This window comes from Diabrotica undecimpunctata, chromosome 2 (assembly GCF_040954645.1).
Source record: "Diabrotica undecimpunctata isolate CICGRU chromosome 2, icDiaUnde3, whole genome shotgun sequence".
Lineage (NCBI taxonomy): Eukaryota > Metazoa > Arthropoda > Insecta > Coleoptera > Chrysomelidae > Diabrotica > Diabrotica undecimpunctata.
The window spans coordinates 16,973,245-17,117,423 of NC_092804.1; the positions used below are offsets into that span (position 1 = coordinate 16,973,245).

The 144,179-nt window shown below is 33.0% G+C and overlaps 4 protein-coding genes across 5 annotated transcripts; 2 read left to right on the forward strand and 2 right to left on the reverse strand.

The window, feature by feature from the left end:
* Nucleotides 1–5,466: 5,466 nt before the first annotated feature.
* On the reverse strand, nucleotides 5,467–25,323 carry Vps15 (vacuolar protein sorting 15). Of its 2 annotated transcripts, none has more exons than XM_072522390.1 (17): nucleotides 25,130–25,323; nucleotides 24,469–25,077; nucleotides 21,499–22,057; nucleotides 21,004–21,221; nucleotides 20,577–20,794; nucleotides 20,269–20,417; nucleotides 18,869–19,137; nucleotides 18,598–18,787; nucleotides 16,729–16,952; nucleotides 13,997–14,160; nucleotides 13,451–13,526; nucleotides 12,489–12,662; nucleotides 10,541–10,714; nucleotides 9,723–10,030; nucleotides 8,814–8,971; nucleotides 8,280–8,469; nucleotides 5,467–5,972 (listed from the first exon to the last, which is right to left on the reverse strand). In XM_072522390.1, the coding sequence occupies exons 1-17, from the start codon at nucleotides 25,219–25,221 to the stop codon at nucleotides 5,782–5,784; spliced, it is 3,963 nt and encodes a 1,320-aa protein (XP_072378491.1). In that variant the 5' UTR covers nucleotides 25,222–25,323; the 3' UTR covers nucleotides 5,467–5,781. The 2 variants fall into 2 exon arrangements, with proteins under 2 accessions (XP_072378491.1, XP_072378490.1); XM_072522389.1 differs by having other exon boundaries at nucleotides 5,471–5,972; nucleotides 13,997–14,223.
* Nucleotides 25,324–25,442: 119 nt separating this feature from the next.
* On the forward strand, nucleotides 25,443–36,173 carry Nprl3 (GATOR complex protein Nprl3). The gene is made up of 9 exons (XM_072522391.1): nucleotides 25,443–26,071; nucleotides 26,200–26,412; nucleotides 26,465–26,576; nucleotides 29,656–29,830; nucleotides 29,926–30,073; nucleotides 30,488–30,686; nucleotides 31,473–31,625; nucleotides 33,695–33,797; nucleotides 34,608–36,173. Exons 1-9 carry the CDS (start codon nucleotides 25,663–25,665, stop codon nucleotides 34,818–34,820), a joined length of 1,725 nt encoding a protein of 574 aa, XP_072378492.1. The 5' UTR covers nucleotides 25,443–25,662; the 3' UTR covers nucleotides 34,821–36,173.
* A 3,716-nt stretch (nucleotides 36,174–39,889) lies between these two features.
* yellow-c (L-dopachrome tautomerase yellow-c) lies at nucleotides 39,890–57,114 on the reverse strand. The gene is made up of 6 exons (XM_072522392.1): nucleotides 56,789–57,114; nucleotides 47,673–48,012; nucleotides 47,181–47,410; nucleotides 46,032–46,146; nucleotides 45,660–45,851; nucleotides 39,890–40,143 (listed from the first exon to the last, which is right to left on the reverse strand). Exons 1-6 carry the CDS (start codon nucleotides 57,001–57,003, stop codon nucleotides 40,000–40,002), a joined length of 1,236 nt encoding a protein of 411 aa, XP_072378493.1. The 5' UTR covers nucleotides 57,004–57,114; the 3' UTR covers nucleotides 39,890–39,999.
* Nucleotides 57,115–95,207: 38,093 nt separating this feature from the next.
* Nucleotides 95,208–141,633, forward strand: LOC140433622 (uncharacterized). Its single transcript, XM_072521604.1, has 13 exons — nucleotides 95,208–95,358; nucleotides 103,271–103,425; nucleotides 104,393–104,742; nucleotides 107,245–107,423; nucleotides 111,938–112,126; nucleotides 114,958–115,307; nucleotides 116,318–116,592; nucleotides 117,020–117,278; nucleotides 131,960–132,164; nucleotides 135,740–135,928; nucleotides 137,865–138,214; nucleotides 139,015–139,289; nucleotides 141,349–141,633. The coding sequence occupies exons 1-13, from the start codon at nucleotides 95,208–95,210 to the stop codon at nucleotides 141,563–141,565; spliced, it is 3,144 nt and encodes a 1,047-aa protein (XP_072377705.1). The 3' UTR covers nucleotides 141,566–141,633.
* Nucleotides 141,634–144,179: the final 2,546 nt, after the last annotated feature.

The window sequence follows — 144,179 nt, forward strand, 5'->3', positions numbered from 1 at the left end:
TGTTGCTGTGTGAACTTCAATGTCGCTTTAGCACCAGAGCTCTGGAAATACCAGGTTCAAACAAACGGTCTTTCGATTGTTGTGGAGATCTTATATCTAGCACATCTGCCGAAGTTCCAAGATCTCTCTTTTAAAGTGTAATTCTTCTTTGGCCTTGCTTATTTTCTTTCTATCCTTTTTACGGATGATGATGTGAAAGAACAAACAAGAAATAATCATTAAGGAGATACAGCGACGAGAAGAAAACCACATTAGTATCGCTTGTACAGATTAGAAATTTTCATACTTTGTAAACATCCTGAAAAAACAGAGTTTAATAAATGCTGAGGATTACAGTGAAAAGCGACACGAGGTAGAAGCGTAAAAAGGTAGGATTCATCTTTCATAGAATACAAAATTCTTTTTTTCTGATTTTATACATAAGAACAGATCAATCACTTTTTTACTATTTCTCACGAGAAAGGTTGGTTTGGTATATCTAGGTACTTAAATTCCATTCGATATAAGTTCAAACATTAGAAACTAGTTTAGGTTTTTCATAACAAATCTCCAGGCTGCTGACTATTTTTTCAATACCATCAAGGATAAAATACAAATATATCGAAACAGCTATCGGATGCAATCAGTTATATGATAGGAAATAAGGTTTAATTACTGCAGTATTAAAATCTTTCGTTGCACCACATTAGCCACAAGAATTACATCATATCTAAACACAACAATACTTATTTAGAAATCAACACAAAAAAAATATATCTAGCATTTATAAAATAAGAATTAGACCAATAATGATACATTCGAACCACAATCAAAAACATGAAGAACCTAGCAAATACGATGATATATTGAAAGATATATCTTAGGCTACTATGGAAGCAAACAAAATTTTAAAGACGTATTTTATTATTCGATGTACTCATCCCTTAGTTGGATATGTTTATTATAACGAACTTGCAACTTTTCATACATATTCAGATCCTCAGATACTTATTCGTTTTGGACTAATTCGACGGTCTGACAAAATTGTCATGAAGCTGCAATTATAGAACAAGGTGTCAGGCAAAGATGTCTATTCTCTTTACAACTATTTAATATATACAGGGGACATATGAGAAGAGAGCTTGAGGAATCAGAAAAGCTCAGAGGATACAGAGCAAAGACAAAGCCCTTTCTGCTAACAACCAAAACGATTTGATTCATCTCATATGGATTGTAGACAAAAACATATTAAAGACAAAAATCATGATAGTAGATATGCATCCCAACAATCATCTACACATAACCAAGATTGACCAGGTTATCACTGTAAACTCATACCACAATACTTTCATCTAGTCTCATGTATCACATGCACCGAGACACTACAAGAGAAAAAAACGCAGATTTAATCTAGCCAAAAATGACCAAAATATGAAAATTTTCTCCTAAATTTCAAAAACCCTAAAAGTGAGTTTGGTCGACTACTATCTCCAATACTGAAATAGTCAAGTCAAATTTATTGATCACATGCGACATTATACAAAGTACATGTATAAGACAAGTCAAAGTTACAGAAATATATCTTAAAAGTATATAAATTAATAAACACGATAAAACATACTTAAAAGTTATTTTTAGAATATGGCTCTAGCTCACAAATGTATTGATGTACACACCTCCGAAAGTTTGGCTGATGTAAATTCATTCGTATATCTATTCGTAATTTGTTAAAGAAACTTATGGCTGCATAATGTGTGCTACTTCCCAACAAAACAGAACGATGTTGTGGAAGCATAAAGTGATTGTCTCTGAATCTTGTTGAATAAACATGGTTAAATTGAAATTTATTAAATTCATAAATTTTGCTATGTAAATACATTATACACGAAAATAAATACAGACCAGGAATTGTAAGAATATTGTTTTGTCTAAAGATGCCTCTACAAGAATCTCTAAATTTCATTTTATACATTATCCTAATAGCTCTTTTCTGAAGTACGAATATCTGCTCTAATTCAGAGGTACAACCCCAGACTTCAATGCCATATTTGGCTATTGAGTAAAAATGGGCAAAGTATCCTGTTTTTAATACTGATGTATGAAAGAGACGTGAAAGAATTCTCAATGCATAACATGCGCTACTTAATCTGGATTTCAAATTAGAAATGTGGTTTGACCATTTACAATTACTGTCTAGAAGTACCCCCAGCAACTTCGTGCAGTCTGTTTTATCTATTGCTGTTTCTATAGTGGCTTGATGGTTTAATAAATTATTTGACGTGAAAATCATATACTTTGATTTCTCTTTATTCAAAACTAATTTATTGGACTGTTGATGGTGGATAGTATCTGTGTGGTTTTATTTTGCAAATTTTGATCAGACGTTCCTGTGACTAGAATGTTAGTATCATCCGCATAACTGATGATGTTAACCCCAGTCAGTGAATTAGTTAACAAAGCCATATCATTAATAAATACTATAAAAAGTAGAGGTCCCAATACATTACCCTGAGGGATACCATAATGGATATCCAATGTGTTTGATTCGTTTACAAGTTCATTAGATGTTATCTTTACTTTTTGTCTTCTATTCTCTAGGTAGGAAGTAAACCATTTTAGAACTACACCACGAATACCAATACCCTCAAGTTTTATTAGCAACAAATTATGATCCAAAGTGTCTTTGGATGGTGCTTTGGTGTCATAGTGTCTTTGGTCATCCAAAATATTGATGCGATCTTGGACATTGCGAGAATTGGAAAGAAGAAAGTTGCTCAAGAAGACTTAACTGATATGTGCTGTTGAAGAAAAAAGTTACGTCCGTTTTACAGCTTGCAATTATACATTATACCAAAGAATATAGACGCTTATAGAAGAATTATTCACTGTTATTTTTGAATGTTAGCAAAAGGTGGGACATAGATAAAGAAAAATGAGTCGAGTGGAACGCACGTGTTGCACGTGGTACCACTAAGGAGCGGTTTGCTTCTAAAATATGAAAGAGTGGGGCAATAAATGCAACTTTAGATATTTTTATATGTAGATGCCGCGTGGTCGTAGAATAGGATTAAATTTTTGCGTTTTATAAAATTGTTTAAAGAAAATAATATTATTTTAACTTTTAATAAATTATTCTTTTTAGAAAAATTATTATGATTCAAATTTTTAATTGAAATATGTACAAATCTTAAGTATAAATCAGTTTAAGACTATATTGTAATAATTTCACTAATATTCATTCATTGTGAAAATTATGTTTTAGATACTACTAGTTGTTATTTTAAAACAAGATTAAATAGTACCCATACAGAGTAAAAACTTTCACATATAGGTACTATTCATTAAAATGTACTGTTAAAGTTTATTTTGTTATTTCAAAAATAAATCAGGAATGCTTTTTGTTGTTATTGAAAAATTATGGATGAAATGGAAGTTTGGAAGTTTTGGCGAAATGGAAAATTTCATAATTTATTAAAAAGTTTCATTGAATACTTTTTTTTAATTGAAATTTTTTAAAAATGTTTCGTTAATTTCTGGGCAGAAAAACAGTATAATAAAAAGGTATGTGACTGTTTTTCGTTGTGTTGGAACAAACCAATTTTTAATTCAAAGTTATACAATTAAAAAAATAAATACTTTGAATATTGTAAATATCATACATTTTTAAGTTTTAAAATTAAAAATTTAACAATTTAATATATTGAAAATAAAGATTTTATTGTGAAAAAACAAAAAAAAAGACAGTTTGCAAATCAATTGCATCGAAATTTGTTTAGTCGTAGATGCAAAGTTACCCGTTCGTACTCCTTTCCCACTTCCCCCTAACTACATATTTCATTATGAAATTTTCATGATAGTTTAAGCCGACGGCCACGGCACCACGCTGTGAGTTTATGCAGCCACCCTCTTAAACCGTAACCAAATCGCCCATTTGAATTGCTCTTCTATAAGCGTCTATATTCTTTGATTATACCTACAAGACGCAAGAAAGTTGTCTAAAGGCATGCGCAGTATGTCGTCAGCTGACGACTATTTCCTGCAACTTCTTGACATTGCGCGATAATCGGTTTGCTGCCATATTCTCTGCAAGTTTTCTTACAACTCTAAGGGAATATGTAGGAAGTTTGATTTTTCCACAATGTCAAAATCGCTATAATAATACTTAAGGTTGCTGCTACTGCCTTTTTCCTTTTATATTTGACTATTTTTAATAGTCTTCGCATTTTGAACAGTTTATAAGCTTTAAGGGTAAACATTTCAACATTCAAGCTGTAAAATCGCACATAAAGACTTTGCAATAGACTTGCATGAAAGTTAGTCATGCAAGAAATTGCAACAAGTTTTCTTGCGAGCTGTAAAGCGATCTTTACGAATTCCATTTATCGATTATATAGCATATAATTGAATTTTAACAGAGCTAAAGATCAGTAAGAGGCTGGGCAAAGTCCAACTACAACAATTAAAATATTTTGGACATGTTCTGAGATAAGGCGCAGACAATACGGAGAGACGGAAAGGTCATCATTCAAGGAAAGGTAGAAGACCAAAGACGCATGAATATGAACCGCCCAAAACATCACGACGACCACTATAAAGATAGTGAATCTATACATGACACTATAATTGGATATTCATAAAAAATTTAATAACTACGAAAGGAATTTTTTCGAAAATTATACTTATAATATAATAAATATACTTAAATCCTACTAAATATAGGATTTAATTGAGAATAAAACAATTTTACTTTTACCTATCATTCAGGCGCAATATTTTTGGCGAAGATAATAAAACTGCTATCAAAATTGCTCTCGTTATTGTAATTTATAAGTAAAAGTGCTTTTCTAGTTTTCTCCGAAGCGGTAGTAAAAACTAGCGATTTCATAATTTTCTACCACACAACTAAAACTTTATAACTGAATCCGAATCAGAAACAAGTTTTTCTATATCTGTTGTAGTTTTGGCTGCACTAATTTCTGGATATACAAAATTAAAAGACGGATAAAAGAAAAGCTGATGTTCATCCACGAATTTCCTGTTCGGCGTCAAACTCTTATGACATGTCAAATTGGATTTACGTACAGGATTTTGGTTGTAGGTTGCCGATTCTGTTGTTTATCTTTTGTGGGGATGAAATTATACACTGCAATTTTTTTACCGATTTATTAACAATACAAACACTATACACTTGGTTAAATGAATTACTTTGCTCTTGTATATTACGAAACATGTGTTTGTGTATCAGAAAGAGAACTAAAACTTTTTGTGTGCAAGAGAAAAACTGCTGAGAGCTATGTTCTTCTATTCATTGAGTTACTTTCTGAGACTGAGGAAGACGAAGTGATTTTTTGAGGAAGAGAAAGTGATTTTGGTGGAGAAACGGAAGCTATCTGAATGTCAAAGAGGTGTAGCCTTTGACAACATAAGGTATTCGGACATCGGGGAATTTACATGATTTGCGTTAATTTCATTTAAAATAATACAAATTTATAAAATTATAGTTGGTTTTCCAACAACCCATTTTTTATATATTTTTTTTTCGATCCAATTGGGCATTATTTAGGAATAACAATACACAATATTTTGATACTTTATTAAAGAAAACAAATAAACAATATATGTTATGTATATAGGAAACTTTAAACTAATTCTATCAATTTATCACATGCTGCACGTATCATCTTAAAAATATATCCATACTGACTAAAACCCAAAACATTTATTCGTTGAAAGACTGAGTAACGAAAGTGAATTCTGGGACCTAGATCAAAATATTTCCTAAAATATTGTTTAAAATAACTTTTATTTCCATACTTTGATCACTCCGTCCTTGGACGAAGTGACAAGGAAACATTGAGACGCTTTACACATAGCAATATCAGAAATACAATCTCTGTGGCCTGTCGCCGGAGGTTCTGGTCCAGGTCTTGGAATTTCTTCGCCCCTGTCTAACTTTCTTATGGTACCTGCCTCTTCATATATCACAAGCGTACCTAAAAGTATTGAAAAGTAAAAAAACAACGAACATATTACCATAGAAATCTTATAAAACTATAAAATGTCAATTTACTTCTGCTGGCACCTCTTTATTTCATTAAAAACGTTTTCTTGCCACATTTTATCTATACTACGTTTGAAAATTATCAACAGCACAGTTCTTAAGACACAGCTGATAATGCCCACGCAATGGCATAAACCAGCGAAGAAGAATTTCAAAATTTCCTTGTCTCAAATGGTACAGTAGTTTTATTAAATCAATAATGTGGATACCTACATAATCTGCTCACCTATAAAATATTAATAATTAACATCTTTTGATACCTTAGGTATATGGGATGAGTGAATGTTCCCCTTAGAGGGAGTGTGAGCCGTATGGCTAAATCTGGACAATAATAATAATAAGAAAAGATCGCCAAGTACAGAGATCTAGAAATACAAATTAGGAGACAACGGAGAATGGGAAGTACCCAGACAGTACCTATTATTCTATCTACTACTGATGCTATTCCCAAAAACCTCTTAGAGAACATAAAACAGCTAGGTCTAAAGAACATCTCTATAAGGCCAGGTAGAAAGCTGTACTCCTCGCGACGTCCAGATGTGTACGAAAATTTTTGGGAGATATTCCAGCATACCAAGTTACCTATGGCTCGATAACACGGAAAGAGTACCACCAGAGCTCAATCCTTTTAATACCCTAGGTATCTGGGATGAGTGAATGTTCCCCTTAGAGGGAGTGTAAGCCGTATGGCTAAATCTGGACAATAATAATAAAGAAAAGATCGCCAAGTACAGAGATCTAGAAATATAAATTAAGAGACAATGGAGAATGGAAAGTACCCAGACAGTACCTATTATTCTATCTACTACTGGTGGTATTCCCAAAAACCTCTTAGAGAACATAAAACAGCTAGGTCAAAAGAACATCTCTATAAGGCCATGTAGAAAGCTGTACTTCTCGCGACGTCAAGATGTGTACGAAAATTTTTGGGAGATATTCCAGCATACCAAGTTACCTAGGGCTCGATAACACGGAAAGCGTCCCACCAGAGCTCAATCCTTTTGATACACTAGGTATCTGGGATGAGTGAATGTTCCCCTTAGAGGGAGTGTAAGCCGTATGGCTAAATCTGGACAATAATAATAAAGAAAAGATCGCCAAGTACAGAGATCTAGAAATATAAATTAGGAGACAATGGAGAATGGAAAGTACCCAGACAGTACCTATTATTCTATCTACTACTGGTGTTATTCCCAAAAGCCTTTTAGAGAACATAAAACAGCTAGGTCTAAAGAACATCTCTATAAGGCCATGTAGAAAGCTGTACTTCTCGCGACGTCCAGATGTGTACGAAAATTTTTGGGAGATATTCCAGCATAACAAGTTACCTAGGGCTCGATAACACGGAAAGAGTCCCACCAGAGCTCAATCCTTTTGATACCCTAGGTATCTGGGATGAGTTAATGTTTCTCTTAGAGGGAGTGTGAGCCCTATGGGTAAATCTGGAACATTAATAATCACCCAAGTTTCTTAAAAAGGATAAAAATTTCCAATCGACATAAAATGTCTCATTGTAAATTATTCCAGTTAAGATTTACATTTCGTCTACCTAGAGCTTGAAAAACAAAGTGCAGAATTGTTAGTTTCTTGTCGGGATTACTGGATTACCGTAGAAGATCAACCAAAACAGAAGATGAATCTTGTGATTTTTCTAGTGACATTATTGTGTGTGAATCTATCTTTTGAGTTTACTCCTGCTAGTTTAAAAACAGAGTATAGCTATTCCTTTTCCTTCAATATTATATCGTCTAGAATCATATTGTTTACATTCTCTATATTTTCTTCAGTTTTTATCTGTCCTTCACGTAAATCATGTTTAAAAGTTAACACAAAAGTAGAGACTCTTGAAACACATTAACCAAACATTTTGGATGCATCTTTGCACAAATATAATCTGTATTATATACAAGGTGTCCCAAATTGGTATGTTTCGCAGGATATACCCAAAAATTGGGGAGATTTTCAATAATCGCCCTGTAGAAGTCATGACATCTTAACGATTTTTATTTATCTCCTATAGTTTTCGGTATACACTGCAAAACATACCAATTTGGGACACCCTGTAAAATATTTTCCTAGTTTCTTTCTGTTTCAATCTCCTTCATTATGTTTACCGCATTTTGTAAACAACAGGTTACGAAAACAATGTAAAATTACAAAACATCCACTTTCAAAGCCTAAACTCAAAGCATCTTATATTATTAATTTATTGAAAAATGAACGACTGATAATTACTTACCATCAATGAGTCTGCTTCTATAGCTTAAGGCTGTACCTGCTGGATCACTTGCACCAGGTATGGCCAAATATGATTCAGATGGGCTCTCTAAATTCCAAAACCTCAGTCTTTGATCGGTACCACCAGCTAACAGGAAAGGTGATCTGTCGATACAACCGCCTAACATTGCGCAAACGCTGTTAACGGTACCCTAAAACATTAAATATAAACCACATTAAGTTCTGTATAAAAAACAAATTCAAAAAAATGCACGAAGAATACTATTCTGTTTATACAGAATCTGCTAAAAGCTAGGCCAATGAGAACGTATTATTCCCTAGCGACGCTACTTAAATCAAAATTGCTCTCAAAGACAGATAAAATAAAGGTATATAAAATTGTAATTCGCCCCATAATAAAGTATGGAAGTGGGACGTGGACACTAAACCAGCGCGAAACAATAAAATTATTAGTCTTAGAACGGAAGATCCTCAGGACAATCTTTGGGCCTTGTAGAGAAATGATTATTTATATATTATCGGATAAGCTACTTACTTGTTTTGATAAAGGTGGAGATGTGCTTCCCCACAATACTTTCTGTCTAAAACTAGTTTCAATATTCCACATGGAGATTTCATTGTTGCCCTGTATACTAGACATAACCCATGAATGTTCCGTCGGATGGGACAGTACTTTTTTAATCCTAACAGAACCTAAAACAAAAACGGTTAAGCTTTTTTGTTTAAGTTTCTAATAAATAATAATTATTAAGCGTCAGAAATAACGATCCAGAAAAATGAAAAGGAAAGAAATACATAAGTCGCTGACTCATTTTTCTCTTAATGTTATTTATCTATTATCTGTTTATAGAATATCTATTGTGTCTCTTACTATATATTAATTTTTTAATCATGGACAAGGAGTACCACAAGGGGCGAGAATTACAAATAACATTTTGGTAAAGTAGCTGCTGTTTTCATGGGAGTTTTCCATTTACAAATATCTTTTGTTTGAGTCAGAATGGCGATTTTACAAAGAAATATTTATCAAATTAAAGCGATCTAATGTTACTTCACTTTAGTAATTTAAATGCCATTAGAAGAGTGTTCAGTATATTTTAATTTTGTAGTGCGCCTGAATTTGTATTATGGCAACGCCGCCACAGTTCATGTGTATGGCAGGTGCTCTAAGGTACCTCTCAGTCGTTCACTGTCATTACAAGAACATTGTACAAAACAATAAAAGTAAAGTAACAATCGATTCCATTTCTTCTCAAGAATCCCTTAATCATAATCTGTGACAAGAATCACCAGCATATACACAAGTTTACAAACAACGAGAGTATTTTAAAGCCTATAATATGATATAATATCTAATGCTTTAAATATCTAATACAGTATTAAACTTTTACACTTTAAATCGATAACAATAATAAAACGGATAAAAACATTTAAATAAAAGTACCTGAAGGATGATCGAATGTCATGATCGGCAACTGGAACCTCAAGTCCCATGCTGCATGTGTGCCATTGCTAGTTCCAAGCATCAACCAACTTTGATGATAGTCCAAACAAAAAGTAGTGATCACGCCGCTTTTCAGTCCATTATCCAACTTGAAAGCATTACCGGGTGCTCTCAAATCCCATCCGATTAAGGAGCCGTACAGTGTAGCATACACTAAAACACTCTGAGATCCGGAATCCAAACACTGAACGTCTACCGCATACCCGTCATCATCGGCATTTAATTGCCGCGACTGAACTGCTGTCATTCTATAGAATATAAGAAATGTTTACAAAACAAGTCATATATAAAAAAAACAGAATATAATAAAGTAACAATACGGAGTTTATGAACTTTCGTGTATCTTATATAAATCGTGACAACAAACCGAAGAATTTAAAACAGAATCCACGAAGATTTAATTACATTAAAAACGCCCCGATTGTCTCAATAAAAAGATGATATAGGGATCAATATAGGGACACTGTTGGTTTCATTAATTATTATTAATCTTCGTCCCACCTCTCTACCAAAAATCACGTTAGTATCGACGATATTAATATAACATCTCGGCATAGAGGTGACAGTAATTATAAAGCTGGAGTAAACTGTTCCTGTCCGTTTGTAGTAATTTGAGTTTAAATTTAAATAATTTTTTTTGGAACATATAGCATATTATTCTATATAGTTAACCTATTGTTTACGCTTTAAATCATATCGTACAATTCTGTTCCACGTGATGTGAATTTTATTATTGTAGATATCGAAAATGTTCTTACTTGTTACCAGCTGAATCTACTCTTAAAATGTTAATAGATCCGTCTTGACATATTACTCCTAAGGACTGACCACTCTCACATACTGCCATCCCATTAATATTGGATCCTAGTTTGTAGTGCTGCTTGGATCTATTGGCGATATTTTTTCCCTCCATTTTTGCGCAGTCCCATAACCTGTTAATAAATAATGGTAACTGATTATAGACAAAATACAATTTATAATATGCACTACTTATATTTACAAGTTGGTTGATATAATACCAACGCAACCAACGAACCAAAATGTAAGGTTATTATAATAATACTAATATCTATTTGTAAACTGATCTGTTCATAGAGGAGTAAGAGTATCGATGCATTACATTACATGAAGACTATCGATAGTTTCCCAGCTTTAGACGTTAGCTGATGAGCTAGGTTGGGTTACTGTTCTGCTTCTAATGGAGACTTATTTGAACATTTTTTTAAAAAAATACATTTATTTAGAATAAAATATGTTTATTTAGAATATTTTTTATTTTTGTAGAATTTTTACTTTATTTTCGAAAGTATGACATTGTTTTTTCAAATGACAAAGATTTTTATGTTTTACTTTAAATTCTTCTAATAAAGACTGACATAAATGTTTAGTGATTCAAAGCAAACGATATCTGCATAATTTCAAATTTTAATATTTAATTATTGCAAAAAAAAACTACACGTGGGATCCAGAGCGTCCTTGTGAAAGTACGGTATTATTACCGTTAAACCAGCAAGCTTCGATAATCCTTTAGTGACAAGAGTGTATGCGACGTCTCAAATCATAGTAGAAATTATTCTTGATCAATAATTTAATTCTGGATTAAAAAATTACTACCAATTAAACTGTTTTTACCTACATTTGCTTTACTGCCTTCGATCAGTTTTTACTTTATGCGAAATTAAAAAAAAATGTTAATGTTCGACGTCATACGTATAATTGTGACTCAAGTCAACTAGCTCATAAGCTAACGTCTAAAGGTGGGAAACTGTCGATAGTCCTAATGTAATGCAATGTAAATTATAAGTTTCTGTCGATAATTTCCCACCTCTACTAGTTTCACAAATAAAACAAAAATCATGGTGGTAAGCAAGAACAAGATTAAGGAAGACAGTGTTCATGCTAAAGGAAAACTTTTAGGCAGGGTGTACAGATATCAGTACTTAGGTTGCGAACTAAATGAAGAATGAGATAGCGCTACGGCGTATTGAGATAGCTAGAAGTGCTTTTAATAAGATGAAAGCAATATTATGCAATGCAAAACTCAACATCGAAATTAGAACTAGAGCATTGAGATGCTACGTGTTCTCTGTCCTGCTGTATGGAGTTGAGGCCTGGACAATTACAGAGGCGACAGAGAAAAAACTCATTAACTTTGAAATGTGGTGTTATCGAAGAATGTGGAAAATATCTTGGACACAACACATAACAAATGCGGAAACGCTACGAAGAATGAAAAAAGATAAAGAAATATTCAACACTCTAAAGAAAAAAAATGAGGTACTTTGGTCACATACTAAGAAACGAGAAATACGAATTGATGCGGCTGGTCATACAAGGGAAGGTGGAAGGCAAAAGAGGACCGAAGGGAGAAGACGCACGTCCTGACTGAATCTGAGACAATTGAGTGGGAAAACGTCAATAGAACTTTTCAGAACGGCTGCAGATAGAGTCAAATGGGCCATGATGATCGCCAATGTCCTTAGAGATGGGGCACGTTAAGAAGAAGACTAGTTTCACCTTTTTATTTCACAATGTATTATGTTTACCATCTTTTGCGTTATTTCCGGTTCTTAACGCCCTCATCACTGTATATCTATGTAAATATTGTAAAATAGTTTTAGTAAACGTAAAAATTATAGTAAAAAAAGCAAAAAACGAAATAAGGTTGATGATTATATATAACTGTTACAAAATTATCATAATTACCTTACTGAACCATCCGAAGAAGAGCTTGCAAAGTATGGTGTATCGGGTAGTACGCAGAGTTTGTTCACGGCACCCTTGTGTTCATGTAAGTGAGCTACCAAAACGCCCCTTAGTCTCCAACCGGGAGGAGGCAATTGTGGACGCCAGGTTGCTTGTTCAGCCCACTCCTTGTTCCTTAAAAAGATTAAAATTTGCATAATATATAAAATATTGGTTAAAGGCAATAAAAGTATGTTTGAGGTTTCGAAACGTTGACTAAATATCGACTGTTGAAAAAAATAATCTGCATACTTTAATTTTTGTCACAGTTCTTTCTATTTCTGTCCACTGCGTGTCAGTCGGTTTCTATTATCTGTGCACTAACTTAAACATTATTCGTTGTTTCATTTTTCCTTGCTGGGTTGGTGGGTTATTGACTGCATACTATTTTTAACACTGCTCTTAAACATTTCTAGCGAATGGTCTCCAGTCTCTATCGGCGAAGTAAAACACCGCCAGCGATCGGCGAACTACTTCGCCGACTGGCCTTATCGCTGTCCAGACGAAAAATTTCCCCCTGATGGTGTAAATGATACTCTGATGGCGTAGCTAGTACCTCACTGGCTGACTGCCAGACCCCGACTGACTTCACAGTCTCATGCATCGATGATCTTTTCTCGGTAAAATGTAAATAAACACTTATGATTCTGCTAGCGACACTTTGCAATGCAAATAAATGATTGTATTTTGTTCAATCTAATCGACGATTTTGAGACGCAATTCTAAAATGTTTCTCTTTTGAAGAATCGTAAGACACCAAATAAAACTTATACAGGACAAAAAATGCTACAACAAAATCCAGTTTATTTTGTTAAATCCTTGACATTCTCTTGGCGTTTTATGAATGTAAATAAAAGAAATACATTACCACCAAAAAATTACATAAAAACAATACAGTGACTTCAAAGGATAACCACACTTACCTCAAAGCTTCAAAATAATGATCTTGTTGTCTAGCTTTCAGGTTAGCCAATTCTATATAACAATTGGATTTTCGATCTAAAATAAAATAGAAAAATAAAAATAAATATATGAATATTGACATAATATTCAGAACAAAACAAAAAAAGATGAAATTATACTATCTTCCTTTTGAGGAACAGTGAAATAGATAAATTTCCTATATCTACAAACCATGACCATTTAGCGACATGGTATTCACGAGCCATGTAGGGTCAAGATTTTTTCCGGGTTTAATATAGTCAATAGTCGGGGGTTGCTGCCCACGCTGCTTTCTGTATAGCTATTGTGAATTCTTTTGTTGCATCCTCTATTTCTTGTAGCGTTTGTAATGGAATTTGCAAATTGATTTGTGCATCTAAGTGTTCCCTAAATTCTACCCAATTTGTTTATGGTTATATACAAATATATAAGTTATATTTTTATTAGTTTCACATTTATAATATATTATCATATTCAAGATTCACAATTGAAAACATCAAAAATTAAAAATGGTTTCAGATACTCACATTGAATATAAGACCTTTCATGTAAACTAACATTCGACGACGGATCAGTACTATTAAAATGATTGTTGCTATCTGGCGGTGGAGAAGAAGGTCTGCTGGAAGTGGACCTGGATGGAGGTCCACCGGAATTCGTACTCTCCGATTGTCTTGTCAATACTTCTGAGCTATAATTCCAGTCTGAGTTAATGTTAGTGTCTATCGATCCTGAGGTGTTAGTTCTGTGTAGTCTAGGGTAAAGGAAAGTTAGTGATTAAAAAAAATTGTTATTGTGTTGTATTATTTTTGATCTAGCATAAGTATAAAATCGGTCGCAAATTAGAAAAGCGGATTGCAGATTTATCAAACACATGTTTTTCGACACACTAGAGCTTACACAATCTTTTTCATAACATTTAGTAAGATCCACAAGGAAACTAAGTTCCTGTAGCTGGCTGTATACCATGTATCGCAAAAATTTATTTAAAAACCCTTTCCTTTAGCACACTGGTGATGGAATCAAAATTCCATCAACAGTGTGCTAAAAGTATATAACCACTTTAATTAAAGAAAACATGAAATTTAAAATTTTTACCAAGGTTAATACAATGTTTGCCATGTTATCAATTCCAATTGTAACTTAAACATCAATATTTATATAAGCATCCTCCAGGGGATCAGCCAAAATAATCGACGTAATGCGAATGTAACGCATTTCTTCTCAGATAAGGCCTGGGTTTATGTTTCTGGCTAGGTTAACTCACAGAATAAGAGGAAATGGACTCGTAATCGTACTTTACAAATAACTAAACCGCCAATTCATGTATTTACAGTTTTTCATCATTAGAGACGATCAAAATCCTTTACTGTTATATTGTTTACTTCAAACATCGTACTAATTAAAAAATTTATTTAAAAATACCTTATAAAAGGTATATAATTAAAACACCCAAACGGGCTACACCACAGAACGTTTTCGGAATCAATATTCCATCATCAGTGTGCCCTAAAAGTATATAACCACTTTAATTAAAGAAAACATGAAATTTAAAATTTTGACCAAGGTTAATACAAAATGTGGTTAATACTTACTAAATGTACATGTTTTGAGCCACTGAATATTTCGGTAAAAACCCGTCACATCTTTTTAATTTGAATTTAAGTTACATTATTTGATCTTATATGTGGAAACTACCGTGGAATCACGCTGCTGAATGCAGCATACAAAATAATGTCCAATGTCATTTATGAAAGACTTAAACCACACGCTGAAAAAATAGTTGGCAAATACCAAAGTGGCTTCTGTAGACAGAAGTCAACAATAGACCAGATATTTGTTCTGCGACAGATCCTCGAAAAAACAAGTGAATATAACATCGACACCCATCATCTCTTCATAGACTTTGAAAGCGCATATGACAATATAAACCGAGAATTCTTAATAAAAGCAATGAAAGAATTTAATATACCAACACAACTAATAGAACTGATAAAAGAATCTCTAAAAGTAGAAAGTAGAATCCGGATACAAAATGAATTAACGGAAACAATAGATGTGAAAAAGGGACTACGCCAGGGAGACGCTCTATCATGCATCTTGTTCAACATCGTGCTCGAGAAAATACTGAGGGACACAACAGTCAATACACGAGGAACAATCATTAATAAAAGCGTGCAAATACTAGCATTTGCAGATGATGTTGACATAATCGCAAGATCAAGAAGAGAAATGATAGAGGCATACAACCAAATAGAACGAGCTGCACAAAATAGTGGTCTTAAAATCAATCAGACCAAAACAAAATATATGCAGGTAAGAAAAAACGCAGAAATAAGGCAGCCACAAAATATAACAATAGGAGAATACAACATAGAGTAGGTAAAAAACTTTATATACTTGGGATCCCTAGTTCCGGATATTATAACATTCATCAAAATAGGACGGCTGCGTTGGATAGGACATGTAGAAAGAATGGAAGAAGGCGAAATACCAAACAAAATATTCAAACAGATGCCAGTAGGAAAAAGAACAAGAGGAAGACCGAAACTGAGATACTTAGAACAAATAGAAAATGATATAACAACCTTAAAAATAAAAAACTGAAAAAAAAAGCACGAAACAGATCGGAATGGAGTATCATCATCAACCCTGATGATGATATTTGATCTTATATGCTATGATGTTTAAGTTACAATTGGAATTGATAACATTATAGTGTCTACCGGCACTTTGTCTGATTGGTTACGGTTACCATTACCTCTTATTCTGTGAATTAACCTAGCCAGAAACATTAACCCATTTCTTATCTGAGAAAAAAAAACGCATTACATTCGCATTGTGCAGATTATTTTGGAGTTTTGATTAAAATTCTAACAGCCTTGGATGATTCCCTGGAAGATGCTCACATAAACATTGAAGAATTCTACTTTTTGAGATCGGGATTCTTCGCAGATTACTAAAAATTTCATTAACCATTTACCGAGAAAGATATTGATAAGATCATGTATAGAGACAACTTTTAAATACTGTCAAAAAAAAAGAAGAGGGTCATATTTGGGCTACTTGTTAAGAGGTTCATGATATAGCATCCCAAAACTCATACTCTAACGTAAACTAAGGTGACAAGAGTATCAAAGCCAAATAAATAGAATGATTATAAATAATAATGCAAATAAAATAATTTAAAATTAAATATTAGCACTTTTGTTATTTTTTAGCATGTTTACATACTACATTAATTATTATTCTAACATACCTGTTGGCCATGTAATCGCCTTTTTGTGCATCTCCCAAATTATAAATATGACTCTTAACTGAACTGTTGATCGAGCTAGTTTCAAGTCTTCCTTCGGCAGGTTTATTTTGTCGCCCGTCAAGGTGTAACTTATATTTGTTGATCTTTTTCAGGTGATGGGACATTTTCAAGAAATACTCCTCCATCGTTTCGTTTAATCCGTTAGCTTCCAATCTTCTGAATAACTGCAAAAAAAAAGAAAAAAATACGATTATTGGAAAAATCAAAACGTTAACAAATCGACAGCAGGAAAAAATATTGAAATGAAAGTTATCCAGTTGTTAATCTTTCGTCGAGTTACTCCTGTTTAAATAATGCACATTCTTCGTTTTCTAGAACCGGAGATATCGCAAATTTTTCAGCACGCAACAATCTGTAGTTCCGATCTCAAAATCTGGAGGGACTCCAAGCTTCTTCCCCCACTACTCACCCTAAGCAGAATCAGCGCAAGAACATTCACTTTGAATGAGTACTACTTATTTCAAATTACATAGATTGCATTCTTATCAATTGCATTATAAAATATAGGTATTCAGTGACAATCTGCAAAACGTTCAACTGTTAATATTTATAAACAAAAAAATGTATTTTTTTAACCAATTTTTGTCTACGTAATTAGAAAGATGTACGATAAAAAATTACAAAGTTATTCTATTTGTTTATTAGCAAAAAACATCACATTTTTACCGGCTTATTTAAAAAAAATTTGCATCTTTCACTTCTCTTTGTAGTTTTAATATTCAATAATCCATTGCTCTTTATTAAATAACTGTAGTATTTTCTTTACCGCCCACTCCATCCGCGAATTAAAATCCCACTGTCAGAAATGTTGGCGCGCGAACCCCCGCGTCAATCCCTGCGCCAATCACCACGCCAACCTCCACCCACACCACGTCACCATCGACGGTATAAAGGGCCTGTTCTCTGTTCGGCTCGCGGCGATAAGAATACGGCAGAGGTCAGAAGGTCCTCCCTGTCGTAAGAGGCGACTAATGGGTAGGAAATGAGAGGTGGAGAGCCGTCGCTTGAGGTGTAGGGTTTGTAGAAACGCACACGAACGCTTAGGTGTTACGGTCACCGGTCTACACTCCTAGTATCCGAGATGAGACTCTCGTGGGACCACTCTACTCTCATTCCAAGAGAACCAGGCGAGGTTGAAAGAGCTGGGCCCATAGACACCTCTCTTGGCCTTGCGTCAAGCGTGGTGTTGGTGTCCCGGCACGTACCCGCCAGGAGATTCAAGAGTGGTAGAGGAGAGATCCTCGGCGGCGACCTGTCTACGTGCGAGGTAGAAATTTCTCCAGTGGCTTCGTTAACGGTCGTATGCCGAAAGGCCAGGTAGACCAGGGTCCTGCCAATTTTATAATTGGAGGGCACAAAGCCTTAGCAATGTCCTCTGTTCCCAGTGGCAGTAGAGCATTTATTAGTGATCAGTGTAGTAGTGTCTGGAGGCTTGGAGACTGAGACCTCGAAAGCCCTGAAGAAGACTTCAGAGAGGATGTCGAAAGCTCGGCGCAATGATAATGAACGAGGTTCAACCCGCAAGACTGTTGAGTTTAATATTAAACTAACCGCGGAAATATTTCGAAACATATATATATATATATATATATATATATATATATATATATATATATATATATATATATATATATATATATATATATATATATATATATATATGTATTATAAAGTTTTATTGCATAAAGTATATTCGTAAAGTAGTTTTAACTGTGGGTAGAAGCATATATGTATATATATATATATATATATATATATATATATATATATATATATATATATATATATATACAACGATCAAATACTTACATTTTTTAAACTCGGTTGATAATCCCTATGAAAATCTGTAGTCGGAACCTTACCCGTATTGACACATTCTCTCAAAGATCGCCTCTCCTTTAGTAAATCAAATATTGAGTCTATTTCATTATAACTAACCACACTATCGTAAACGTTTCTTGGTATAGGACTAACGAGAGATTCCAAAAGTAATTCCGGCCTAAAACACACATAAATATATAAAATTTCAACTATAATATAAAAAAAACAAAATGGAACTGAAAATAAATAATATACTCACTTATCAATTTGGATCAGAGGATACTTCATATAAATCTTCAACTTCGGCATCATTTTGCATTGTACATCCAATATCGTCAAACTTTTAGCAGCTGTAGATATAAAACCTGCCACGGCTTGTCTCACCCACAAACTCGGGTGTACCAAAAAATACGAGCATTCCGTCACTAACTCACAAAGAGAAGGCTTGGTAATGAGACCTAGTTCTGTTAAAGACGACATTGCATTTATGCTTTTTGCTGTCACGAATTCGGAGGAATCAGTCAAGCCCTGAAAGATAGAGATAAAATGAACAAATGATTCAAAATAAAGTTTTATCCCACATTCCCATGGTATAATAAACGACAACCACATTCCACTCTCATAGCCACACTCAGTATTGGCATATACACCGTGCGAGGAACACTTCAGTTTATGTAACCATCCAACCCATGTGCAATTCGACGCATTCAAACCACGAGATCCCGCAGCCCCAGCGCCCTGGAGAGAGGAAAGAAGTATTCGTCATCAAATGTAGCGCATAATCATATATTACATACGCACACAATATTTAAATAATTAATAAATTTGCATTTAATTTATTTCGTCATAAAATATAACGCCAGCACCTAAATAAACATTAGACTGATTAGTTGCTCCAATACATCAGGACAATCACCAATTTGAGTGAACTTGATCTTATTAAAAAGTTGAAAATGTTAGAGATAGTCTCTTTTGGGATTCCAAAGGAATTATTTTAACTCTCTGCTAAAGGGTCACACAATTGATAGGAAATATTGGATAAGTTGGATACAATTTATATCGAAATGTCAAAAATGTCAAACTGGGACTTATCTTGTTTCTCAAGTGTTATTCACCTAATTTATTGTGATCATTTATTTATAATAAAAAATAATTGATAAAGATCCAAATTGCCAACTAGTTGGTGCGTTTCGATCCAGTTCAGTCTTCTCACAAATCTTCCTGATGAAAGGTAAACTTTGAAACACGTGTAGAAGAATGGTGAGAGATTCGAATTGAATCGAAACGCAACCGTCTATAATTATTTTGAATAAGTTCCTTTTATAAGTTAAAAAATTGATAAATTTCTTCACATTTCAAAGGACGGTTAAAAATCACTTATCCAGAAAGGTATTTTATTTAATAGATGAATCTTGTAATTCTTATATATTTCAAATTTCAATATTTATGTTATTAGTCTTATATTTGTTTTTTTTTTTGTATTATTTTTGAAATGGTTATTTTTGTATTAAGTAATAACACGGTGGATTCGTCAATAAGAGCGGTACCTTCTGATAATAAAGTATGTATTGACTATCGATTGATCCCCAGTAGGTCCTCTGGTAAATGTAACAATATTTAAAAAATAAATATGTTAAATATATGGGCTAAAACACTTACCTGAAGTAAAAGTGGAGCGAGAATTCCCGAACAATGCCATCCAATGTAGGCAGCCACACCGACAATACATTCGAAAAATGTACCTCTTAATTCTTTATCCTCCTTGTCGTTTAAAAATGTTATCATATGGGAAAAAAGCACATCATTAGCTGAAATTATAAAAGGAGATACATAAGCTGTAAAGCAAATGAAAGAGTGGATCTGAAAATAGTAATTAAAATGTAAAACATTGGCACAAAACAATAGCAATATCGTTAAAGGTTAAAATACAGAATATACATTTTATAAATAAGTATGAAATAACTTACCTTTAGTTTTCCCGAAGAATACACATAATTTGGTGATGCCGCTGTCCATTAATGTTTGCTTTACGATAGACTGTGTATCTGTTAAGAGAGCGCTGACGGTCTGTGAGATCATTTCATGTAATGCTTGTAACTCCAATTCGTAATTGAAAGTATGTTCATCCTTTTGTTTGTTGGTACTGTTGTTGTCATACCAATCATTTTGTATTTGTTCCAAGTATCTATAAATATTTTAAAAGCTAGTAAAAGTAAATGTATTATTAAAATAATATTACGCAGAAACTTATGCAATTTTGTAAAGGTCATCCACAATCTGTTGTTGTGTTAAAAAACACTGTATATGTGAACTAATAGTTCAAAAACGTTACAAAATTAAATGAACATTTAGTGATTAGTGTTTACGTGAAAAATGGCTTTTCAACTAACTTACCTTAGTGATATTTCAGCTAGAGTAGCAATATTTTTAGCATAGGCAGCTCGAACACAAGTATTTGGGTCGGTAGCTAAGGGAGCAAGCTCTGGAAGAATGTATTCTGGAAATATGTTGGCGTCAGATCGGGAGATCTTCGTTACTAAGTCCAAGCATTTGGTTATTGTGTTTATGGCTGAAATTTTAACTCGCGTGGAGCTATCATGCGCCAAGTACATCTACAAAGTAAATACTATTACATTTTGATCAATTCTTTTAAGAAACATCTTTCATTACGAATTAATTTAAGCAGAAACCTTAAAACTTCCAGATTTTCTGTCTAAAAGTTTGTGTTCTAGCCAAGAATGGACTAGCTTCAGATTATATTGGCCCTCCATCAACTTGAGGTAGGAGGAACACAAATTAGAAGACAGAAAAACTGAAACAAATGTTTACTGAACATTTGCTAATATTTAAATTACATGAATATATTAATAGTATAAAGATAAGACTTACTATATAAGGAAGTATTCTATCTAACACAGTTTCATCACTAGCATGAGAAGCCAGATCCAGCAAAATTTCCAAGCTGTAAAGTTTAGATGAACATGTGTGAAGTCCTCTAATACAAGATGTTACCAAAGACGTAATAATAACTAAACCTTCACACTCGCCTTTATCCACTTTTTCTCCATCAGATTTTTCACTCTCATTATCTTTAGATTTAGTCATAGGTCCCAGAAAAGTAAAAATATCATTGATATCATGCTTCAGGCGCATTATTTTATCATCGGCGGATAATATGGGATTTGAAGAAAATATAAGCATGTAAGATTGTAAAAATGAGAAGAAGTATTCTGGGAACAAAGTACCGCGGTATTCGGCCAAGTAGTCATCAGCCCTTTTCCTCTTTGTTGGATCTTTTTCTATCATACTTGAGATGAGGGATCTCAAGTTTGGATCATCTAGTTTGTTGAGGTGTTTTTCTGGAGAATACTTCCCAGAGCAATAGGCTAATAGTTGGGAGTATTCAAATGGAACATGAAGTTCATTCCACAGTTCCAACAAAGCACATCTAAAAAAACATAAAGTTATATTAGAAACTATATATTTGCAATGACTGAAAAAAAATCCGCCACCCCAAAATGTTTAAAAAAATCACTTAAATATTCATTAATTCTATCTAGCAAGGATGGTGCATTAATCAACCACTTATTGGTAATATGAAATACAAATACTTATGTTACCATATGAATTGTAACTTTTTTTTAGTTTTTTTTTATTTCCTTTAACATGATTTATAACAGGGTTTGTGGCGTAGGCGCTACAACTTTGAGTTATATAGAAGTTTTGGGGAACCTGACGTTGTAAAATGTATTAAATTAGCACGCCTTCGATGTATAGGACATGTAATTAGGCGAGATGAAGATGAAACGATCAGAAAAATTTTCGACTGAAGAGGACCAGTGGGAAGATGAGCCAGAGGAAGACCAAAACTTGGGTATCAAGATAACATAGAGAATGATCTAAAATCCATCGGAGTTAAAGCACGGAGAAGAGTTACCAGAGACAGGGGCGAATGAAAGATTGTTCTGAAGAAGGCTTTGGCTCATAACGAGCTGTAATGCCACTGATGATGATGATGATTTCCTTTAACATACAACCGATATGCCACTGGCAGTATCTGTGTTTTGGCTATAGCGTCTTGTACACTATTGAATTGCCTTATTAAAGGCGTAACAAAATTGCTGTAGTTAAAATTTATCTGCTTGAATAGAAAAATTTAACCCTTAAGTACTGGATCGATTTACTTTTACATGTATTTTCTATATATTGTGTATGTTGAAAGTATTTGTTTATCGATTTATTGTTTATTTTTATATGTAGCCAACCAGATGTTAAATTTTAGTACATTTTTTGTATTTTTTTATGCATTCAACCCTATATGTTGAAGCTAACACTTTACCTTTTAATTTTTTTGTTTTGATTCAACAATTTGTTGAATTTTGTTGAATTTTGTTCAACAAGTTCTCTGGGTTAAATATTAGATTTAAATATTTGCTTTGTTATATTTCGACCAGAAGGAAAGACCGGGCTATATCAGTCTTATAGGTAAGTGAGTGGACTATTTCTACTGAATATATTTTGCATTTATTTATATAGTGTGTTGACAATATTTAACCAATAATTAAACTTCCATATATTTTATATATTTGGCCTTCAGAATATATTTGTTGTTTCTTATGTCTTTAACATCTAAGGTTTCTTAGCTTTCCCCTTTTATTTACAAGAAGTTAAGTGGCGACCTTTTTCTATCTCTATCTACTTTTCTATGATAACTTTCCATACATTTCTCTCTGTCTATTTCTCTATCGATATATCCTATCTTATCTTATCTTTAATAATTTCTTCTGTTATACAACATAACAATTCCAAAAGCTAGTTTTGAACCCACAATGCGCTCTCCACCAACCATCTGGCTGCCATTCATAGTACATATATCCATTGGTGACCTTTCTAACAACATTCAAAAAAAGGTTACACATAGTATAGTATAATAACAAAAATATTTTTTTTAATGTCTTTTAATATTGTACTGTTTGTTACAATATTAAACATATGAATGTTAAATAATACAAAGTGTGAACATCAGATTGATCAGGTATCCTCTTCATTCAGGGCTCTAACCAACCTAACTGGATTTACAAATAACAAATTAGACAGATACACCTTTGAAGCTTATTTTTGTCTTAAGTATTAACATCCTTCCAAATGATTCAGTTTATTTTATGATATTGTAGAGACAGATATAAGAATGAAGTTTGATTTTGAGAAAGCAGTGTCCAATATACAATAATTGATAAGGGACAACAACAAAGTTCTGATTCCCTTAGTTTTAGTCTATGAAGTAGCAAAAGACTCAGTAGGTAAAACCGGATTAACTTTGGTAATATTTTTGCTTCAATTGCAGTACTTTATAAAAAAAGTTTAAAAGTTTACTTTATTTTGAAATAAAGTAAACTTTATTTCAAAACTTTGTGAATTGTGAATGTGATCTGTAAGTTACCTCTCAAATAAGAAAACTACCATGAGCAGTAGGTGTAGATCTTTGTATTCTAGCTTCAAATTCAGTCAGTAGTAGTGATGTAAAATTCAGGAGAACAAAAAGAATTAAGAATATTCCTGACAATGAGAATTTTTTGAGAATGACCTACCAAAAGCACCAAACAAACACAAAATCAAGATTTTATTGAATACTAACTAAAACAAAATATAATAATTTATGTTCCATCTATGGGGACAAATAAAAAAACAAAATATTGTCTATTATACTTTCTCAAAACAATAAAAAATTAAACTAATTTAATAAACACAATTAATTTAAAGAAAGGATTAATTTGAGTCAGAAAAAATGTCGAGATCACTATAATTATATGTATATTATTTATTGTTTTAAAAAATATTTCAAAAATAAAACAAACTTACCCTGCAGAGAAAATATCCATAGCAGGAGTTAAATCTCCAGAGTCACAGTTTGCTTCAGCAATCAATGAGCTGCTCTCTGTAATTGTGGTACTTGTGCTGGAGAATCTTTCAGGGGCCAAATAGCAAACTCTTCTTCGTGAGGTGTCAAAGAAATAAGAATAATCTGCTGGGTTATCAACTGGAACAAATGTAGGCTTGAAGGAAGCAAAATCAACTAACAGTACCCAGTTCCAGGATGTGACTGTAATATTTTCAAGTTTAATATCTCCATGACAAACTCCTACTTTATGACATTGATGCAAGGCATACAATATCTGAAAAGTTATCCAACGTTTTTCAATATTTGTTAAAAATGGTCTTGTACTAATTCTGTCATACAAACTATACTTAATATATTCTCTCATAATGATTCCTGCTTTCTCGGTTAAAATAATTTTCTGATAAGGAATACAGTTAACAGCTGAACTTAATTTCTTCCTTACATCCTCAAGGTGATCCTTATAGGGCGAAAGGGGTAAAGATGGATCATGAATTACAAAAACTTTAACTACAATTAAACCTTCTTGAGATTCCGCCCTCGCTACTTTTAGAAATCTGGTGCTTCCCAAACTACAAAAACAAAACACAGTTAAAAGTATCACAAACAAAATCTATTATTTACCTTGTATCAAATTTTAAGTTCGGGATATCTGTCAAATATCGTTCCACGGGGAAAATTTGGGATGGGGCTATGCCCACAAGTTGATTTCCCATAATTAAAATTTATTTGTATAATTATAATAATAAAAATTAAACATTAAAATATTGATATAGATATTAAAATGATTGTTGTTATTAGCAAGCATGTCATCAACTGTCATATAAAATAAATAAATTGTCAATGTCAATACAATTCTAGGCATCTTTAGGAAAGTGTTAAATTAAATAAAATATAAACATTAATTATTAAACAACCGTCCTAATATTTGTTAATAAATTGAAGTTAAATGTGATCCAAATTTATTGCTCCTATTTATAAGCTCCTATAGATAAATTTTTTGTGTAATGAAAACATCTGACTCTGACAGTTCTAAACAGAAGACATCTGTTTAATGTTTTTCTAGGTTATATCACATACTTTCTAATTTCCTAATTTGTCACAATAAAATTAATTTTAAGAGATGCTAATTATTACTGTTTAATTAATTTGTCATAATGGAAGTAAGCCCTTTATGTATAATTTTGGTAAAATCAGACAGTAAAGGTGACAGACTACTATTTAGGTATCCTTTTCAAACTCAACATAGCAGTGAACCCTCGGGGACTCGAAGAAAAAATCCTTATACTCTTCCTGTAGTAGATGATTTGCTACAGAGAAATAATCAGCCACATTCTAATATCAATAAAGAAAATTTAACAGGATTTACTGATGAGGTTCTTTCTTCCCTTTTTGCAGTTAAAACTGAATTGTGTAACAGAAAGTTTGAGCTCAAAGTAAATGATGTTAGATTTGTAAGTCATCCAACATTACTTCAACTTAGAAACAAACAGGAGAAAGAGGATGAGTCTGGTATGTTAGTTAATATTGTGTTTGCTTTGCAAGCTTTGGCAAGTCACTCTGTTGGTAAGTTTAAAATAAGCTCTTTGAACAAATGTTTTTATCTTGATTAGTTGATGTTTTTTTTTTTAAATATAGTTAAGCGAACCGAAATGATTTTACAATGTATTTATTAATGAATAGTTATATTTTAGTTAAATGTTATCATGACTTGAGTAAAAGAATGGGAATTGTTTTGAAGTATGAAGAAAAGAGATGTGGGTATGTATCTGAGCAGACTCAGTTAATGGCTACAGCTCATGATGATGGTTATACAAGTGGTCCAGGTAGTGCTTTTAAAATAATTTTGGAAAAGTGTTCCTTAGCTGGAAATATTAAGAAAATGTATGATGATCTATGTTCAACTGGTAAATATTTCCTTTTAATATCCGAGTAAATTTTTACCATTTTTTTTTCTAGGATTGGTTAGTTTGAGAATAAATAGATGGATACCTTTAAGTTTTTGTTTACCACAAAAAGTTCATCAGTGGCACATGAGGGGCAAAATTGTAGAGCCTGGTGACATTGACAGGTTTGTTTTGATTTTAAATGTTTTATTTAACAATTAACTTATTTAAATAATGCTTATTCGTAATGTACAAAAAAGAAGAAATTTTGAAATCCATAAACAAGAACCAGAGTTACAAGTTCACAACTCCTCCCTCCTACATCATTCCCTCAAGTTTCAAAGCCTACCAATTTTGAGGATCACATTTTGAAGCTTTGTGGATGATTCCGTTGAAAGGCAATCTTTTTCGAATTTGACACATTAAAACTTTAAAGTATGTTCCCTCAAATAACCCTAATTAGATGTCTTAATTGTTATAAATAAAGCTGCTGTGAATTATTAAAAAAAAGGAACTAACTTTGTACCTAATTACCCTAGGACAACTTTTTCTTTTTTTAAATATATAATATAATATATAATATAATATATTATATAATATAATATATTATATAATATAATATATTATGGTATAATATACCATCCAGAATGGTCTATGATGATAGGGTTAGCTTAAATACCAAGGACTCTGCCAATATGTTCGCAGAATATTTCTCATCTGTCTACTCAGATGAACAAAAAGATGCTTTACCTTTTTTTAATTTTGACAGTTCGATTTGTTTGAGTTCTATAATACTTACAGCAACTGAGGTCTATGATACTATTGCAAGTTGTATAAACCGATTATGTGCAGGGCCGGATGGAATCCCAGATTATTTTCTGAAAAAATGTATATGTGTACTTACAAAACCAATTTTGTTTATTTTTAACAGATCACTTGGTACTGGTAGCTTTCCCAGTGTCTGGAAGAAAAGTTTTTAAAGCCGATTTTTAAATCGAGTGCAAGGAACGATATATCAAACTATCGAGCTGTCTGTAATCAGTCAGAGCTGCCCAAGTTGCTTGATTGTTTGGTTAGTAAGAAACTGACATGGAGTTTTAGAAGCATTTTTAATCCTGAACAATTTGGCTTTATGAGAGGGAGGTCAACAGATGCAAACCTAGTTTTGTATGTCAATCATATATACAACAGCTTTGAAGAGGGATTCCAGGTTGACTCAATCTATACTGACTTTTCAAAAGCATTTGATCGGGTAAACCATGGGGTTCTTTTATAAAAACTAAGAGCTTTGGGTATTTTGGATCCCCTTCTTCAGTGGATTACAGAATTTATTAGTGGCCGTACGCAGGCAGTTAACTTGGGAAGTGACACTTCAATTGAAATAACAGTTCCATCGGGCGTGCCACAAGGCTCCTATTGTGGCCCTGTTTTGTTTTGTTTGTTTCTGGTTGATTTAGTACAACAAATCAAAAATTGTAGTGTTCTTATGTTTGCTGACGATGTAAAACTGTTTAGAAAAATTCAATCCTGGAATGATGCTGCTATATTACAGGAAGATCTTAAATCGTTTTATGATTGGTGCACTTTAAACAAAATGTCACTCAATATAAACAAATGTCATAAAATGACATTCTCAAGGCAAAGAAATCTAATTGAATTTGTTTACTACATAAATAACTTGCCATTAGCCTCGAAAAATGAAGTATTAGATTTGGGAATCTGGTTAGACACCAAACTGTCATTCTCAAGCCACATCAACAAAGTAACAAATAGAGTGATGAAAGTGCTGGGATTTATCCAACGCACATCAGTGGACCTGTCTTTGTTTACATTTAGAAAACTTTATTGTGGTCTCGTTAGACCCATTCTGGAGTTTGGATCAGTTGTATGGTCCCCATCATACCACTGTTACATTCAACAGATTGAAAGAGTCCAGAATAAATTTTTGAGGGTAGCAGCCTATAAGAGTGGATACAGGAGAGAGGAATACAACTATCAGTGGGTAAGAGATAGTCTTAACTTACCAACACTTGAGTCAAGGAGGACATTGTTAGATTTATGTTTCTTACACAAAGTTATCAATGCTTTTATAGATTGTCCTCAACTCTTATCGCTCGTTAGTCTTAAAGTTCCTAGTAGAAGCAACAGACAATCCGAAATCTTTTCAGTGCCATTTCACCACACTAATTATGGTATCAATGAACCAACTACACGATTGGTCCGGAGTGCTAATAGCCTACCAAGACAAATGGATATTTTTGACTCCAAAATTAGTTTGTTTAAAAAACAACTAAAAAGTATCTTACAATAAGTTTGTTGTACATCTGTATTATTCTTATATGTTTGTATTATTCTGAGGTGTTTGTTATTTTAATAATTTATTGTTGTTAAGGTGTAACTTTGTAAAACTTGTGATTGTTATTTTAATAATTTATTGTTTTTAAGATGTAACTTTGTAAAAATTGTAAGTAAATGGATGCCATATATAAATAAATAAATAAATTTGTGAAAAAATACAAGGTTTCCAAATTAAAAAAAAAAAAAATTTAAGGCAGTGGTTAAAAAGTTATTTTTATTGTTTATAGAATAAATTGATAGAATAAATCTTCTTCTTTCAAAAGTTACCCATAGGACCCAATTTGGGACAAACAAGTAAAACAACTTTTAAACTATTTGACAGATTACTTTGAAATTTTAATCATATTTTAAGCACCACAAGTCCCAACATTCCATGTAATATGAAGGTTCTAAGTTAATTTTTTTTAAAGTTATTATCATTTATAAAAAATCGAAATTTCTGACTTATTTTACAACTTTCTAAGCAACAAATAAGAATAGAAACATTTAAAAAACGCCATTTTGAAAAAAAACGTGAGTATTTACTGCTTTTTGACCCTAATTTGTTAATAATTAAGTCCAAAAAGGTGACTACAGGAAACATATAGGTTCTTGTTATAGAGGTCCATACTAGTCAAAACAACTGTTCTTTGCTTGGTGGGGTCAGTGTCATAAACAGGGTACTTTTTTTGCTTATTTCCCTGAACTATAGCTCCATCGCTGCCAAATGTACAACAGCATGGCTTAAGGAGTAAAGGTGGCTTTGCTCCAAAACTATAAAATGCCATTTTATGAATATGCATAATGAAAATAATGCATATGAGTCTATATTCATTGGTTGAAGTAAGGGGTATTTTAAATATAGGGTGTAGAAAAAATATTTTGTATTTGAGATTATAGTTTTTATTTTTTTTTATTTATTTGTAGGTGTTTAAATGCCTTAAGACCATATCACAGTTTATTGCTTCTTCATCCTCTGCACCAAATGAACGATTTCACATCTTTAGATGGGTCTCCTTCATTGGATAGAATGCTATCACAATATTCTCCTTTAAAAAATCTGCAAGCATTAGCATCTGATTCTGACCTGACACTAACACATGTAAGTCATTTAATACGGAATATAAATACATTAAATACTCCATTGCAAATGACTATATTGTCAGAAATAAATTACTGAAGAGTAAATTGTTGTAGGTTTTTGAACTGACCGCTCATTTAGTGTACTGGGCAAAGGCGACAGTAATATTTCCAGTATGTTCTACCAACAAATATATCATCTCTCCAAATGCCCCCATTCACATTCATTCGCCACTAGTTGATAAGTTTAGTGAAGCATTTCCAGGTAAGTTATAACATAAACCAAAGTGATACTGTGATTTAAACACAGTTCATTTAGTCTAGCAGGCGAATAATTTATCCTTTATCAAACTAGATATTTTAACGATTTTTCTAAAAAAAGTCTTTTGCATGGATAAATAAGTCGCTTTTTAATAAACTTAACTTTATTAACATCTTGAAAATACAATTTGTTAACAAAGTTCTCAATTAGAAATTTTCCATTTCCACTTCGGAAATTTCTCAGAAATTTTTCGGCAAAGTGGAAATCGAAATTTCCAAATTAAGCTAAAATTGTGATTAATTGCTAATAAAAATACTATATAACAAGTTAACTCGTTACAATATTGTAATTTGTGATAAACTGAACATATTTGTTTGATTTTATGAAATGTACTGACTCCACTTGTTCTTGTTTCAGGTTTAAACTTAATAAGAGTCATTAGCGAATTTTCATTACCGACCTCTTTAGGACAAAAATGCAATCCGCTGTGTCACCCTACGCAACAGTCTCAACTGGTACAGACAATTATTTGGATGTTGCAGCATCACCTTCTATTACAACTTCACACATACATTCAGTACATGCCCACTGATAACGGATTACTATTACATAAAACGTAAGTAAACCATATATGAACTCAATTAATTCAGCTACTCTCGTAATCTTGTTTTGTTAGTATTTACTGCTATATTAACAAACGGGATTGAACAACAGAGGATAACATTCATGCACATAAAGAAAGACATTTTTCAAAGATCATATCTTAGTCAAAAAGTTCAGAACTCGGATGGTCAGATGTGACGTTGTCCCTGTTTGTTAAAATATTGTCATGTCTTGAGAGTAAACGAGACTTATATTTGGTCGAGTCGTATTCGTATTCTTTAGACCTGATCCTCAGCAACTACTAGCTGTATACAGACGTCAAAGGCCAAATAATGCTCTAGGCAGCGTTTCCCAAACTTATTATTCTGTGGCCCGGTTATTTTTGTGCTTATCCTTTGTGACCCACTAATTTGTTTTGCATACCCTGGTGTGTGTGTGTGTGTACAAGAAAACATATTTAAATATTTATTATAGTTTTATATATTTTAATAAAGAATAATTGGCTCACACAAAAATGTAATAAAACAAAATAAAATCAAATACTGTTCAGCTTTTATAGCAGAAACTGAGACTTATATTTGGATTAAAGACAAATCATTCCATAAAAAGACATAGAATTTTTATAAAATCGCTGGAATCAGTATATTGCCCTCGAAGGAGATTGTATTGATGAATAAGGTCAAATTTTGCTTTAAAGTTGCTGTTTTTTAGTTAGATCCGGTATTTATTGTGTGTAGTGGTATTGCCAATGTCGTAGTAATAGTTTACGAATATATTAAAAGTTACTTTTTTGTTCTAGTGATAACCATAAGAAACATTTGACATCACCATCTCCTAGAAGTAGCACTGTAATGTCAAATTATCAAATAAATCACACGGAAAGAACTGAATCAGAAAGTGGAGCATCAACCATATCAGAGGCGCCGGAACTAATAACTAACAGGAATATTACGTAAGTTTATAGAATTTTAAACGGTCAGTAAGAACAAACCGCGATGTCTTACTCCGAGAGTGACCAAGAAGGGGAGGTATAGCTTTCTTATCGTCTACGAATGGAGCGATGGTTTTTAATTGAATTGAATTTATTTATTTTAATTTAATTTTAGTTTATTTTAATTTTATTTTAATTTTATTTTAATTTTATTTTATTTTAATTTTATTTTATTTTAATTTAATTTTATTTTATTTCAATTTTAGTTTATTTTATTGTAATTTTATATTATTTCATTTTGTTTTATTGTATTTTATTTTAATTTATTTTAAAATAATTGTATTTTAATTTATTTTATATGATTTCATTTTAGTTTTATTTTTATTTAATTTTATTAAGGAACGCGCATGGGACTGCGTTTACTACTCTACGTAGTGTGTGGTCGCGTCATCTGTCATTTCATTGCGTTTCATTACATTTCTCTTGTTTATATTTTTTGACACCTCTGCGCGATCCATTGCACCGATCAATTCATTCTGTCCGTAGCCTGCGATAAGAAAGCTATGCTTCCAATTTGTGTTAATTCGGGAAATTGACTTTTAAGCTTTTACAAAAGGTGTTCGAATATTCACGAATACAGTGACGCTATAACACAGTAATGCCATCTATTGGTGGATTGTAAAATCAAAATGGAAGCTTCCTATTCCGTTTGTATAAATCGGATATTATTTCATATGTTACAATATACAATATCTTCTTCTTCTTAAAATTCCGTCTTCCATCGAAAGTTGGATATCAACATGGCAATTTTCATTTTATTTATGGCATATCTAAAAAGTTGGATGGAACTCAAGTTAAACCATTCTCTCAGATTTCGCATCCAAGTGATTGGCCTTCCTTCTCTATCTCTTTTACCTTGAATTTTACTTTCCATAATCAACTGTAGCAGTCTGTATCCTTATCCTCTCATGACATGTCTAAAATATTCAATATACAATATCTTTTCCTTTTTAGTCTGGAGCTTGTTCAGACTACTCACATTACATCACAAGCTGTTTGTTTCCTGCCAAGACACTATTTTTACACAATGAATGCAGATCTGGATCGCTATTAAAAAGTATTTTTTCTGGCAGCCTTGGCCTATCACTACCGGATTGGTTGAATGAGAAGTGAATTTTTGGTGATTGATATTTGGAGTTATGTTCTCAGTTTCAATTTTAAATTCTTTTTAAATTTAAAATAAATATTAAAAAAGTTTGTTACCTTGGAATTGGATACAAAAAAACACTGTTCCACACAAACTTCAAACAATCTGGATTCGACCCATGGGAGACACAGAATGGAAGCTGCACAAAACTCGGGGAGGTCAAACATCGAATTGGGCTTCAGGTTATCCTGGATGATAACAATATGTATTCTTCAAAACTCAGCTGCTTAATTTTTACTTAAAACCATGTGGGCCTCTTACGGAATACCGCAACAAACCGGTGATTATCTCACTTCAAAAAGACTGCCACATAGCATTTGAGCCTAATCACTTGCTTTTTAATCAAAACTCATTGGAATTAAGTAAAAAATTTGCCGGTTTTTGAAATTATCTCCGAAACAGATCTTTTCTCGTTCAGACCCCAATTCGTTCTCTCTGCTTCTGCGACCTTCAGCTCCCCACCAACCTTTCGTGGTCAGCTCCCTCTGTCTCTCCCCATCTAGTTTCTAACTGCCAGCCAATCGAATCTTTTCCTAATTACGCTTTTCATTCGATAATCGACCTGCTTTTTAACCAAAACTCATTCGAATTAAGTAAAAATTTGCCGGTTTTTGAAACTATTAATTACGCTTTTCATTCTATAATCGACCTTAAAAGTCCTGGGCCTTCAGGTTTTTTGTGGGAATGTATTTAATTAAGACGCAAATAGGCACTACGCAGTTAATATTTTCTTTAGATGTCTCGCCTATACACCTGGGTCAACAAAACTTCAGATTATTATTACGTACCAGCCAGGGGCGTATCAAATGAATTTTTATACATTTTAAATATTCGATAGTTCTAAGGAAAAATTTACATGTTGAATTTTTGAATGGTGCTTTAGATTAGAGAATGTTAGTTTTACATCTACAGAAGAGGACAAACAGGACTACCAGGAGGAGTTACTTCTGGATTTTCCCGATGAAGAGAGAAGTTCTATTTTCAAAGTAAGTACCATTACATATATTGGTGGCTTCCCTGGTTTGGTCAACATGATTATTTCAGCTACTTTCCAGATCACCGCTATTGTTTATCACATTATTTCAGGATTTGTCCCATGATTTGGTCAAATCCTGATGCTCTCTTTGGATTTATGTTATTTTTTATTTCAGGTGTAACTTCTTTTGGAGTTACCGGTGATAATACTTCTGATATATTGTTATATACATTTCTAGAATAAGTAACTTACTAAATCATTTAGATTTGTTTGGAATATCAGCACAGAACATTTCTGTTTCAAATAGTACAGGTTTGTGCCTGTTGTCTCTTGTCCATTGTCCGTTTTCTTTTCTCAAAGGGGGTATCGATTTTATTGATCTTTTTATTTTTTTTTTGTAGTTTCCACAATGAGTATTCTATGTCGTCGCTTTTGATATAGGAGTCAAAATAATTTTATTTTATTTTATTTACTTTCCTTTTCGATTATTCACTGTTGTTATTTGGTATGGTTTCATCCTGGGGATTTCTAGACTGGTACCATCATTTCCCACCCTTCTTTACCTTTTGTTAGGTTTTTTCTTGTCTATTATGCAGCAATTTGTAGAATTTTTATCAATTTCTTAGCTTGTTTCTATTTTTTAGTTGTCTTTAATTCTATATTAATATTTAAATTCCCAATTTTCATTTTTATTTACAAAATGTGTAACATTTTTTTATGATTTTTTTTTCAGTCAGTATCAGTAACACAGCTGAGTGATCAGAGTTTACATATCTTTTCTGTCTTTATAAAATTGATTAATATGTGTAATTTATTGTAGATTCCTGCCACAAATACACCGGAGGACCTGAAACTATTTGCCCGCTTATGTAGAAAAGAATACTTTCAAGGCAACCACCACGTGGAAGAAATCATGTACCTGGAAAACCTACGAAGGAGTCAATTACTACAGTTGTTGGATAAATTTAGGGACGTGCTGATTACGTACGAAACGGAAGATCCTGCTATAGCAATGTTTTCATGCTCTTCATAGCACACGATGAAATTCTATTAATGATTGGATTTTGTCTGTGAGATGGTACTAAATTATTTGGCCAATTAAAAAATGAAGTAGGTGCCGTTTATGCTATTTTGAAATCCTTTTAACATTTCTTAGGTCGCATTGTACATTTTATTTAAGTACTGAAAACTATTCCAGAAAAAAAATTCTGGAAATTAAAAATTATTAATTTAAAATTTAAATTTAAATACAGAACTATCGAAAAAAATCATAATTAAGATAGCGTTGAAGTTACTTAAAAATACAGGATATTAGTACTTTAGTCACCATCAATTTTTCCTGAATGAAATGACATTTATGACTTGGCTTTATCAGTGTAATCTTTGGCTCAAGTGTTATATTTTCGACAAATTTTTTGAGAAATCTAAGTAAAATTTTTATTTAATACAACAAAAAGCAAACATTATGGGCTATTACATTGACGTAGATCTAAAAGTAAATGGCGAGTGGGACTATTCAATTGCAGAATGAATTTTTCTTTTGTCATTTTGTAACCCTTTTACAAAAATTGCCAATTTATGTAGTCTACACATTATATTCATACACTATCTAGCCATATTTAAGTAATTTGCTGAATATTTGACTAACATATTCTATTTTTGATAAAGTGGCACAATAACTATATATACTTAATACTTTTGTTGCGTTAAAAAAACATTCAGATACTTACCAAGTTATATCAGAACTAAGTTTTATGTGAATGTTTTATGTGTAATTTCAAATATACCACTTCTATAGGAATTTAGATAATTTATTTAATATAATTCTTGTGTTGGAGTGAGTAATTTTCCAACATACGAAATTTTTATTGCACACCTTTCTATACTTATGATTTTTTTCAATGGCTGGATAATATTGTTTATTGTTATTTTATCATTTATATTTTTCAAATAATTCCACTTTTCATCAATAAAATTACTCGTACTTGTCAGGAAGACAAATGTTCGAAGATAGAGTGGAGCCAGTCAAAAGTACACCCTATCGATGTAATTTCGACATTCCTTTAATCAAATATTTCTTGAAATGTATAGATATCTAAGCGGAATTGGGGCGAGAACGTTAATGTAGTTAGGCTCATCCATTTCTCGTGTAAATACATTTTATGAGAACTAGCGAGTATTGAGAACAGAGCACTATTGTGAATATATCTTTAATGATATCAATATATTTCAAGATTCTGGAATCGTGGTAATGTTTGGCTTTTAAGTCTTAGTTGTTTGTGATTATAGATTTATTTATTTATTTGTTGTAATTGCATTTTTATACATACCAAATATTAAAATATATATATCGATTTTTTTAAAATAAAACTTTTACAAAACACTTTTTGGCCTTTCTTTGCTATTTACACTTATTAATTACACGAATCGAATCGAATCAAATATCGAATCGAATTGAATCAACGAATCGAATAGAATTAAATATCGAATCCAATAAAATATTGAATGGATTTTCGAATAAAATCGAATCCGAATCAATTATCGAATCGAATCGATTATCAAATCGAATCGAATAAAGAAAATAAAATAGAATAAAATAAAATAAAAGAAAGTAAATTAAAACCATCGCTCCTGGTTCAGACAAAAAGAAAGCTATGCTTCCCTACCTCGGTCACTACCGGAGTGCCACGTCCCGTGTTTTTTATGTTACCGTCCCATGATACCACACATATCTAACGTGTGCAAAAATCCACAAACAGTAGAAGCTCATCATAACAATGAAAACGGAAAGTAAGAAAGATCCTAAATTTTGTCTACTGCGGTTAACAATTGAGGATAAAATAGAAGGAAAATGTTGGGTCGGATTAAAACAATTTTCCTGGCTGAGTACCGTTAGACATTGGACATTCGAGGAATTGATTCATGTAGCTACCTACCGACCTTCAAAAATTATGATGAAAGGCCTGTAGCCCACACTTGAAATAAAGTATGTTACACAAAGAAGATTGTGCTTGCTCTATATCCTCCTGAGACCTGATGTCCAATTAAATGGACATTTACGTTTTATATATTTTTTTTGAAAGAACTAAATTTACAGCGCCGAGTCCCACAGTCCATCGTAGTGTATATACAAGTGACCCTGACAACAGCGCGCCGTATTACTGTGACCACATTATAACTTAGTTAACCTGTTAATCTCAAGTGACAAAAATGGCGGGCAGTTATAGAAAAACAATTGATGGTAAGTAGCTAATTTTATTAGATTATTAACCTAAATGTTGCTTAGTCTAATAACTTAGGATATTATAAATGCATTCATGCGATGTAGTTGTCTTATCAAACCATTTTTAAATTGTTTTTTATCTAAAACGGGGATGTCCTTTTTTATGGACGTCAGGTCCTTAGGCATACATAAAATATTATATTAGACTTTTTTGTTTCAGCTGTGTTTGGTAATAAAAAATATTTAAGACCCGAAGTTGACATTGAAAGACTTCTTGAATGCCTGGAAAATTCAGATATAGACGTTTCAGATTCTGAAAACTCTGATGACGGCTTTGATCCAAATGAAGAATCGTATCAGCCTCAGCAATCAGATTCGGCCCAACATACAGATGATGAACAAGATACAGAAATGCCACCCGAAGATGAATTAGATAACGTGCCACTCAGTGAACGAAAAAAAAGGAGAACCGAAATACATGGAAAAAAATGAGTGTTTTTGTCCCTCAGCATATAGACTTTACTGGAATTGTCGATACAGTCTACGAGAGGCAAAATTGGAAAGTTGAAAACTATGTCGGTATGTATTTTGATGATTCAGATTTTGAGAATATTTGTAATTGTACAAATATTAAATTTTTGCAAGAAAAAGGAAAACCTTTGAACGTTACTCTAACGGAGGTGAAAAAATTTTTTGGAATATCTATTCTAATGTCCTGTCTGAATTATCCACAAATTAGAATGTTTTGGGCCAAGACAACAAAAGTCAACAGCATTGCACAAGCCATGACTCGTGATAGATATTTTCAAATCAGGAGCAACTTAAAAGTAGTTATTGACGCTGATGTGCCTCAAGATCAAAGAAATGCTGACAAATTATTTAAGATCCGGCCTTTAGTTGACAGAATACGAAGAGGTTGCTTGACACTTCCAAGATACAATGAGGTTGCTGTGGACGAACAAATGATACCTTTTACGGGCGTGTGTAACATGAAACAATTTGTTCGAGGTAAACCTAACCCAGAAGGATTAAAAAATTTTGTCTGTGCCACTCCCAAAGGATTAATATTAGACTTCGATATTTATCAAAGGAAAAATACATTTCTGCAGAATGATGATGATGTTAAGAAGTTAGGTGTTGGTCCATCCGCAGTTATTAAGTTATCAACAACGTTATTAGAAGGAACACATGTGTTCATCGATAGATATTTCACCACCTTACCTTTACTTGAGTACATGTTAAACAAAAATATTTTTTTAACTGGTACAATAATGAGATCCAGAATACCCAAAGCAGTTCATGTAACATCGGATAAGGTGATGACTCGATTGGGTCGTGGTTCATCTGAGCAGGATGTAAGAGCTGATGGAAAAATTAACATAGTCCAATGGTATGATATGAAATCAGTTATGCTAGCGTCAACTGCATTGCAAATAGAACCTTCAGATGAATGTAAGCGGTGGTCAAAAAAGGACTCCCGATATATTGAGGTACCTAGACCAAACATTGTTAAAAAGTATAATGAATGCATGGGGGGAATAGATTTAATTGACAGGATGATAAGTTATTATAGAATGGGAGCTAGAAGTAAAAAATGGACAGTCAAAACCATTTTTCACTTATTTGATCTTGCGATTGCCAATTCTTGGATTCTATACAGAGATGACCATAAGCAACTTGGTGATGCTAATAAAACCGTTATGAAGTTCCTGGAATTTAAAATAGCTGTTTCCGAGTTGCTCCTTAAAGACAACATTTCTGAAAATTCTGATTTTGGGAACACTTCAACATTAGTAACTAGAAACAGTTCCAATCCTAGACCATCACTTCAAACTTCTACTAAAAGAAAGATACAACACATTCCTGCAATGGCATCCGAGTTAAAAAATTCTGTTAGATGCAAGCTTCCAGGTTGCAAAGGTAAAACAAAAGTTTATTGTGAATCATGTGACATATTTTTATGTTTAACGGGAAATAACAATTACTTTAAACAGTTTCATTTATAATAATTTTGTATTGATGCGATCCTGATGTCCTTTTGAATGGACATAATTTTTTTCATATTTAACAACAAAATAAAAATTTAGAAAAATTTACATGTGTTTTTATAATCAACATCATACGAATTTTACTATTTAATAAAAAAAAAAACAAAAAGAATCAGCTCAGGTCTCAGGAGGATATAGTACTTAACTGTACATTATTAACAATCCATCGAAAAACTTTTAATTAGAGCAAACCTTGGACTACGCCTTTCTTCCTCTGGATGATTAGACAGTTTAAGCCTAAATTTATATTGGCTATGAGCACGTGTGTTTGGTTGTATAGTAACTTTCATCCACTTCCAGTCGGTGTCAAAATATGACAACATAGCACTACTGAATTAAGCACACTTCTCCAGTGTGCTTAATGGAAGCCTAACAGTGGCATTTATTACGCTACACTTTTAATCAATGTGCATCTTGTATTCTTACGTTTTAATCGATTTGTTTCGTACATTTTTTATACTCGCGCAGTTAGTGAATTTAGTGTATATCATGATTTTTACGTGATTTTTTAGTATTTAGTATTTTTTATTTTTTAGTAGTTTAATCATAGTTTATTAAAAATATATTGCACTTTTTTAGATGATGTTTAAATCTTCTGAATAACTAATCATAATTGTATAGTAGTTTTAATATTATTGAGTCCGGCCTTGATCCTACCGCCATATTGGTATGATCGTTAACCATACCTTTTGACACCGTTTTTAATATCATAGCTTTCCCATAGATTCTAACTTGATGCTATTGAGCTATGTACTATATTAATTATTAAATTTTCTAGTCAACTGGGACTGTTGACTGTTGTTCTATTCAACTGGTAAAGAAAACAATAAGTAACTAACTTGTAATGTACTTGTTTTATAAATAATTAATACAATTTAGGGATCCTACAAACTATGTATTTATAAAAATAATACAATCACTCATAATAATACTGGGTTGTGTTATGCTTCGCATGATGTACCTTTAATGGAACTGTCGATATTCATCTTCATAATTCTGTAGTTGATTTGGTTCGGATTAAGTTCTCTGTAGATAAACGCTGGCAGTCTGTCCGATAAGACCCAGAGGTTTCTTTCAGCATCAATCTAAAAGATAAATTTGGAGGTTATGGATATAAATATAATTAAAAAATATACTGAAAAATAACAGAGAAATAATTAAGTACTTAAATAATAAACAAAATGCTGAGGATATATTGCTGAAGAGATTCTGAACATCATGGAATACTGACAAAAGCACAGAACAACTAACAATTGTTTTCTGTTCTTTGACAAAAGGTTTAACCAAATAATATAGAAGCATATAGATGCGTCTGTATTCTTTGGTTTAAGGATAAGAATAAGAATGAATGGAACAAAATAAACAATAATATAAAAGAGTTAGCGGAAAAATCAAAGAATAATCAAAGATAATTTTTTAAGCCACAATTTTACAGAGATAAAATCACTATTATACATCAAAAACATGATTCGTTTAATATTCGTAAAAGAGTCAAGAGGTTTATTTTATGATATGATATTTGTTAAGAGCCATTTAATAATTATTCATTTTAGTATTGTTCTGAAGCTATTTTCTTGTGGCATTTTAAATTAATTACTATTTAACTGGGAATAAGCCACAATTAAAGGTTAAAATACGTTTATTGACGTTTCAATTTCCACTTCGGAAATCGTTCTCAAAATACAAACATTAGTAAATTAAACAAATTTTGTTTTTGTTACTTAGTGAAAAATTCTTCTATTAATTTAATTTTATCTGACTCATCTATATTGACAATTCAGACATACATTATACATTTTAAAGTAGACGACTTTAAAATGATATTGCCAATATTGTTGAGTTGCGTTCCTGGGACGACTTTACTTATAAGATAGTTCATTCGATTACATGAAATCAACTTTAACTTGAGAATATCCGTCAGAAAAGATCATAACATGTAATTCGTCTTTAAAAAGACAAATACATGCCATGATGACAGTAAAATTCTCCTGTTAGTGATTCCATAGTAAATTATGAGGGAAAAAACCAGGAAAAAAAACCTCATAATACTATCCCGACATGGTAAGTATTTGATCTTGCATTTATTTTACCTTCAATAAATACCAAATTCCGATTTGATATGTTTGTTATTTAAAAAATATAAATGATGTATTCTCTATATGTTACTGACTTCCCAATACTGGTATTTTCTTTTTAATAACTTCCTCTTTCAATATGGGTAACCAGATCCTACTACATTCTGCCGAGGAATTCGCGACACAATTGGTCTCATTTAGCATAATTAGAGCCGCTTCTTTGATTTTTCTCTTTTTACCATCCGTTTCTTTTAGGACTATATTTGAATCATTCCATTCTTTCAATATGGTTACCCATATTGAAAGAGGAAGTTATTAAAAAGAAAATACCAGTATTGGTAACTCAGTAACATATAGAGAATACATCATTTATATTTTTTAAATAACAAACATATAAAATCGGAATTTGGTATTTATTGAAGGTAAAATAAATGCAAGATCAAATACTTACCATGACGGGATAGTATTATGAGGTTTTTTTTCCTGGTTTTTTCCCTCATAATTTACTATGGAATCACTAACAGGAGAATTTTACTGTCATCATGGCATGTGTTTGTCTTTTTAAAGACGAATTACATGTTATGATCTTTTCTGACGGATATTCTCAAGTTAAAGTTGATTTCATGTAATCGAATGAACTATCTTATAAGTAAAGTCGTCCCAGGAACGCAACTCAACAATATTGGCAATATCATTTTAAAGTCGTCTACTTTAAAATGTATAATGTATGTCTGAATTGTCAATATAGATGAGTCAGATAAAATTAAATTAATAGAAGAATTTTTCACTAAGTAACAAAAACAAAATTTGTTTAATTTACTAATGTTTGTATTTTGAGAACGATTTCCGAAGTGGAAATTGAAACGTCAATAAACGTATTTTAACCTTTAATTGTGGCTTATTCCCAGTTAAATAGTAATTTATTCATTTTAGGTTAGATTTTATTTTATATGCATATATTATAATAATTAATATCTCAAGAAAGCGTTCAATGTGTTGAGTCTAACGAAATTTGATCGGTTTGATATTATAAACCCCATTCTTCCACGTAAGACGCCTCAGCATTTTTTAGTTAGGTTGATAATTATGGGCAATGTTTATATTGTTCACATCTATTGTTCATAATATACAGTTCGAAAAGATCACTCAAAGAATTCGCGGTGAACGATTAGGTACATTATATTTTATCACTGAGCCGCAATTTTATTATTTAATGTAGGGGAGAGGCGGGAACAGTGACACACAGGGAACAGTGACACATTTAAAATCCTAGTAGAAAATATGTTAGCAAGTTGGTGATATTGTGGAATTTTACAGTTGGTATAATAAGAATACTACTTGTCTTATAAAAAGTTGACAGAATCTGTTGTGTTTGGAGAAAATCGCATGTTTGTGTTTTGTTAGTGCAGAAGTATTTTGTCAAGGGTGTTTTTAGTTGTTTACTACGAGGAAACAAACCTGAATTATTGGATTGTGTTCTGGGTCGTAAAAAAGTCGTATAAAATGTAAGTAATAGCAATAAAATTTCTTTAAAATCTTTGTAGATTAACAAAAAATTTACAAATTTTTGTACAAAACAGCATTGTGGGTACAGTGACACGAATATTGATAGGGAACAGTGACACGATGTGTCACTGTACCCTTCTTGTGAATTTCATAAAATCTTGACAGCAAATGAGTGCTGGAAAATCATATTAGGGTCTAAGAAGCTTTTGTTAATTATGAATTTACATTACATATGGTACGTCAGAAGAAAACGGATAAGACAGTGGGTAGATTCAATGAAGATTCTATGAGGGAAGCAGTCAATCTAGTTATCAGTGGTATATCAATTCGTCAAGCTGCTAGAGAGAAAAACTTAAGCTTTAAAACCGTAAGCAGATACGTAAAGAAATATAGAGATGATCCCGAATGCCGAATGGCTCCTAACTATAAAATAAACCAAATATTTTCTTTGGAACTAGAGGAAGCTCTCGTTGATTATATCATAACGTGTTCAAAAATGTTTTACAGTTTAACAATTACCGATTGTCGCAAACTTTCATATGACTTAGCGAAAGCAAATAAATTAAAAATTCCAAAAAATTGGGAGGAGGAAAAAAAAGCTTCAGTCGACTGGTATAAAGGATTTCGCCATAGACATCGTACAATATCCTTAAGAACTCCAGAGGGATGTAGTCTAGCAAGAGCAGCAGGATTCAATAAAGAAAATGTAAACTTATTTTTTAATAAGTTGGAAATAGTTTTGCAGCGACATCCAAATTTTTCAAATGGATTCAGAATTTACAATTTAGACGAAACCGGAACTTTGACAGTTCAAAACAATTCGACAAAGGTGCTAGCCAAAAAAGGCACTAGACAAGTGTCTAAAATTCAAAGCAGTGAAAGAGGTACACTTGTTACCACATGCTGCATTGTAAGTGCAAATGGAAGTGCAATCCCACCCGTAATGGTATTTCCGAGAGTCCATTTTAAAAGCCATAAGTTGGCAGGAGCGCCATTTGGGACGTTAGGCTTGGCTACGAAAGCAGGATGGATGAACACAGAATGTTTTATTGAAGTTTTAAAACATTTCATTAAACATACTTGTAGTTCAAAAGCTAACCCTTCACTATTAATCATGGACAACCATGAGAGCCATATATCTCTTGAAGCTATCATTCTGTGCAAAGATAATGGGGTCACTGTTTTGACTGTGCCTCCTCATTGCACCCATCGGTTGCAACCATTAGATGTGGGTCTGCTAAAACCGTTTCATATATTTTACAACGATGCTTTAAGTTCGTGGGAAAAAGCTAATCCGGGCACACCTGTGACAATCTACCATGTAGCATCATTTGTGGGACTCGCTTACCCCAGATCTATGACACCTGTAAATATATCGGCAGCTTTTAAAAAAACTGGAATATTTCCCTTTGACCGTCACGTATTTAATGATGATGATTATTTCGCAAGCCAAGTTACAGAACGACCATTAGTTAATTCACCAAATATTGATCCAAAACCATCTACCTCGACAGGAGGTACCACAGATAACTCTATCAAGAACCAGGACGTAACTCCATTACAGAAATTGTCAGCTTCATCCACAAGTGGAAGAAAATTGACATTTGTAAGTCCATCAGCTATTCGTGAATATCCAAAAAAAAGTCTGACAATTTCGGTTAAAACTAGAAGAAAAAAAGGCAAGACTATGATTGCTACTGACACTCCAGAGAAAAACGAAATTGAAAGTAATAGAGCCAAAAAAGCGAAAACAGTTAAAAGAAGCATAATCTCAGAAGACATTAAAAACAATGATGATGTTATTGAGTCGGAAGACGAAGATGGTAAAACTTATAGTCTCCATAATTCTGACACGTCAGAGGGAAGTGAAATATTTTCAGATAGTGATGATGAAGACCTATGTGATTTGACATTAGATCCAGCCAAAATTTGCGACATTAAGATCAATGATTTCTTATTAGTGAGACTCAAATATGAAGCCCATTCCAATAAAGAAATCGAAAAATATTATATTGGGAAAGTTGTGGTGATAAACACCATTGGTACGATGGAAGTCAGTTTTTTACGTAAAAATTCAAAAAATGTCACATGCTTTGTGTTTCCATGTGTCACAGACATTGGTGTTATATTCAACAACCAGATTATAAAAATTTTGGACCATCCAAAAATTAGCAGGGGTCGACACTTTTTTCCTAATGTTAAAACGGACTTGATTTCATAGAAAACAACAAGCATTTATAATATTTTTCTATAGATCAATAATAAAGATACGTTTTTATTGTTTAATTAGTCCTAAATAATAATACTTACATATTACAGTTGAAAAATGTCTTTGTGTCAGTGTACCCTTCATACCAGGGAACACTGACACAATGCAAAGTTTCAGACTTTTTTTTAAATCTATTTGTTTTCTTAATTTATAGCAATGTAGTCATTCATGATGTATTTGCAACACAATAACACGTCCAAATTGATATTTGCAAGTAAAATCCTATTAATGGTCTAGCGATGACAGAAATTCAAATTTTTCTGTGTCACTGTACCCACCTCTCCCCTACGATGTTATTTAAGGGATCTTTGAAATAAACTTTTCGTTATTTGAGTGTTATAACTAACCTTGTATATTTTATTCTGAAACTAATTTTTTAGTTAATAGTAGTTTTTTGGTAACATTAGAGACTTTTATTTCAATCGAACCGTGTAAGTACTTGGTGTATAACGGGTAGTTTTACATCACGGTACCTGACAATATTGTTATTGTTAAATGTCAATACAGTTTATGTAAGTAGTATTTGTTTTGCTTGCATTTGCTTTAAATGTATATAAAAACTTGTTACATTTAAAGTTTTGTGTAATATTTCATAATAGAGACGATTTTTTACGAAATTGTCGAGAATAGATGAAGCTATCGTGGAAATACTGTGGACAGTAATAAGGACAACCATTAAAGGGAATGGAAGGACAATATTATGGGCATAAATGCAATAAGGCACAATAGATAGAACTTTTTTAATGCTTACCGCAATGTCGTTAGTGAAAATCAGTTTTTCGTGATCCTGTGCAATCAGTGCGAATGTGTTAACATCGAGTTTTTTTCTAGGATTCCAACAAGCGATAGCGTCCCTCTGTATTTGAGTCGTGAACAGGACATTTGCTTTAACGTCGAATTCCGAAGATGTAGATTGTCCTTGGTCATTCTTAAATCCTTCAAGCTAAAACAATAAAACATATTGTACTTAAAATACGTGACATTGAATAACAAATTTATCGTTTAGTGATAAAAAAACTATACATTGTGTCCATTTTACCTTTTTTTAAACTTTCTATTTACGAACTGAAAATGTAGACAAACTTTACCTAATATTTAGAGAAAACCATATAATGGTACTTACTTTGTACAATTCAAACGAGGATGGATCTGAAGCCAAGAGTTCATTTTGCAAAACTTCTGTGCTGACCGAAAATTCATTGCAACTGGCTAGAGCATGGAAGTAAGCTGTTCGGTAGCTGTAACAGAAGAAATGTATATTTCAAAAAGAGTAAAATATCTACAATTAAAAATCCATATATTTCTGCTGAATAATTTTTTCTAGTTCCAATAATTTTTTTAAATTATTCTAAATTACATTATGTCTGGTATAAATGTATGTCAAGAAGCGGATGGGGGCTATACCCATCCGATTCTATAAACCAAGAATTATCCGAGAAGTCATAGAAATTGAAAAAACGCCAAATTGTCTCAATAAAAGAGATGATGGCATCCGATTACTTTTGGCATGGAGACCACTCGTAAAGAAAATATCGTCCGCTCCACCTTCCAATCAAAATCCCGCCACCAGAAATGTTTGCGCCAAACCCCACCCAAACCACATCACCATCAACTGTGTAAAGGAATCTTCCGCTGTTCCCAGTAGCAGTGCAATGATTAGTAATCAGTGTAGTAGTGTCTGGGGGCTCGGTAGACAGACACAGGAAGCACTGAAGACGACATCAGAGAGGATGTCGAAAGCTCGGCGCAGTAATAATCGAAGTTCTCGGAAAGAACCTCGTTGAGAATTACTTGACGTTTCGGCACCCATTTTATAGCCATTATCAAGAGGGATACGGTTCTGTTCGAGTTCGGGGTCTCAATCTGCCTACTCCTTAGTGTCGAGTGACGACCGGTCTTACCCTGTGTAGCTGCTTTTATCCCCTCAGTATGAGTGGGAACGGTATGCGCCGAAACGGTCTGAGCGGGATGGGTTGGGGCGGGGGTCACTGAAGCAGTGGTCGCCATGTTGCCGGCAGTCCTTTAGCGTCATCGCACGTGTTTAAGTTGTTAGGTCGTTTTTCAATTTCGTAGGCTTCACGAATGATTCTCATTTTTAAATACTCTTCCATCTGCTTCTTAAAATCGAGAACCAAAAATATGTACTTCAAAGACACCTATTTATATAATTTATCAGCTTAGAAAAATGTGTCACCGTTCAGTAGTACGAACGAACGAACGTTATGTGAAGTTCATAACGAACTTCACAGAATATATTTTAAAACGTGCTTACCCAGTTGTTTCATTTATCGGTCCTAGAGCAAGGCCAAACACTCCATCAGTCCACTGGAAATTGACTCCACCAACGGTCAAATTTCCTTTAAGAGGATCAAAGTGGAAATAGTTGTGCTTAACTCTCCAAGATTTGTTATCGGCGAAAGAATACACGACTATTCCATAACCACCTAAGTCTGGTAGGTAGGCAAAAGCTTTGTCACAATGAGTTTTTGTTGCATCTACGATCTGAAAATAATATTTAACATGGGTAATTTTATTTAAACATTTTACATATTCCAATAATTATAAACGCACACAAAAATTCAAATGTGGAGTATGTGCTACGTCATACACTGGAAATAATTTCCCCAACTAGTCCCCACGAGGCAGTCAATTTTGATATATATGAAAGACAAGACTTAAAGCGCAAAATTAGAAAGCTTAAAGTAATTTATTAAAAAAGCTTAACAAGGATAGGGAAAATCTAATAAAATTAAGGTTTACTTACGATATTAGCGAAGAAAGAATCTGCCCCTTTAATATCACTATCCGGTAAATTATACCTCCTGATTAACCGGTCCGTATTTAGATCAAATATAGCGATAGAGGTAGGTATCACTTGCTTTCCATTTCCTAAAATGTCCGATAGTCCAGTTTCTATCAACCATAATCGATCACATTCATCAACTTTAAGTCTAAACACAGATACAATCTGGTTTTCGGCTGGCAATTCTCCTTCTTTTGGAAGCTGGTTAGCTTTCCAGTCAGGATAGGGGTGTAAAGCTGGTGATTTTTCTGTCGTGTTCAGGGGAATGTAGTTTAAGTTAGAGGCTACACCGTCTTTCCATCTAGAAGAAAAAATATTTAAAAATTATTACATTTCGTATAAAATTGATAACGGATAATTTTTATATTATGAATAGATTAAATGAAAATGCCTTCTCAATTGGCATTGAATATTTAAAATGTTTCATAATTGTTAATTTTAATTTTACAAATTTTATAAAGTCTGACAACACTTCAGAAAGGCCATTGATAACATGGCAAATGAGAAGAGTTATGTATTTGAGGAGTACATTTCTTTATACATAAAAGCGTAGTTTAATCGATAAACAAAATGTCTAACAAAGGCATTTATGTAAAGTTAAAATTAAAACTCAGATAAAGTTCACATAATATACTTATTTCCTACAACGAAACACCCGAACAAAGAATATTTCGTCAACTCATTGTTATCTTCAACAGAAGTGTACTACAATGGTATATTCTACCATGTAATTATTATCCTTAATATCAGTCAAGTTGGAGTCATGTAAAATCATTACATAAAAAAGGAAATCAGTTAGAATGTAGAAACTACCGTGGAATCACGCTGCTGAATGCAGCATACAAAATAATGTGCAAAATAATTTGCTGAAAAAATAGTTGGCAAATACCAAAGTGGCTTCTGTTGACAGAAGTCAACAATAGACCAGATATTTGTTCTGCGACAGATCCTCGAAAAAACAAGTGAATATAACATCGATACACATCATCTCTTCATAGATTTTGAAAGCGCATATAACAATATAAACCGAGAATTCTTAATAAAAGCAATGAAAGAATTTAATATACCAACACAACTAATAGAACTGATAAAAGAATATCTAAAAGTAGAAAGTAGAATCCGGATACAAAATGAATTAACGGAAACAATAGATGTGAAAAAGGGACTACGCCAGGGAGACGCTCTATCATGTATCTTGTTCAATATCATACTCGAGGAATAATCATTAATAAAAGCGTGCAAATACTAGCATTTGCAGATGATGTTGACATAATCGCAAGATCAAGAAGAGAAATGATAGAGGCATACAACCAAATAGAACGAGCTGCACAAAATAGTGGTCTTAAAATCAATCAGACCAAAACAAAATATATGCAGGTAAGTAAAAACGCAGAAATAAGGCAGCCACACAATATAACAATAGGAGAATACAACATAGAGGGGTTAAAAAACTTTATATACATGGGATCCCTAGTCTCGTCTGATAATAACGTTACGGAGGAACTGAAGAGGCGAATATTTATTGCAAATAAATGTTACCATGGCAACTATGTTATTAGTTTTATTAATGTTACCATGTTATTAGGCAACTAAGATCAGATAACGTCGCAAGAAAAACAAAATGCCAAATATATAAAACCCTAATAAGACCGGTACTCACATACGGCTCAGAAACCTGGACACTCACTAAAAGAGAGGAAACGTTGTTAGCCACCTTCGAAAGAAAAATCTTGCGACACATATATAAGGGCACAAAAGAAGGCGAAATACCAAACAAAATATTCAAACAGATGCCAGTAGGAAAAAGAACAAGAGGAAGACCGAAGCTGAGATACCTAGAACAAATAGAAAATGATATAACAACCTTAAAAATAAAAAACTGGAGAAAAAAGCACGAAACAGATCAGAATGAAGAAGAATCCTGGAACAGGCCAAGACCCAAAAAGGGTTGTCGAGCCAGTGATGATGATGATTTCTTGGCTGTTCTATTGAAGATATGTCTAATCTTTGGATCGTCTCGTCTTCTGTCTCGGCGATTAATGCGTCGTCTGCATAACATATTATTTGGATTTCTTTGTTCCCCATTCTGCAACCATGACCTTTACGTACTGCTTGTATTATTTCATCAATTATTATATTAACGAGCTTAACGAGCTAACTCTGCCTGGGGGTTAAAAGCGCGAGGACTGGGTAGATTGAGTAGCTCAGAAGCCGCGTTCATGCCCACAGCCGGTCCCAAGCCCGGATCAAGGTGGAGGGTTGATAGGCCAGGCTAGTATTCTACCCATTGTAAAAGAAAACAAGGCTCAAAGAACCGATATAAAGCCTCGGAACCAGTTTATCGAAAAAAGTGGTAAAACTTGTTCCTTTGGTATAGATGGTCATGTAGCTACAATGCCGAAATTCGGAAAAAGAAAAATAACAGATGAATCATTCTTCGCCACGACAATGCAAGCTCACACACATCAGCACACACAACGGAGTTTTTGATCAAAACATCGAATTAACGGGTCATCTGCCTTACAGTCTTGATTTGGTATCCAATGATTTCTTTGTACTCCCTCACATAAAAAATAAATTGCGTGGTCAATGATTTTCGACGCCCTAAAAAGCAGTTGAAGCGTCAAAACCCATGTTTTGGAGTAATCTCAATCTGAGTGAAAAAGTGCTTTTAAAATTGGTCCAAACGCATGCAAAAAAGTATTGATTTTCATGAAGAATATTTTGAAAAGCAATAAAGCCATTTCCGACCATAAATACTTGATTTTTCATCGTTAGGCCAGAAATATAAATAGCAACTTCTGGTAGCCTACTGAAACAAGCAAATCTGGAAAATAAAGAGAATAAAAATAGACGAGCAATATTTTAACAACTTATGTTTCATCAATAATATATTAAAGAAGCTCTACAATGGTTTAGGAACTCATGAAGATAACAGAAAAGTTGGTTTAATTACAATGAGGGACAAAGCAACTTTTGAGATAAATTGGAGATGATTTTTTAAACAATAGGGATCGTGTAATAGCTAATTTAAAAGATTATTCAATTTTCTACTTAACGATATAGAAATGAACATATTGTTTTCTTACACATAGCGGCCAAAATTTTTATAAATTAAATTAATTTACACCAGTAGCGCACCCAGGGGGGTTTTGGGGGTTAACCCCCCCCAGGACCCTATTCCGACACTGTTACTTACACATTTTAAGGACTCAAAATGGAGGTAACCTCATAAAAAAAAATTTGGTGACCAACCAAACCCCCCCCCCCCCCAGAGACAAATTCTAGGTGCGCTACTGATTTACACAACAAGAACTATGTATGTAATGTATTTAATACACAATACATTTTTATTACTGTCAACAAACAAAAAAAAGAAGAAGATATTACACGGCAAATTTTTATTTTGTGTTTTCTGTATTTTTAAAATTGAATAAAGTAATTTTGTTATTTATTTATTATTTATATTTTTAACAAATTATATTATTAATTACTATTTAACTGGGAATAAGCCACAATTAAAGGTTAAAATACGTTTATTGACGTTTCAATTTCCACTTCGGAAATCGTTCTCAAAATACAAACATTAGTAAATTAAACAAATTTTTATTTGTTATATAATTATAATTAAAAAATTATATTATATTATTCCAGTCAATTGAATGAATTATTATTTTTGCTTTTAACGCCACCTGTTGACGTATTAACAAAGCATACGTTGATTACCTGATCGACTCTAAAGTCAAACTCAAACGAAATATTAAATTATAAAAAAATATAAATAAATATCATTTGATAGTAAATTTAATTTAATTATAATATAAACTAAATAATATGTGTAAAAATAATTGTATTTATATGAATTTATTTTAAAACGAGAAGTGTGTTACAAATTTAAACATATGATTCAATTTTGTTATTATTAATCGAATGACATTTTATAACTTTTAAATTTTGACAATCGTTGTGAATTGAATGTTTCATTGACAAATATTCTTTTGATTTTTTAAGTACTTCTCATTTAATGCCCCACCTGCCTTTTTGCATCGAGGGCGACAATCTTCTTGAAAATTGAATAGGTATTATAACTTCTTTAATCTTGAAAGTATTTCTGAATTCGAGTTCAGTTTCAGAAATATTTTTCTCCCAGATTTTCTATATAATCATTTACATGCCACTCGTTTTCATAATTCGGTTTTAATTTCTAAGATAGATAATAATATTTTATATCATCAGAATATATGCAAGGAAATTTCTTTGAAATCGATTTTCCTAAGTAGAAATGTTACCTAACGGAATATTGATTGCGGTTTTTATTGTAAGAATTATTACGAGAATACAATAATTACTTTTGATTGAAGTAATGTATGGATATAATTATTATTCTTATTCTAATTTGTTTAGAACAAAGCAAGTATATAATATATTAGCTTACATAATTATTTCAAGAATATGTACATACAAGGTTTTCAGATTATTATATTATAATTAATTATACTGTTTTAAAACATGATTGATAAAATGATAAAAAGTGTTAATTCGGCGTTAATTCAATTGTTAGGAGAATTGTTCACCACATGAAATTGAAAATACGTATATCATATGCGAAATCACATATTATAACTTTAGCCAAACACAGCCATCTATAGCCCATCAACTTTTGTTGGTTGTACATATTATGTCAACATACTTCTTTCTTCTTCTTCTTCAGTCTTCAGTAATCCAACTTTGGACATAGGCCTCCCCCAAATCAATCCAGTATCTTCTATTTTGCACCACTTGCTTCCAGTTGTGTCCTCTGATCTTCTTAATATCATCAGCCATCTCATTCTCATTTGTGGTCTTCCTCTGCTTCTCTTTCCTAACCATGCTCACCATTGTTTTATTTCGTGATTCGATCTCTTATCCTTCAGTCGGGCATTGTGTCCTGCGAAGCTCCATTTCAATTTGGCAGCATGTTCTCCTTTGTCTTTTACTTTCGTTTTGCTTCTAATCCATTTGTTTGATTTTTTGTCTATAAGTCTCACCCCGAGCATTGATCTTTCCATCGCTCTTTGTGCTTTTACTATTTTATCCATATTGGACTTGGTGAGTGTCCACGTCTGTCAACATACATTAACATTTAATTAACTTTATCCATCCACCTTATATTCATGAACTTATAACTTATACTTCTTACATTTTTCAGGTACCAAATGTTGCTTTTTAACATAGAGGGCCTTTTCTACTTAAGTTATAAGTTAAGTATTATATGAACAGTACATTACAAAACTTATTCTATTTACACTCCATTTCACTCTGCAATAATATAATTTAAAGAACCCAACTTCACATATCTGCTTTCCATATTCCAGGTACCAAATGTTGAAAAAACATAAAGGGCCTTTTATAAAAATCTTTACTTCACCACCACTGAATTCAGATATCTGTATAGTTGGTTGCCTACCAGTACCCACAAAAATTTTTACCAAACTTTAGTTCACCTACATTATTAAGAATTTTTCAAATTTCCCAACGTAATTTTAGGATAAATTCATGCTTCAAACTACAACATATTGATGGTTGCTACTGTTATTATGAATATAATTTTAACATATTTAATTTTTTAAAAAATATTACTGGCTACTGTCATATTCAGACAAATACCTCAAGTTACATTGTCAACAAGTCCTCGTAGACACTTTGTCTCAGGACTAGCAACCTCCAGTGCAGTCTTACGTTGCCATGTTATCTATCCTATTGTAACTTAGACATCCTAGTATATAAAATCAAATAATGAAAATCAAATTTCATTTAACGTTTAAAAGGTTTTTACCCATGTATTTAGTAGCTCAAAACATGTACATCCAGTATGTGTTAACCACATTTTTGTATTAACCTTGGTCAAAATTTTAAATTTCATGTTTGCTTTAATTAAAGTGGTTATACTTTTCGGTTAGCACTGATGGTGGAATATTAATTCCGAAAACGTTCTGGGTGTTTTAATATATACCTTTTATGAAGGAATTTTTAAATAATTTTTTTTTCGGAATCCGGAAAAAACTAATAAATATTTTTGAAAAATTTAAACGCAGAATGAAAGATTACATTATTACTCAGGGCAGAAAGTCCCTGAAAACTTCTACAATGTTTATTTTAATATGTTATGTAACAGGGGTGAAAATAAAAGAGAAAATATAGTATAATTTTTAATTGAAAATATTGCATACACAAGAAACTTTTTATTTATTCTAAAAAATATTTCATTCTGCCTTTAAATTTTTCAAAAATGCTGTTTAGTTTTCTCAGGATTTGAAAAAAAAATGGATACATTTAAAACACATTGAATATTTTGACAGGCGACATTTTGCGCCTTTCCCCTTTAATACCTTACGATTACAACTATTATTACTTACCTTATATAATTACGATTAGAAAATTATTCAAATTTAAAATAAATAGGATCAACTTCGGAATCCGAGTCATCTTGAGGGTTAATAATTAGCGGTTATGTCTCTACGGTCGCATCAATTATGTTATCAAGATCCCACATTTTTTGTTCTTCTTCTATTACATGCTTTACTGCATCTTTCTAGTTTTGTTCTGTAATATGTTGTAAAGACTCGTATAATAATTCACGTACAGCTTGTATTTTATATAACGTATTTTTTCTAGCCACATAACTTTTCATTTGTGCCCAAATGAGTTCAATTGGATTTATTTCGCAGTGGTAGGGTGGAAGTCTAAGGACTGTAATGTTTCGCCTTTCCGCCATTTTGTCAACTACGTATTCCTTGAACTTAGATTTGTGTTGCCGGGCAATTTTTAGAAGTTCTGCTTTTACCATTCCATCTTCGTAAGGCAGATACTTATTCCGCAGCCAGTCAAGAATATCCTGTTTCTTCCACGCAGTCGTTGGAAGTCTTTCTACTAGTCGTGAATGATAAGGTGCATTATCTAATACTATAATTGAATTTGGTGGTATGTGTTGAATCATCTGCTCAAAACACTCTTCGAAAACATCAGCTGTCATCTCCTCGTGATAGTCTTTTGTGCTTTTGGACTGAAATTCCAACAAACCATGCTTAACAAATCGTTTTTCACTGCCAATGTGAGAAATTATTAATCTACTGCCTTTACCAGAAGGTGGGGAGATACCAGTAGACCAACCTTCCATAAAGGTTTGCTTGGAGCTTAATATATTTTTATCTGACCAAATTTTTTTTAGAGTATGACCTGAGTTTACCCACGTTTCATCCTGGTAGAAGACGGGCCTTCCTTCAGCCCGGAATTTTCGTATGGATCTTAGATAATTTCTCCAACATATTATCTCCTCCCGGTCAATCAAAAGTGATTTTCGTTCTGATTTCTCCCACCGGAAATTTAATTCTTTTAAAACTTGCCACAATTTAGTTCATCCGATATGAGGCAAATCCGGGTCGTCTCTAACTTCTTGTAAAATTTTGTTTAGGTTTGGTATTTCTTTTTTGAAAAAAAATCCATGAATTTTCCTTCGAATACAATTTTTGGCAAATTCATCAATTTCAATAGGCTTTTTCCCTCTCTTTAAGTGTTCGTTTATGTTTGGGTTAGCTATACCGTATTTTTTTCTTTCTGATAGGAACCTATATGTAGTTGACTCTCCTACGCCAGTCATGTTGGCACAACTTTCGACTATGTTGCGAACAGTGTTTGTAGGATTCTGAGAAACCAGAGCATCGTGAACATTCAGGACAATAGTCTTCTCTCTTGGTGAATAGACAGACTTACTGACTGTACGCAACAGTACCGGTGTAAAACTTGATGATGTTGATGATGAAGCCATCACAAACAATCCAACAAAACGAGACGAGCGAAAGGTACGTAGGTATATGGAATAAAAAATCACTCACGCACTGCATATAATTCGCAAAAGAAATATTCGAGACGCTAATTACTGCCGTAGACGCGGACACACCGACGAGCCGTAAATTACATGCGATCAAAAACGTACTAAACAAAAAAATTGTTTTCGTTCGTAATAACTTCACCCTTTTAAGTTAAGTTTCGAATATAAACTGAACAAACGAGGCACGTGGCCAAACCATACCCATTATATTATTAAAAATCTGGGGAATTCCATCCTTATTATCTTGCAACGAATAGTACCTTCGGATATGAATTTCAGGTTTTCTAGTAAAGTGATTAAACGCGAAGATTAGTATTGAAATATCCAAAGAGCTAAATTCCTAAATATATTAATATTAAAATATTATTAATAATATATATATAACAGTATTAAAAAATATTATATTATTATTTAATGAATAAACACCTCAGGAACGAATATGGTTTACGACCGTTTTATGAGTTTGAGGCACATTTCGTGCTCTCAACAATTTATGAACGGAGAATAGAAATCTGTCCAAATTTGAGGCATATATGGCAATGAGGCAATTCATAGAAGATCTGACCTCATTTGTAATTTCCAGAGATCTTTTTTCAAGGTTTTCAAGATTTGCCTCTATATCTGCGAATCTACCAGCTATTTAATCTACATTTTGTAATGTATTTCCTCATAAATTTAAAAAAGGCGATTTATTTCTTCCACGAAACTGCTCAAAACAATTGAAGGGGTACCCAATACTTAGTACCAGGAAGTACCCAATTTCTTAAAATTTAAACTAAAGGGCATTTTATTTAAACAAAAAACGTTTAGTCACTGAAAACTGTAAGAAATATACAAAAAATACTTCCTCTATTCATAAAATCATTGATAACTTTTATATTTGTTTCGCTTCAGCTATAATTCGAAGTATTACTAGAGTGACAGATTCCAGTACAAAAACATAATATACTTAATTAACATTTTTAATTATATTCAAACAATAAATTCTTATGCTAAATATGTTTTAGTTTTACAAATCGGGAAACCCACAAATGTTTTAACAGCTGAGTAGAAGTGAAAACGTCCATATCAGATGTTTCTACATTTAATAGTTTTTCTTCTTCAATTGATGTGTATTTATGAGATTTTTAGGAGGATACTACAAAATTGGAATGTCACTGACAAACAGTAACACACATTATTAATTGAATAATAAATAATAAAATATTACCTAGGCACAGTGACGAACAACTTGTCTTTCCACCTCGCAAGCCCCAGAGGCAGATTATTTTTCGGCTCATAAGCACGACTGGCCAAAGCTGCGTTCTTCGCTCCTTCGTTAGGCCACGCGAAAGTCACCTCGTTCCATTCGAAAACATCCTGAAGCTGCGAAAACACTCCCGATATACACAAAACGCTGATCAGAATTCCGCTTTTTAGAATCATTTGTGCGAATGTATGTAATATGTGTCGCGAATATTAGAAAGTGGTCTGTCTCGCGGTGAACCTGACCTGACTTCAGTGGTTTTGAATTAGCACTGTACAGAACTAAATGCTGCTAGTAAAAAAGCGATTATTTCAAGTTCTCCTTCCTTCCTCCCACTTGGTTGAGATCCATAAGCGTGTCCGTGGGGAGTGTAATTGGCAATTTAGTGATTTTATGTAACAGCCCTTTGCAATTATATTTTAATTGTATTACACTGTACACCGTTAAAAAAATAATGAAAAGACGGAAACGTCTTTTCGGAAAGTATCAAAAGGTATTTTTTAAATATCTGAATATATGTAACGAAAAGGTAAAATAATGACATACCTACATCAAAACTAATTTGAATGATCAAATGGCATGGATACTTATTAGCACTTATCAATCTGGAAAATACCAAATTATTTGTGGAAATAGGGATTTATAACTTTACTAAAACTAAAGAAATCAAGTACAAACCATCAAATCAATGTAATGATTATAGATTAATAAGTTTGATGAATGCTGTTTTGAAACTGTTTTCTTAAAATTATTCACACAAAATGGAAGCCAAAAAAATTTCGTTTCAATGTAGCTTTGCTACACGAAATGGGTTATTCAGTGACCAACATTTATTTTAGTATTGTGGTGATGGTAATGTTTGTGTAATACAAGGCAATAGAATTTTTTACAGCCATGTCAATGAAGTGTTGGTTGCTTTCCTTTGTGCTACTTGCCTTACTTCCTCTTCTACCATTTTTGCGTAACACGTGATACATCGTCTTATGTCTTCACGACCAATATCGCGGAGTTTGTGACTATTTTTCATAATGATTGGTGTGACAATAAAATCTCTTAATAGGCCCCGAATTACCTCTTCCTTGAATTTGGTAAGCGTCATGCTTTTATTGACAATGTTTTGATGCGCGACATAGGCATTTATAAGGGGCAGGCATGTTTTCGACGCTGAAGTACCTGAGGGTCTTAAAAGTACCCTTGTTTTGGACGCTGCCGGAAGGAAAATCGCAGGTACCAGATATTAGATATAATTAGGGTTTAATGATGGTCATTGAAATTTACTTAGTTACTAGTTATTAGTTTGTCAGAGAATAGTGAAAAGTGAACATGGAAATTTCAACGTTAGTAAGTAATCGTGGTAAAATTTTGCTCAAATGGAACAGTTTTACTTTTTCTCAAGATAAAGTACTAAAATCGGGAGAAACGTATTGGAGGTGCGTAAAACGGTCGTGTAAAGCGAAGATATTCACGAAAGGGCCAGAAAAGTTAGTGATCCGAAGTAATCTAGAACATAATCACGAGTGTGATATCAAGACGCTTAATAGAAATATTGTGCGTAGCAGTGCCAAAAGGAAGGCTAAGGATAATTTTACCGAATTAACGTCTGTTAAAGACGTTAATTTAATACGAAATCAAATATACAGTGAACGGCGAATGGCTCAACCAAAACTGCCCAAAAGTAAAGAAGAAACTATTGCTGCGGTAAATATTATGAATATCAAAACACTTAAAGACGAGAATTTTATATTTGCGGTTGAACTAAGTTCTAACATTATCATCTTCTCGTGTAACACTAACATGCGTTTTCTGTGCGGAAGTGAAACGATTTATATGGACGGTACCTTTAGTTACTGTGCTCAATATAAATGTATTTATCAATGGACATTATACATATACCATTGTGTTATTGTTTACTTCCCGACAAATCGGAACAAACCTATACAAACTATTTAATGTTTTGAAACGCAAATGTGAAGTAATTGGTCTAAAATTCAATCCAAAAATCATTTTCTCCGATTTTCAAATTGCTATCCATAATGCTGCGCGTTTTGAATTTCCAAATGTGCACATTAAAGGGTGCCGTTTTCATCTTATGCAAGCTTGGTATCGTAATATCGGTGGTTTTGGCTTAATTCGGGAATATAAATTGGCAGACAGTTAAATATCTAAATGGCTGAAATATATTTTTGGGCTGCCATTTTTACCTCCCTCAGAAGTCGAAGAATCTTTCATATATGATTTTATGGCTATTCAACCAAAGGATTCAAAAATTGAAAAGTTTTCCGACTACTTATTGGACAACTACATTGGCGACCACGCAACATTTCCGTCGGAGATGTGGGCTGCGATGAGTGAGAGTTTACAATTAACAACTAATGCTTGTGAATCGTTCCACTCGCGTTTTAATGATAATTTTTACCATGCTCATCCAAATATTTTCCATTTTATTGATGTTTTAAAAAATTTTCAAACTGAAACTTACATTAAAATTAATAGTGTCTGTAATAGTGAAAGTAATAGACTTAAAGATCCAAAGAGTAGAAAAAAAATTATGTTCGTTAGAAATAGGATACATGAGTATCAAACTAATTGTATCGATCGATTCCATTTCGTAAAATGTATGTCGTATTTATTTCAAAGTGACAAATAAACCTTATCAAGCTTAATCTCTAGAATTTTATTACCTGCCTTTCCATTTACATTTCAATTACACCCAGCGTCCAAATCATGTATGCAGAAACAGGTAATTTTATTTTTCAGTGTCGAATTTTAAATTTAGCGTCCAAATCATGCACGCCCTTTATAAGTGCTGTGCCAGTCAAGAGCCCCATCGATATTTTTCTGTACCATTTTATTTCTTTACGTAATGGCGAATTATAGCCTTTCATTTGATCTGATATATCAATGAAGCTTTTATATTTATTATATTCAATGCCATTATTTGACTTTACAACATCACCGCGTGCCTTCTGCATTGTCACCATTTCATCAGCGAATTTGGTACTAATCATCAGCACATCTCGGTTGTCCCTCCACTTCTGAATAACGATGCCCGAATTACTTTGTTCAGCTACATGTTCACCTAGTTTTAATTTTTTAGAAATAACGGTTTTGGGAATATTATTGCGGTTTGCACGTAGCGTACCAATCATATAAGTTTTTCGGTGTAGGAGTTCATGTGCAAGTGTGACAGAACTGCAGTAGTTATCAATCACAAGTGTTCGTCCTTTGTCAAGCAGTCCATCCATAAGTTTCATCACTACATTTTGTTCGTACGGTACTACCTTCAGCACATTCTTTTCCGTAGTATACATTAAAATCGTAGGTATAACCACTTTCCAGATAAAGTTTGAATAATTTTATCCCAAATTTGTGCCTCTTGTTGGCAGTATACTGCTTGAATTTTAGTCGCTCTTAAAAAGGAACTAAAATTTCGTCAATACACACGTTTTCAATTGAACAATTGAAAGGGCGATTTGTTGTAGAAGTTTTTGTATAATTGTGTATGAAAACCTGCAGAATTATAGTCCTCCAATGTAAATTTCTGTAAATTTTCGTTATGGAGCGGCCTCCAGACAATAGCTTCATTCATTGCATTGGATACTATTGATTCTTCTAACATTTCCTGTTCGGAGACTTTAGAATGTTGGACAATGACAGATTATATAGCAGCATTAACATGTTCTCCGAAATTCGTATATTCTTTTTCTTTACTGGTGGACGCCGATACATCTTGTCCCAACGGTTTGGTATTTCCGGCCACATGTTTTCTTTTTTTATTCTGTTCCGGAGTACTCGATTCATTTTTACTGTCACTACCACTAGAATCAGTTGGTTGGTACTCGTCCGAATGATACGTGTCGCCAAACTCATCCTATTCTTCATCTACCAGAATTTCTTGCCAATATTTTTTGTTGCTCTTACTGACACGAAAAACGCAAGCCACGGCGATGGTACCATCGCTTGTTAGAGATGCCGACACCTTATCAACAGGAATAGACAAGTCAAGGGGTGAAGCCCCGTTGGACTCTCATAGGAATTTTGTGATAAAAATCTTGCTGGTGGCCGCGAAACTCCAACGTGACTCACATTTTGAAAAATGAAATTTGAACCAAAATTTGCATTTTAAAGTGTTAGATTTTGATTTGAAAGTTAAAGAAAGTAATAGAAATACTTAAAAAAAGTGATCGGCCAATCAAGATATTAAAATTTTCAATATGGTGGTACTTAATCTGCTAATGATCGATATAGTAGCACATAGTAGCACTCAAAAACGCTGAATTTGATCTAAACTAATATTAAAATGTATTAAACCAATATTAAAATATCAATGTAGAACAACATTGATTGATCTGGAATTATTATCATCAAGAAGAAAAAAAAAAAAAAAAAAAAAAAAAAAAAAATAGACTGTTTCGGTAATGTTATGACACTACAGAATACGCCAATGATAGGGAATTGGGATAATATCACTATTCCCGGCGGTAACATATAAATGTAATTTATTGGGTTTGCTTTTACAACAACTGAAAAGCAGACTTTCGAGTCTCCTGATTTTTCTTTGAAGATGCATTCTTTGTTGCACTGATAGTATTAGCAGAACGATCGGTAAATGTGTAGTCAGTATTCTCATCACTATTTCAAAGTATTTCAAAGAAAGAATAGAATTTATGACGTCTTCATAGATTTATCGGAGGCCTACGACTTTATCTTTGCCGGACACAATATAAGACAAAAAGAAGACCGATGGAACAAAATTCTTATAAGTTGAAGACCGTGGGAATATAAACGAAGCAGAGGAAGGCCCCAAATGAGATGGGCAGATGATATCAAGAGGCACGTGGCCTCTAGGTGGATGACTGTAGCGACAGACAGAGAAGAATGGAATGGGGAGGCCTATGTCCAAAGATGGACCGAAGAAGGCTAATTATATAGATATATGACTTTATATGGTTTTATTTACAAGTTTTTGCACCAAGTTCCATTCTTAAGGACCCCCAATCGTAGATAATATGCTGTTAAACAGAATATTCCAAGTGATTATGGGAAATTCCAAAAGTGGAGTAAAGAAATTAAGTGAATGGACGAGGGGTCTGCTCTAGAAGCAAATTTGTCTAATCTAAACATCTAAGATGTTAGAATATACAAACTAGTCACCCAAGATCAAAATTTTGAAAAAACTAAACTATCCCCTACGGCTGATCTCGAAACTCTTGGAAGTTACTTACGAGAATAAGACTGTAATCAAATATAACCAAGACACAAGCATGCTATTTCCATTTTAATCAAAATAAGGCAGGAACTAACTCGATGTGACTTAAAACCAAAGTTTTATGCATAATAGATTCCTTAAGAATCTGGGTTACAGTAGACAAAACCGTGACGTTTAAAGAACATCTTTTACGAAAAAATATCCTCCAAAGCTATACGTCACTACTTGGGGATCTTCAGTCGAGGTCTTACCAATATCTGTACTTGGTCTAGTTTTCTCAATTGATGAATATGCCACTTCTGTTTGATCAAACATTACTCACACCAACAATATCGACATGGACAACAAACTGCCCGAGAGAAAATTCGATGTTCCTAGCAAAAGGATGTAACGATGTGCTGAACGTCCTACAGCAACAGCGTTCAACAGTTCGAACCGTGGGAGTGTCGATAATCACGCATCCATTTCCACGACAAGACGACGAGGTGGGGTCTGGAGCGGCTATTTAAAGCGAGCGGTTGGCGGAGTTAAAGGAGTCTTTAATCAAGCAGAACTCGTGGGTATAGTGGATTGAACGTTACCGTCAACTCTAACTCAGAGTATAACGTGGATCTGCACAATCGAATATTTTGATTGCAAGAGCGTTTGGCGCTTCCGCTGGACTGAGGTGAAAGCGAGTATAAGTCTGCGTGCGATCGAATTCGCGTATTTCATTTTCTGTTAGTAATAATAATTTTTCTTTTACAGACGCCCGCCAGGGAATTCACTCTCGCGGGATCCAGGCGGGGATATAGAATATATTTTATTTTTAAGAGTCTTTCGCCTCGAAAGAGCTACCCGTCACAAGGAATGGTTGTTAAAATTATTTTTACAAGTCCATAATCCACCATAAGCATTATCTGACATGAAATTATCAAGAAAAACGTAGACATATCGCAATAGAGACAGCAAAAACCATGGTAAAAAATGTGGTAAGCTACCATTTCTCGTGTGACTGCACCAACCCAGGACATATGAAAATTTCCTGTTGACTACAAAGGTGGTCTCTTAATTAAATATATTGGATTTTATTTGTATCTAATTAAGTGATTATATAAATTTGTGATGTCTTTTCTTACTTTTTATATAATGTAGTTTTAAGATATGTGTAGCAAACAACAGCAACGTAACCTACTCAACAATACTTTGCAGAACAAATATAACGTCCGATCTTTACAGAAACATTGCAATAAAAAAACTACCATTTCCCGAACGAATAAAACGTATTGGTCTTAATTTAGAACAGTTCAGTCTTACTATGCCTATTCATGTAAATGTTCCTCCTTGGATGATTAAACATCCAAAAATAGACACGTCTCTAAAAGAACTCCCGAAACATTCCACACATCCTTTCCTTATACAGCAAGCTTATAAAAATGTAATATCCAAATACCCAACAACCCATCAAATCTTCACTGATGCTTCCAAATGTCATGAAGGACATGCTGCAGCCTACATCTACGAAAACGTCAAGTCTACCATACGAATCCCAACAAATTGTTGTATATATACCGGAGAACTTACGGCAATTCATCAGGCCGTGAAAAAATGTTGTTCTATCAATGAAAGCAAATTTGTTATTATCACCGATTCAATGAGCGCATTACTTGGAATAAAACAGCTATATACAACTCACGCCATACTTCTCAAGATCAAAGAAGAGTTATCTTATCTACAGACTCAACAAAAAGATATTTCCTTTATCTGGGTACCTTCCCATATGGGAATAAGTGGTAATGAGGAAGTGGACTCTCTGGCAAGCAATGCAACCACCGACCAAAGTATTGCTATCATAAATCAAATGCCTTGGACTGATCACAAAGTAAATATCAAAGCCCACGTATACAGAGCGTGGCAAACTACTTGGGATCACACTGCTAATAAACTCAAAGAATGTCTAAGTCAAGTAGGAACCAAACTCATCTTACCAAATAATAGAAAAGACCAAGTCATCATTAACCGACTCCGAATAGGACATACTTTCCTTACACACAAGCATATCTTCAACCAGGAGGCTGCTCCGTTGTGTACCAAGTGCAATACTCAGTTGTCAGTGAAACATATAATTGTTGAGTGTCCAGTGTACCAGAACGAAAGAATCGCGTGTGCCCTTAGTGATAATTTAAAAAGTATACTAACGTCAAATTTACAGTCTTTATTAAGTTATCTTAAAATGACTAAACTATATACCAGATTGTAAAAAATATTTTTTTTTATGCAACAATATGTATCTTACTGTTTGTGTATGTCCCCCCGCTAATAACCCTTAGTGGTTGATGCGGGTATATTTGTTTAAATAAAAAAAAAAAAAAAGATATGTGTATAATTTTAATCTTTCGACTACGTAAAGAACCACCTATTTTTTTATAGATAACATCTTTTCGACATCTTGGTTATATCACCATATGGGATGTAAGGGCTTGTCAAAATATGGCCACTTATACACTCCCACGGTGCCTTACAGAGGGCCTTCGACCAGTCTATTCGAAGTACCCTCTGCGTATCTTCCATCTTAGGTATTTCTTACACAGGAAATAAATGAAACTCGGTTTAGGAGGTGGGCAAGGCCCAGCCACAAAGTCTAAAGTGTTCGTAGAACTGGAGCAGCGCCCCGACATCGGACTCCCAGGGTGCAGAGACCCTATTTGGGAGCCGAGACTACTAGACTGATCCGAGAGCTGAAAAATGTCGCATATTTATAAGTATATTAATATTTATAGGGCATTTTCAGATCTCTCGACCAATAGAAAAATATAAAGATGTTCAAAGGCGGGGCAATGCGCATCAGGGTGCGTATTAGTCCACGACTAAGGCACCAGGATGACAGTTAGCTCTTTAAATTAAACCTTGCGATTGACTGTACAGCTCCTCTTCTCTCTTCATGTACAACTTTTTGTTCAGTCCACATTTGAAGCAACTTTTCAATTACTTTAAAAGAATTTGTGTCCATTGTCACTTCGTAATATACATTTCAAATATTGTGAACGTGAACATCAATTAATTATAAGTAATCTTCTAGCTACGTATTGTTTTTATTATCCTGGCAATTTTGAAACCATAATTTTAATATACACTCACATTATGAGTTGACTTTAACTTAAAAATTTGAACTATAATGAAAATCATTAACAAAACAAGATCCATTGAAGTACAGTTTATTTTTAAATATAATTGACATTAAAATATATGTTAACAATAGATATTTAACTGAAATATTTACTTAAATACCTTTTTCATGCTACGTTCATGGATACAAATTGGATATCACAGAAAGAGTTGTTTTCAGGTGATAATCGTATATCTCTTTGAATTTACTGTTGGGTACGATTTGCAAGGTTTTCGCAATATTTATATTGGAATGTTAAGCGTTCTTGACTTTAATTGAAAAAGGTTTCTAAATTCACATTACAGATTTGCTATTGTTTGTATTCATTCGGAACATCTTGGTATTAATCGATGTCATTCAGGAAGTTTGCGGATGTGCCAAAATCTGTAAAATTGAAATCGGATTTGCCATCTTCAATTAGTGAAATTCGGTAGTTGTTTTGGTTTTACCTGCTTCTAAAAAGTTCGTTGACTCATATTTTCATTCTTTTGACGTATGCTGGTTTTCTAAGAGATCAAATATTTACTTTATAAATTTTATTAATTTACTCAGTCTATGAATGAGGAAAATTTACAAAATGTAATATTTACTAACCAAGTGATACGGAAGTCTTCAATGTAATATTTTCAACTTTCGCACATACTTTTACGTGTTTTACGGGGGTTAGAAGCTGCGGTACAGATGTTGTAATAGTATACAGTCCCTGGCCAAATTATTATTAGACGCACTCCTGTTTTTTAATAATTTGATGTTTTATTCGAGTTTATATGCAGTTTTTTCACATACAAACAGACATGAAATGGATTTTTATTCAGGAAATTTATTATATATTTTGTATTTGTCATAAATGGCAACACTGTCTTAATCAATTCTTGCCGGAACGTAAACAAGTCTAAACAAACCTGCTCCCAACCCGTTCGTAGAAGGTGCTTCAGTTGGGAACGTGTCTCTGTGGCTCTATGTGCTGTGTTTGTTTATTAAACAGTATATTACGCAGTTATTTGTTTATTTCGTGTGCAGTTTAAATAATCTGTTTGCACGCTTTCATCATGGGTAAAAAACGCGATCTTCCACCACGTAAAAAAGCTGAGATAAAGGCCCTAGTGATTACTAAAATATTTTCAAACCGCGAAATATCAAGAAAGTTCAAGGTTTCTGAAGCTAGTGTACGACGCATAAAGAAGAAGATTGAATTAGGGAAACAATTGAGCCCAAAACGAAAGAAAAAATGCGGCAGAAAGCCTATTTTCACTCCAAGGTCAGAAAGATCTTTAAAGAAAATTTGCCTGGAAAACAGATTTGCTACCACAAAATTGATAAAAGCGCAACTCCAAGATGTCAATGTGAATGATTCTGAACGTACTGTGCGAAGAAGATTAAATGATTTGGGTTTTATTTCCTGCCGCCCCGCTAGGAAGCCCAAGTTAACACCTGCAATGGAAGCAAAGCGTCTGAATTGGGCCAAACAGTTGCGTGATAAAGATGTGGACTTCTGGAGGTCGGTAAGTTCATAATTTCTTGCACAATATTTCATATTTCTTTCACAAATAATGCATTTAACCCCTTAACCAACATAAAGACCAGCACATAATTTTTTTTCTGTTGTTGACAGGTCTGCTTCAGTGATAAAAGCACATTTGAAATTTTGCAAAACAAAGCTCAGTTTGTGCGTCATCGTCATGGAGAAAAGTTTCATCCTGACTGTGTTGTTCAGACTGTGAAGCACCCTACAAAAGTAATGATTTGGTCAGTCATTAGCGGCAAGGGTACTGGACGTCTGTACGTGGTAAAAGGAATGATGCGGCAAGACCAGTACAAAGATGTCTTGCAAAGGCGGTTGATTTCGCAGCTCCAAGACTGGTTTCCAAACGGGGAACCATTCATTTTTATGCAAGATGGAGCTCCCTGTCATACAGCACGGTCTGTCAAAGCTTTTTTGGTAGAACAAAATATCTCTTTGTTGGATTGGCCGGGTAATAGACCCGATTTTTAATTTATTGTCAGAGTAATTGTCGGCTATCGCTTAGTGTCGTGGGATATTGGCATAGACTCGAGAAAGCGCAGTTGCCACATTCAATGTATATTACCTTTATCCAGCTGAAAGATTTACCTACTGTATATACCCGTGATGACTGTTACAAGTGATAACTCTACTGTTATTTTCAATATTGGTTATAACTATTATTAAAATAATAAAATCCATCAAACTGTTTTCATTTACAACTGCTAATCCGCCTTCTAAGATATTATATGACTATTGTCAAATAGTTAATTAATTTTTGTGTATAACAAATTAGACGGAGGAGTACAGTTATTGCATTTCTATTGTACAATTAATATGTTCTCCAATATCATAATTTAAAAGCATAAACTTTTCCTTTGATAACAGTTAAACGAGTTATTGATTTATATCCAGTTATTTATATAAGTGTACCTATCATACATTTTAAATTTATTCATTTATTTTGCATTTACATAACAATAGAATATCTCAATAGATAGTTTAAAATTAAAACATACTTTGCAATTATACGTAATTACTAATTATTGTCTATTCCACCATATGTTAATGTAACATGTAAACCATAAACACACTATTGGTAGCTCTTCACTCATACTGAAGGTCTCTGTGAAGTATCACTCGGCGAGTGAAGATACCAAAAATTATTTATCACGGTATAACATGGATCACTTCAAAAAATGCTGTTGAACAGTTGAAGTTGAATTGTGTACGTTTACGTAGACAACTTAATGTTATTGTCTAGTTGCGCGTAATTTTCTAGACTCGTTGTAACTTATATTGGGTCTTTCGGCCTACATCAATTTTGATGTTCCAAGCGAAGTTATGAATACACCTACGGATATACACTTGTGTTTCTGTCAAAATCTTAATAGTTTTGCAGTATTATAATGTCCAACGTCCAGTTTCTTTATGCTCTTCTCCATCTTCATCTTCATACTATCTTCAATACATCTCTCTATATCAATCTTTCTCAAGTCTCTATTTCAATATTGTTCTGAAGCTACTTTGTTGTAGAATTTTTCAAACTGAATATTTTATATCTTGAGATAAACCACGTCGGTCAGATAACCAAGCGGAACAAGCGGACGAATCGCATTCACTGCATTGTGAATGATCTAATGGTCAATGGTTCAGACCCTGTCAGAAAACAAATAAGCTAACGTAGTGTAACACTATAAAAATAGGTTAAGTTTCGTAATTAAAACTGCAGAAAGAAATTACACAAAACAACAAATTGAAAAAAATAATATGTCTCCTTCGTTACTTTGTAATGTGGTTAATTCATTGTCCGGAAAAATAAAAGAAAATACAAAAATTGAATCGGTTAAAACCAAAACAGGAGAAATAACAACTTGTAAAAAAGAGATTGCAAATGAATTTAATAGGCATTAAAAACGAAAGCCTAAAATCGACCCATGCAACGAAAAACTCATTTTTGGTTGAACTGAGATAATCGCGTTTGAAAATTTTTCGCAAAGATTTCGCTCTAAGAAATGGCGTAATTTTTGGAAGAAATACGTCTTACACACTTAAATTTCTGATATATTTAAGACATATATATATATATATATATATATATATATATATATATATATATATATATATATGACATGAGACATATATATATATATATATATATATATATATATATATATATATATGACAAAAAACTTGTTTTTCTGCTAAATTTTTCGAAGCATTTAAGGAAAAAATAAACACTTACTCTAGATTTAGTAACAGATTTATTGAAAGAAAATATTACTGTTTAATAAATGTTAATAAAAAACATTCCTAGAACTAATCGGAGTAACTAAAATTAGAATCTTGTTCATATTCTTCATTGTTGTCACCTTCTGCTTCCATATTTTCACTAGTTTTAATATTCTGTCCCTTTTGTATTTTCGTCCCATTCTCGGCTTTAAGGGAAAAATAAAACTCATGGTAAACCTCAGGAATGCTAGGAAGACTGTTTCTCATTTTTTTCTCATTTATTGGAAGCAAGCTTGTATACAGTCGAGGTAATTCGTTAGAATTATCGTTTTTTATTGTATTTCTTTTAGTCTTTTTTAAAGTTATTATTTTCAGCTCATCGGCATATTCATATTTGAACTTGAGACATATCTAACAAAAAGTGCACTTCTTTAGTCTTGCTTATCTTTAGCTTTTCTCTATCATTATCTTTATCCCAATTTTCTAATTTCACCTTTTGTTTTAAATTAAAAAAGTCGCTTTGTGTCATTTCTTTTACAATGTATGGCTTTCCAGACACTTTTGCCATGCGAATCAACATGATCCATTGATCAGGTGTGTATATTGCTGATTGCCGCTTTTTGGCATTTTCAATAACAACATGCATGCTGTCTCCTTCGTATTGTGTATGCCCTGCTTCTAGGAATCGATGAACTATTTGAATATTGAGATTGATAGAAGCATAAGAAAACAGCGAGAAAATAAAACGGTTGCGGTTTTGTGCGCCACAGTTATCAGAGTAAAGAATAACCTTTTTACTACGGTTTCTTTTTGATGATAAAAAATGCAAAATGCAACTGCTTATTTCGTTTGGCCCTCTTTTCGCAAGAACCTCGTGCCACACATTATAATAGCATTTGTTATTTCCTATATAATAAATTGTAAAATTATATATGGCGAATTATATAATAAAAGTCGCTCACAGCAGATTGGGGCGTTACGAGGACTTTCTGTAAATCGAAAGAAGCGACACAAACTGACTCATCCTTGATCGCCCGCCGCCTCCTGTTTCCCTCTTCTATCTGCCTCAAGGAATCCACTGTTTCCAATTTTACTTAAAGCGGTTGTTATCCAGTGTTCGGATATTCCATAAGTATTGAGAAACATAGCTTTGCAAACCGGTATGTCGTTGTTGTTAAGAGCGAGCAAATATTTTCTAGAGAAATTTCGTCTTGATTTGCCGTCTGTTTTTCTAACTTGCATTTTATCCTCTTTTTGAACGTATCTTGCTATGTAATCCCATTGTATAGTGTGATCACCAATTTTCCAAAATTCTTTGAACAATATCCTATTTTCCTCACTTATCTTCTCTCGACATTTATTTTTAGAGGCTTCTTGGCATGGATTCTTCATCTGTCTGGCAGGAATAAGTTGACCCTTACGGTTTTTGTGTTCGATGCCTACGCTTAGATCATTCTTAACCTTCACATCAAGCCACCCACTTTATTTCTTACACGCTTTCTACCTGTTTTTTCTTTACGCATCATGTTACGCTTTCTACAGACGTTAACACCCTTAATTTGACTTGTAACTTCAGTATGTGGCATATTAGATGAGTCAGAATCTGATGTTTGTTCTGGTTCATAATTAGAATCGAGATCTGAACTATCTGACAAGTTCCAAGTAAAGTTGTTGGTGTTATCAACAGTTATATTAAGTAATAGTGATGTACCTGATTGAAAGGCAACAGATGATAGTGGCATTCTTGTCCTGGAATTTGATTATGCACAAAAGCTCAGAATAACAGAACAGTTCTATAAAAGATTTTTATGGATGTACGTATTCAATATATATAGAATCTCAATGTAAAATGTAGCAAGTAGTGTTGCTTCATTCATCTTTGACTGTATTCACAATTCACAATAAATTAGCAGATTATCCTAATACCAATCATATTGTTCTTCAATCAGATGCAGCTGGAGGCCAAAATAAAAATCAGACTTTCGTACGGTTTCGTTCTTGGATATCAAAACTATACAGAGTCGAAGTGACACATATTTTCCTGTTCGTGGACACTCCTTTAGTCAGTGCGACAAAAATTTTGGGGTTAAAAGATAGGCCTTAAAAAGAGTTCAAGATGTCGAGGAACCCAAAGTCTACCTAGAAAAAATCGTACAGTGCAGACAAACTCCTTCTCCTTTCTGCCTCAAATAAGACTCCACTATAAATTATGACTGGGATGCAGCACTTCTTCCTTATTTTTTTAAGAAGCCTGTGAATAAAGATTGTGTTTAAAATACAACAGTTTCGCGTGCTGAGGTATAAACCTTGTGGGACACAGGCTGCTCCTTAAACCTACTTTGAAATGTATACCCCTTGTAAATATGCACAAACGTTGCTACTTGACCTTACTCTTACACCTTTGCCTCGGGTTTCTATTAATCAGTCTAAAATAAAAGAAGTGAGAGACTTGTTTCAGTACTTAAGAGAAGAAAGTACAAACTTCTATAAACTTGTATTTCAAGAAAGCACACCGGCTGAAAAGGACAATGATAGTAGTAATAATGACTCAGATAGTGAGGAAATCTAGCATAAAATTATATTAAAGATAATGTAGTGTAAACAAAACAAAAGTTTTCTTGTTGTACAAAGACCTTGATTATTATTTTAAACCTTTGTATACTATAATATATAACTGTAAAATACTATACAACAGTAAAAAGTTATATAGGCCTTATATAGAAGAAGGGCTTATGTAAACTTGTTTTAATACTCTTCATTTGAAAAGAAAAAAGGAGATATTTTATGAAGGCGTTATCTATTATTTTATCAATGGATCGAAAATTCTTAAAACTAAAAGTGTTGGTTCGCCTTAGGCATCGATGTTAAATCTTTGAATGCTTGTTTCTCAAAATACACTTTTAACAGATAGGCTCTTCTTCTAACTAAAGCCTCAATTGATCTACTCATTAGAGCCGTGTCAATGAAAGAAAAAAAATGTGCCTTTTATTTTTTTTTGCAAACGCTGTGACCGTCTAAAACTTCATCGCAATCTGGTCGTGATCTGAAAGTAAAAACTTATTCTCTTCACAGTTTCATTTGTATTTAATAAGCAAAAGATAACAAAAAACTACCAAAAATATTTTTTATGATACCTACATTTTAAAATAAGTTTTCATAGAAGATTCGATTCGAGAGTGTGAGAGATGTTACATTGTTTAACAATGATGATGATAATTTCTTTGTTCAACGATTTAGTCAGGTCTAATTTGTATTTCATAATAGTTTTATATAATACCTACGAAACAATTTATTAAACATTTTGTAAATGGTTTCATCATTTCTTTCTAAGAGGAGGTAAATACAACAATGGAACGAATTGTAGAAAGTTAAATAATGGAATAGAAAGAACTGCTATAATTGAAACATATTGTTATAAAAACGCAAAATTTACTTTACTGAAATTTTTATTTAGTTTGCTAATAAAAATAAAAAAAAAACTCAAAATTTTATGGCAGAACGAAACACTGCATGTTATCAGGAAACATTAAAATTTATTATTACGAGGGAGTTTAACTTTCTATCTTCACTTAATTATTTAATGGCCAGATAAGATTTATATAATTTTGAAAACGTTTTTGAAAAAATCGGGGTACTTACTTTTTATTACAAAACGTTTAGTTTAGGTTTTAGTATTTGAAAGTATACGAGTATTGAAACTGGTTTTAAAGCAAAGCTTCTACACTACCGTTGTATTATTTTTGACGAATTATTTGAAGACGACAGAAACAACTTAACTCAGATAATCAATGCAACTGGGCCAGACATATTGAAAGAAGAAGTAGAATACACAATAAGAAACGCTAAAAATGGAAAAGCAAATGGACCTGATGAAATTCCTACAGAACTGTTGAAGCTTTTGAATGATAAATCCGTAACCATAATATTACATCTATTCAACGCAATATACAGTACTGGTATAATACCTCAAGAATGGTTGCTGTCTACGTTTGTCACCATACCGAAGAAAACTAAGGCAACGCAATGTTCTGATCATCGAACAATCTCCTTGATGAGTCATCTGCTTAAAATATTTCTTAGAGTCATCCACAACCGAATCTATCAAAAGTTAGATATCGATATTAACGATACACAGATGGGATTCAGAAAAGGATTAGGTACAAGAGAAGCTCTCTTTGCCTTAAACGTCCTAACACAGAGATACCTAGATGTTAACCAAAAGGTACACGACTGCTTTATAGACGTTGAAAAGGCCTTTGACAAAGTACGCCACAATATACTCAAAGAAATCCTGGAGGGTAAGAACCAGACACCAGAGACATACAAATAATATTAAATCTGTACTGGAATCAGCGAGCTAATATAAAAATAAAAGACCAAACATCGGGCGAAATAGAAATACGTAGAGGAGTACGACAGGGTTGTATATTGTCACCGCTCTTGTTTAATATCTACAGCGAACAAATATGCCAAGAAGCTCTCTCACATGTAAACGAAGGGATAATAGTCAATGGAGAAGTTATCAATAACATTCGATATGCTGACGATACTGTAATAATGGCAAGAACAGCGGAAGATCTAGTTGAAAGTATAAATGAGATATGTAATAACTACGGCATAAGGATGAACGTCAAAAAAACCAAATATATGACCTTCAGTAAGAATCCAATACATGACACTAGTATCGCAATAAACGGTACCCAACTCGAAAAAGTAAACGAATACAAATACTTGGGAACCCTCATCAATGAAACAGGTTACCAAGATCACGAGATAAAAAGACGTATTGAAATTGCCAGGTCTACCTTTATAAAAATGAAAAAATTATTTTGTAATCGTCATATTAGTGATCAGCTACGAACTAGAATGTTAAGATGCTGTGTATTCAGTACTTTGCTTTACGGTGTTGAGGCATGGACTCATAAACAGAAGAATGTTAAAAATCTTTGTTAAAAAAAGCTTTGAGATGTGGTGCTACCGCCGTATACTAAAAATAAGTTGGGTGGATAACATTACAAATGAAGAGGTAATACGCAGAATAAATAACGATCCAGAAGTTATACTGTATATAAAAAAGAGAAAACTTGAATACTTTGGCCACCTGATGAGAGGACAAAAGTACACGTTCCTACAAAATATAATGCAAGGAAAAATCCAAGGACGCAGAAATCCAGGCTATAACAATGTCCTGGATGAGAAATTTAAGAGAGTGGTTTGGCTGTACCACTAACGAATTATTCAAAACAGCAGTAAATAAAATTAGAATCGCCCTAATGATATCCAATCTCCGATAGGCACTCAAAGAAGAAGAAGAATATAAAAAAAAATTTTATTAAAAATCCTTTATAAAAGGTATATAATTTATATACCTTTTATAAAGGATTTTTAATAAATTTTTTTGTTATATATGGTATACAGCCAACTACAGAAACTTAGATTCCTTGTGGAAATTATATGTTTAGTTTATAATTGTATTTACCGCGAATTAATTTGGATTTTTACATTTCAAATAGCAGGATCTTTCCAGGAATAGTGTAATTTTTAATGATTTTATTGATAATCATTTGATACTGAAGTGCTTTTCTCTTTTGTAGTTAATAATACATTGCTTTATATTATTATTAATTAATTAGTTAATATTACATTAAGACAATTAGCTAGTTCTTAAGAAGTGTTATTAAAGTTCAATATAATGTCTATTAGGAAAAAAATAGCAGCAAATTGCACCACAGATCTGAATAAAAAAAAATCTGTATTATAATATTGATTCTTAATTTCGTTCATTGTTTCGTAGAATAATTTTTAATCGATCATAGAGAAAAAGATTACATTATGGTCAATATGGAAATTAATATCAAGCTTAATGATTTCTGGAACTACCATCGTATGCATAGTAATTTGTTTGATTATTCTTAAGTGGTATTTCTTATTATATTTTTACTAGAACCACGTTTCAATTGAATAGGTTGTACACAGTGGGTAAAAAAAGCAACATAATTCGTTAATAATTTGGTTGTAGTTATTAGTATAGATGCTCATAATCTGGATCTGAGATATCCTCATAGTCTTATGCTGCCAAAATATAGACTAGCTATTTTCCAGCGATCGTTTACTTACAATGCTGTTTTAGTGTTTAATAGTTTAACAATTCATTTATCTCTTGATAGTATATTGTTGTCATTAAATGTTGTCATTTCTTACCATTAAATATTTTTGCTTTTATTTATCATTCATATAATTTATCACATAACATCACAAATTATTTTCTTTATATTATTTTTCTAGTAGCCACATGACTATTTCTATCATTTCAATACTATATTATTATTTATGTCAATTTATAAATCACTTTTTTCATTTTCTACTTATTTCAAACTAATTTTGTAAACTTAAGGTTAAGTGGAGTAGCTCTAGCTAGAGTTCGCCTCATGTGTCTCGTGTTTGTAAATTTTTACAGAAATGAAGGCAAATTATTCTCCAGATTTAGCCATCTAAATTATGCGCCACTGGTTGGTCTGTAAGCACAGTGCGGTTCCAGTATAGCTTGTAGTTGTCATTTTCAAGCATTCTGTTAGGGACGTATTGATAATAAGGAAGATGGTCGGTTTGGAGAAATCCAAGTTTGTCAGCTAGTTCTGGGTGGATAATCTTTCCTACTGAGTCATGGCGTTCTTTATAATTAGTACCGACAAATGCCTGGCAGCCACCGGTAAGATGTTGGATGGTAACTAGGAAATCCTCAATCTCGGGAAACATCTTTCCTGATGTCAACCAATAGTTCGACGCTGTACTGTCGACATATTCTTGACTGATCTCATTGAGATGTCGCTCATGCAAAGGTTTACTCATCCAGGAGCGCATTTTTTTCTTGCTGAGTCAGGTGATTTATATTGTTCTGAAGCTATTTTCTTGTGGCATTTTAAAGTAATTACTATTTCAATGGGAATAAGCCACAATTAAAGGTTAAAGTACGTTTATTGACGTTTCAATTTCCACTTCGGAAATAACTATAAAATAACATATTACATAATTTTTTGTTCACACTGTATGAAATTAAATACTATAATAAAAAAATAGTAATTTTTTTATTACATGCTTCCGCTTTATAATATTTTATTTGCCGTTTACATATTTATAATTAATAAAATTAGCTAAAATATGTCGCACATGAACAGAAGGTTCTTTTTTTAATACATTGATGGTCATCTTTTGACCAATTTTATGTTAATTTCCGCATTAAAGCGTAATCATCTAACATGAGGTAGTAACCTTCTAAATGCCAATCACCTAGAGATGTGACACTGACCCAAAATAATATATAAAAAAGTAAAATGAATCTATGGTGCACTTGATCGAATCGATTTAGCAAAGTATTTCCGTATTTCACCATGGACAGCCCCCGGGGGAACAACACTAAAATATGACTAATATATAAATGAATATTATATGAATCCGACACCACTGTGCCACTATCTTATAATATAGCCTAAGGGAAATAAGCTTTTTTTCGTGACATTCGTCCGGCCAGCCAAACGACAGTTGTTTGGAATAGTATGTACCTCTACAACAAAAGCCTATATTAAGTTTCCTGCAGTCGATTTTTTGAACTTCATTAGTTAATAATAAATTAAGGTCAAAAAATGGTAAATTTGCGCTTTTTTTGTCTATCAGCAAAAAGTGAAACATTTGAAACAAATTTGAGAGAAAAAAAATTATAAGTTATATAAAAACCTTCAAAGTGGCGTTTTATAAATGTTCCTGTCCTTATTTGTTGCTTAGAAAGTTGCAAAATAAGTAAAAAGTTTCGGTTTTTTATAAATGTTAATAATTAAAAAAAAACTTTATATTACATATAATCTTGGGTCTTGTGGTGCTTAAAGTATTACCAATATTTCAGATCGATCGGTCAAATAGTTTTAAAGATATTTAATTTGTTTATCCCAATTACAAAAAAAGAAAAGTAATTTTAAATATTGCAAAATATTTTTGCTAAAACATGTCGATTTATGCTTATAAACAATTAGAATAACTTTTTGCTTTGGCAGTTGCTTTGATAAAGTCCTCGTAGACATACCGTCTCAGGACTTGCAACTTAATGTAGAGTCATATGTCGCCATGTTACCAATCCAACGGTAACTTTACCATCTTAACTGTAAATTAGACATAATGTAAACTAAATTTCATTTAATAATTTTTAAAGGGTTTTTACCCACATATTTAGTGGCTACATCCATGTATTAACTAGACACTGATGATGGAATACTTATTCCGAACACGTTTTGTCAATTCAACATAGCCCAACTGGGTTTTTTATATACCTTTTTATAAAGGATTTTATTCAAAAAAATAAGAATAAAACATTTGAAAAGTCCAAAAAATCGACTACAGGAAACATATAGGTTTATGTTACAGAGGCCCATACTACTCAAAACAACTGTCATTTTCCTGGCCGGTTTAGTGTCGCACACAGGGTACTTTTTTTGCTTATTTCCCTGTCCTAATATTCAATATTGTTATTAAATTATTGCTACTCTAGCAAACAGAGTAGATAAACTCATGTAACTCGGCAGTAACACCAATGAGTGCTGGAATCAAACAGAAGACATTAAAAGCCGAATAGAACAAGGCCGAGCTACTTTTGTAAAAATGAGGAACGTACTTTGCAGCCACGATCTTAGTATTGATATTCGCATTCTTCTTCTTCTTATTCTTCTTCCTCTTTATAAGCAATTCTGCTTGTTCATTGGCGGATTAATACCTCTATGGAAGGTTGTCACTCCATCCATCCATCCATTAGTGACTTATCTCTTTCTATTTTAACGACGCTGGTCTAATCCATTCTGCTTATGTGGTTATTCCTATTTTTTTTATTTTTTATACTTTTCTATTTTGTGTCCATTCATTTATACACTGTACGTTACATTTTCTTCTAATGTCATCACTTCTCTTTCGATCTCTAAGCGTATTTCCTTTAATTCATCTCAGTACTCTCATCTCTGCCGTTTCCAGTAGCCTTTGCCTTGTGGCTGTGTCGGGTCTTGTTTCTGAGGCATATGTCATTTTTGTGGACCAGTCTTTGCAGACTATCTTCATCTTGAGCTATCAATATTGCGTCGTCTGCGTAACAGACGACGCGTTTTTATTTCTTTGTTTGCCATTCTGTATTCTCTTTCTTGCTGTCAATATTCTGGCTTTATAAATTCTTGACTTCATCTCAGTGTTATTGTGTCTGTTTCGCCATATAGTGTTATTAAGGCATCCTGTCAGTCTATTTGCCTTTTGTACTTGACCTCTCACTTCTTTGTCCAGGTCTCCATAGCTGGACAGTGTACTTCCCAGGTATTTTATTTCCATTATATTTGTTCAATACTGACGCCATCCATTTCTATTTTACATCTGGTTGGTTCTTTGCTGACTACTATTGTTTTAGTTTTCTGAGATTGTCATTAGAATGACATATTGCTATATCTTTTCAGTGCTGCTGTATGGAATGGAAGAGTGGACTGACTCTAAGTGAGGCTATGCTAAAACGCTTGGAAGCCTTTGAGATGTGGATATACAGACGACTACTAAGAATAAGTTGGGACGACAGAGGAAGGCCTAAGAAAACACCTCTAGAATATAGGTCTTTTCTTCTTGTGTTGTCTGTCCCTTCAGGATATTGATGATTATCATGGCAGTTTTGACTTTGTTTTCAACGGCTATGTAGGCCTGCGGTCGTCATGTTGGACCAAGTTGTTAGATTATGAAGCCAGCAAATACATCGTCTTCATGGTCCTCTATTATCAAACACTTCTCCTTCAAAAAGCAACTGAACTAAACCTCTTAGTATTTCTCATAAGATGACCCAAGAACTCTAATTTCTATTTTTTTATCGTGATAGAACTTCACGTTCTCTAAAAAACCACATCAAATTCTGAGACATTGACCTTCTGAATTAACATATCCTCTAAATTGTAATTAAAAACCTCATGCTCAAGAGATCGAGAAAATTGGATCAACTGACATTTACACTATTAATTTGTTATTAACATACCAATTCGCAAAACTGTCCAATGATTTCTGTAACCAGTACAATCAGAATAGTCTCGAATAATACGAAATAATTTTTTGTCATCTGCATATGATAAGACTTTACAGTCAGTCAAAGATCTGATAACACCATCAACACAAACTGTACAGAGTAGAGGTCCTAAATGGGCACCCTGTGGCACTCGGTTCTTATTTATTTTATTTAAAAGAAAGAATTATATTAATAAATGCCGAAATATTCCTTATACATTTTAATCAAACTCGACTCCACCTCTACTACTAAATTAAATAAAATCAATCCTCACACGTTTTGGTAAGTTTTTATTTCCGTTAAATTAATCTTTTGTGTAAAACCATATTAGTTCTTTTTAATTTGTCACTATTACGTCAAAATAAATATTTTAAGTAGAATATTTGAAATTATAGATACATCCTACTCTTATAAATTAATGAATATTATAATTTGAAAGTCATCATCTAGAAAAATCCTATAATTTTGTTCTTTATTTGCGAAAACCCAGATCGACTAAAATGCTGTTCAACAAAAGATAACAATCTAATTGTTATTAAGATAATAATAATATAATTAATAATAATAAAATAATAAAATTTTAAAATCATGCTAATTATTTGACTATAGTAAATAAAAGCAAATACTCAATTTTAAGATACATTAAAAAAATTCAACATTATATCAAAATTGTTATTAAAAAACCGTTTGACAAAGGGCTGACTCTTTAGCTTATAAACATTTATAATAACTTTGATATTTTTTATGTCACTCGCTTGTAAGTAGGCTCACTGGAAATATGGTGAAAAAACACAATCTTAAGTAAATAACCATCCCAAATTTTGGCATATGCAGATGATGTTGATCTAGTTGCCCGCACAACACGCAAGCTAGAAGAAATGTATACCACCTTGTCACACGCCTCAAAAAATATGGGCCTGCAAGTAAATGAAAATAAAACTAAGATAATGGCATCAACACCCAACAATAGAGCCAGAAACATCGGCCACCAATTCACGGTTGATAATTCTACCTTTGAAGTGGTGGACAAATTCACATACTTAGGCTCTCTGATCACCAAGGAGAACGTCATGACGGAAGAAATCAAGCTAAGAATAATCCTAGCAAACAAATGCTATTTTGGACTGAGTAGACATATGAGAAGCAGAAACTTAAGCCAAAAAACAAAAATAACCATATACAAAACCCTTATACAACCAGTGTTGACATATGGGTCGGAGGCATGGACCATTTCCAAGGCAGATGAAAATCTCCTGCTTATATTTGAACGAAGGATCCTGAGAAGAATATTTGGTGGCATCTGTGAAAATGGTGTTTGGAGAAGGAGGTACAACTACGAGATATATCACAGATATAAACATATATTTGGTGGTAAAGACGTAGTATCCTTTATAAAAATAGGAAGACTAAGATGGGCAGGAAATCTGGCAAGATCACAGCAGAACAACCCTCCTAGAAGAATCCTTATGTCACAACCTGTGGGAAGTAGAAAAAGGGGTAGACCAAAACTCAGATGGAAGGATGGTGTAGATGAGGATGGTAGACAAATAGGCGCAGCAAACTGGCAACAGTTGGCAATGGATAGAACTGACTGGTAATAGACTTGGGAAGATCGAGGCTTTTTTATAGGGCTGTAGCACCAATGATGATGATGAAGTAAATAACCTTCTATGACCAATAGGAACCAAGATGTCAATATGTTTTGCTTAAAATCATATTTCCATTGTTTATTAACGTTAAGAGCTAAAAATTGAAGAGTGTAAACGAAGATCTAAATTTTATAATCCATTTTAAGATAGTATCAATATACCGAGAAGGAGTAAAAAGGTATAACCTGTTTAAGTGATAGTACTCGTAAAATACCGCCCAAAAAATCTCCGTTTTTTAGAATGGAACTTCAAATTTGAGCATGCTAAAAAAAATTTGCAATATCTCGGTTTTTATTGCACGCAGAATTTTTTTTTAAATGGTGGTAGTTCTTATCGAAATATCGAGTTGTTCTCATATTTTCCACACTAGTCTAGAGACTTTCTTAGGGCTTCTGAGAGCTTTCATAGCCGCTTGACTATGTGTCTACTTTTTCATACCTGTGTTGTTACAATCGTGACGATTACATTATATTATTCTACTTTTAACATCGCTAAAGTGCTTCAATAACTTTACTTTATGCTTTTCTCGTGTAAAAAATAACAAATTTTAAAATACAGTTGAAGATACCTGACTATTTAAAATGAATAAACAATATTCAGTTCTACAATTGTTTTTTCTTACAAAGAGAAGAGGTAGAAATGTGTTCGCAAGTTTGATTTTTTGTTTGACGCAAATGAAAGTATAATATTCTAATACTAGCTATATCTATATTCAAAATATTTACGTTACATATGCTTATTATTAAATGATTATATCAAAAGGACACTATTGTCCTTGAAGGAGTACTCTTGCAAGATCAATTCTATTTTTTATAAAGCAGCAAAAAATTTGCATATGCATTGTGTAACCACGTAACATAGTGACATGATTGGCATTGGAATATTATTATTTCTTATAGTCCATTGAAATGTTACATTTTTTATGCCTTAGCTTGCATTTCTTAGAGGACGCAATTTAATTTTTTTGATGTGTTAGGAGGATAAGTATAGGCTTAAGTTTAAGTTTGTGGGGTCGCTACCCTTGTCAACCGGTCGTCGTCTTGGAAAAAGGGGTGCAAAGGGTTTTCGCGCTTTATCGATACAGTCATGATCCGTTCTGAGGTTGCTGGATTTCAAGCTGATGATGATTCTGTGAGTGTCGTAGTAGAGGACGTTGGCATTCTTGTCTTGTCTCACGGCTTTAAGAAGCGAGCAGTCCAATGTTGTGTGTCCAAAGGGTCCACTTTTTTTAAAACTTCAAAGGGATGTATGTCGCATCAATTATACTGTTCTTCAAGTTCTATATATGGCGACGTCATTGCAGAGAATTTCATGCTTTTTCAGGATTCAAAACAACACTAATAGCTTACCAAGATCGGCAAACTTAAGTTCATCAAGATTTTACAAAAACATCCTGAGTTAGCTGTTCCTTATTTAATAATTATTCCCCAATTAACTGCTGATTAAGGATTCCATTCCACTGTCCTACTGGCTGATACAGACACAAACTTACAGAGGGTTATAGACCACCTTAAGGATGCTTGTCGAGAGTTTGGAATGAAGATCAACGAAAAAAAAACAAAAGTAATGGTGATCCAAAGAAAACAGAATATCCCCTTACCTATAAAAATAAATGGGAATATTTTAGAACAGGTAAACCAATACAAATACCTTGGCTGTTGGATTAATTGCAAGCTGGACCCAGAACAAGAAATTAAAGCGAGAATTGCTCAAGCTAGGGATAGTTTCTTTAAGATGCGCGTTCTATTCTGCGATACACATATAAATATTAAATTGAGATTAAAACTTGTAAAATGTTTTATCTGGTCTGTTCTTCTCTACGGAGTCGAAACATGGACTTTAAAAATAAAGAGCCTGAATAGAATCGAGGCATTTGAAATGTGGGTGTACCGTAGAATTTTAAAAATTCCTTGGACAGCACGAAAAACAAATGAAGAAGTACTAGCGAGACTCAATTTAGAAAAAGAACTATTGAGAACAGTCAAAAGAAGAAAAACCAGTTATTTAGGGCATTTGTTGCGCAACGAGAAATACTACATCCCTCAGTTGATAATAAAAGGCAAAATAGAAGGAAAGCGAGGAATTGGAAGAAAAAAATTGTCCTGGTTACGTAATATCAGAAACTGGACAGGACTTGGATTTGAGGAACTCTTAAGAACAGCTGAAGATAGACAAACGTTTGCCACCATAACCGCTAACCTCCATTGATGGAGACGGCACTTGAAGAAGAAGAAGGATTCCATGGGTAGATAGAATCACGAATACAGAAGTGTTAAGGAGAATAGGCAGAGAGAGGGAAATGGAAAATACAATAAAAGAAAGGAAATTGCAATATCTCGGACATGTGATGAGAGGCGAAAGATACAAGATCTTGAGACTCATAATTCAAGGAAAAGTAGAGGGTAGAAGAAGCGTAGGAAGAAGTCGCATTTCCTGGTTGAAGAACCTGAGAGAGTGGTTTGGTTGCAGCTCAAGGCAATTGTTCAGAGCAGCTGCCTCGAAGGTCAGAATAGCCATGATGATTGCCAACCTTCGTCGCGGAGATGGCACTTAAAGAAGAAGAAGAAGAATTAACTGCTGCAGACGAACTAAACGCATACCTATCATCTCATTCAATTAGTGGCGGCAATTGACAAATAATATGCGAGTGTTTTTCCAACAAGATCAAAGTGCAATTGTATTGTCATAGCGGTTGTTAGTTAGGTTAGGTTAGGTTAGGTATTTGAAATTGTAAAGTCGCTATTGACACCTCGACCTGATTCATATCAATATCCAGAGATCTAGGTTACTTAACAGACTCGAAAGAGGAACTTATTGATTTTTGCCACATTTTTTATTTCGGGTACGCAATTCGCTGGATCAGCAAGTTATTATATAAACTAAATAAGATGTTTAAAAATAATAATTGTATTTATATGAAATTATTTTAAAACAAATGTCAAACATTTAACAGATAATTTAATATTGTTATTAAGCGGATGACATGTATGACTTGATTCGAGATTTGATATGAGATTTGACAATCGTTACCAATCGAATCTTTTATTGATCGATGTGAAGAACCGCTATTTTTTGACGCTTCCCGTGTCGTCTTCTCGTGGCGCTAGTTCCATGACGCTGGCCTTAGCATTTTACTATAGACAAAAAAAATCAATATAATGTCAGTACAGAAGCTCTGCTTTAAAAAATGATTGTATTCCGATGATTGAAATAAATAATTTGAATGAATAAAAGATATTTTTATATAAAAAATATTATTGCGTAAATAAAAAAGCTTCTATTCAAAGTTATGTACAAATATTAAGTACATTACATACATGCCCTTTTACACATGTTCATGTAGATAATCATAAAACCTATTGATTTATTTGAAGAAATCAAAATAATTGATCACGTCATATTCTTGCATATATTTTGTTTCGTACGTAATTCACTATTCTTTATATTTTATTCATATGCAAATATAGCTACCATAGATATACGAGTATCTATATATTCTAGTAATGATAATAAAACCCGTTTCTAAAAACAAGAATGCGATTTTTTAATACAGGATGTGTTACCAAAACTTTAAGATGTCAACAAGATTTATCATTAAATTTGGGGATCAATTTATTTTCAGATTACTCATAAATTATTACTGAAAATAATAATAAAAGATAATAGAGTCTCTATACAACCATTTATTAAATTAAGCAGCTTAGGAGTCTTCAGCGATAAATCGAGAAATTAGAAAAAAGCGATGATTAACTAGGGATGAAAACAATCACAAGAATAATGACTTTAAAGAAAAGACGGCAAACATACGGTTAACTTAATACTATGTTGGAGATCTATCTATACATTTTATTACTTATTTTACCTAAATTTGTTCTTGAATTGATATTTTTTCTGTTCTATTGATCCTGCTCTATTTTATTTATTGTAACAGCTTGAACATAAGCTTTTCCTTTCTTGTACAAATGCCTCTATCCACCACTCCGCTTATCTGTTTTGTTTGAGTATATTTTCATTTATATACCGTATTTCAGCAAGAAGTTCGCCTTTTTGAGGTTTTCCTTTTACTCTTTTGTATTACCAGTGTCGTGAATATATTATCTGCTTTTTCGATCTCTGAACCAGTCCCTTAAATTTTTCACTCTTCTCTGTTTTGTGCTATTTGGTGCCATTTTCTCCCACTTTTGCTTTGATGCCGTCTAGCCACCGTTTTTGTGGTTTTTTTGTGTTTTATTTGACGTGTTGCCTAGTATACCAGACATCTCTCCCAACAGTTTTGCCCTTTTTCTTACCTTGTCTAGGGTGTTTTGTATGTCGGTCTTCCAGTTGAGAGTCCTACTAAAATGAACTGCCAAATAGGACACCGAGTTTCTGAAATCTAGGTTTTCTCCTAGGAGGGTTATCTGGCTCTGGGCATTACGGCTGTGGGGAGATTGGATTAAGATTAATTGAATTTTGGACGTGTTAGTTGTAACTCTACATCTATTGCACCACTTAAAAATTCTACTTAGATGGTTTTGACCTCTTTTGAATACAGACGATTGTCTCTGCGTCGCTCTACATGAGCCTGCAGTGAGGAGTGCAGTATCGTCAGCAAATAGCAATAAAGACTTCGATCTAGTTTGAGGGTGGGGAATCTCACTGTTGTAGACTGTGTACCATATTGGAACTAGAATTAGGCCTGGGGGAGCTTTTGGAGTGAATGGTGTGAATAGCGTGTTGGCTATCCACACCATTCAACTTTGATCCGGATAGTCCGATTAGAGGGAATATGAAAGTATTATTTTAACGAAACTTCTGAGCAGTCTAGCAAGGTGGATTTTTTCAATCAGAACTGTATGCCAGACCTTATCGAAGGCGATTAGAAGGCGTTAGAAGGTGACAAAGAACGCCGAAAGTCTATTTTGATCTTAAATTATTTAGGAATATGCAAACATGAGTTATGTTTTACCGAACATTAGTTATCTTCTGATAAAATGTTTAATCTTGGATTATGCAATTTAATTTTAACCACTAATTATTTCAGGAGTTGCCACATTTACGGCGATGTAGAAATATTTATGAAGAAAGACATAGATATATAAAGTTTGTAAAGAAATTGACTTCTTAGCGCAGTATAACATTGATTTAAATTTTAAATGTGCTAAAGATTACCCAAATGATCCCTGTTGCATTTTAGTATAACATAAAAGTTTGTATGCATCCTACCAATTATTAGGTGTGTATGCACTCGAGCACCTGCAAACGAGCCAGAGGTCCTCACATTTTTAATATCATCGTTTTCAGGTCACGAAACTCCTTAATACCCTTGTTGCATAAACAACTACACTACTTGTTAAAAGTTGAGAATATTGCCAACACTCAAATAAAACGTGCCATAAAAATATTTTGGTTATTTTAGGATCAAATGGAAGTTAACAAACCCATTAAACGCTTTTTATTCACACAAAATTATCAATACATCTTTATGACAATAATTCGAAAGGTACGCGTTGTTTGAAACGTAAAAAGCATTAAGTTCATCTTTAAATTGTGTAGGATATACATCTAGATTAAAATATATTTCCAATGATACCAGTATGGTACCACAAAAAATTAACAAATTTGTCCTATAAACTTACTTTTTTAAATTCGTTATATATTTCACGAAGCGCTGTTGCCAAATTAAAAAATATCAATATATTTACTATAACAATTATCAGATACACCCTTTCTCTTTGTCTGTTTAATTATTTTATGTTAAACATATTTATCACTTCCTTTTTCTTTTTCATTCTTCTAAGGACCTCAGCATGTCTTCAAATGCTTCGAGTTGGTCATTTAATTGTTTCTTTAAGATCCAGACCTCTATATTCCGTAAAGCAGCAAGGAAAACATATGAACGTAATGTTCTTATTGGCGAATTTATTTATTGTTCTCAGTTATATAAACACAAACAAACAACAACAATGTTCTTATCTTCAGTTGTAAACCAAGGTCACTACTGTATAACACTTCTTTTATTTTATTGAATATAGCTCGCCCAATTCTCATCCTTATTTCTTCTTTATATCTATTATTGTCACTAATAATCCAGCTCAGACATCGGTATTTTTTACCTTTTTCTACTGACACCTTGCTTATATTTTAAGTGTCTTTTAGCTGTGTTTTTGCAACTATCATAAATTTCGTTTTGTTGACGCTAGTCCACTTTTCCCGTTTGCATCTAATACTCAATCCAGGATCGCCTGAAATTCTTGTACAGTCTCTGCAGTACAGTATCATCGGCGTATCTAATACTCTTAATAGGCCTCCAGTAAACTTTATTTCAATCGCTATTTCTTCAAATTATTTTTAAATCATTCCTTCGGAATGTAAATTGAATAATAATATGAAAAATATGCAACTGTTAATTATTTCTGTTAAATAAGGATACCTGAATATAAGAACTCCAAGTTAATAGTTACTGAGATTGTGAATCAATATAAGTTGATTGTAATGTACATTGAAGTAAAAAGTGAAACTAAATAAAAATATTGGAAAGGATCACAAAAGATCAAGTGGTGAATGTTAAAAGAGGAGGAAGAAGGTCTATTCAGTGCCAAAATAGGGGAAAAATATGCTGAAACATAAAAGGAAGGCTTAATACAATTTAAAGGAATATTGCCAGTATTATTAGAGATGCTCCTATTGGAATACTTGGAAAAATATCAGGAGAGAAAATTGACAATACAGAGACCTACCTCGTGGTAGTCAAACAAAGTAAAAAAAAATAAAATAAGAGAAAATTATATGAATAGCAAAAAAATAGATCAGGCAAGATCTTCAAAACTATAAGGACATTAACACAGTATTTGGAATGTTCATTTAAATATGGAATCACTACAAATAAAACTATAATGTTGGATGCTGAAATGATTGTCAAAAGTAAAAAAGGTAGGTTTACACGTACCCAGTAGCTCGCACAAGTCTGACTGGCACGCCAGTTCCTACTTGCTGAAGTTCGTCGTTTATTGTACTCCTTACAGGTACGCCACTGGCATGAAAAATAGACCAGCACTCTATTCAAGACCATGCCACTACCATGCCAGCGCTGTTGTGCCAGTGCGACTGGAGTCAGTTACTGGATACGGTAAAGCTGCCTTAAGAATTTTAATTACCTAGGATCGGTATTACAGAGTAATGCGCAAATAGATGGAGATACGTACAGTAAAATTCTCTAAAACTTCTAAACGGTAGGTATGATGTATAAAACTGAATGTTGGACAGTTAAAAGGATAACGAATGCATATGTCGGAAATGAGAATGCTTAGATGGATGAGTGGAGTAACAAAAAAGAATAAAATTAATAAATATTTTGAGGGAACCCTTGGGGTGACACCAATTGATGCCAAAATGAGAGAGCATAGGTTAAGATAGTTCAGCCATGTTTAATTAGTCATTGTAGATATTAGAATATTGTTTCACAACAGTTAACGTAGGCCGATAATGATATTATTCATACGACTGATATTGTAAACAGTCGCTCACCTATTTGTACATAAATAAATATAGTGTTAAATGAACAGAAATTAAGGCGAGAATAGAACGAGCTAGAGCAGCATTTAGCAATATGAAAAAGCTCCTCATAAGCAGGGATTTGTCTCTTCCCCTAAAACTACGTCTAGTTAAATGCTACATTTTTCCGATCTTACTGTATGGTGTGGAGGCCTGGACGCTGACGGAGACGCTCACGAGAAAACTAGAAGCATTCGAAATGTGGGTGTACCGACGCATTCTTCGTATATCCTGGACCGAACATGTCACCAACACAGAGGTAATCCAAAGAATCGGAAAGGAGAAAGAAATCGTGAACACAATTAAACAAAGAAAGCTTGAATATCTAGGCCACATATTGAGACACGATAAGTACCGTCTACTGCAATTGATTGTCCAGGGAAAAATAGACAGTAAGCGAGGGCCAGGCAGGAGAAGACACTCGTGGCTCCAAAATCTGAGGAAGTGGTTCGGGCTCACATCGGTCGAACTATTCAGAAGCGCCGCAAATAAGATCAGGATTGCCATGTTAATAGCCAACGTTCGCAACGGACAGGGCACTTGAAGAAGAAGAAGAAGTTAAATGAAGTAGTAAAGTTAATAAACCCTGTAACATCCCTTAAATACCAGATGATTACCTTTTTATAACACATATTGTTTTACCAACATTTTTGAGTTAGCAGATTTTTAGCATAAAACTGATGCGTAATGTGGTTAATATATAATAAATCGGCCATGAACTGTGAATGCTAGATGAGTGGTCAACAAAAAGGGAATGCTATAGATGGACGGTCAGTCTATCGATGAATTTCATAATATTCGTTTTACGGCATTAGTGCGGAAACCTGTCTGTCAATAATTACAGTGTTGTTGATACTAAAAATATGTCGAAAAAACTGAGCATACAAGGTCGAACATTATATAGTCAGGCAGAATCCTTAAGCGATATTTAACAATTAACTTGCAACAACACTCAATAGAGTGGAAATTAAAAAAAAAACACGCCTGCTTCTTGATAAGTTAAGGTCGTGATTCAACTTGGCTTTTTCGTATAATAATTAGTTAAAAAAAAGATTCCCAATTTATAATCGAGAATTGTTTTTTAACAATCTCTGAGAGTATACCTAAGTTGCGACAAATGAATTATTCTGGTTCAATATTTAAACTATAAATATATCATATACCTCTCTCATATAGTGAGTGCTCTTTTTTTTATTAGCATTTCATTAACATTTTAAGACGAGCTTCGAACAAACCGTTGATTGCATGTTGATGGCAGTAAAAGTCCTTAATTATTCGTACCTCCTTGGTTGCATCTTTCTGAAAATTGTCGGTCTACAAGGCGTGTTTATCATTTATCATGTGATGGTTTTGGGTTTATTCAAAAGGTCTATAAAATAAACAAAAAATAAATCTAAAGACAGGGTGTGTATTGTAAATTGTTACTTACCAGTTACTGTCAACTGTTTTGTAGTTTGTATGTTAGTCATCACTAAGTGGTTAAATATATTTAACTTGCATTTACGTGTAAAAGCTCTTATCTTATTCTGTTAGTAATGAATTAGACATCAAGCCAGTTCTTAGTATATCTACCTTTGTGTCTTTTTGATACTGACAATGTTGACAGAAAAAATTAAGAGAGTATTAGAGAAAATATGGAGCGGCACAGAAATGCTTTAGAGAGTATATTAAAAATTAGCACGTCTAATATACAATATTCAAATTATAAATAATAGAGAAACTATTTATTTTTCATTAGTGGCTTCAAACTCTACGTCCATGTGGTATCTTACTATTCTCATGGACTTCGATCCCGAATACATCAATGAACAATCCTGACTCCTTACATGAACGAAATTTGGGAAAGTATTTAGAGTCGATAGAAGAGTAATGAAAAAAGAATTTAGAACATCATTATCATCCCCATCATTCTCTCATATTTGGTCTACCTCTCCTACTCTAAAGAAAATGTCTTCTCCCGTAGAAACCCCAATGTTTCTTTTCCCGTTTGGGCCCAATAAACCTTTACCATCATTTTATAAATCTAGCCTTGAAATTAATAATAATATTGTGTGCATGTTTTTCAACACTTTTCAATGTGTTTTGGATAATATTAATTCTTTTGAGGAACTTGAACGCAAATTATTCGCAATAAAGTAAGTAATTTTTATGGAAATGCCTAATAAAGAAAATAATAAATTAAAAATTTTGCAATGGAATGCTCAATCAGCAGTTTATAGTAAGATAAGTTTAGTGAAATGTTCAGATGATTATCAAATTGATATAGCTTTATTATCCGAACCTTGGTTTAAGCCTGACAGACAGAGTTCTTTTCGTGGTTACAATATTGTACGTAAACATAGGGATGAGAGTTACGCCGGTGTAGCAATCCTAATAAAAAATCCTGTAAATACACCTCACTTAATAAATATTAATATGTGATATTCAAATCAAAGCAAGTAATAAGACAAATTTTAAATGTTTCTCCGTTTAACACGTTCCTTGCCGGTAACGCGCTGACGGGTGATTATGATTTTGGATTATTTCACTAGCGCTACAACAGGGTCTTTTATATTTCAAAGGCAGGTTATTAGAGTTATTAAATTTTGTTCTTGGCTCTTCGACTTAAGACTTTTTGTCCCGATTAGGTGTCTATATCTTCTGGCTTTGTAATAATTGTAAATATTTGTAACAGTAGAGAAGATCGACGCGGGACCGTCAAGCTTGGAGCCATAGCTTGGAGAAGGCCAAGGCTCGATTAGGTCTGAAGTGCCATTGGAGGGAAGAGTTACTAGTACAAGTTTCCGATAATAATCCAGTTCACTTTTATCGAATGCTACTTACAGATGAATGTTTGCAGCAAATATGTGATGAGACTAACAGGTATGCCGAGTACGTTTTCTTATTTAATGTAGAGGTGGCACATTCTAGAACTTTCGCTTGAAAAATGTTGACTCTCGAAGAACTGCTAGTCTTTTTAGGATTGGTTTTACACATGGGTCACATTTCATTGCCTAGGATTAAGGATTATTGGAAAAATTAAGATATTCTTTTTGCTAATGCAATTTTTTCCACTTTTATGGGCCGGAACAGATTTAAGGTCATAATGCGTAGTTTGCATTATAGTAAAAATCTAGGAGGTGGAGAACAAGTACCTGAAGTCAAAATATATAAAATTAGATCAGTAATAAACTTTTTCAATAAGAGAATGGAGAAAGTTTATTATCCTGATCGTAATTTGAGCTTAGATGAGTCAATGGTATTACACAGAGGACGACTTACTTTTAGACAATACTTAAAAAACCAAAATCATAAATATGGAATCAAGTTATATATGTGGACCGAAACAAATGGTCTAATTTTAAAAGTTTTGATTTACTCTGGAATGTTTGACGATTTACGTGGAAAAGGGCACGCTAATAAAGTGGTTTTGCACCGTTTAGAAGTAAACTAAATGTAATCCATTGCGTTTAGATGGATAGTTTTTACAACAGCTTTGATTTAGCCAAAAATTTGTTTGAATTTTCAACTCACTGGACAAGAACTCTTCGAATTGACCGTAAAAATATTCCTGTAGAAGTAAAGCAAGAAGAACTTGCTAAAGGTGTAACAATTGCCCGTTGCAGGAAAGAGTTATTAGTTGGCAAATAGAAGGATAAGAGAGACGTTTACTATATAATATCAGAATGTCAAAATACCTTACAACTAGTTGCAAGAAGATGTCAGCATGTAATGAAACCAAAGCCCATTAGCAGATATAATAAAATATGTCTGGTATTGACCGACAAGACCAGATGCTTGCCTATTATCCGTATCAACGAAAAACTGTACGATGTCCCACAAAAATATTATGCAGATGACGGTTATAAATGTATACATACTCAACAAGTATTCTGGAAAAAAATTTGCCTTTACGAATTTCGTTTAGAACTCGTTAGATCACTTTTAAAACTTAGTATTTCTGAAGCCAAACATGTTACAAAAGATCACCTATTGACGAAACGAGATGTAAATGATCTAAAGGGAAAAGTTATGAGAAAACGCTGTAAAACTTGCAGCGAACGAAATATCCGAGAAGATACAATTTTATGAATGCAAAACCTGTTCCGACATCTTTGGATTTTGTCTGTGTTACTGTCAAATATCCAATATATAAACCTTAGTTTGGTGTTATATACCTATATTTTATGATATTTTGTATTTCTTGTTTTGTTTTGTATTATTAAATAAATGTTTCTATTAAAACTGATTTTTATCAGTATTATTTACTAGTATTAAGTACAAATATATTATAATAATACCAGTATCAATACTACAGCCGAGCGCCACTGACGCTCTAGCGCGTCCACCAACAACCGTTCTTGTATATATGTGCATTTAGTTGAAAAATACGTGCTTTATTCTTTTCCAAAATCTAATAAATCAACGTCTATGTATCAAAAACGGTAAGCGGCGCTTGGCTGAAAACCGAACCAAAATAGATCGGCAGTTAACGTGTTAATGCCCACTCAACTAAAGGACAAGCCGGTCAGACTGGAAAAATGTATTACACATTTAATGGTATATAGTTCGTCCCAAACCCTTCTTTCAGTGCGTCATAGTTGATCGAATTCTCTCTAACACATTAAGCTAGAAGTGACAGAAAAAAACGTGAGTCTGTGATTATTATACATAGAACTTATAAAATTATTTATCGTAAAGCTAATTCTACTTACGGATGTATAATTGGTTGGAGTTTAGAATACGCTAAATAGATATCCAATCAATGATGCGCATAAATATAATTTGACGCAGATTGTCTCGATCGTGACAGTACTTTCACAATGTCAACTGATAAAATGATAATTGTCATTCCAGGTTAGTATTATCAGACATTTTACAGCAAATTTTGTATTTATTGTCATAAAAATATTTTAAATATGCCGAGATATATCGAGAAAGAACAAAGACTAATATTAAAATTATTAAATTATTTTCAATTAGAAAAAGAGAGATTACGATCCTGCAACTGTCAGATTTAACTAAAATGTCATGCAATAATTCTCGACATTCTTAAAATCCTATATGACGTCAAAATTAGTGACGCACTGAAAGAAGGGTTTGGGACAGACTGTAGGTACCTATTATAGAGGGAGACTTCAATGCACACCATGAGATGTGAGATTCATATAAAATAAATCCTAAAGGATTTCAGGTATTAGACGTACTCGAGAATATTAATCTATAATATATAGTACCGTTCGCGTCATAAAAAACTGGTACAACTCTTATAACCAAAAACCGTATTTTTTAAGTTGTGTACGTTGGTCTTGTCACATGTGTCATTCTAATTTCTATGGCACTGTTGCCAGTTCAACAAAATATTACATGAAACCAACCAGCTAAAAGCAGGGCTGTGCGACAGACCGCCAGTTTTGAGTATACTAAAAACTAAAACATTATCGAACATTCTCTATCAGTCAGTCACATTTATTTAAACATGCATCCTAAAAAATTCTCCTGTAAAAAAATTCTCTTGTAATTTTCCATAATCTCAATTAAGTACCCACACATTGATTCGTGTTTTATTATAATTTATGAAAATATTTCAATTCAAAAATAATGATAGATAATCAATCTAGACATAACTTTAAATTATTATCATAAAACATTACTGTGAGATATTGGATTGTAACTGTCACGTTTTGAAAAGCGTTTTTTCGTTCCGGATATTTTATAGTTTATAATCTACGTAGGATAAAGTATAATGTTAGTTTTTCACATTTATTGTTCTTGTAATAAATAATAATTTAATTTTGGTAGTTTGCCTGTTACTAAACTTATTGACACAAAATACAATTCGTGTTCGGGTAATTGAAGTATAAAATTACAGTATATGCATTCCAATGTTCCCTGTGCCAATACCCTAGGTTTAAAGATCCTTCAAACATTTTGGATATTAGCTCAACCCTATCTCTGGTTACTAAATTTATTAGATACGGTTTTTTGTTGTTAATGATAAAAATAATACCTATCTAAAAACTTTATACATTTTTGAACGTTATTTTTTATATATTTAGATTTTGTGCAATTCCGTTATCTGCGATGGCAACAACGAATTGATTCACGGACCATTGTGTCCAGTCTGAACACAGGTTTACATTGGGAAAAAAAAGTGTACCACTTTTATATGACGGGAAGTGTACTATATATATATATATATATATATATATATATATATATATATATATATATATATATATATATATATAATATATATATAATATATATATATATATATATATATAATATATATATATATATATATATATATATATATATATATATATATATATATATATATATATATATATATATATATATATATAATTATAGTGCTTTTAAATACTGGAAAACCTACCAGGTTTGCAAGGATTACCATTAAACCAGTGGTCGACTTAACATTTTCGTCATCAGATCTTCCAGTTATTATCGAAATGAACAAAAAATGTTTGTTATTTTAGTACATTTAATTCAAGAATGTGTTAAGAATCTTGCTGTCTATTCAGAAATCCATAATTAGTCTGCCAGCCAATCGGCTGGTACTTTTGTGCGAGTATTAAATACTTATTTTATTAAGCCAATTAAAACACGTCACAAAAGATATTTGCGAAATATAACTCGTAACGTTTTCTCATTTTAACGCCTGCAAACAAGTGAAAATCTTCCGGATGTGCTTTAAATGTAAAAGATACCTAAACGACCTTAACCAAAAGTAGGACGCATAATTTCAAAACATTCATTGTTTAAGTTTATTGATCTTCGCAAGTACTAAGTTTTATATTATTAAATAATTACCACTTGAAAGATAAAAATAAAAATTATAGAAACAACTCAACCATAAGAAAAATAATATCTCGTTGTGTAAAGATCTCAACATGTAATTATCAGCAAGCAAAGGATTTATTAGTTTGGTAATAAGCGGTTTTATTCGTTTCACCGTGTCTCCTCCTTTCACATATATAATGGATATTTTTTTTGGCTGTTATAAACGAGGGTAGTATTGACTCATTCTCAAATTACTCGCTGTATAATGGAGACGAAGAAACCTTTGTTTTTTCTGATCTTATTACTGAAATTTTCAATACAAAATGAAAATTCGGAAATTATAAAGTTAATTGCTGATTTTGTTGACAAATTAAATGTCCCTACTAAAATTTTTGTTCATGTTTGTTGGTCGAAAGGTAAGGCAAATCATATTTTCTTAAAAAACTATTTTTTTAGAAATCTACTGATGCAAAAGTATAGATAAACATAATAATATGCAAAAGAATAAATGTCATTTTTTACTTATAAACAATAAATTATAAACAAAGTAAGATTGCTATTTGATTTTTAATACTAAAGGAGAGGACCGGTAAATTATTTGGAAAAGTGACACAATTTTACTAAAAAAGCATTGAAAATCCTTTAAAATGAGTTAATTTTTTACTTGCAAAATTGTTGCAAACAGGCTTCAAAAGTTGATTTTTTGAAAATTATTAATAACTTCTTTAAAAATGCATAAAAAACTTCAATTTCTAGTAATTTCACTTAACAGATATGACAAAATTGAAATTTTTTATCCCAGAAAGTTTTATCTAAACTCTAATTTCACTATTTAGGAGAGTGAGTCATCGTTTGAAGGCGTAGAAGTGGAGAAAGACTTATGAAAATCCAGTGGCGTTCACTCACTTTTATTTCAACGTTAATTATATTATATTGTTTAAATATTATTGTTCAAAATAGGCCACAATATATTTATCTGCAGGTTTTTACTGAAGTTTCCATCTCTATATCCAAAGACCGTTTTCAAAGATATAAATTATAGTTATATTTATTTTATTTGTTTATTATTATATATTTATATATTTTTATATTATTTTCTTTTTTTTTCTTAACTTTAAAAACGGTCTCTGTAATAGAGATCGAAACGTCAGTAAAATAAACATGTAAATAGATGTATTGTGGCTTATTTCCAACATTCTCCCTAAAAATACGGAATGCCACAAGCAAAAAGCCACAAAAAAAAATAAATATTGCTATCATTTGTATATTTGAAAACGATCTCTTTATATAGAGATCGAAACGTCAGTAAATTAAACCTGTGAATAAATATTTTGTGGCTTATTCCCTACTGTCTCCTAAAAATACAGAATGCCACAAACAAAAGTCTATAAAAAACAAGTAATTTTGCAGAAAGCTTACTGATGCCACCCGGTTGCCGCGGAAGTTACGCTAAAACGTCTTTTGACGTGATCCGCCCTTAAAGAGTTACACAATGAAATGTTTTTAAAACAAATTTTAAGACAGTTTCCACACCACCCGAGAGGTATGTTTTGTGGCGCGTTACTTTTTTTTAAATGGGTGTTCGCCAAGAGCCATATTTTCCCATTAAATAAAATAAACAAAACACTTAAACAGTATAAAACAAAACAAAATAAAATTCTATAAAAACAAAATAAAAATAATTTTGGATGTAACAAAACATTGTTCTATTCTAATACAAACACTATACACACTTACTATGTTCTTCTCGTTTTTTTTTGTTTTTGGTTTTTTTATGCTGATGTTCTTACTAAACTATTAGAAAATATTATTCGCTGTCTAAATCTGAAGATGCAGTGCTGCTATCGCTGTCATTATCTTCACCTGGTGTAATTATAATTGGCTCTAGTAAAACTTCGACATGAGTGTCAAGTTCCCACATACGATATTCTTCTTTAATTATATGGCCTATACATTTAGCTCATTTCTCTGGAGTTACATGGAGGATTGCTTGAATCAAAAGTTCCTTAACTTCGTTTAATTTGAACGTTTTGTTATTGCGTGCTACTTCTCCTTTCACTTGCGCCCAGATAAGTTCAATGGGATTAAGTTCGCAATGATAAGGTGGTAGACGCAGAACTTTAACCCCATAATCTTTTGCAGTTTCATCCACAACATATTTAGGATATTCACTTTTCCTTAAACGTGCAATGTCAAGTAGTTGAATTTTGAGCATTGATTCTTCGTATGCAATCCCCTTTTCTGTAAGCCATTCTTGAATTCTCCCTTTCCGCCATGCCGTCGTCGGTAATTGTTCTAGTCTGCGGCTATGATATGGCGCATTGTCCATAACAACCACAGACCCAGATTCCAATTTTGGTAAGATTCTCTTAAACCAGCGCTCAAATAACAGAAGTCATTTCTTCATGATAATCACCTGTTTTTTTCTACTCAAATTGAAGCAAACCATCATCAAGGAACCCTGTATCACTTCCTATATGGGTGATGATTAAACGCCGTCCCTTTCCTGATGGAGCCTTTAATCCTGTAGACCAGCCTTCTATAAATGCTTCGCGTTTACTTTTTACATTTAAATCTTGCCAAACTTTTCCAACTGTATGACCTTCGTTAATCCAGGTTTCATCCAAATAATATATTTTGCATCCAGTGGTGCGAATTTTTCGTATTTCTTCTAAATATTTTCTTCTCCACAGAATAATTTCATTTTTTTCTAATAGCATACTTTTTCTGTTGCGTTTTACGTATCGAAAGTTCATTTCGTGCATGGTCCTGATTAAGACCCTACGAGATATCTTGGGTAAAGAGTCATCATTTTCGAGCTCTTGAGAAATTTTTTTCAGTGTTGGAATTTCACTCCGAAAATAAAATGAATGAATTTTTCGACGTATAATATTCCTTGTCTCGTCATCCAAAACAATGCTTTTCCTACCTCTAGTTTTACCTTTTTCTTGCTTTTTATTTTCCGATGTATTTTTAAGTACACGATAAATAAAGCTAACGGATACTTTTGTTAAACTGCTACAAATGTCGACCGCTTGGCTAACGTTAAATGCCATTTTTCTGCCGACAATTCCTTCATAAACGTTTCGTATCAATACCTTCTCTTCGGACGTTAACATTTTCCGTCTCTTTTGCGGCTTTTCATTCTTGGAATCAACATCAGAATTTTGCTGTCTTCTCTTGGAACAACTCGGTTTTTCGTCCATTGTATTTCAATAATCTGGATATATACTATATATACAATAATTTCAAAGAATATAACTAAATATTTACTATAAAACGACAAACTATAACACTCTTATTATCAATAACACGTTTTATCAATACTACAATACAGTATTGATAAAACAGTATTGACAACAATAAGTTTACAAACTTATCACATAAAATATACTCACAAAAACACATGCACTATTTACCCATAGAAACACCAATGTTTTCTTCGTTCATTTCTTCGGCAAAAAATAATAAAAACTAGTTTTACTGCATGTATGGATCCGAATTGTAAAACCGAGTTCCCTCGCTACTTCCAACATTGCCAAACGATTGAAAAATAATGTTTTAAAATATCGATTTTTATTTTATAAATTTAAATACGTAACGAAACGGAACATATAAATAAAATTTATTTTATTACAATTTTGTGCTTAATTTTTACTATTGAAAAAATCATGTTTTTTGGTATTTTTATGACGGTAATAATCGCTGCGTGGAAGAATACAGGTTTTGTATGACCATAATTACTACTTGTGAACAAGATTTGGCTACACTGTACGACAACTTCTGGTCAAGTCTACTATAGAGAAGCACAAATAAATATACTACTTTATATATTCTGTAATTTCTTATGAGGAAACGCAAATTGCAATCGAGAAAACAGGCAGTTTTCGAGGGCCGAAATTTAAACCGAAATATTGTGTACATTTAAATTTGAGGATATTCGGCGTTTAAACTATGAAATCACTCTTCTGAATTGAGGGTTTCTACTATACAAAGTTATTACGCGTATTAGGTCTACATGAATTCTGAAAGTACCAAATTGAAGAGAAAGGATTTTTTTATTAAATTAAATCATATAATGAATAAAAAAATGTATTTTATATATTGTAACATACTGTATTGTAATGCAAATTGGTTTACAAAAGTACTGTGATTTTAGATTTTAAAACATTTAAAATTACTCAGACGCATCAACATAAAGGAAGTTAGTTTTTTTTATTCGAAATATTGTCATTTTTAGACGAATTTAACAAAAAGTAGAATATCCTACAGCACTTAAAACCCGTGTTAGTCCTTTTTTTATTTCTCGATTTTACTATTTCAAAAACTGAGTTCATAAATTTAAATTTATAAAAGTCGCTATATCTCGGGTTCTAATCCACGAAATTATTTTTTTAATTTGTGGTACCTCGTTGCATGGATTATCAAAATTCAAATACTTAGTTTATTTGTAAATTATTTATTTAACCGAGTAATTTGTTTAAACAATGTAAAATAAATATTTATTTTGCAAAATTTTACTTTTTTCTTATTATTATTAGTAGAAAAGGTTATGAAGTGATAAGCAACTTAAATATTTATGTATTATAGTTATAAATATTATCTTTTAAAAATAAATTTTACAACAAAATTTTTTATTTGAAAATCAAATCTACACGTCTTAATTTTTGTTGAATTTTACTTATTATTTTTAAAATTAATTTTCTTTGCTGAAAAACGTTACAAATATATTTTAAATAAATTAATTGTTATAAAGTTATAAATATAATTATAAATAAAAGTGGGGAAATTAAGTATGTAAATTTTAATATGTTAATTAATATACAGATTAATTCCATAATTTTCATATATAATTATACAAAGATTATAACAATTAATTTGTGTAAAATACACTCATGGACAAAAATATCGAATATTTTGGAATTTTCAAATTTTTGTTTTTTCGAAATAAGTTCTGGTCAAGCCAGTCGTTTACTGTAAAATAGAGTTTATTTTAACAATGTTTAATGAACAATTTTAAATGATAATTTAAATTGCTTAAACAACTGGTTTAAACTGAAAGAAGTGCATGATCAGTAACGAGTATTCCCCTCTCTACCTCTTATTACTGCTTGCATCTTTCTCAGCATGTTTGCAAGTAAATTTTTTACATATCCTTGGGAAATTGCATTCCATTCATCCTGTGTAGCAAGCCGAAGCTACTCTATCGTATTTGGAACGGGATTTCTTTGGCGTATGCTGCGTTTTAGGTGATCCCACATGTACTCTACTGAATTTAAATCCGGGCTAGACGGTGGCCAATCCAATCTTCGAATTTGGACCTCATCAAGATAATTACTCATTATGGCAGCGGCATGTGGTCGAAAATTATCGTGCACTAACGTGAATCTTTTATATCCAATGTGACCAACATATGACAAAACATGATCTTGCAGGATGTTTTAAACGTAAGAATTCCCAGTCATCCGTCCAATCACTTCCACAAGTGCGGTACGTGCCTCCCAACTAATACCTTCGCAAAGAATTATGCCATCAACTCCAAAACTAACGGTCTGGGCGAGACTGCAGCTGGCGTATCGTTCTCCAACTCTTCTGTAGACGTAGTTTTGACCATCTGGCTTCCATAATAGGATTCTGGTCTCATCAGTGAAAAGAACGTTTTTCCAGTTGTCGATATTCTACTAAATATGTGTTCTTGGAAATTCCAAACGACGAGCTTTATGATTTTGGAGAAGACGTGGAATTTTGGCGGGGCGTCTGGGCTTTAAGTTTGTTTCTTTTGATCTTCGTCTAACTGTTTGTTAATTCATATTAACTTGTCTGACATTTAATAGCTCATTTCTGAGGTGCATCGATGTCAATGAACGATTTCGTGTAGAATTAAGAACCAAAAATCGGTCATCAATTGCGGTTGTGCACCTTGAGCGTCCTTGACCAGGCCTTCGTACAAAATTTCCTGTTTCGCGGTACCTTTTTAGAGTGTTTGAAACTATATATTCAGTTCTGATGAGACGTCGTGCGATATCTTTTTGTGTATATCCTTCCTCGTACAAAATGTGCTGCTTGGACTTCCTCGCAGTGCCGAATTGGTGGGATACTTGTTTTAAAGTTAGTTAAATCAAACAATTTTAAATTAAACTTAATAAATTAAACTAAAAATAACCGAATTAGTATGATTTTTCCTTTACGTGAAGAAGGATTTTATGATAAAATATACGAATGACACCAACCACTGAATAAACGTCAAAATAATCATCAGAATATTTCAAACCAGTTGAGTACATCAGCCTACTACAAGAGTATTATCAGTAATCTAAAATTGTTTTGAAATAATAGTGACTACAAAACAAAATTGGAAAATTCCAAAATATTCGATATTTTTGTCCATGAGTGTATATTTGTAATATTTTTCAGCCAAGAAAATTAATTGTAAAAATAATAAGCAAAATTCAACAAAAATTAAGACGTGTAGATTTAATTCTCAATTAAAAAATTGTTATTTTTGTAAAATTTATTGTTACAAGATATTATTTATTTTATCTAACCATAAAACATAAATATTTAAGTTGTTCACTATTTATAGTTCGTAACCTTTTTTACTAATAATAATATATAAAAAGTAAAATTTTGGAAAATAAATATTTATTTTAAATATAAAAGTTTAAGTTTAAATAATGTACATAGTTAAACAACAATTTACAATTTAACTAAATGTATTTTTATGATTTATGCCATAAGGTACCGCAAATAAAAAAAATCAATTTTCGTTAATTAGAACCAGAGATATTGCAACTTTTATACACTACTGTTTTTACTATTTTTCTTTTGAACGGATTACTGGATTTCGATAATTTTTTTCTCGCATTATAGGTCTATTTCTAATTAACCACTGTACTAATGCTTTCTAAAAAATGTCAACATTTTATCCGTATACGGGGTGTAAAAATAAAGTTGTGTTTTTTTCATTTAAGTCCTTCCAAGTCTTATCCTTTCTCAAAATTTTAGTAACAAAATTATTTCGATATCTCTATTATCAAAAATTATACAGAACTTTAAATGTAATAAGTTTTTATTAACATTTAAAGCAAAGAAAACACTATTTACATAAACTTTATTGACATTTTATACAACTAAGGCCTAAGATACCATAACCTTAATAATCTTTAACAATCTCCTTCCCCAAAAAACACTTAATAACGAGGATTTCCACCTCTACTCTAATTACTTCTTCACAGTGACGAGACATAGTTAGAATCAAGCGGCGTATTTGCTCTTGATCAATTGCATCCCAAATTTCTCTCACCATTATTTACATGTCGTCAAGAAAGACAGGTGGTAGTTGTCGGCTACTGAGTTAGCGATCAATAATATCCCACAAATTCTCTATGGGATTGAGATCAGGGCTGCAGGGTGGCCAGTTCATGGTTTGTATTCCAACCTCGTCCAAATATTCACGGACCACACGTGCAACATATGATCGACCATTATCATGAATTAAAAGAAAATTATTTCCCATGTAAGGTGCAAATGAAACTACATTGTTATACAAAATGTCTGTAATATACCTTTCATTTGTTAAGCAATCTCTTCGTAAAGCAACAAGCTCCGTTCGCGCTGTAAGAGATATTCCTCCCCAAACCATTACAGATCCTCCATTGAACAAATAGGTCGTATGTTGCACTATACATAGCATTTTCTTGGCCGTCGAATAACCCTCACACGTCTATCTGAGCTATATTAGCAATACTTCGACTCATCAGTGAATAACACGTGTTCCTAGCCATTAACATTCCATTCAAGGTGCTCTCTGACAAAAAACAATAGATTCAAAAGGAGGAATCGGCTACAATGAAGATCGTAGAAAATCAAGCAAAAACAGTCGTATTTGGCTAAGAAGCAAGTGTTATTTCATCAACTAAAATTGAAATGGCCAAAATTCATAAATTAAAGTTTGGATTGCTACCTCATGCATTTTATTCGTCAGATCTAGCCCCATTGGATTATTTTCTGTTCGGAAAAATAACTCAGTGGTCAAAGACTTTCCATCCGTAATGTCGGCAGTTAATGGCTATTTTGAGAAACAAGATAGGTCTTGTATTGATTATAAAAAGAGTATCTAACTTATTGAACATCGCTGGTAAAAGTGTACAGAGCTGAAATGAGATTATGTTGAAAAATAAATACATTTTTTTCTAAAATTTTTGTGTTTGTTTTATTGAGTCGTGTACTTTTGGGACCACCATATAATTTTGCAAAAATAAAAGTAGTTGTAAGTTTTTTTTGCGGGTTTTTGTTACATTATCATAATTATTTAATGATATATTTTAGAAGACCAATTCAAACTTTTGAAGGAATTATCAACTAGATACGTAGCTTGCCAGTTTGAAACTTTTAATAGCAATTTAACATATCCTATACCTCCAGAACATCAGCTATTTTTACTTGATGCAGCGTGCAATGGATCGGAGAAACTACTGGAAACGGTATGGTGAAAATAAAGGTTTTTCATATTAAAAACTTTCAATACAGCATATATTTTATATTAAAAATTATCAAAAATATTATATTAGTAAGAGTTTTGGGGACTTTTTTCATTATGTTTTGGTTTTAGGGAATGCTTTCCAAGTTTATGATCACGGAATTCAATTTAAAAGTTCACCAGATTTGTTAAGTTTGCTCAAAATTGCTTGAAAGTATTCAATATTATTAGCTATTATTAATGAATATTATTTGTTGAAACGCCATTGATTTTGATACCTTGTGTCTCATTTCCTAAAGCTACTTGAAATATATGAGGATATACCATCCATCCTATGGCTCTATAGCCAAATGCGAGCCCTGGCCTCTCACAGCGAACCTCTCCATTCATTACCGTCTGTAGCCATTATTCATTCTGAGATAAAGGTGGATCGTTTCTAATTCCCCACCTGTTGCTCTCTTTTATTGGGTCTAGGACCTTTTTTTCAAAGATGTCCATGCGGTTTACAGATTTTTTTTATGAAATGAGGATGGTATCCGAGAAAAATTCGCACGGAAGAGAATCATATATTTACTGCCTCCTGAGCGTTATAAAAAGATCTTAAATCATTATCGACCACAGTACATGTGATAAGGCTCCTCGTTTTTACTACTCTTGTAGTAACTGAAAATCTCCTAGTTAGAGTATGGATTGTTTTTTATTGCAGCACCTTTTTTCTTGAGCTTAATTGCAACAAAGAATTTGTGTCCTTGTTTTTAATTACGAATACTTTTATTTTCCTGTCATGTGTCACTTTAAGTAATAACTAATTACAATGAAATAACATATTAAGGATAAATTTATTAATCTGAAAAGGATTTCAAAGTCATCAGTCTGCAACAATTGCACTTTAAATATTATGTAAGTTGACTGGACCTTGATATAAATTGTAAATAAACTTATTTGCTAACTCACGCGCTTACTTTTTTCAGGGCAAACAATTGAATAAGTTCGATCATCCGTATAGGTGGTTAATTTGGGGTCAAACGGACCATGACCAATTCAAACAGTTTTATTTTCGATTGGACGGTCAAATATTTATTATAGATAAAACCGAAAAAGGAATTAAAGGAACTTACAGGATGAAGTCTATATATAAAACTTCAAATGAATCATTGGAGTTTATGGAAAACAATATAGGTGAATGGGATGTGCAAAATGGTTTTTTGAGTTATAATCAGCTGATTTTGTCGACAAATAGGAGCAATATTATGGGAGTTAATTTAAATATTTCGTATGTTGTTACAAATAATGACACGTTCAACCATCTCGAAGATTTCAGGTAATTTTAACGTTATTTAAATATGACTGCAATTTTTTCATTATTATTACCATCATCAACATTATTCACATCATGATGTTTACGACGATAATAAGCATTATGATAGTGGTCATCTCATTATCATCATGCCTATTACATTTTGCACAATAGTGGGAGAAAGGTTAAACAAATTGAAAGTATGTTGCTCAGGATAGAGATCGAGGGAAGAAGTTGGGAGAGACCTATGTCCAAAAATGGACAATAGAAGGCTAAGAAGAAACTTCTATAAAAACAAAAAGATTGAGTTTTATGTTAAGGAATTATTTTTAGCTATTTTTAGCTTAAATGATGATGATCCCTCGCAAGAGGGGTTTGTTGATATGTGTATAATAAACAAAATTACATTTACTTCTTTCTTGAGTGTTTTGTTTTATATTTATTGTCCAATATGGATAAGAAAGAAAAGACCACTGACTCAAAATGAACTTGAGTACTACGCAAATCTAAGTGATTCAGAATTTGATTCAGATTTGATTCGAGATTTTTGGCGGATGGTAACGATAGTACCGATTTTGAACTTTCTAAGAATTCAAGTGATAGTGAAGATAAAGTCGTCTCCGAATCTGAAGTTGATGTGGAACCTGAAGATAATGACGATGATTCTTAAGCAATAACATCAAATGCGAATAATAATTTGTGGACAAAAATTCAACAAAATCCTGAATTATTTATTTTCCACGAAAATATTGGTGTAAAATGTTTACGCATATTAATAATAATATCACTATTATTATATTTAATTAGAAAGGAAATAAGTTTTATTGTTTTACATGTACAAGTGTACAGACACCGGAGAGAAATGACAAGTAAGTCAAACAAAAAGAAAACATGTTACCAAGATTAACAAAATAATTATAGTACTGAATTGTACAGCAACATGAAATTGAATACATCAAATTTTACAGTACAGACGCTGGTGGACTTATTTTTTCGGATGAGTTTCTTCTATTACTAGTGGAACAAAGTGGCAAGATGTCAGTACTGCAGAGATGAAAGTTTTTATTAGAATTTTGTTGCAAATGGGACCTTGTACTTTTCCATCAATTGAATATTACTGGAGCATAAACAAGATATATAATGTAAACTTTGGGTGCTGACATACGAGTCAAATCGATTCTAGTTGTTAATTCGATATTTTCATTTTGTTGATAACTCAATGCTATCTGCCGACAGATTATACAAAGTGAGACCAATACTGAATAATTTCAATAATATTATGTGTGAAAACTATGTACCTGTACCAGATAAAAATGTTTGTATTGAAGAATACATGATGCTTTAGCGGGGAAGATTGTTTTTCCGACAATATAATAAACTGTGTGAGCCCGATGGTCTTGTAATGAAAATAAAGATTTTCAGCGGAAAATCTGAAGAAACTGACAATAACGTAGATCACACTACTAATGTTGTTTTACATTTATTGCTCATAGATTTTTTCAATGAAAGTATACAAGGCAACAGTAAGACCAATCCTAACATATGCAGCGCAGACAAGGACCGATACAAGAAAAACGAAACAACAAATCAACAATATCGAAATGAAAGTATTAAAATCAATAGCGGGCATATCATTAAGAGACAGACAAACCAATAGAAGTATACGCGAACAATGCAAAATTCAAAATATTAACAGGTGGATAAAAACAAGAAAAAAAAAACTGGAACGAACATGTAAACCGAATGGGACCTGATAGATTAGCGAACATCTGTAAAAACAACAAGCCGTATAGCAGAAGACCCGTTGGAAGGCCGCCAAAAAGGTAAAAAGATAAAGTACAATCAACAACGACTGAAACAGAATAAGAGGCAGACAAACAGGAGTAATCCTAGTTGCGCGAAGAAGAAGAAGAAGAAGAAATTTTTTCAAAAAGTAACTTCTAGATTATTAAAACTGATAAAGTTTAGAGAAGAATTCATCGTCGCATTGATTGGAGTAGAGATTAAACCGATAAAAAAATAGATTGCAAGAGCTTCGTTATTTAAAGACTCTACCGAAAAAAAAAAACAGCGTCTGACAAAGCCATGTCGTACATGTACCCAAGCAAACAACGCCGAGAAACGCGTTACTTCTATCCAACTGGTATAGAGAAGCCAGCTCTTTTTGTGGAAGTTTGTTTAAAGAAGCTCCACAAACAATAAAATATTATTTTATTCCTGGAATTAATTTTTATAATTATATTTTTTGTTCGTTTTTTAATAAATTTTCTGTTATCGATGTTAGCACTGGTATATTCCAAATTTAATCGTAGCTTCACAAAAATGGCAAGTAAACGAAAAGGCACAGTACGATATAACTCGTAGTTGGCGTCCTAGAACGAAATCTACGAGTTATCTCGTAGTTATCAGTCAGCGTGGTAATCTGGACTCTTCTATTGCGCTAGATATATTTGATCATGAATATTTTTGAAATGCCTCTCCCTAGTCTAACTTAAATATTAAAACTGTTTTTATATCTTTTGATAGAGATAGGCACATTGATCCCATTTCAAAAGTCAATTGGTTTGTCATGAGAAATTTATTACTGTTATTGAATGGCACCTCTACACCAATATTTCAGTCAACATGGGGATACCGAGTTGGCAATACATCAAGATATACAGGAATGGTTGGAGATTTAAAATCTGGTGAAGCTGAAATTGGAGGTATGTTTAATTGTTTAATTATATATTCCGTACTCATGTCTGCATAAATATATTCTTTACTCATTCTTTCGTTTTACAACATGGGCTATTATGAATTTATAAAATAAACTTCACATTTTATGTGGTATTAAGACAGAAAAACTTGGCAACGCGGCACAGAGTAAGCTAATAGCGATTTATTACCACCTAATTTTAACTCGCAAATACTTGAGATATAGTGAAAAATACATTTCTAAAAGTATCTAGAAAGTGATATTAGAAATATCATTCATCAGAACTTTAGTACTGTGGTAAAAAAAGAAGTAAAACTGGGCGTATGTACATATTTGTCGACCTCAAATTGTAAGGTTAATAGCTAACGCATTAGGAAACACCTTAGCGATAAAAAGCACGCCTTTACAGAAAAAGAAGATCTACCAAGGATGGCAAAATCACGTACCAGATAGACCATGTCTCGGTCGGACAAAAATATCAACAGAACATCACAAAAGTCAGGAGCATGACATGGGTGAACTGTGGTTCTGACCAAATTTGGGTAAGAATAAATTTAGTAGTAGGAGAGGAAAAAGAAAAGCGAGCTCAAAAAGAAAAAGCGTTCCGAGATACGACAACAGCAAACTAAAGGATGAAGACTGTCACGATACTAAAATATTTCTTTATTGATAGTACAGAGGACGTATCTGTAATATATTTCTTTGCAACAATCTGATCGATACTTTCATGCTCTCTGATCGATACGTTCAGGTAATTCGCGGTCATGGTATAAGCAACGCTGGTTCTAACCGTTGGAAGAAGTTGTCTTTTTTTACAGCAGGGAAAATGTGTGTTCCCTTAAAGTAATATCCTATCTAAATCCTATCTAATCTAAAGGTTTTTACACCTAGATTGGTAACTAATTTCAACTACTCTTTAGATGTTTTACTGATGATGGACAGACTGAACCGAAAACGTTTTGAAGATATTTGTAATCATTCTGGATACATTTTAAATATTTTCGTAATCAAAAAAATATATTATCATACATTAGAAGTTTTTATTTCACTGTAAGTTTATGCAAACTATGATATACATTCAACCACCGGAATTTTCCCTTTTTATTTTGTTTTTTAAAACTAAAGAAGTTAAGGAGGAGTGTAGAGATCTAGCGAGAACAAAATCCAAAGCAAGACTTATCTAATCATAATGAAGATAATGAACCCAACTACATAGAAAAATGAAGAGAGTTTAAGAAAAGATGCAAAACATTTTACCGACAGTACAGTGAAAAAAAAATCCAGGATATCGAAGAAAAGTTCTGAAACAAAGAAATTAGGTCTTTCTACCAGGATGCTAAAACAATTAAACGCTTAATGGAGTGGCGTTCTAGATTTTAATTACGTAGAGACAGTGTAGACACGTTGGATGGATGCCGCAAAGAGGGTTACAACCAACTGGATTTAGACGACACAAAATCGGGAGCATTGGATGGATGCTATGTACACTAGTGCTTGCTACAGGTTATGTGATGATGATTTGTTTTTCATTTCTTTAAATCCAATAAGTTAGAGCTTGCGCTTCTCTATTGACGTATCATTAACATATTTGGAATGAATATAGTTGGTTTTAAAAGGCCCTTGCGGAAATGTGATTGGTTTCTAAACAAGAAATGCAATGTCATATATTTTTATTTGCATATATTTTATACATTTTGTGTTTAGTTTTATTATATTTATTATTGGATATTGAAATTTTAAAATGGGGATTTACGCATATTTGATATTACAATAGAGTCTCACAAACCCAGCTTAATGTGGACCCCATTGCGGCAGAGTTATCGAGAATATTACAAAGAATAGACGCATGTGCGCCTATATTCTTTGATAATAGGTTTAAACATGACAAAAAATTCTCACATAGATTATAATGATGTATTTAGCAAATCCGCCACAGAAGACAATAATTTTAATTTAAATCGATATAAACATTTTTAAAGTATTATACACAATTTAACACCAGCACGTACAATATACTGTAACAACATTAAACAAACAAAAAATAAACAACGGAAAGAAGAACAAAAACGTACCGTGCATACGGTAAACAGAAATCAAATTATGTAAACACGAAGAATAATTACTTTACTTTAAAAAAATTTATTATCGATGTTTGTTTTTGAAACACTGAATGTCCGTTGCTGAACGATGCAAATTGATGCTCAAAATCTTTCCAACAGATTTAAGTCACTCACTGAATCTTTTTCGGTCATCATCCTCAATCACTTCTTCTTCATCCTCATCTGCACTGACTATGTATAAAGTATATTATAGTATGTTCTCGATTGAAAATGACTCAGAAATATGTGAGCGCGACGGAAGAGGGAAATAACTGTCCACCATGGGATTTACCGGGCGGGTCTTGACCTTGAGTGGCAATACGTAACGAAACTCAGCCGAGACTGCTGAGTTATTTATTTATTTATTTATTTATTTATTAACGGGATACCACCCAATTCAATATATACACAAAGTATTACAAAAGTATTATCTAGTGATACAATAATTACAAAGATATAGCAAATATGTATGAAAAGAATTGGCGATGCAGCCATATAGAAAAAAAAACAAATATTAAAACTATATAAAGCACATAGCATATACAAATCACATAAAATTACAAAATTTTTTTTAAACACATTCTACAGACATTTTCCGAAGCGCACAGCAACAAATCAAAGTCTATTCTATTTCCATTTAGAATGATTCTACTCAGTGGAGAATGCCTACCAAAGTTAGAGCGATGAAATTTAATTGCAAAATTATGAGATGTTCTAGTAACTCTAGAGGGAACATTAAAGTCGATTAGAGACAGTAGATCATTGCAATTAATTTTTGAATTCAGTAGTTTATGAAGAAACAAAACATCAGTATACATCCGTCTGGAAGATAGCCTAGGAAGGTTTAATGTATTTCTAATTTCTGAGTAGGAATGGTCGCTTAAAGGTTTGTGTAATTTAAAACTTAAGTACCTAGAATTTATTTTGGACTTTTTCAAGCTTGGCTATATGAACTTCATAAGTGGGTGACCAAACGACTGAGCAATACTCAAGAACAGATCTTACTAGGGAAATGTAAATCAGTCTGATGGAATTAATGTTATGTAAACATCTAGAGGTTCTAATAATGAAGCCTAACATTTTAAATGCCTGGTTATTCACATAATCAAAATGAGCGCAAAAATTTAGTTTGGAATCTAATTGAACACCTAGATCTCTTACAGTTGAGACAGCCTTCAGTGATTCTTCAGCTAATTTGTAATTATAAAAGACGTTGTTAATTCTTCTACAGAAACTAATAAAGTGACATTTTCCAACATTAATGCTCATTTGGTTCCAATTGCACCATGCCATAATTTTGTTAATATCAATTTGGAGTTTTTCACAATCTGAGACGTCTTCGACAATTCTATAGATTTTTAAATCATCAGCAAATAGCAAAAATTTAGAGTTAATTTGAGATTTAATGTCATTAACAAATATATTAAAAAGGAAAGGTCCTAAGTGGCTTCCTTGTGGAACACCAGATGTTACGGAGATCTCACTAGATTGAAAGTGTTTAATTTTAACAAGTTGTATTCTGCTAGTTAGGTAACTACATAACCAGTTATACAGATTGCCTGTAAATCCAATAGTTTTAAGCTTGTTACACAACAATTTATGATTCACAGTGTCAAATGCTTTGGAGAAATCTGTATAAATAGCATCCACCTGTAGTCTCCTTTCCAAAGCATCAGATATGTATTGCGTGAAAAGTAAAAGATTTGTCGAAGTTGATCTACCTGAAAGAAAACCATGTTGCTCTTCAATTAGTACATTGCATAAAGGTGTTTTAATAGAGTCACATATTATAATCTCTAGTATTTTAGGAATAGAAGAAAGAATGCTTATTGGTCTGTAGTTAGCTATGTTACTCCTGTCACCTGATTTATGAATAGGAACAATAAAACTAGATTTCCACAAACTTGGACAAATACCTGAATCAAGTGAATGAGAAAACAGAAAATATAAGGGATGGGTTAAAGTACATCTACATTTTTTTAATAGTATGGGTGGAATTCCATCTGGCCCTGAGCCCTTATAAATGTCCAAATTGGCTAATTTTTCAAATATGATTTCAATAGATACATTACAAGAATTTAGACTCTCTGTTTTCTCATACTCTAAGATGGGCTGTATTAAATCATCATCATTTGCTCTGTAAATATTTTGAAAGCATTGCGCAAAGCTATTACCGATATCCGCACCATTATTAAGCATTGTGTTTCCAAAAAACATTGTGTTTGGTAGACCATTATTTTTGCGTTTGCTGTTAACAAAATTCCAAAAGTGCTTTACGTTTGAACTAATTCTAGATTCAGTTTGACTTATTGAGGGCCAGTTTGTGAGATTTAACTGTATTAAAATAATAAAAAAACTGATAATACAAAATAATCCTAAGATTTAAAAATCTGTTTATAACGCTGTATTATTTTCATTGTAGGAACCGCGGCTTTCTTCACCATTGACAGAATAGACATCATCGAATATATAGCACCCAGTGCACCCACACACATAAGATTCTTGTTTAGAGCTCCTCCTCTATCATATGTCTCCAATGTATTTACGTTGCCTTTTGATTCTTATGTTTGGTACGGTTGCTTTGGATTGATACCCCTTGTATTCATTGCAGGTATGTATTTTAATGCTATATAGAAATATTGAATGTAATAATACACGCTGGATAAAATGGAACACAAACACATTGATATTGATTAATTCAGCATTGATTTCTGAATATTTGTCCAGAATTTTATTTTCATTATTTCCTCCTGATATTCTAGAAGATAAAATTATTTTTACGGAATTTATTCCTGGTCCACAAATCAAGGTTACCTAAGGTTACCCCAAAGATGGTGTTAAAGGTGAGAAACTTGACCTCAGAGTTTTTTGTTCCAGAGTTGCAACCGGAAGTACTATTTTGAAGTGGGCGAAATGGTACAAGCGATATATTATTGGATGCACCTTAACAAGACGAGAACAAATATATACTTCTGGTTAAAAAATTAGGGCACAAACTACTTAAAATTAGTGAAATCGTATATTAATTGACGCAAAGTTACACAAAGAGTTCAAATATCAACTTCCGGTCACGTTGAGTGAAAACCTAGGACTGACGAAGTCCAATTGTTTGTATTGTAATAGTATTTCACAGAATTATTGAAAGACTGGTGTTGATAGACTATGTGTGGACGAGACCACTAACTCACCATTATTGAATGGCGTCCTTAGCGAGGAAATCTTTCCAAAATCTTGTAAGCGGGAGGAAAAACAAACGCTCTAGCATTATCACGTTTTCTTTTTACATCTGTGCCTAATAATAACATACTGCTCGTTCTATCTGATGCTGTACCGAATATGGTGAAAGCAGAACAAAATTTAAAAATATTATATCCAAAGTTAATGCTTGTTTAACCCATGGAATAAACAGAGTTGCGGAAGAACTAGGACAAAAATTCCTCTAGTTAACAGTTTATTAGCAAACGTCAAAAAAATATACCTGAAATCACCTGTATGAATTCAATATTATAGGGAGATGCTTCTTGCTGTTCTTCTGCCACTGCAACCCATTTTAAGCCGATGGAACACATTTTTGGAAGCAACTAATTTCTATGCTGATCATCTTTTCATTAAAATGAAAAACAGCATTAACATTTTAACGGATGATAGTTGCCAATTATTAACAGCAACTGTCGTTCATAAAATTAAACTACAGTTTTGTTCACAAAACTGTTACCCAAATATTACCAAATTGTCACTGATAGATAGTACATCGTTAATAAAAGAATTTGAATGATGGTGTCAACACGTCAAAGGTAATATTGGAAAGGAGATTTTACAAAATTTTAAAGCAACCATGGAAAAACAATGGTTCCGAGGTTGTTCCTGAAGTAGTTCAAGTACTAAGTGGGACATTTTTCGATCGATTTAATTTAGAACCAAATATTATATGTAGTAAATTTAAAAATGTCCCAGTTACATCAGTTGAATATTAAATTAAATTATTTTTCATTTACAAATATATGTACACAGATAGAAGCCATAAGCTTTTGATAGAAAATTTTATACAGCATATAATTCCACAATTCGAAGGGTTTGCCGGGTAACTCTCTTAGACACCAGAATCACTAGAATACACTGGCAGAGGCATGACGGCGCTACGATCCACTGTTAATACCTGTGAAAAAGACATATAATTTATTTTATAAAAATGAAACTAAAATATGATGCGTTTATACACCCACCCACGCCGAGGAAAAAAAATAATCTGGTTTAAAGGTGGACGGATCGATCAATACTCGATCCGACGAGGAGAAGAAAGTGACTAATCAATACTTAGTCACGGTACGGCTCGGTCTTAGATCAATACTCTTAGATTATGTTCGGGAGCTGCTAATAGATCAATAATCTAGTAAAAGCGGTTGGACTTCAGTCAATACCCTAGGGCCAGTGAAGTTGTTTCCAGATCAATACTCTAATAAAACTCCCAGGACGGTTAGTCAGTGGTCAATACGCAAAGACCCGGTGGACTTCCCACCAGATCAGTACTCTGGCTCGATCGAATCTCTTGCGGCGGGCGTTGTTTTATACCGTTTACGGTCTTCCACCCCCAGCGCGCATCGATGGAAGTGGAAGTTAGCGGAGAAGAGTGTGTACTTACATAGCGCTGATAAGCCGGCGGCGATAGCTGGTGATGATATCGTTACAAAGTAATATCATTTATTCGCACAAATACTTTTAATATTTAATTACATAAACTTAGTTTGTAAACGGCATGGAAACATGGACGTTAAGAGTACCTTCCAAAATAAGTTGAAGGCCTTCGAAATGTGGACGTTGCGGAGAATGTTCCACATACCATGGACAGATAGGGCGAGAAACGAGGAAGTCTTAAGAAAGGCAAATACTGAGAGAGAACTACTCAATTTGATCAAGGTACAAAAAATTGGATACCTCGGCCATATTCTGAGAGGAAAAAAATACGCAATCCCTCAACCAATCATCCAGGGAAAGATTGAAGGCAAGAGAGGAGTAGGTCGCAAACAAATATCGCGGCTATGGAACATAAAGAACTGGGACAGTCATAAATAACACTGGCGATCTTTTGCATGCCGCAAAAAACAGCCGTCTGGCCTTAAGATAATTCGCCAACGCACTATAGGTGCACGACACTATAAGAAGAAGAAGTTTGTAAAACAAATAAATGTTAATTACTATAACATATGAAGATATTGAAATTATTTTTGTAAATAAAATGGATACTACTTTCTGAGATGTTTATATATATATATATATATATATATATATATATATATATATATATATATATATATATATTATAATTATATATGTATTATAATTACATGAATATTTTCTGGATAAACATTCATATTTTTGTGTAAAATACTGCATATTTATGCGCATATTTCATGAGTTTTTATGCATTAAAATGATGTTTTTTAGTTTACATAATAGTAAAGTGGGAATGGTATGACCCCGTATTCAAAGAAAGGGTAGCAGAAACCCACTCAAACACCATAATGCCTTTAAGACCAGGATTTTTCGACGTGTTAGTCATGGAACTAGGAGCAATAACCCAGCAAGGCACTGATACCGAACCGAAAAGTGTTTCTGGAAGAATTGCCACAGTTTTCACTTTCATAGCTTTTATGTTCTTGTACACTGCATACGCCGCTAATATAGTGGCTATTTTACAAAGCACGACGGAGAGTATAAAAACTTTGGAGGATTTGCTACATTCCAGGATAAGTTTGGGTGTGGAAGATATTGTTTACGCACATTATTACTTCCAGGTAAGTTTTCGTATTTGGATCTATAGAGTTATTTCAAATTCACATCTTACTTACGAAGATTTCAACACTGTTATTGTTTAGATATACGGTATCCTAAACTCTTGCTCTTTGACTTCTATATCCTCTGATGCTTCCGATCTTACCCCAATCACTCCTGACCACTTTTTGATTGGATGGTCAATGGAATCAATTCCAGAAATTGACCTTACAGATGTCAATCCCGGTAAACTTCATCAGTTTCAAAGACTCCAGCAGATTCGTCAGCATTTTTGGCGGCGATGGACTTTAGAATATATATCAGAACTGCAGAGCCGACAAAAGTGGAAGGTACAAATGCCAAACATTCAGCTTGGAGATTTAGTCCTTATAAAGGATAAGGGACATTACCCGTTAAATTGGTTGATGGGTCGGGTTCATTCTCTTCATCCTAATCCAGATGGTGTAACCAGAGTGGTTATTCTTCGCACTACTAAGGGTCTTACCCAGAGAGCAGTACCAATATGTCTGCTTCCTATAGACACAGTGTAGTGATAACTGATGAACTATATCAAAGTGTTTACTATTTTTTTAAACTTTATTACTGCTTTAAATGTTTAGTTTTTAACAATTTGATTTGATTATATTTTTTTAAAAGTTTTGTGCCATTTCAAGGGGGTCAGTACGTTAAATATTTGTTAAAATATATTGATACGGCACTCTTTATGTCACTCGTGCGCGTACTGTCCCAGCACCATTATTAACACGTCCTCTCAAGCCATCAAAGGGACAACATGTACTGCAAAAACAGTGAAAAAAAAATTAAAGTTAAATCAGTTTTAGTTTGTCCATTACTACAATAAAATTCGAAACTAAAGTCTCTAGGAGCATTCCCTGTGTAATCGCTCCATATTTATGGTCCTTCGATCCGGACATGGACCTGATTGTCTTCGCATAATTCAAACAGTTTCTGTACTAGTTCTTTAGCGGTATAATAACCAATTTATTAACAAAAGTATATTATTTACTTTCAGACTGCGGAGGAACCAGTACGAAAGGCTATATATCAACAAAAAGTGGCACCCAAAGGACAAAAAGCAAACTTCATGGACATTTATGAAGGAATATCTAAAGTACAAAAAGGATTTTTTGCTTTTCACGTTGAACTTTCGTCTGGATACAAAGTTATTGCTGATACGTTCCAGGAAAACGAGAAGTGCGGCCTGAAAACAATTGAATTCATGAATATGTTAGAACCTTGGGTCTCGATAAGGAAACGATCTGCTTACAAGGAGGTCATTAAAGTAGGGTATGTAACTCAATGTATTTATATTATTATTACCAGATTTATATTTCGGAAATACATATAACATGGTGAGTTCTGGTCATCTAGGAGGCCGACTTTCCTTTAACCAAAATGTATGTTGTAGGCCACCACTATTGTTGCTTTTTCCCATTTCTCCAAGAGTTTCATCTCTCTCAAGGATATGTCATCTACAAAAATTATAGGGTATCTTCCTTTGTCCTTCAATTTTAGTTGCGTTCATCGTTTATATCTTGTTTAATGAAAGGAGGCGGTTAATATTCTGACTGTGATTCCTGTTATGATAGCCTTCCATGGACATTTTCGTCGATTTTGCATTACTATTATGTTTATATCTTCATGAAAATATTATTGTATACTATGCCGATCAAGTACTTAATATCTTTAAATATGTTCCAACGTTTTGTTTTAGTTTACGAAAAATTCTTGAAGTAGGAGTTCAACGGAGAGACGTAAATCGATTCTATAGTAATAAACCAGTCTGCCAGAATAAAGGAAGTAACTTCGGGAGTGCTGGACTTATAGACTGTTATTCAGCATTCTTAATATATGGAATAGGAATTATTTTCAGTATTTTTCTTATGGTAATTGAAATAGTGGTACAGAAAAGACTCCAAACGCGTGAATCTAGCGCTCAAAGTGACGTTTACGTATCCCCTGTAGAATCTTATGCAGAATAAGAAGATGTAGGCGTAGTACAATACCAAAGATGCACTTTAAGAAAAAGCAAAAAACGGCACATTTGGAGAACACGAAAATATAGTTTATAAAACTTGGAATTTTAACACCATAATTGGTACAAATAAAACGATACATAGATCTTAAGTATTTTATTTTCTTCTATTTAATTTTAGTGTTCCTTTTACTGAGATTTATTGTATTGTAATGATTTATTAGAAAAAGAATATATTTAAAACGACATAGGATAATAATATCCCAGAAACACCTTCTCGAAATTTGAATAGTGGAAGTAACTCTAGAGAAAAGGTTCAACATTGTTACCAAACTTATTATTTTTATTTGACTTGGCGTCTTTTTAGCATTTGAAAAATGTGCTAAGACAAACCAATTTGGACGAATTAATTTAAATGGCAGCTTACTATTGTTATGGAGAATAAGCTACAATTTTACTTTTAAATAAGTTTATTTTAAAGTTCAAAACATTAATAACCAAACATTATTAATGCTTTGTATTTTGAGAAAGATTTTAGAAGTGGAAATCGAAACGCTAAAATAAACTTATTTCAAAGTATAATTGTCGCTTATTTTAAAAGGATAAAGGCAAAAAGGAATGAACAAATTATGTTGTATTGAGTGCTAAATTCTATATTATGTCTAGGTGCAAGTTTGGCAGTTTGCTGCAAGAAGAACATATGCTGCTACAGATTGTTCTGAGGGTTACATTTTGACTCTTATTATTTAGTAATAAATAAGAGATGAATTTTGTTCCCAACATTTCCACAAAATCTATTATAATTTATTATTACTACAGTTATTTCGGTATAGTACCTTTTAATTTATTAGTTTTTATAGATTCTAGTAAAGATAGCTTTGGATCTTTATTTTAAATATGGAGCATTTAAAAGTGGTCATCAAAAGAATGATTATCATCTAGAAGGTGAAGTGAGTGTATAATCTATTTTTCTATTATTGAAAGCTCTTTTGTGTTCTGCTATATGTTTGATAAAGACTCTACCAGTTTGACCGATGTAAGTTTTTGGCGGTCACCACATGTAAGTTTGAGTACAAGACTGTTTAAGTGATTTTTTGGTTCTTGTTGTTCTTAATATATTTGTTTAAGTTATTGATATTCCTTGTCTTTTTATGTGTTTGGATATTTTTGTTGATATTTTGCCTGTATATATAATCTAGCAGGAGGTACTGCGTTTTTCTCTAGTAGTGGAAAGACTAATTTCAGGGCTTTCTTATGTAGTTTTTAGTTTCATAATAAAGTTCCGAAATTAGCACCTTCTGCTCGATTACATATACAGGTAAGATATCAACAAAAATAGCCAAATACATAAAAAAGAAAAGAATAACACCAGCTTTCAGAACAAACAACAACTTAAGCAAATCACAAAATATTTCGAAGTATTAAGAAGAATTAAGAAAAAGGAGTTGCAAGGAAAATAAAATAAAAAAAATTGTGATTGTGCGCGGAGAAGAATACGCAAACTTGGGACTTATAAGCCAAGGTAAAGTATAGGGCAAGAATATGAGATTACGAAGAAGAAGATCTAATGAAAAACTTAAAAGAATTTTATGTCATACTAGTTTATTATTGTGCTTTTATTGCTTAGTTACCAACTACGTAATATTGTACTTTATGCCCGCGCGGGCATAAAGTGTACTTTATGGCCCGCACGGGCGTTCTAATAATTTATGATTGAAACTGTAATAAATCTAATAAAATACTCTAATAAATTGTCACCACTCTAATAAATGCTGTCACCATTGTAGAAGACGTCTGTCTCAATATCCTTATCAATGCATCTACAATTCTTAGGGGATACTTATCCCTGCGAGCGGGGCAAGGCTTACTGGTTCCACTAGTCTGGACTGACTGGTTCCGCCCTCGCGGATTTACAAGAGGGTAGGGAGATTTTTGGGAGGAAGGGGATTAAGGACTTCTCGGTCTCAGGTCCTGCAAAGAGTGAGAGGCTATGGGCTTACGTTAGAAGCCGGAGCACTGCATAAGCGGAAATGTGTATCTCTTCTAGTCTCTACCTGTAACGGCCGGGAATAACAAAAAAAACAAATTTCGAGTTTACAATGTATTAAATAGACTGTACACTACAAAATATCAGTTATGACCAATAATGTTTCGATAAGGCGCGAATGGAGACGAGAAGAGACAAAGCAAGGAATTAAAGGGCAGACAATTCCGTATCATTAGATATACCTTGGGTTAGTATATAGATCTTAGTTACCTTCGCGTATTTAGGCTCTAGCTAATGAATACGCCTCCAGTCCTACAGGGATTCGAGATCCGTCAGTTTTTAAGAAGTCAAAACGGCGCGCTGTCGCGAATCGACTCTCCAGATACCGGCACTTCTACGTCACACTATCCCGTCGAGTTAAATAGCGCGCTCACTGGCTGCGTATCGTCCGATCTCCCGTACTTCTCGCGTGGGGCGCTCTAGAGTGCCAACTTCCCACTAGTCCCCGCTGGCCCGCTTGTTCGGTTTTTTATGAGCCCGTATTCTCAATTTTCAGTCGTGGTACCAAGGTCGCGTTATTGTTTTTTTTGCTGACCGGGTCCCCGTGTTATTTTCCAGCGGAGGTCTATGTTTTTTAAACGTGATTTAAACAACCGTGGTGGCCTGATATTTGAGACTCGTGTAATACATTTAAACTGGGTCGAGTTTTCAATCTTTGTGTAATGTAAAATGTTTACATTAAATATGTTACTTACTAGCTATGAATTTATTTGTTCTTTAATCAATTTGGAATATGTAATAATTTCTTAAATAATTATTACTCTTTACTAGGCTAATTATCCCTTAATTTTTCCTTCTTTATTTCCTTGCTATGTTTACATTACAGCGTAAAGATACAAACAAAAAGATAACTTATTAGAAACATCTTTATTTAACATTTCAAAACATTATTTAGAATTCACATAAAACTGGCAATTCTGATTCTGAACAAATTTATTTGTAGATGCAATAACGAACTAGTATGACATAAAAGTTAGTATGAACTGCGGGTATTAATAGATGTATATGCCCTCGGACGACTTGGCGACACGATGGCCTCTGGCCCGAGGTTTCGTAACATCGTCGCCCTCTGGACATAAACATCTATTTAATACCCTTGGTACATAAATAACTATTCTACAGTAATTCTAAAATTATTAAGAAATTTATAAATTTCCTCAATATTTTTCTCATCGAGCTAATTAAAGAAAAATATAATATGTGGTTTCTTTGGTTTGCAAATTCGTGTTAATCATAACCTTGAATTACCACCGGACTTGATAGCATATTGGAAAATTTATCTACATTGAATCATATATCTGATAAAAAGAGAAAAATAGTGTAGTTAAAATTAATTAATGGTATTATTTCCATCATAGTTATTTAAAAAAGTTCGAATATTGGATGCCTATTATTTTTTTTTTCAACTTGTGTTATGGATAGATGTGTAAAGTGTAAACAGTTTTTGGGGCTGTACTTTGCTGAAAGGAGAGTCACTAAGGTTTTGAATATATTATCACTTATCACAAACATAATATTTCCTTGAAATCAATTAAACACTCTCTTATATACATCATATACCGAGGGTTAATGGACGAAGAGGTATTGGCAGACCAAGAAAAAGACGGTGCGATAATTTAAACAATTTAGAAGGCTAATATTGAAGAAGAAACAGGCTTTAAAGCATACATAGGTACAAGAAGGAAGAAGATTAATCATATCTATCACACAAAACAAATAAGAAATAAATATATGTAAACCGCGCCGTAAAGAATGGAATATAGTTTATTAAATTATTCCTAACTATAAAAAACCAAAAGCATATAGACACTAGCCACATAATATAAATAGTAGATATAATGACATAGTTCGCAAAATGTCCAATCAAAAGTACCAATTATCACTTTTATAGGGGTTTATTATACAGATAATAAGCAGTTGCTTTCTATTTCACCTTGTCTTATTTTCACATATATAATATATGGCTTCATTTGTCTTGCATATATAAATAGGGGCGTTATCGTCTGTTTTGTATAACTGTATTGCGAAATGAAGGTGCTGGGGAGTTTATTTTTCCTTGCGTTACTTCTGAAGTTATCCGTACAGAATGAGAATGACGAAATTATACAACTGATTATTAGTTTTATTGTAAAACTTAATGTTCCCATTAAGGTGTCTGCATATATTTGTTGGCCAATTGGTAAGAATATTAATTATATAAAAGTAAATTGAAAACAAAAATTTTTTTGTTATTGAAAAATTTACCGCATCCACCTTGAGATGATTAGCGGGAAGACAGTGTAGATATAAAATTCGAATACTTTAAATTATACATTTTATAAACCTAGATAATTTTCAATATCAACATAACTAAAGTCTGTGCCTAAAAGTTTATTGATATTATTCGGAATATTGAACCTGTTGACGCATTTACAAAAAGTGGAGTCAATTAAAAAATGTTTTACTCTATTTGTTTCGTCACAAATTTCAATTTTTGGAGTCCATACTATGTCCTATTGGTAAGGTTTAATTTCTCTCGTCTTTTAATTTCTTAGCTTGTTTTGTTGGTAGTAGTCACTAGCGAGCCAAGGTATGTGAAGCTGTCAACACGTTCAGAGATATGACTTCCAAAGACTGTTTCCCGTTTCCCATTTGTTATAAGATCCTTAGTAACTAACATGTACTTGGTTTTCTCTTGGTTGATGACTAGACCGACCTATTTCGCCGCTGTTTTTAATTCTAAAAAATATTGCTTAACATCTTGCTTGCTACGCCCTATTATGTCAATGCCATCAGCGTATGCTAAGATTTTTATCGATCTATTGTAAATAGTACCGCCGTCTCTAATTCGTGTGGCTTAGACTGCCTTTTTCAAGGCAATGTTAAATAGGAGGCAAGCCAGGGCGTCCTCTTGTCTGAGTCCAACCTTTATCTCAATGGATCAAGAATTTTCTCCCTGTATCCTAACGCTTCAGGTAGCGGGTAGGCACTCCTTTGGAGTCCCTTCTGTTCTATTGGATAGTCCTATCAGGAAAAGTGAATCAATCCCTACCCTCCGCAGATTCCAGAAGGTTATGGACCTTGAAAGCTAGCACCTGCTAAGGGTCCCTTGTCCAGGGTCACGGATGAAGTCCAGAACGGCATTCAAGGCTACGAAGAAATACTTTTGGTACGGCGTAGATGGCGGAGTTGGCAACACTTGAGTTTAGGGATAGTATACGATCACAACCCGCGGCGTCCGATTCAGAGTGGGCGGCTAAAACAAACACTCACCAACACATCTAGCCAGCGTGGTGTTTAAAGGCTAAATAGACCTCACGAAAATGTCAGTTGAAAACACGCAACTACCCTAGGCAAATAAGAAATTATTTCCAGAATCTTACACTTTGACAAAGACAGGATAAAGTTACCCAAATAAGACGACATTTTATATAGGAACATATAATGCACGTTCCCTACTATCCGATGAAAGACTTACTGAACTTGAGTGCGAACTAGGCAACATAAAGTGGGTAGTCGGTCTCAGCGAAGTCAGAAGACGTGCGATTGAGATCTATCAAATTCTCTATTTTTAATATAAGATTGATGTTCACTATATCAACATTTAATGGCATTGATATTCCACCTAACTAAAACTGATAGCATTTACAAGGTATTTTATAAATACAATTCTTTGTTCTTTCTTGTTAGGTTTAGTTTTAGATAAAATAGATGTTAATGTGTCTGTTGTTTTGAATCTTGTTAAAATGTTGAATTTATTTCCTATCTGTTTAAGTTTTTCTGATAATCCTTTTATGTAATGTATTACACCATAGAAGAAATAAAAAAACAACTACAAGATCAAGTAGACCAAGTGGTGGATGATTTTGCTGCGAAGAAACCACGACGGTACCCATTACTACACTAACGTGACATTGAAATGCACTATAGTTATTTTGTTCCGTTAGTAATGAATCGTTAGTATGTATGTTCCTAATTAATACAAATCAATCATTATAATAATAAAATTGATAATTGATGTATTTTTTTTTTATAAATTCCAATATTCTAGGAGGGTGAGCAAATGCTCTCTCTGTTTCCCCTATCAAATGACGCCTTTATGCAAATAATTAGTAAAAGTAGGTACTATCATTCAAACTTATCCTGCAAAAACACTATTTAAAACATCTAATGGTTAATTAACTGGCTTAAATATATATTTACTCAGAGATGTACAAATGTTGATTGGCGGAAACAGTAATCTTAATGGTTATTAGTCAAGTGCCACTAACCAATTATACTACGATCAATACTGGTTTGCGATTAGTCAGATCTAAATAGAAACCTGCCTCATATCGGGAAACCGACCTATATTTTGGACCTTTGTAGGTGTTATCGTAGTGTTTTTGTGGAACTTATTTTTATTATACAAGTTTTTATGTAGTCACTAAATTAATTAGGCAAGTCTTTGAGGTTGTTTTGAAGAATAAAATTGACAATGATGGAACAGTGAATAAAAATGCAACAAGTTTATTTATAACAATATTTTCGAGTAAAATCCGTAAATTTTTGAACCAAAGTTTTTTCGGAACATCAATTTAAAAGCTTTTTAACTACATATCGTCTGATAAAACTACTTTATCTCATTAGAAAAAAAAAGTTCTATTTTTGGCAAACTGACTTATATTACATTATTACAGTAGACTCCCTCTATAACGAAACTGGAATGGCAGACTAATTGCCTCGTTATAAGCCGATCTCGTTATATCAGACAACAATAATACTGTGCATACATATGAATATGTAGTTTTCTAAAACATTAACTTCCTATATTGAAGCCATTCGGAGCAATATAAGATGCTAAATATTGTTTGAAATGCGTTTTTGAAAAAAAGTTGTTTACTTTTATTGTCAATGATATACGTTAAAACAAAAAAATCTGTACTTACATTTTTTTCCAACTACATAATGTTTAAAGTGTATTTTCAAGGATAGCAGAAACTATTGTTTCTGCAATTGGAAGAAGTCTGTCATTTTTGATTACTTTAAATTGTCCAGTATCATTCTATCTATCATATTTTCTAAAAATGTGAAACAGTTGTATGCTTCTGCATTTGCGTTTTTGTCTTTGGATAAAGTTTCTTACAACGTTTAAAGCACTTTCCACATGTTGTCTATTAGGACCTTCTTGCGTAGATTCACCGCGATAGTCTTCTCCATCTTCATCACAATCGTCACTGAAGATAACGCGCTCCGCCGCGCCTGCGGATTTATTACTTCTGCGATAATTTCATTATCCGTCGGAAGATCACAAACAATGACGTCATCGTCAATGGCAATGAATTCAACAAACTCGTCATCATTGTTCAGTTGGGTTAGTTCTTTACCTGGCTGTTGTAACCTCAACCACTCTGCTACAGGAAACATTTTCTGATCGTTTTTTTAGCTTTTTAGCTGAGTGTCCATGCTTTGTGGATGAAATATATGGCATCTAATAAAGTAGGATCCGCTTAACTAAAAGTTTTCTGTAGTGAACTTTAAAGGACCTTATAATACCCTGATCCATCGGTTGAAGAAAAGTTGTAAAAAAAGAAGTTGAATGTTTTTTAAACCGTTAACTTTCGGATGGACTGTACAATTGTCAACAATTAAAAGAACCTTTCGATGTCCCAACTCTCTGTCCCACTTCAAAAGTTCTCCACTAAAAATCTCTGCTGTCATTCGCGATTTTTTATTAAATTTATATGTAACAGGAAGCTGATTCACACCTTTGAAACATCGTATGAAACAGCGGCACGTAGTTTTTTCGATTTACCGGAAAAAGACGAATCGACTTCGAAAATCTTGTGTTTATTTTTGAGCATGGTAGATATAGTGGAACTTCCCCTTTCACGAAACAATTCTTACTGCTTTCTTCTTACCGTTCTTAACATCTTTAAGGATGTTAATTTTTTCTTCTAAAGTAAATGCTTTTTTTTAGGAGTCATAGTGTGTAATCTATGTGACTATGTAATCTACAACACAACTTTCAAGACGCGAAAGCACAATCAGGAAACAAACGATAGATATCTACGACAAAAACAACTGTAAAATGAAATTCTGGTGAAATTTGTTTCACGTGTCATGTTTTTAAGCCTCTTTACGTAGTTTATTAAGTGCGAATGGTCAAACCCTTACACTGACACTTGTGCATCATAAGTTTTAAATTTCCGACAACACAATATCGGTCGGTAGATTAAACAGAAGAAATGTATTGCGAGCGACAGTTAAGTTTATTGCTGGCGGCAGTTAAAAGGGGTATTTATTTATAGCCACGGTTGGGACAAAATACGTAAAAAAACACGTTTTTCGATCTTGTTTTCTCTCGTTATAACCAAATTTGCCTCGCCATAGAGGTAACAGTTCAATAGACATTTCACGGGACATCTAATGTACCTCGTTATAGCGAAACCACGTAATAACCGTGTTCATTATAGAGGGAGTATACTGTATTAGATATAACACTTATTTTAGCACACCATATAAGTTGAAACAATGTTTAAAGTCTTAATATACGTCAATTTAGGATTTAATGCACCAATTTTTTAGATGACCAGATCCTGCTATGGAAAAAATTTTCCGCTAATGATATACCTTGTCAGATTAAAAATCCTAACAGTAGTTTAACCATCTCATTTCCCATGGAACACCAACTATTTATTTTAGACACAAATTGTCATTCTTTTGAGAAAATTCTAAACATGGTAAGTATTTTAACATTAAGGCACCTTAATGTAAATTCTTGAAGTTAATGATGTGTCAAAATATGATCCATTCAATAATATATCGTTTTAATACTATAAACCAAATACATTAAAGATTTACAGATAACTTTTTTTAGTATATTCATTTATATATATTATTCATTTATTTTTTTTTTCGTTTTTTGGTCTGTCCAAATATCTTTTGTAATATTGGGGGGAATACACTGTAAATAATTGGAGAACCGATTATAATAGTCGCGGGAACCCTACTGTCACCATTCTACTAAATGCTGCTGTCATCATTGTAAAAAACGCCTGTCTTAAAATCCTTGGATGCGTCTACAATTCTTAGGGGATACTTATCCCTGCGAGCGGGGCAAGGCTTACTGGTCCCACTAGTCTGAGCGGACTGGTTTCGCCCTCGCGGCTTACGGAGGGTAGGGAGATTTGGGAACAAAGGGGATTGGGGACTTCTAGGTCTCAGGTCCTGTAAAGAGTTGAGTCTATGGGCTTGCTTTAGAAGCCGGAGAACTGCATAAGCGAAAAATGTGTACTCTTCTGGTCTCTACCTGTAACGGCCGGGAAGAACAATAAAACCAATTTTCGAGTTTACAATGTATTAAATAGACTGTATACTACAACTAAGATAACAAGATATTAGTTATAACCAATAATGATTCGATCAGGTGCGAAAGGAGACGAGAAGAGACAAAGCAAGAAATTAAAGGGTGGACAATCCGTATTATTATATATTCCTTGTGTTAGTATATAGATCTTAGTTACCTTCGCGTATTTAGGCCCTAGTTAATGAATACGCCTTCAGTCCTACTGGAATTCAAGATCAGTCTGTTGAAGTACCGCGCGCTATCACGAACTTTCGAAACTCCAGATACCGGCATTTATACGGTACACTACCCCGTCGAGTTACAATAGCGCGCTCACTGGGCTGCGTATGTCTCGATCGCCCATGCTTCTGGCGTGGAGCACTCTCAGGTGCCTCGTTCTTACTGCCTTCGATCGCCCGTATCGTTCGTTTTTTATGAGCCCGTATTCTCAATTTCCGATCGCAGTACCAAGGTCGAGTTTTTATTTTTTTGCTGAGTCCCCGTGATTAAACCGGGTCAGGCGGTGGTGTTATTTTCCAGCGAAGGTCTATGTTTTTAAACATGATTTTTTTTCTTTTAAACAACCGTGGCGACCTGATTTTTGAGACTCGTGTAATGCACTTAAACTAGGTCGAGTTTTCATTCTTTGTTTAATGATAAATGTATACATTAACTATGTCGAATTATTTGTTCTTTATTCAATTTGGAATATATAATAATTATTTAAATAATTATTATTTTTTTCTAGGCTAACTACCCCTTATTTTTTTCTTCTTTATTTCCTTGCTATGTTTACATTACACTTTCTTAGAATGTTTATTTAATCTTCCAGTTCTGGTGTACGGTTTTGGAGCTGAATAAGTAACTATCAGCGAGAACTAGACTTAGTTTCCCTTCATTATCCTTTTTTGAATTTCGGCTTCTTCCATTACATCTTTATTTAATTCTACTTTTCCGCATGTAAAGCTTTTCACTGATTCATAGTCCTTTACTCTAATTTGGCGTTTATTTCCCCTTGTTCTTGTCTGTATAAGAGTTTTTGTCTTTTGTATATTTATTTCCTATTATATTTGTATTCTATTTCCTATTTGTATAGTAAATATAAGATCAAATAAGGACAGAAAACTTAGAAGAAGAAGATATTAACCAACTATGGGCAAATATATGAGATCTTGAGTTACAGAAATCGTTTAAAATATTGGGCAAAACCAAATCAGAAAAAAGAAATCATTGGTTTGATTATGAGTGCGAAATGGCCACAAATACAAAGATCGCAGCATATCAAAAAACCTTCGACGCAGGTTGTGCACGAAAAAAAAAAGAAGAGTATAGACGTCTCAGAAGAGAGGAAAAACGTGTCCATCGACGTAAGAAGAGCAAATACAAACAGAATACTCTCAATGAGATACAAAGTTTATTCGATAAAAATGAAATGAGGAAATACTACAAATCCTTAAATAATAGCCGTCGAGAATTTAAACCATGATTAAAAATGTGTAAAGACACTAACGGTGAAATTCTACATGATAAAACTCAGTTCTTAACAGATGGGCACAACATTTCAGCGAGCATCTAAATATAAACGATATTGAAGGAGGTTACAACATAGACAATCAACAAAATCTACAACGTCAACTACACAGTAAAGATCCAATAAGGCAAGAAGTGTCAAATGCCATCCTAAAACTTAAAGACAATAACGCCCCAGGAATTGATGAAATCTGTTCGGAAATGTATACAAAAGTAGCGATCAATTTTTTGCAGCAATCCATAAACTAATGGTATTTATATGGCAGAATGAATTGGTACCAAAAAACAGAATTGTTCACGGTCTCCAGAAACATTTAAAAAATAAAAATATAAAACGTACAGTAAAGCTCAATATATACAAGACCTTAATAAGACCGGTTTTGATATATGGGGCTGAAACGTGGACCTTATCTCAAAATGATGAAAGACTTCTTGGTATTTTTGAGAGAAAAATTCTTAGAAAGATTTTTGGGGCCGTAAATGAAAATGGGCTATGTCGTCGAAGATACAACTTTGAACTATATCAGTTTCGATCCAGATATTGTGAAATTGTTAATCGTTATCGTTAAAGTGCAGAGACTTAGATGGGCTGGACACATTGCTAGGATGTCAGATCACTAATACACAAAGAGATTAAGATTTTCAAAACCAGAGGGAAAAAAAGTAGAGGACGACCACGAAGGAGATGGATTGATGATGTGGAAGAAGACCTACAGATTCTAAGCGTCAGAAGATGGAGGGACGTTGCCAGAAATCGACAGGAGTGACTTCTTTGTGAGCAGGCAAGATTCACAACGGATTGTCGAGCCACTTATGATGATGATGATGCGCAAATCAAGAGGCACCTGTATACAACGAGGTTGTTTCAGGAAACTTAAGCTGTTAATCAGTGGCATAAAATATAAAATGGTCAATCATACTTTGTATTACTGGGAGAAAGTAGATTATATCCGACAAGCACTTTTTGAATACTGTCAACTGACTCCACAAACATAATGTCTTCATCCACTACACCTGTACATGTTCGAACAGAATCCAAGGAGTCTGGAATGAGTATCCTGAATAAATGTAATATGTACAATAAGCTGCTGTATAATCAGTGCCTTATAGATGGTTCCCAAAAAGGACAAAACCCGGTAAAAAGGTTGTTAGTGTTATTAAGTCTGAATTTGGTACACCGGTGTCATAACACCAAACGTTAAGAAAAAAAATTTCTCGTCTGATCTAAAAAAAAAAGCAGCAAAAATTCCTTAATACAAAGAAAACCTTTGTGCCCTTTTTATCAATGTTAACAAAATAGTTTACTGTATTACTGTAATGTATTAATTTATTAATTTAACTTCTTGCTTCTTTTTAGGGCAACCAATTACAACTGTTCAATCAACCATACAGATGGATAATATGGGGTCGAACTGACCACACCATTTTTAAAAATCTATATTTTCGTGTAGACAGTCAAATTTATTTAATCGAGCACCCAAAACGATGCTGTGAAAACGATACGAGTGACCCAGTTTACAAAATAAAATCACTATATAAACTTTCTGATGATCACTTGGATGTATTTGAAAACCATTTGGTAGAATGGACACCACAAAAAGGCTTTTTGAAATTTTCTACTGTAACTTTTTTTAAGCAGAGAAAAAATTTGAACCATTTTAACTTAAATGTGTCATATGTCATCACTGACCCCGATAGTTACAACCATCTTGAAGATTTCAGGTACTCGCATATTATTACTACTATATTTCCTACAATAGTTTATCTTTGTTTTTTCTTTTTAATTTCATCATGATCATAATATTGGTACATATAGGCATCGGTGACTTTATTAATTCTGCGATAATTAATTTGAAGCCTACTTTGTTGTTCTGTAGATTTATTTATTGCATATTTTATTTTAAGTTTCTTTAAACTCCTCATCATCGTATCATTATCCTTTTTTCAGAGTATCTCCCATCATATTGAAATCTACAAGTATTTCGCATTTTTTCTTTTATTTAATACTTTGTTAATGCTTTCCCTGGAGCGTTTTACTGTTATCTGCCGCATCATGCTGATTTTTCAGTGATTCTCTTAATCTGATTTCATTTTTCTAGTTTTACTGTTATTTTTAAATAAGAAAAACATCACATCTGGGCCACATACTTCGAAACGATAAATATTCTCTTCCACACGTCATCATGCAAGGAAGAGGGAAGAAAAGGCTTGAGAATATTAGAGATTAGACTAACCTCAGTTTTGAACAGATATTTCACGGTGCAAAAGAGAGGGAAGCGTTCAAAGAAGTGATCGCCAAACTTCTTTAGAAGACGGCACAAAGAAGTTTTACTGTATGTTCTACATTCATATGTTCATTGACTTTTTCAATTTTATTTTCTTTTAATTCCTTGACGGTATTTTGTTGACATGTTTGATTCTTTTTTGGGTTCTTTTAGCAAGCGAAATAGTGATTGAATCTTTTGAGTATAAAATTTTCTATGAAATAGTTTAAATAATAAATTTAACAATACCAATAGATAAAAATATCTGGCGACCTTCTTTGGAATTTCCAAATCAACTACTAACTCACCGATCAACTAATAGCTCACCGCTCCTCGACGACCCCAATGGTGATTAGCTGGAAACAGGTAATCTACCAGAACAATTCTTTAGTGGCGTAACTTGATGATTCACATATATCACTCACGACGCGATTTAAGTTTTTACAACGAAAAGTTCTGAAATTAACTATTTAGCTCGGCGATAAACAACTTTAACTAGACTGGACTTAAATTTTATTTTTTGCGAACGTTTTCTAATAAAAGCGAGATATCACTTGCAGATAAATTGGTTCAACTGGTTCCGCATCCGGCTCGAAGGACCAACAAAAATGGTAGAATTAAACGGACATTTGTTCACAATTGACAATTAGGATGACGATCTGGCTATTATTTAGAGCGTAGTAAATAATGTAATTACTTCCAACTTGAAGGACCACCCACTGGCGTGGGAAATAAGAACACAAGCAGTTTAAACAATACGTAGTTTAATAATTGAATGTTACTACAACTAAGTTAATATCTAGCCAAAGTTTTATCGCAAGTTCTTTTATTGAAACCGCCGATCACTGTCCACCTTACACTAGCGACACACTACACGCGCACTGATACAGATTATAATGTTACTAATAATTATCTCTTCAACTAAGGATGTTTTCTTCAATATGAATATACTTGATTAAGAATAAGCGTTTATCTTTTAACTATAAGCTATGTAACAATAACTAAAATGCGAGAGTTAAAACTCTAAACAAGAAGCGACTAGCTCAGCTGGGATACAATTTTATATTGACTACTGAAAATTCTGATTTTCAATGCCTGACTATTTCAAGGGATTTAGGGGTGACGGGGTACAACTTCGATATTTCTATACAGAGGTAGGTAAAACCTACCTTTTGAATTCTTTTAAACAGGGAAATTTTGGGAATTGGTCGGAGAAAGTTAATTTGTGGGTAAAAATATCTTTTGAATACATTTGCGGCTTTCATGAGAATTTGCTGGAGAATTTACCTAGGTAGAATTTAAGACGTATAAGTTAATTGCTACCAGTGGTGTAGCAACACTTGGATACATTTCTACCAGAAATTTATCCAAATAGTTCTACTAATATTCTTGAGTACAGTATATCGTTATCAAATCTTAGATTGGTCATAAATCACACAATATTTATAACGATATTTTCTATGGTACCGAATTTTCAGCCTACTTTAATAATTTTATTAGCACGATCTAAAAATTATCGCATTATATAAGAGCATTATAGGACCATACCTTGTTATAGAAACATACACATCGATGCGATATCGAAACTAAATTGGATTATAGTTGGGCTGTTATTATCGACTTTAAATGCTTCTTCTACGAATATCTTCCAGGCGACATGGGGATATAAAGAAGGAAATTCCACTATATATTCCGGAATGATAGGAGACTTGCAATCAAATAGAGCCGAAATCGGAGGTAAGTTCCATTAGGTAAGATAAGTAAGTGACTCATATACCTCGAATATCAGCTATACGGGATGTGCCAAAAGAAGTGGCACGATCAAATATTTTACGAAATTTACATTGGATCGAAAAACTGAAAAAAAAAATGTTTAATATTTTTCAAAAGTCTATCGACTGTATTTAATGAAGCACAGACTAACAAAACATAACTATTTATTTACTTATAAATCGGTAACATATAATTCAATTAATCATAGCAGCGTGGACATTTGAAGCTGCTCATCGACATAACATAACCTCACCCAAGCCTGTTTAATTATTCTAAGTGTCTACTGTTCCGATGCAGGATTAATATATAATTGATTTCTTGTACAAAAATAAGTTACTTTTATTGAGTGCATTTTTTAAATTGTTGATAGATGGCGCTATAATCGGCAAAATGCGATTTATCCTACAACCCTTGGAAAATTATAGAAATGGTTTAATATCTTAAAAAATACACTATTTAATTAAAAACCAAAAAATAGGTGTTCAATATTTTAAAAAATCAATCGTATGATACCAAGCACGACCCTCCACCACTACCCAACGAGGGAGGGGGCGAACCACTTTTTTTTTTAATTTTAAATAAAAACTCCCATTTATTATTAGATTGGCATTTTACGTAGAAGACTGTATTTAGTACCATAAAAATTAGTTTGTAGACTTGTGATTTGTATTTGTTTTTTCTAACTTTATTACAGCGCCATCTAGGGTGAATCAAAAAAATTTTAGTTAAGACTTTTTCACGTAAAATCCGAATCTGCAAATGTTTATTTAAAATTTCAAAGTGTCTCCCTGTTCCACCCCATGGGTGGAGAAAGGGGTCATGTTTGGTGTCATTCTGTACCTCCTACTGAACAATTTTTTTTTCTGGAAATGAGTTTTTAATATTAACTGTTATCAATTATTTATTATTTAACTTATTAGCGTAGACCAATTGAATAATTTACCTAGTGTTGGAAAATTCTCAAGAATGAAAAATCGGAGAATATTTTCGATATGGAAAATTTTCTGAGAATGAACCCTATGACGAGCTTAAGCATATTGTTAAATCATACGACTCTTAAGAATTAGGGTATTAAGAATAAGGGTATTAAGAATCATAAGATTATATTTATACAAAATTATGAGACGAAACAACAGTGTTGTTTATATATAAAAAATTAAAAAAACAACAGAAAACATAAAATTTATTTGATAAAAATATTAAATTTTCTTCTTAACAGCAAATAATGGATATGGTGATCTTATCTGAAAAAGACGAGGAGTCAGATTCAGAATCTAGTTCTATCATTAGCTCATCCTGATCATCTACATTCTGCATTTCAATGTACTGATGAGAAATTGTGGGAGTTTGTTTTTCACAGAGTCGCTAGCTCAGTCATGGATTGGTCTACGTGTAACAATTTTAAATTGTGAGCAATAAAAGTTACCTTACCAGCCCATTCAGCAGAAAATCGGTTTCTTTTAGAGAAGTGGATAAAACCATTAGTACTGAAACTTTTTTCAGTCGCTGTACTGGATAAAGGCATGCTAAATATATCCATTGCAATTTTAGTTAATTTTGTTCCGAAACAGTTACCTTTCTACCATATGATTGGGTCTAGTTTTTCCATTGATTTTACAACATATGGTTTAACAAAAAACCCCTCCTTAGACCGATAACGTGCCAAATCTGCAATTATTTCAGGCGAGTCATCACCATATTTTAAATTGCCTAATTTATCTATAAACTCAGTTCCCTCAACTTGTTCTTCTCTGGTTAAATGAACACCATTAAACTTAGGATCCAATATATTCGCTGCCAAATGAATTGTATGTATTGCCATTTGTTTCCTTTTAGAGACAAACATTTTTATTGCTTTTTCTTCTTGTTTCCATAATGGACTTGAAGATAGTTCTTTGTCTATGATTTTCTAAGTTAAAAAAACACTGTTACCTGAATTACTCGATGCTTATCTGACTCTAATTTAGAAATATAGTCAACAATAGGATTTATGAAATATTATAATTTTGATTCCCTTACCCAATATACTTCCTGATCCAAAAACAACAAGTGACTGACAAAATGTGAGAGTTAATGATTTCTTTAATGATGGCTTTAATTTCTTCTTCTAAAGAAGCCATTGTTTTTGTTTCAGAAATGTCACCAATCAACAAATTTAAAATGTGAACAATACACCATACACCCATAAATAGATATATGTTTTTACTTCTCATAAATTAGGTTCCTGGCCTTAACCATGGCACTAGCATTATCAACCACTACAGCTTGAAATTTTTGGGGTCCTATTTCTTCTAAAACTTCACATATTTTTTCAGACATATATTCTACTGTAAGACGATTAGTGTCTGTAGACAAAATTTTATAACAAAACAGGAGATGGGGTGGTGATAATAAAGTTTAGTATTCGTTCATTCCTTCGGTTACTCCAACCATCTAGCTACAATCCAAGAACAGAAGATTCAGCAATCTTCACTTTAATATTTGTATCGACACTTTCATGCTATGCATCTAGCAACTTGTTTGAAAGTAAATACCGTGTTGGCATTTTAAAAGGTCTTAATTGTTTGAAAAACAATTGCCATTGTTTTTTTCAACAATTGCAAATAGCGTCCCTGTTGCATAAATATCTCTAGCGAAAAGTTGATCTAAATTTTCTTGGTCCTCTTTAGATGATGAGTTAACAAAACTACGCAGCATGGACTGTGTGGATATGGAGCTGGAGCTGGTGACACTAACAGTACTCCTAGTGTCTATGTCATCACATTGCTTATCTGTAAGCAAAAAATACATTTTTTAATCAATAACATCCGGACATCCGTTTTATAAAACAGCCTATAAAATCTACGCTCAGTCTAGAATATTGTACGTTTTATAGGGTTATTTGTTATATTTACCCACTTTTGGAACACCCTATAGAACAACAAATCCAACCTCAATCTTTTAATTTTATGTAGAATATGAAAATAAAGTAATATAGTGGTGTCCCATTTAAAACAATAGTATTTTTAGTTTATCTCTCTTTAAGCAATACCCTGTATAAATGAACGAACATAAAAAGATTACAAAAAAAGTTCAGTAAAAATCTTATTAACTGCCAAACTCCTCAACAAAAAAATATAAATTTGTTTTTAGTTGCAATTTTTATTTTACATAGCCATAAGAAACCACCGATAATTACTTATTTTATATATTTTTCACATACCTTCATTGGACGAACCTGACTGTGTTGGCTAAAAAGCAGTTGATGAACTTTCTTTTGAGATTCTCTTCTTACAGTACTAAATTTACCGATCCGATATATAACTCGATATGCGGGTTTTTTACAGGCGAAAATAACACAATTTCTTTTGGTTTCACTGCCACGGTGGCAACCGCAACTATGTGATAGTTAAATCTATGCCAATTAAATATAACTACTATTTAAATGGGAATAAGCTACAATTAAAGGTTAAAGTACGTTTATTGACGTTTCAATTTTCACTTCGGAAATCGTTCTCAAAATACAGACATTAATTAAATATAGTTTTTTTATTTTTCAGGTACAGCTTCGTTCTTTACTCTAGACAGACTTGACGTAATTGAGTACGTAGCACCCAGTGCTCCTACTTTTATGAAGTTTATATTTAAAGCTCCACCGTTGTCATACGTCTCAAATGTTTTTACACTACCTTTTGACACCTACGTATGGTATTGCTGCTTTGCTTTAGTACCTATAATATTTATAGCAGGTATGATTTACATACAGAACATATATTTATACAGAATATAATATAATAATTTAACGCAACAAGGTGCGCCAAACCGCAGTCAAGAAAATATACTTTTCTTCTTCTATCCAATCGTTGGCCATCGCCTTAGCGTTAAATTGTCTTATTATGTCTTGGATATATTTATTTTATTTAGCGAATGGCTACATCACAGTTAAGTTTTGTAAACAAGCAGAGAAGACAATAAATTAGAAAGAGTAAATAACAAATAAATTTTACAAATAAACGCAGAGAGTCACTGTAAAATTAGATCCAGAATTGAGCAGGTAAGCCACAATGGAGTGTGGAGAAGACGTTACAGCTTCGAACTTTATAGAATATACCAGGAACCAGATATCGTAAAAGATATTAAGATAGGACGTCTGAAGTGAATATGGCATGTAATGCGGATGGAACAAAATGAGCCAGCTAGAAAAATGCTCTTTGATAGACTCATTGGTCAGAGAAGATGAGGAAAACCCAGAACAAGGTTCCTTGATAACATCGAAGATATGAGAACTATGGGAATACACGCTTGGTGGAAGAAGGCGATGGATATGGACGACTGAAGAGAAATTATTGAAGAGACTAGGGCCCATACAAGGTTGTAAAGCCAGAATAATGATGATGATTGAGCAGACCAGAGTTGCTTTAAGAAGGATGTACAAGGTATTATGTAACAGAGAACTAAAATTGGCATTGAGGATCCTCCTACTTCAGTGCTACGTGTTGTTGGTCTTACTTTATGGTGTCGAGTCTTGGACTGTGAATAAAAGCGATTTAAATTGATTTGTGGCTTTCGAAATGTGGTGCTATAGAAGAATTTTAAAAGTTTCCTGGGTGGAACGTCTCAGCAAGACTACTCAGATTATAAAAAGATTGCTACAAAGTAATATGCAAGGGAAAATAGCAGGCAAACGCTGTCCAGGACGAAGAAAAACTTCATGGTTAAAGAACTTGCGAGATTGGTATGGTATTGATACAAGTATGCTTTTTAGGGTGGCAGTAAATAAAATTAAGATAGCTATGATGGTAACCAACGTTCTGAAAGGACATGGTACCTGAAGTAGAATCAAACATTTAGTTGACAAATATATTCAATTGCCTCTTTGGTCGCAACTAAGAAATCGGACGGATTGCCATTGTAGGATCTCATCGGGCATTCCTCCACTAGATGTTTAACCGTTTGTCTTGCAGCATCGCAACAATCGCAGTTTTTGCCCCACCTAAAAAGTGAGTCAGAGCACCTGCCACAGTTTGTTCTGATTCTGTTCAGATCCGCCTTGGTTGGTCGAAACCCTCTGGCTTGCTGGTGATACACAGCATATTCCGGGTATCAGGAGATGCATTCTTCTCGCCAACGGTCGGGTACCTTAAAGTTTCTTTCAATTGGACTTCTTGCAGAATCGAGAGGATTGTTTCTTCAACATTAAGATAAATGGAACAAGATTTCCCAATAAACAGTGACAATTTGAAGATCATATCAGATATTTCTTTCATCACTATCGAACTACCATTTACTGCATCCTTTTTGACCAGTTAATAGACCTTCCGTTGGTAGTACATTAGTTTTTATAATTTTTTATTTTTAATTTTCTGTTCTTATCCTTGTTCTATATAATTTACATTTTTCAGATTTTATCGATATTTTCTTCATTTATTGTAGAAGTTTCTTCAATCTTTTTTAAAATTTCTTTTAATTTTTAAAATATTCTTCTCTATTGTTGATAAGTTGATAATCTGTCTCTAAAGGCCTCTTTGGAACCCACTGGAAGTTTTATTCCGATCTTTTGCTCAAGTTGCTCGAGTAACTACTTCACCGTAAGATGTAATAGCATTATCAACTAACACGTAAATTGATTTAAAATATTTTAAATGTTAATTTATTTTAAAAGTTTCCTATTTGTTTTTTTTTTAGTTTTTTTAATAGTAAAATGGGAATGGCAAGATCCAGTTTTCAAACTAAAAGTCGAAGAAACCCACTCAAACAGCATTACACCTTTGCGACCTGGATTTTTTGATATTCTAGTCATGGAGCTTGGTGCAATCACCCAACAAGGTAGTGATACTGAACCAAAAAGCAATGCTGGCAGAGCTGCCATTGTATTTACATTTATCGCATTTATGTTTTTATACACCGCCTATTCCGCTAACATAGTAGCCCTTTTGCAAAGCACCACGGAGAGTATTAAAACTTTGGAAGATTTACTACATTCCAGGATGGGTTTGGGAGTTGAAGATATTGTTTATGCACATTATTATTTTAAGGTAAGTCCACCGTATCACTCTTGATGATGGCTAGAAAATGGGTTCCGAAACGTCGAGTTTTCAATTCTCAACGCGTTTCTTTCCGAGAACTTAGTAATTTTCATTCATCTGACCGCGGAATATATATATATATATATATATATATACATATATATATATATATATATATATATATATATATATATATATATATATATATATATATATATAGATAAATATATGTGTGTGTGTGTGTGTTCCAAAAGATTTCCGCCGTTACTACAATTAAACCTAGAGCTAAGATTAATACTATTACACGAATTAGTATTAAACTCAACAGTCTTCCGGGTTGAACCGCGTTGAGTGTCGTTGTGCCGAGTTTTCGACATACTCTTTGATGTCTTCTTCAAGGCTTCCTAGGTCTTAGTCTCCCGACCCCCCAGACACTACTACACTTATTACTAACCAATGCATTAATACAGTACTACAGGAGTGGAATGGGTAAATCATTTTTAAGACGACATCTGCAACTTTCTCAGAGGATGGCGCAAAATATTTCATATGCTAGAGCTGATACTGATAAAAAATCATAAATAACTTCTTTGATAATTTGGAGGTAAAACTACAAGGCATTTCTATGTAAAATAATAACTAAGAGAGGAACAAAGTATCCTCAACGTATTAGAAACGCATGTAAAGCATACACTTCTTAAGTGGTGTGTGGAAATGCCGAGGGTTAATTAGCTCCACTTTATATTAATTAAAAATCTCAAAAACTGTTGAGCACTTAAATATTATTCTCCTTCATATTTGTATTTTAGATTGCTGATGAACCTACAAGAAAAGCCATCTACCAACAAAAAGTGGCACCGAAAGGTCAAAAACCAAATTTTTTTACTAAAGAAGAGGGAATAGCTAGAGTCCAGAAGGAGTTTTTTGGTTTTCACATAGAACTTTCCACCGGCTATAAAGTAATCGCTGATACTTTTAATGAAAATGAAAAATGTAGTTTAAAGGAAATCGAATTTATAAAACTGCTAGAGCCCTGGTTATCCATAAAGAAAAATTCAGCTTATAAAGAGGTTATCAAAGTAGGGTAAGTATATTTTTTATATTTAAACTTTTTCCTAATAAATTAATAAATATATCAAACAAGTGAAAGAGTTGTTGGAAAGTTACGAATCCATTTGTATGGATTGAGAGCAAATATTGGATAGGCCCTGAAAAATAAGGCTATGTATCGACCAATCGTGCTAAAAGCTGGCCTGTCACAAACTTAATGACAGGCAACAAGCGCATTTCGTGATAACTGACAGCATAATTACTTTATCACTTGTTTTAGGAGAGAGGTGAAAAAGCTCAAAAATATGAGATGAATTTTTGATTTTGACTGCCTTCTAACTAAAATGTCAATGTAGGTGATATCTCATTGAGTTCATTGATTTCATTTATCAGAAGATAAATTGCTGAAGAAAGCTTTCAATTCTTTAACACAGAAAAACCAACAATCATAAGGCACTTTCCTGGAGGCAACAATCTACCCACTCATCTAGAAGTAGCTGTAACGAAGAATCTAGGACTCCAGACAGAAATACAGTCGCTAAACGACGGAGGAGGAGACCATAATCCCATACTACTGCAGATTCGCAAATGGGAAGAAGTCCATCGTGCAACTTACAATAAAAAGAAGATAAAGTAGCCAACCTTCAAAGGACTAATAAGCGAATCGGAGACACTCAACCATAAAAAGCCCAGAAGATCTAGAAGCAAGAGTCCTAGACTTCGAAAACATTACAAGAGAAGCCATATACAATAACACTACCATCGAAACAGGAACATACTAACAACATACCAGCAACAGAGGTAGATTCGGAGATATTAGCCAAGAGCAAACGGAACTAGCTAGAGAGAAGAACAGAGCAAAGAAAAGCGCCAGAAGAACAAGAGCCCAAGAGGACAAGAACAGAGCAAACAGACTAAATAATGGAAAAAAAGAAACGACAGGATTTCAATGTCACCTCTATATGGAGAAAACGGCATAGTATACACCACCGAAGAGGCCGAAGTGGTAGCCGAATTGTCGCCAACAAAAAGACTCTGTATTTGAAGAGGAAGTCGAAGAACAGAAGATTTACAGAAGCAGAAGATCCACCACTAAAACACATCCCCAAAAGAAGTTAGCGACCTAAAATACCTCCCAGTAAAAGCAGTTGTTTATTTGACCAACATAATAAACTCACTGATGAGATTCAGAAGATTTCCTAATCGATAAAAAGAGCCCCATTCGAAGAACAATATATAAACCAGGAAAAAATAATATTTTCCACAGAATTTTATAAACAAAAAACGTTAGATAATCAAAGAAAGACTCTTAGATAATCGTAAAAAGAATCCAACTTACTTAAATAAGAAATAGCTTCATTCGTAGCTAAAAGGAAATTCTTGTGGATACCTTCGTAAACTCTGAGTTGGCACTGCTCCACTACGCACTGTATCGGCTGTTTTGTAGCACCACAGTCGATGATATCTTAATTTTTTGAAACCCAGCTTAATGTATGTTGTAAGTTCAAGGACTTGGTAGATACAGATGGGTTGAGAAACAACCCAACCTGTTCTATTTGGATTCTTTTTAGTAGATAAAGAGCGATTCTTTTTTATAGCAGTCTAAAGAAGTTCACGTAATATAATTCTTAAATAATAAGAGAAAATATTTAATAATGCAATTGGGCGATAGTTTTCGGGTCATTTGATGGTTGTTCAGATTTCAGTATTTCTATAATATTTGCTCTTTTCATTTTATCAGGGATTCTACTTTTGTTAAGAATATCGGACAAAATAGAGCTAGCCGTATTTCTGGATATTTACATTGTAGCATGAACTCTGAAGGAATGGCGTCAAAACCGGGTGATTTTTGGGTTTTCTTGGTAAATGTGGTTGATAATTACTTTGTCTATAATACTATAATATGACTATACTGATTTCACAAATGCTGGATAAATATTCGATAAACAATTTTGGACTAGTATGAAATTCATTCTATTTAAACAAGAATAAAACAGACCACAGCAAAATAAAACAACAGCAAGACCAACTTCTGCTACTTTTGTTTTATTTTTTTGAACAGTGTATTTAATTAGCCAATATTTATCTTTCAGGTTAAGAAAAATTTTGGAATCAGGATTGCAAAGAAGAAATACTAATCGTCTTTACCTAAAGAAACCTGTCTGCCACAGTAAGGGTAGTAATTTCGAAAGCGCAGGAATCCTTGATTGTTACGCCGCTTTTCGGATTTTTGGCATAGGAATTGTATTGAGTGTTTTATTTTGTTTGGCAGAATTGATAGTTCAGCACAAATTCCAAAAATATGTTTAAAACCTAAATGACGTTACTCATTGGATAAATGAAATTGAAAATGCTATGGCCTCTATTTTATGATTAAATGTTGATAATGTAGACATAGAATAAGTTAATAAAGTTATATGCACAGTGTTAATTTTGTGAACTGTCTTCTTTCTACAACACAAGTAGCGAGCCAGACGTTGGAACTGGCTAAGTATGTAAACTTTGATTAAATAATCTCTCATCGAAACAATTTTTTAAGTCAAAGTGGTAATAATAATGCTTGATGAGTTTTTTTTTATAGCCCTTTTTCTATCCGAATTGTCGAATAAAGGCCTCTCCCATTTCTCGCCATTCATCCCTGTTGTGTGCTAGGCGTTTCCACATTGGTCCTGCGACTCTTTTGATATCGTCGCTCCAGCGCATTTGAGGTCTTCCTCTTGGTCTCTTCGCATCGTACGGTCGCCAGTTTCCGACTTCTTTGTTCCATCTACCATCTTCGAGACGTTCGTTGTGTCCAGCCCATTTCCATTTTAATTTAGCTGCTTGTTTCGCGGAGTCCTTTATTTTTGTTTTGTTCCGGATTGCTTCGTTCGTTTGCCGATCTATTAGTGATATACCAAGTATCTGTCGTTCCATGGCTCGCTGAGTTTTTCGAATCTTGTCCATGTTCTTTTTTGTGAATGTCCAGGTTTGAGCTCCGTAAGCGAGAACGGGAAGGATACAAGAATCGAACACTTTGGTTCGAAGGTTTTGGGGTATCTTTTTGTCTTTCAGTATGTATGAGAGTTTTCGAAATGCGGCCCATCCCATTCTTACTTGTCTGCTTATTTCGGTAGTTTGGTTTTCTTTGTTTAATTTGATATTCTGACCCAGATATATGTATTCTTCTACATGTTCCACTTTTGTTCCTTGGATGGTTATCGTCGGTTGATCATCTTTATTCGACATTAGCTTAGTTTTACTCAGATTCATTTTCAGTCCTTTTTTTATGGATTCCGTATGAAGTTCATCGATCATCGTCTTCAGTTCTTTCCAGCTGTCGGCTATTAGTACTACGTCATCTGCATATCTTAGATGGTTTAAATACTTTCCGTTTATCGATAGTCCCTTCGTTTCCCAATTTAGTGAGTCTTCAAGTGCGGCAGTAAATAGTTTTGGAGATATGGTGTCTCCCTGTCTTACTCCTCGGTTGATTTTTATTGGCCTCGTTTTCATTCCGTTATCCATCGTGACTACCATTTCAGCGTGTTGATATATATTATGTATTAATATCCTATATCTAGAATCTATTCGGCTGTTGACCATTGCTTCCTCAATAGCCCATAATTCTATGCTGTCAAAAGCTTTCTCGTAGTCTATAAATGCTAAACAGATTGGTAAATTGTATTCGTTAACTTTTTCTATTAGGACCTTTAGTGTGTGAAGATGGTCACATGTACTGAACCCTTTTCTAAATCCGGCTTGCTCTACTGGTTGATATACATCGAACTTTGTTGTCAATCTATTTGTAATTATTTTTGTGAATGTTTTATAAAGTTGTGATAGTAGTGATATTGGACGATAATTTTTCAGATCTGTATTGTCCCTTTTTTTGTGTATTAATATTGTGTTAGCAGTATTCCATTCCTTTGGTATGTTTCCTTCAAATAGGCATTTATTAAAAAGTATTTTTAGGTACCTGATGACTTCTTCTCCGCCTTCTTTCAACATTTCTGCCAGAATTCCATCACTACCCGGTGCTTTATTTCTTTTCAATTCTTTAATTGCATTTTCTATTTCTACTTCGCTTATTTCGGGCATTACTTCAGAATTTACGTTTGTTATTTGTCTTTTCAGATTTTGCTTTGAAGAGTCGGGGGGATCGTTTCTTGAGCGGTATAACTCAGTATAGAAGTTTCCAACTATGTTTGATATCTGAGCTTTGCTTGTTTCTAGTTGGCCTTGTTGATTTTTCATAGTTATAATATTTTTCTTTCCTAATTTCGGTTTGGTATATTTCAGACTTCGATTTTTCTCTATCACTCTTTCTACATGTTCTTGTTGATGTTTTTTAATATCGTCTTTTATCTGTTTTCGTATGGCTCGATTAAGTTCTTTGTATTCTGTGGTATTTCTTTTGTTTAGTGACAGGAGCTCTTTTCGTTGTTTCAGCATATTCTTCGATTCTGCACTTATTTTGGATTTTTTGTTGTTATGGCGGGTTGCTACTTTTGAGCTAGCATTCAATAGTTCTTTTGTTATAACTGAGTTAATTTTATTAACGCTGAGTTGTTCTAGATTCAGTGCTTGGGCGGTTTTTAATTTGCTAGCATATTTTTCTTTATCGACTTTTAGCTTTTCTGTGTCTATTTGTATCGTGTTATTAAAGTTAATTCTACGTTTGCTATACTTAATCCTTAGTTTAGCTCTAACCATTCTGTGATCACTACCCAGAGAGACATTATTTATTACTGTTACATCTTCTACGATACCTTTCTTGTTACACATGATGTAATCGATTTCGTTCCTTGTTTTTCGTCTGGTGATAACCACGTCCACTTTCTTTGCGGTTTTTTCTTATAAAATGTGTTCATTACGAAATATTTGTTGCTATGTAGGAAGTTAACCAGGGTTTCTCCTCTCTCATTTCTAACACCATAGCCGA

What these genes read in the sequence shown, in the direction of transcription:
- Vps15 (XM_072522389.1), bottom strand. Translation starts at nt 25,221, where the DNA reads ATGGGAAATCAACTTGTGGGCATAGCCCCATCCCAAATTTTCCCCGTG. An exon ending in TCGCTCCACTTTTACTTCAG is followed by an intron (nt 19,138 to 20,268) that starts GTAAGTGTTTTA and finishes TCTATCTTTCAG; the next exon opens with GGCTTGACTGATTCCTCCGA. An exon ending in CTCCACCTTTATCAAAACAA is followed by an intron (nt 8,470 to 8,813) that starts GTAAGTAGCTTA and finishes TTAATGTTTTAG; the next exon opens with GGTACCGTTAACAGCGTTTG.
- Nprl3 (XM_072522391.1), top strand. Translation starts at nt 25,663, where the DNA reads ATGGAAGTAAGCCCTTTATGTATAATTTTGGTAAAATCAGACAGTAAA. An exon ending in CTGACCTGACACTAACACAT is followed by an intron (nt 29,831 to 29,925) that starts GTAAGTCATTTA and finishes AAATTGTTGTAG; the next exon opens with GTTTTTGAACTGACCGCTCA. An exon ending in ATAACTAACAGGAATATTAC is followed by an intron (nt 31,626 to 33,694) that starts GTAAGTTTATAG and finishes ATGGTGCTTTAG; the next exon opens with ATTAGAGAATGTTAGTTTTA.
- yellow-c (XM_072522392.1), bottom strand. Translation starts at nt 57,003, where the DNA reads ATGATTCTAAAAAGCGGAATTCTGATCAGCGTTTTGTGTATATCGGGA. An exon ending in ATTCTTTCTTCGCTAATATC is followed by an intron (nt 47,411 to 47,672) that starts GTAAGTAAACCT and finishes TATTATTTTCAG; the next exon opens with ATCGTAGATGCAACAAAAAC. An exon ending in CCTCGTTTGAATTGTACAAA is followed by an intron (nt 45,852 to 46,031) that starts GTAAGTACCATT and finishes TTATTGTTTTAG; the next exon opens with CTTGAAGGATTTAAGAATGA.
- LOC140433622 (XM_072521604.1), top strand. Translation starts at nt 95,208, where the DNA reads ATGGAGACGAAGAAACCTTTGTTTTTTCTGATCTTATTACTGAAATTT. An exon ending in ACCCCTTGTATTCATTGCAG is followed by an intron (nt 112,127 to 114,957) that starts GTATGTATTTTA and finishes GATGTTTTTTAG; the next exon opens with TTTACATAATAGTAAAGTGG. An exon ending in ATGCACATTATTATTTTAAG is followed by an intron (nt 138,215 to 139,014) that starts GTAAGTCCACCG and finishes TTTGTATTTTAG; the next exon opens with ATTGCTGATGAACCTACAAG.